We start from the raw sequence: 140,463 nt of genomic DNA on the forward strand, positions 1-140,463 counted from the left end.
GCTGCAAACACCATCCTTGAAATCACCGGATGTCTTCTTCCTGGTCATGGTATTCTGCACAACATTGTTTCTAGCTAGCAAAGAAGGCAACGGGCTTAATCATACAGAAATTGGTGGTCTTATCGTGTACTCATCACTCAGAAACATCTGAGCTTATAGAACAGTTAACTGACCAGTTAAGACTCAGTTATTGAACCAGCCGGGGAAAAGGGTGGGTGCCATACTTGCTCTGAACTAGTAATTAATACACAGTGCTTTCTCCTATGGACAGAATACATGAATCTGAGAGCCAAAGGCTTGAAAGTTGTAGAGTTACTTTTCAGTATCATATCTAAGTTTGCTTCCTGTTCCTTCCATTTTTGGCTCTATTGGTTTAGAGGTCTTAGTACCCAAAGAATGAGTGTTACCACCATAAAACAAAACAAGAGTTCCCCTGAACTGAAAGTCAAAACTCACCTGACAATTTTGTGCTCTTTATAAACCTGGATTAACAGGACAAAAAGGAGGTTACTGTTTGGCTTCAGATTACCAAAGAGAAATGCCATTATCAAGGAGGAATAGGAACACTGCCACAACACTGAGTGAGAGAAGAACGTGTCTGGAACACTTCCTAACAATGACATATGCTGTAATAAACTTCAGTGGAAGATTATAGCAAACTTATATGGGAAGGACTCCTCAGAAATGGTGATTTGGGTCACCCCAAGAGTAAAAAACCTAGCTGGCTGAGATGCCCACTGAAAGGGAACATGAACTAGACATTATCAAATCATCATAGTGCTGGGTAATTTGTGCCCAGCTACAGAAATGAGGACACTAAGAGTCATCTTATTTCCCTCACATTAGCATGCATGCATGCATGTGCAGTTACTTCATTCGTTTCTGACTCTTTCTGACCTCCTGGACTGTAGCCCGCCAGGCTCCTCTGTCCATGGGATTCTCCAGGCAAGAATCCTGGAGTGGGGTGCCATGCCCCTATCCAGCACATTATGTATATGCATATGTAATTATATATACGTGAATATCTATTTAGAGTTATACAGCTTAATTTTCCACGTATTTTTCTTCTACTATTTTTTATAAGGTGAATGCTTTGTTATCTGATGCTGGGTAACAAACCACCTCAAAATTTAATAGTTTAGGGACTTCCCTGGAGGTCCAGTGGTTAAGACTCCATGCTTCCAATGCAGCATGGCGCATGGTCCCCTGATTAGAAAAACTAAGATCCCACATGCCATGTGGCATGGCCAAAAGATAAAAAAATTTAAAAATTTAAAATGTCAATGGCTTAAAATAACAGTTTATTGCCTTTCACAGTTCTGTGAGTTGACTGGGTAGTTCTGGTTCATGTATTATGTGAGCTAAACTATACCTTTTCAATAAATTTCTCTTTTAATTAAGTTGACCAGTCATTTCATTGCTTATAATCAAAGAACACCAACTGGAACAGAAATTGTTATCTGACAGCATGTTCCAACCAAAAGGCCTTTGATGACATATGGGGTATTTGGAGTTGGTCATCAGACCAATATAAGGCAAAAGGCAGTGAGATTCCAATTAATATTTTGGGAGAGGAAAGTAGTAGCTCATGGAACTAGGGGAGAAGCAGAAAGTTTCTATGGTAGCAGGTGCCTAGAATGCAGTCCAGAGCATGGGTACCCGAACAAATTGGTCCTAGTGGTGGGGATGACTCAACAATGTGGACTTTCCTTCACTAAATTTGATCTGATTTGGAGTCAAATCATTATGTTGAAAAGCTATCTGCTCCTCCATGTTCATTGCAACGTTAATTACAATAACGGAGACATGGAAGCAACCTAAGTGTCCATCAGTGGATAAATGGATAAAGATATGCAAAATGGAAGATTATTCAGCCATAAAAAAGTAGAAATCCTGCCACATGCTACAACATGAATGGACCTTGAAGGCAAAATGAGTCAGAAAGTCAGACAGAGAGAAGAACAAATACTGTATGATCTCACATATGTGAAATCTTAAAAGACTGAATTATGAGTTCCCTGGTGGCATAGTGGTTAGGATTCCAGGCTTTCACTCCTGTGGCCCATGTTCAATCCCTGGCTGAAGAACTGAGATCCAAAAGCTGTGTGGTGCAGCCAAAAACATTAATTTAAAATATGAAGCAATTTTAAAAACTGAATTCACACTTACAGAGAACAGACTGATGGTTGCCAGAGGCGGGTGTAGCAGTGTGGGGTGAGCAAAATGGGTGAAGGCAGTTAAAAGGTATAAACTTCAGTTCTGAGTCATGCAGATGTGATGTACGGCATGGTGGCCACCGTTAGCAACACTGTACTGGATGTTTCAAAGCTGCTAAGAGAATAGGTCTTAAAAAGTTCTCATCACAGGAAAAAAGTTTTGTAACTACGTGGGGTGATGGATGTTAACTAAACGGATTTAGATAATCATTTTGCAATACGTACATATATCAAATCACTATGTGGTACAACTAAAACATTACATGTTAATTACATATCAATTTTTAAAAGATAGTTATTTAAAATTAAAGCTAAAAACTAGAATTAAAGTGTCTAATTTCCAAATTATTAGAAGGAACACACATTCAAACAACTGAGTAAAGCGGATTAAGGCTGATGGTTTTACTAGTGACAATGTCCTGGCTGTGAGATTTTACCAGAGCTTGAAAACATTACCACTGAGGCAGACGGGGTCAAGGGTACATGGGATTTCTCTGGATTATTTCAAGTGCATGTGAATCTACAGTTATCTCAATTGCAATGAAATTGGAATGAAAAAGTACATAGACCCCTCCCAGCATTTACATTCTATCCTCAAGACTGTACAAGTATATATATGTATCCTTGTTATACTAAGGATGATGTCATTAGGACTTAGCAGACAAAACACCCCATCATATTTAGCGGTAGTGGGAGATTTTAAAATAATAGGAAATTTTTGTTCTACCACATTTGAGAGTTCTACATAATAAGCCTTGAAATTTTGACTTTGGGGACCTTCCATTTACTAAAGAGTAAAAGGATAGGTTGAGGAGGTAGCTGTGTTGAGGAGGAGAGCAGTGTGTTCTCACATGGGTGGGACGGAAGTGCAGCCGAAGGGAGAATCTCACCAGAGCTTTAAAGTGCTCACGGCCCTGTGAGACACGCGCAAGAAGCACTGCTTTATCCGAAGTTAGAATTCCGAAGGAAAAATGCTGAAAAAAATCGTGTTTTAGGAGGTATCAGTTTTGGGATTCATACCCAAATTCTGGAGATTATATACTTCCCCAGTTGTGGTAGTGAAGAAAAGGGGAACAAATATGTGTAGATTACCATATTCTTAATTAACTGCATACTTCTATATTACTTCTTGAGTATTTGAAGATTGAATAATTACTTTCTCCTTTCCCCTTTCTTTAAAATACTAGTTATGGCAATTTCTTCCTCTTACTCATTTCTACCTCTCACTATTCTAAGTGGCTGTGTAGGCAGTAGTTAAATTTATCATTCATTTCCTAGGTCAGAGGATCCTGGAATTATGGTAGACTGGAGGAGAATCCCAGGGACGGGGAGCCTGGTGGGCTGCCGTCTATGGAGTCGCACAGAGTCGGATACGACTGAGGCGACTTAGCAGCAGGAGCAGAGGAAGAATGGGCATCACTTGGAAACTGCAGTGTCCAAGATTATCTAGCAGCTCTGAAAATGAAAACAGGCGAACATGGACTTAAACGTGGCTAAGAACAATGGACTTGGGAACCACACACTTGGGTCTAAATACTCTGCCATGCAACCCATGTGCCCTGTGAGGACTACATGAATAAAGTACTTAGGGAAAAAAAATACCTGGCTCACAGTATGGGCTCAAGAGAAGAATTTAATAGTCCCATGCTTTCATCTCAAGGTGCTGAACATGATTTTGTATTGGTTCCCAGGGAGTATTCTGTGTTATCCTATTAGCGGTATGGAATAGAGAGCTAAATATATTATCATGCTGCCCCCCAAATTCAAGTGTGTCTTTGAAACATTGGTCTTCTTCTTAGTGATGAAGCACAAGGTGGAGAAACTTGTCTTTCATTTTGGATGGAATATACCCAAATATCCCAGATTTCTGCATACTCCATCCAAGAATTTCTCTAAAGTAAAAGACTTCTGTATTTTCACAGGATTTATCTCTTTTCTTTGCTCTGTTCGCACAAATCTTACTGACATATCCAGTGTACTTGTGGCTTCTAGTTCTCCAGAGCCTTTAGTGTGACACCATTCTTGCAAAGCAGCATGCTGTTCTTTGGGCTGGAGATGGAGCCAGGAACTCTGCAGAGTTCCAGAGTCCCACTTGGTTGTGGGTTCTCCCAGACTCTGTTCCTGACTCATCAGCCACCTACCTTATCAGCCTCTGGTTTAATTGGTCTATTTGTAAGATGGAGCAAGATTGGCATGGAGAAGGGGTCCAAGAAAATGGATAGAGAAAGACCTGAAATGAGTGGAGACTCATGAACGTGGGACATCCAGTGGTGGCAAAGAATGACAAAAGTCTTGGCTGATGGCTGTAGCACAAATAGCGTCCGTCCTGTACTTAAATACCAGCGTTCCCAGCAGATTGAATCTGTTTTCATTCTGTTTTAAAAAGTGGCAGAGGGGGTGGGAGTGGTAAGGAGCAACCAGACAGACTAAAAAAGAAACCATCTTATTCCCTTTTTTATGCAGCTTCTGGAAGCCACTCAGATGGTAAGACATCCTATTCCAAGGAAGAGAAATGCTTTTCATTACTTGGCAATCAATAAGCTGGATTGGCATTTTATTAGCATCTATTTCAACATCCAAGGCATCTCATATAATGACAGAAGAGGCTGATCAACATTTATAGAGAAACATTTCAGAACTTAAATAAATTTGTGTTTCCTGTACAGAGCACTGACAATTCGGAGATGCGAGGAAGATTTTGAAATCGGGATTTAGGAATTCCTTTGAAATCGGTCCAGGCTTGTCAGTGCCTTTGAAAAGCATATGGCTAAAGGCAGCAATGATAATAAAAAAACCCAAGGAGGCACAGCTCAGTCACTCAGCTGCTTCTTTCTCTCTTGCTGCCTTTGCTATCCGTCCATTATGTGCTCTCCAGGCCACTGGCAGGAAATCTGTAAATGTCAATGTGAGGAGTTTTCGGTGCATTATTATAGCAGGCAACATTATTGTTTTTTTCTCCTTTAAAAAATATTTTGGCAAGATACCTGAGACTCTGGAGTGGGCCGCCAAATCTCAGTAGGATTCCAGATGGTTGAGATTCCGGCTCCTGATGCCCTGATGGCTCCCCCTCCCTCCTCTCTTAGATATTTTCATTTGTGTTCTCCTCAGGGATAAATATTTTTCTGTCAACCCGCCTCAATAGCGGTCATTACTGAACATTTCTGGATTAACCTTGAGGTGAATGAGCTTAATGATACATACTTGTGAGGTTCAGCCTTCATATCACCCCTCTCCACACTGCTCTTGCCCCTTTCAGCATCCTCCTCCCCTCCCTCTCCCACTGAGGTGTCCTGTGTAGACTTGACCTACTAATGCTCCCTCTTTCTGCCCTCATTTACCCGGCTCGTCCCTGATAGGTGCTCAAGCACTCACAGAATGATGTGTGAGCCTTCTGTGATCCTCTCCTGACCTCAGCAGTCAGGGTGACCGCCCTTCCCTGGGTTCCAGTAGCGCCCATGTTGTCCTCTCTTGTAAGAACATGATGAAGTGCTCGTATACAGAGATGTCAGCCAGAACTCAGCGCGACTCCAAGCTCTGCTTCTTGTTATCTGTGCGGCCTTGGGCAAGCTCTTAGCCTCTTTAAACCTCAGCTCCCTCATCTGAAATCTGGCACTACTAAAATTACCTTAGTTAAGATTGCCATGAAGACTAAACAAGATAAAACATGACTTATACAGAGTAATTATTGCATGGACATTTAGTATTCTCCTTGCTATTATTATACTTATTTCAAAAGTTGGGTGGGTGTCTGTTTCCCATTCTGGATTGTAAGCTCCTTGAGAGCAGGTGTCATCTCTGATTCCCAATCTCTAACACAGTAGGTATTAACATATTCTGTTCAAAGGGTATTTGTACACTTAAGTAGAGGCTATTGTGCCCTAACTTGTGCCTGAAATAAAAAGTGTCATTTTTTCCCAAAAAGGAGAAATTTCAGTTATATGTAAAACAAGGATATTTCTATTACTTTACTCATGTGTCCATTTTTGCCCATAAGGGAAGAAATAGCACATTATGAGTCCTTCCCGAGGGAGGAGGAGTTGTCCAAAGCCTAGGGCATTCTTGAGCCTTGTGTCCACTGGTGGGTAGACTGATTGTATTTTGTTACAGGTTGAATGTCTGGGCTCAACTCTTTCTTCTACTCCCTACCTCAGGCTTGACTGTCCTTCTGGTCAACCATCCTGTTTTGTCTGCCTGGACCTGTTGGAGGAAGGGAAATGTGTAGGCTCTGCATTCTCAATTATCTTCAGTTTAGAAAAGAGGGAAGAGGAAGCTGTTCCCCGATTTTCAGAACTAAGTCCTGTTTATTCCAGGTGACATCTACTTGTGCACTATCACACATGTGATGCTAAGTATATGTGGAAGTGTTTCCCACTTCCATTTACAGCTGAATGAAGCCCAGGATGGATAAGAGACACACGCTATGACCTAAAATCCCACCCCAAATTGAAGCATAGAATATGTGGGATGGACTGCAATATCTTCACAAACATTTCAAGAGCACGTGACCCATGCCAGGGGCCATGGAAAGGATGGCAACACTAAACCAGACACTCCTGAGACATTCTGGGAGGATTCTTGAGATGGGTTGGAGCAGAGGAGTTTGACATGTTCCTAGCTACCCTTCTTTTCTGATTGAATTACTTACCACGAGCCCATATGGCTTCTACAGTAATAAAGAGGTGATTGAAAGAAAACAGAGGCATTAGGCTGGCTTGGCAGCAGTGAAGAGGAGCCAGGCAGGGAACCTACCTCCTCTTTCCTCCTTTGAGCCACACCTCAGGTCTCCTTCCTTCTATGATTTGCTTCCCCTCATTGAGCCATTGTGTCTTCTCCCTAGAACCCTCTACATTTGTGAGTAAACATCCTTCGGTTGGAAGTCAGGTGACCTGCATCCTTGCCCAGCTCTACCCCTAACTCACAATCCTTGGGACTCTGAGTCTTTAACTCTTTCAAAAGTCAATTTCTTATCTGGAAAGTAGATATAAACACATAGTTCTTAGGAGACTGTCAGGTCTTAGCCAGATAATATATTTAAAAGCTCTTTCCAAAGTACACAGTGCTATAAACAATGCCCTCATATGTTTGGGAAGGTCTTGAAATACTTAGTCCAACCCCAAATCCCACATGGTCCAAAACCTATATAACCCAACCCCAAAGAGTCAAGAGGAAGGCAGAGCTAAATAGTCAAAGACAGTGAAATCTCAAGCAGCACGACTGGACGCTCAGACTAGGGGCTGGGAAAAACAGCTTCAGCCCCCAGTTTCTTCACGCTGTGACCCTAAGTACGTCTCAAATCTTTAATTACACGATTTAGAGTGAGAAGAAGTCTTGAAATGTATTTACCTGCCACCTCAGTTTCTGTTTTGTTATGTGTGGGTTAATATTTTATTTCTTCCTTGTTGCTGGTCACGTTGTTGTACCACCTCATTTTATAGAGGTAGAAATTAAGCCCCAGAAGGCCTGACAACCTCTCCTGGTTCTCAATCCAGTGTTCTTCACACTACATACACCTTTTGACAAAATGAGCCTTCAGTTCTCAGCATCTGTGATCTGATAAAATTGTGGCTCAAAGAAACTAAGTGAATTTCCCAGGATGACAGATGTTGGTATTAGTAGACTAGAGGGAGAAGCCTGATCTCATACTGCTTGGTCCAGAGGCAGTGCTCTTGGTTCCCATTGGGATACGAATGGGAAATTGAAATTCTAGTCCCCACATCCCAGTAGAGCCCCTGCCTACAGGGTGTTCAGACTTTACAAGGACTCTTTTGCTAAAAGCCATGACTTTTGAGTAAGTCATTTATGTTGGGAGAATCCACCTACATATAATCCCTTAATTTCCATTTCCCTTTCAGCCCTTTCTTAGCCCCACTGCCTAGCAAACAATGCAGAGGCAAAGCTTATGCGGTAGTGCTTTATTGAGAGGGACAAGCTCAGGGCATCAATTTAGGAGACGCAAGAGATGTGGGTTTGATCCCGGGGTTGGGAAGATCCCCTGGAGTAAAAAATGACAACCCACTCCAGTATTCTTATCTGGAAAATTCCATGGATAGAGGAACCTGGCAGGCTACAGGCCATGAGGTTGCAAAGCATAGGACACTTTGCAAGGGACTGAGCAAAAACACACACACAGATGTATATACCAATATATACACACAAATATGTACTTAGTTGTATAACAGATCACCCCAAAACTTAGCAGCTTGAAACAACAACAACAAAAATTTATTATCTCACACAGTTTCCATGGGTCAGGAATTCAGTGACATTTTATGTGGGTGGTTCTGGCTCAAGTGAAATTCTCAGGGGGTTAAAGTCAAGATGCTGGCCTGAAAGCCTGACTGAGGCTGGAGGATCCATTTCCCTCTAGATTATCACCACCGATGTGACTTGGCTTTAGGGACTCCCAGTCCATGTGCGTCTCTGTTTCATATTCCAAATTCTACCAGAAGGTGGAACACAACTGGCCCAACCTAGATCAGGTCTCCTCCTCTGGGCTAATCACCTACCTTGGGGAAGATTTAGAGAATGCAGATCTGGTTGCTGGGTCACAGGGCTACGATTAGTGGGTAGCTCTCAGGCAAGGAGCAGTTGTGGGCTGGGTACCGCCTACAGTGCTCTTTACCATAGCACCCATCGTAAGCCATATGCACTAGTACACCATCTCAGCAGAGCTCTGGCTTGCAGAAAGCCAACCCAAACCCTTGCTCATGCTTATGGTCTTCCTTATGTCACCCTGTTCTTATGTTCTGCAATGTCTTGACCGAAAAGAAAACAATCTTTTCTGTAGCCAGACATGATGATATCAAAAGCCCAGAGAAGGATGAGAAACAAGTCCTTACTTTTTACTTAATACAGCCCTTGGGAATTCCCTGGAGGTCCAGTGGCTAGGACTCTACACTCTCACTGACAAGGGCCCAGGTTTGATCCCTGGTTGGGGAACTAAGATCCCATAAGCCAAAAAGGAAAACAAAAAATACAGCCCTTCAGTGCAGGCTGAATAAGCCTTAGGTTGAAGTCCCAAGTGCCTCCTTTCCCCAGCTCCCTCCCTCTCCTTTTTCTACCTCTCTGCTCCCACCTACCCCACCCCGTCCCCATCCTCACTCACAGGCTTCAGGCTTAGATTCTACTCTGACAGAGTCCCTGGTGGTCAATGTCTTAGAAATTGTATTCTCTCGGTGGCAGATGGAACCTCCTTGTAACACTTCAAGCCTAGACAACTTTAGGTCTTGCAGACTCTCCAGAGTAAAATGTCTACAAGACAAATGGCTTTATCCTGCTAATTCAAATAAACTCCCAGAATGCATTTTTTATTGAGGTATAGTTGACTGACAATAATAGATTAGTTTTGGGTGATAGCACAGTGATTCACAATTTTTAGAGGTTATACTCCATTTACAACTACAAAATATTGGCTGTATTCCCTGTGTTATACAATATATCCTTGTAGCTTGTTTATTTTAAATATAGTAGTTTGTACCTCTGAATCCTCTGCACCCATCTTGCCCTTCTTCCCTTTCCTCTCCCCATTGCTAACCATTAGTTTGTATTCTGTATCTAAGAATTCACTTTTATTCTAAGAGACCCTCTCCCCAAGAAAGGATCTACAACATGTATCGTACTTTTTATCCCCTCTTCAAACCTGGCTGTGAAACATGATACAGATTCAGTGCTGGAAAGAGTGACTAATGGCCATATTTGTCACTCTATGCAGCAGCCTCTAAATTCTAAGTATGAGCCTAGATGGAGACTGTCACTCAGGAGCCATTATGCGCCCTGGTGGAGGCTGAGGGAAAAACACTAATCAGTACTGGAGAGGAGGTGGGCAGGGAGTGTGGGGTGGGGATCTCTTAGTCAGCGACCCTGGTCCTATCCTAGAAGGAAGAATTTCTAGAATATGACAAAAGAAGTTATATCCGAATTAGTGGGTGATAGCTTCAAGATGAATAATATCTCAGCTATATTTGCACTCCTGTTAAACATAGAAAATTATGCTACAAGAAGTAGCATTTATTCTGAGCTTTTTTCTCTGCCAAGTAAGGCCATTTAAGGATATTTTAAAATGTTAAGATTGCCAAAGTAGAATTGCCCTATTGGTGGCAATGAGAACAGATGAGAAAGTGATAAAACAAGGCAGGTCCCTGACTCCAGCCTGATTTGAGTGGAGCATGGAAAGTCACCTTGAGTGAGGGAAGGTGAAGCCATGGCTGGGGGACCGCACAGTCAGATGCGGGGTACTGTCATGGGCCAAGTTTTGAGTAGTGAATTTATGGTGCTTGTTACATTATTAAAATTAACTAAATAAAAAGAACTTTTAAAGGAGGATGAGGGGTGGGGTGGAAGAGTCGCTAAGCCTTTAGCAGCTCCATGTTCCTATCTTTTAAATGGTTTTTTTTTTAAGTTTAGAAAATATTAGATTGATAAAAGAGTAAACATCTCTATAATCCTATTGTGTGGTTGATGTAAGAATTATAAACATTTCTCCCACCACACCTCCAGATTCTGAAGGGGACCTCAGAGGGGTTGGGGCATACATTTTCTAACTCAGAAAATGGCAATATAATAGACAGATCTTCCACTTCATCACCTCCCTCAATCCACTTGGTAAAAATATCCCTTTAAATATCTTCAAAAGTGTTTCCTCACAAATAACTACCATGATGTGAGTCTCAGTGATGAGCAAAGGGAGGTGAATGGACCCAGATCCTGGAACTCTCACCACCTTGCTATTTAGGAATGATTAGGGAAGACCACGGAGAAGGCAATGGCACCCCACTCCAGCATTCTTGCCTGGAGAATCCCAGGGACGGGGGAGCCTGGTGGGCTGCTGTCTATGAGGTTGCACAGAGTTGGACATGACTGCAGCGACTTAGCAGCAGCAGCAGCAGCAGCAGCAGGGAAGACCAGGTATTAAATGAATACATGAATGTAAAGCAGGGTGCTTTCACTCCATTCAAGCAAAAAGTGAAGGGCATTTGATGGGTGATGAGGAAACTGTGGGGCCAAGCATCACCTGCAGCCCTCTGGCAAGTCACCTGGTCAAACAGTCCATTGCCAACTCCCGGAGTTTATGCAAACTCATGTCCATTGAGTCAGTGATGGCATCCAACCATCTCATCCTCTGTCATCCCCTTCTCCTCCTGCCTTCGATCTTTCCCAACATCAGGGTCTTTTCAAATGAGTCAGTTCTTCACTTCAGGTGGCCCAAGTATTGGAGTTTCAGCTTCAGCATCTGTCCTTCCAATGAATATTCAGGACTGATTTTCTTTAGGATTGATTGGTTTGATCTCCTTGCAGTCCAAGGGACTCTCAGGAGTCTTCTCCAACACCATAGTTCAAAAGCATCAATTCTTCAGCACTCAGCTTTCTTTATAGTCCAACTCTTACATCCATACATGACTACTGGAAAAACCATAGCTTTGACTAGATGGACCTTTGTTGGCAAAGTAATGTCTCTGCTTTTTAACATGCTGCCTAGGTTGGTCATAACTTTTCTTCCAAGGAACAAGTGTCTTTTAATTTCACAGCTGCAGGCACCATCTGCAGTGATTTTGGAGTTCAAGAAAATAAAGTCTCTCACTGTTTCCCCATCTATTTGCTATGAAGTGATAGGACCAGATGCCATGATCTCAGTTTTCTGAATGTTGAGTTTTAAGCCAACTTTTCACTCTCTTCTTTCACTTTCATCGAGAGGCTCTTTAGTTCTTCTTTGCTTTCTGGCATAAGGGTGGTGTCATCTGCATATCTAAGGTTATTGATATTTTTCCCAGCAATCTTGATTTCAGCTTGTGCTTCATCCAGCCCGGCATTTTGCACGATGTACTCTGCATATCAGTTAAATAAGCACAGTGACAATATACAACCTTGACCTATTCCTTTCCCTATTTGTAACCAGCCTGTTGTTCCATGTCCAGTTTTAACTGTTGCTTCCTGACCTGCCTACAGATTTCTCAAGAGGTAGGTCAGGTGCTCTGTATTCCCATTTCTTGAAGAATTTTCCAGAGTTTGTTGTGGTCCACACAATCAAAAGCTTTGGCATAGTCAATAAAGCAGAAGTAGATATTTTTCTGGACTAGAGTGAGACTAACAAAGCTAAACTGATAAATGGGCCGGGCATAGATACTGGGAAAGATGAGGGGCTGCACCTGCCCTGGGGCCCACCACCTGGGAGGGGGCAGCTGTGTCGACTCTGAGAGGTGAGTTGACAAGAACTAGCATATAGTTTGGAGAAGGCAATGGCACCCCACTCCAGTACTCTTGCCTGGAGAATCCCATGGATGGAGGAGCCTGGTGGGCTGCAGTCCATGGGGTCGAGAAGAGTTGGACACGACTGAGTGACTTCACTTTCACTTTTCACTTTCATGCGTTGGAGAAGGAAATGGCAACCCACTCCAGTGTTCTTGCCTGGAGAATCCCAGGGACGGGGAGCCTGGTGGGCTGCCGTCTATGGGGTTGCACAGAGTCGGACACGACTGAAGAGACTTAGCAGCAGCAGCATCAGCATATAGTTGGGCTTCCCAGGTGGTGCTAGTGGTAAAAAACCCGCCTGCCAATGCAGGGGACTTAAGAGATGAGGGTTCAATCCCTGGGTCGAGAAGATCCCCTGGAGGAGGGCATGGCAACCCACTGCAGTATTCTTGGAGAATAGCATAGACAGGGGAGGTCGCACAGGATTGGACATGACTGAAGCGACTTAGCACACACGCACGCAGAGCATATAGTTAGCCCTCACCAGTGTTTGCCAGGATTAGTCTCTAGGCATTCAGCCTCAGTGCCCCCTACCTGCCTGCCATCTTCCTATCTTCACTGATTTTTTAAAAAATCCATTCCATTTAATCCAGGGCCAATTCATTCAAGTGGTCAAAATCTGTACTGAGTCCCACAGGTTGGGGCTCTGTCTCTCTACCAGTCCACTACGGCTTCTTGGTTCTACGTCAGAGATGAAGCACGGAAGCACAGACTCCACCCTGGCGGGGGGCGGGGGGTGGGCAGGGGGCAGACAGCCATTGGGAAGCCGGTGCCCTCAGTCATGGGGGCCCCTGTAGGAAAGCAGATGCAGGCGGGGCCTCGTCTCCCCGTTTAACCCCACCACCACTCCCACCACTCTTCAATTTTCTCAAATAAGGAGACTAAGTGTTTTCAATCACATTGTCAATATTTCCTTCTTCTTCCCACCCACCTTCCTGCCTCCTCCAGCCCTTTCTACACAGCTATCACCCAAATGAAGAGAGATGATGCTCCTGCTGCTTGGGAGAAAGGTTAGCTTCTAATAACACAGGAGACATGAGGCTCTTGAAGGCAGCAGAACCACAGGCAGCTGGCGAGGTTGGAGGCAGAGGTGCTGGCAGCAGGCACCTGCAGCTCATACAGGGAGCTGCCAGGGAAGTGTTTCCAGGGTAGGCTGACACAGCCTTTCAGGAAAGGAGCAACTCAAAACTCAGCAACGTAACTGAAGCCTGCCGTGCCTCCTCTCACACCTCCACCCTCACCCAGCTCCTGCTCTGCTTGGGACTGTTTAGGAGGATTCGCTGCTGGCACCCAACAGCTGGGCGAATGCTGCTCACATGTGTTTCCCAAACAGCCCTGGAGGAAACATGGGTCTTACACAGGAATGGGGGCTTGGGGTTCGACAACAGGAATCCATTGTGGTGGAAATGATAGCAACCCAGTGGAGAGAAGGACGAAAGAGTCGAAGGAAATGGCACAGAAGCGCTGCCCAGGAATTGAATCAACTCAGACTCTCCCATTCGGAAATGATAGTGTGTGCTTCTGACGATGACTGAATCATCTTTTAATCACCACCATTAAAACCAAACAACCATAAGGGCAATAGCAGATTAAATACAAGAAAGTGAGGAATCCAAGTACTGGCAGCATGCTTCTGTGACGATACACTGGTCTCCTGGCTCCTGATGACAACTTGAGCCCAAGTCCAGGGTCTCTTTCTACCTTCACCTGCACAGGGGGAAATGGCCTCCACAAGAAGTGGCCCAGGGGGACCCTGTTGTCTCCTTACCAGGAGGATGGCCCAGTTGTGACGGCCACAAAGACAAGGAAAGACCTGGACAAGGCAGCAAAGTCCAAGGAAATTTGCTCTGGCGGAAGTCTGACATTAGCACGGAGAAGAAATGAGAGACACAGCGAGAGATTAGCCCAAATGATGAGACCTCCAAAGCCACGTGGCAGCGTTACCAGCGGCAGCCACGAAGGTCACAGGGCTTTTGAAGAGGGATTCCTTCCATCTAGGGCCAGAACCCACCTTAAACTGGCCTTTAGTTACTTTTTTTCTTATTTTAACAGAGATGTATTTGGTTTAATGCTTTCAGTCGAAGTGCTTTTGAACATGTTTTGTTGTCTGAATGTGGACCATTTTAATTGTTCTTTTTCTATCCTTGTTCTTATTTTATTGCTTCTTTTTTTCAGTCTTCTAGTTCTACCTTCTCTCTGTTATTTTCCTCTACCTTCACACCTTACCTATGAAACTTTATTCTGTAGAAAAATATTTGCTTCTATATTTAGCCTTTCTATTTAAAAACTAATCTTGTAAAAATCTCCCCTTTTCTTTTCTTGTATGTTTCTTTAAATGTTACTGTTTCGTTATTTACAGACAATACCTTCTATAGAATTTAATTTTAGCCCAACTTTCTATTCTTAAGGTTTAAATAGAAAAGCAACCTTGTTATTAACTGTATCAATTATGTTTCAGAACAGGAACGTGGCAGATTGTACTTCCTAAAAATGGCCACAATATTTCCATCCCCCAGGCTTTTCTAGAACTCTGCCACTCTTCCATCAAGAGGTGGTGTCTTAACTTCCCTCTCCTTGACCCTGAGTAGGTTGAACCTGAGTGGGTCTTTGTGACTGTCTCAACTACTAAAATTTGGCAGAAGTGATGCTCCAGGACTTGTGATAGAGTGTGGTATGTGATGAAGATGATCATGCACACATACACAAACACACACATTCAATCTTGAAGGCCAACCACTATGCTGTGAGGAGAGGGATCAGAAGAAGCAATTTAGCTGCCAGCCAGCACCAATTTGCTCTCTATATAAGTGAGCCCTCCCCTGGAGAAGGGCTTGGCAACCCAATCCAGTATTCTTGCCTGGAGAATCCCATCTAAGGACAGAGGAGCTTGGCAGGGTACAGTCCATAGGGTCCCACAGTCAGACACAACTGAAATGACTTAGCGCTTAAGAAAGATAGTCAGCCTTCTGTAGAGCCACTCTAATGAGCTTTCCCCACCAAATCCTGCCCAAATCACATTCTGAGCAAAATAAACAATTGTTGCTGTTTTAAAGCCCACTAAGTTTTGAGTGGTTTGTCAGGTAGCACCAAGATAACTGAAACAAGGAAATAGAAATTACTTCAGGTATTTTAAAGAGGTTTTTTTGGTTTATTACAGGATATTGGGGACTTAAAAATCTTTGAAAAGACTGAAATGACTCTCAGAATGTAACATTATTTAGCTCAAAAACACACTACAGTAGATGTAATCCAAAGAATAGAAGTCCCTACTGGCCAACACAGTCACCTTTCCACATGGAAGAAGCCAGGGAGTGGAGCACTCTGGTTTGGCAGCAGAAAAAAGAAATAGGAAGAGGCAAAATGATGACTTCTATCCCACACCTGTCTTCCAGATCTCACACAATGCAGCTACCTGGTATTACTTAATTTGCATTCAAAATTCTAGCTGAAAAGGAGTCAAGACTGTGATGTTCAACTTCCCTGCCTCCACAATACAAGGAGGTCCTTAGAAGCTAGGTGACATAGGGATGCAGCAAATCAACCAGAAACAGTCACATCTGCCTTCTGCCCAGTTGATAACATCAACTTTTATCTTTTCAAACTGTTTTCATTTCATTTTCTTTTCCTTCTCTTCTCCATCTATACTACCTTGTTTTTCATGATCTGTTTTTATACTGTCTATGGAATTAATGGATGTAATAATGATCGCACTGAGGAGATAGCACATTACAAGCAGGGGAGATCAAAACCTTCTGCACCCAGCTACACCCACAGGACCCATCTGGCCTCTCCTAATAGACGTCCAGCTGTGCCTGTCTTATGCCCTCCCTTCAGCTCCACTCTCCAAAGGTTAGTGCTGTTACCAGTCTGAAGTATATTCACCCATTTGTAAAACTCACAAAAATGTAATGAACTCAAAATATATACTGTTCTGCAGTTAGTTACAATGCACCAAATTGTTTAGTTCAGTTCAGTCGATCAGTCGTGTCCGACTCTTTGCGACCCCATGATTTGCAGCACGCCAGGCCTCCCTGTCCATCACCAACTCCCGGAGTTCACTCAAATTCATGTCCATCAAGTCGGTGACGCTATCCAGCCATCTGTCGTCCCCGTCTCCTCCTGCCCCCAATCCCTCACAACATCAGAGTCTTTTCCAATGAGTCAACTCTTCGCATGAGGTGGCCAAAGTACTGGAGTTTCAGCTTTAGCATCATTCCTTCCAAAGAACACCCAGGACTGATCTCCTTTGGAATGGACTGGTTGGATCTCCTTGCAGTCCAAGGGACTCTCAAGAGTCTTTTCCAACACCACAGTTCAAAAGCATCAATTCTTCGGCGCTCAGCTTTCTTCACAGTCCAACTCTCACATCCATACATGACATGACTACTGGAAAAGCCATAGCCTTGACTAGACAGACATTTGTTGGCAAAGTAATGCCTCTGCTTTTCAATATGCTATCTAGGTTGGTCATAACTTTCCTTCCAAGGAGCAAGTGTCTTTTAATTTCATGGCTGCAATCACCATCTGCAGTGATTTTGGAGCCCCCAAAAATAAAGTCTGACACTGTTTACACTGTTTCCCATGAAGTGATGGGACCGGATGCCATGATCTTCATTTTCTGAATGTTGAGCTTTAAGCCAACTTTTTCACTCTCCTCTTTCACTTTCATCAAGAGGCTCTTTAGTTCTTCACTTTATGCCATACGGTGGTGTCATCTGCATATCTGAGGTTATTGATATTTTTCCCAGCAATCTTGATTCCAGCTTGTGCTTCTTCCAGCCCAACATTTCTCATGATGTACTCTCCATATAAGGTAAATAAGCAGGGTGACAATATACAGCCTTGACGTACTCCTTTTCCTATTTGGAACCAGTCTGTTGTTCCATGTCCAGTTCTAACTGTTGCTTCCTGATCTGCATATAGGTTTCTCAAGAGGCAGGTCAGGTGGTCTGGTATTCCCATCTCTTTCAGAATTTTCCACAATTTATTGTGATCCACACAGTCAAAGGCTTTGGCATAGTCAATAAAGCAGAAATAGATGTTTTTCTGGAACTCTCTTGCTTTTTCGATGATCCAGCAGATGTTGGCAATTTGATCCTTGGTTCTTCTGTCTTTTGTAAAACCAGCTTGAACATCTGGAAGTTCATGGCTCACATATTGCTGAAGCCTGGCTTGGAGAATTTTGAGCATTACTTTACTAGCGTGTGAGATGAGTGCAATTATGTGGTAGTTTGAGCATTCCTTGGCATTGCCTTTCTTTGGCATTGGAATGAAACTGACCCTTTCCAGTCTTGTGGCCACTGCTGAGTTTTCCAAATTTGCTGGCACATTGAGTGCAGCACTTTCACAGCGTCATCTTTCAGGATTTGAAATAGCTCAACTGGAATTCCATCACATCCACTAGCTTTGTTTATAATGATGCTTCCTAAGGCCCACTTGACTTCACATTCCAGGATGTCTGGCTGTAGGTGAGTGATCACACCATCATGATTATCTGGGTAGTGAAGCTCTTTTTTGTACAGTTCTTCTGTGTATTCTTGCCACACCTTCTTAATATCTTCTGCTTCTGTTAGGTCCCTACCATTTCTGTCCTTTATTGAGCCCATGTTTGCATGAAATGTTCCCTTGGTATCTCTAATTTTCTTGAAAAGATCTCTAGTCTTTCCCATTCTGTTGTTTTCCTCTATTTCTTTGCATTGATCACTGAGGAAGGCTTTCTTATCTCTCCTTGCTATTCTTTGGAACTCTGCATTCAGATATTTATATCTTTCCTTTTCTCCTTTGCTTTTTGCTTCTCTTCTTTTCACAGCTATTTGTAAGGCCTCCTCAGACAGCCATTTTGCTTTTTTGCATTTCTTTTCCATGGGGATGGTCTTGATCCCTGTCTCCTGTACAATGTCACGAATCTCTGTCCATAGTTCATCAGGCACTCTGTCTATCAGATCGAGTCCCTTAAATCTATTTCTCAGTTCCACTGTATAATCATGAGGGATTTGGTTTAGGTCATACCTGAATGGTCTAGTGGTTTTCCCTACTTTCTTCAGTTTAAGTCTGAATTTGGCAATAAGGGGTTCATGATATGAGCCACAGTCAGCTCCCGGTCTTGTTTTTGCTGACTGTATAGAGCTTTTCCATCTTTGGCCGCAAAGAATATAATCAATCTGATTTTGGTGTTGACCATCTGGTGATGTCCATGTGTAGAGTCCATGGTACACATATACCATGGAATATTATTCAGCCATAAAAATGAATGAAATAATGCTATTTGTAGCAAAATGGATGAACCTACAGATTTTCATACTCTACTGAAGTAATTCAGACAGAAAGATACATATCATATGATATCACTTACATGTGGAATCTAAAAGAGATACAAATGAACTTATTTACACAACAGAAACAGACTCACATTCACATAAAAAACAAACTAATAGTAACCAAAGGGGATTGGAGGGGAGATAAATTAGGAGTTTGGGATTAACATATATACACTACAATATATAAAACAGATAAAAAACAAGGACCTACTTTCAGCAAAGAGAATTATATTCAATATCTTATAATAACCTCTAGTGTAAAGAATCTGAAAAAGAATATATGTGTGTGTATGTGAATCACTTTGCTGTACGCCTGAAACTATCAATAACACAATATTGTAAGTTAACTATATTTCAACTTCTTAAAATTTTTTTGAAAATAAAAAGCCATGTGAAGCAGAAAAATAGGTTAGCTATGCAAGCCTTATTCAAATTCTTTACCCACAAAAATAATGAGATATAATAAAATAGATGGTGTTTTATACTGAAAATAAAATTTAGGTCACAGTGACCAGTCTCACCCCCACATAAAGAGGTGCCCAGAAAACAGGGAGCACATCTGGGGGTGGCAGGGGTTATCCACTATTTCTTAAGTGGACATACTGCTTCTCACATCATCTCTCATTGCTACAGTAAGTACTTGTGCTTCAGCTGCTTAATTTGTTCCTTCTAGCTCTCAGTCATCAGATTGTAGGTAGAGCAAATAACATACTACCATTTCACAGGTGAGGAAATGCAAGCACAGAAAGATTGGGAATTTGTTCAGGGTCACAGAGCAAGCTAACAGCAGAGCTGGGTTGGAATCAGTCCCCTGATTCCAGGCTGGAGGTCACTCCTCTATTGTGGGATCCCCTATGATCCTGCAGGCTGTGTGTGCCTAGTCTGGCCTTTATGGGGCCTGGTATTTAGAAGTCCTGTTGACGTTCCTTCTGTTCCCTAACTCCCTGTTTCAGAAGCCCACGGTACACGATTGATAAAGCCGGTTCTGTTCTCGGCCCCTGCTTGCTGCTGCCTGGGCAAGGGGTCCCCCGGGCCTCCCCGTCATGCCCTGACTAAGGAAGGGTCCCTGCTGGAGTCTTCACATGGCACACTGCATGCATCTGTGGGGCCCACTGGTTGCCAAGCCAAGTATGGCTCCAGATTATTCTAGGAAACAAATACATTGGTTTTCTGGATTGCAGGAATTACTAATCACAGATTTTTATTTGGGGCAGTGCTCCTTGGAGCTGGCAGACAGATGGAATAGGTGACGCTCCAGGGGTGTTGGAGAACTTGCAGAGCCCAATGCTTCCCAGCTTGTGCCGTCAACGACTGAGGCGGAGGCCTCTTGGGAGGTTCCTGGCTCCCACTGGCTTCCCTTCTCCAGGAATGGCTCTTAAGACCCGAGTGCAAGCCTTGAGTGGTCTCATCAGCTGTACTACCCTGACCCTTAGCCAGATCATTATCTTAAGTAGGACAGCAGAGGTCTTTCCTAGGATTTCCTACCTGGAATTGAGAATGGGAACCCATTAATCACAGAAGGTAGGCATGGAGAATTCAGAATCTGCTAGTTGCCAAGTTTTCAGTCACAACTGAGAGAAAAGAGAAAGAGTTGAAACTATCTGAAAAACTCTTTGCCCCTGGTTCTACCAGCTCCTTACATCAGCTGTGTCTCTATTCCCTTATAGGGTCATTGTTTGACACTCCCTTGGATTGTATGAACTGATAAATTCCCTTTTGGGTCTAAACTAATTCAGGTTGCATTTCTATCACTTTCAAGTAGAAACCTAGCTTAGTGGAGGACAGGGTTCAGGGACACACAGAGGACTCAGTTGTAGATAAACTGCCTGAGTATTTTGGATCTCAGTGCATTGACCAATCTACTTCAAGCCAGTTTAAGGAATGCTATTACAGGATGGAGGAGGAGAGGTGATTCAAAAAAAAAGAAAAAAATGAGATAAGCACAGGTGCAAGGAAGCAGGAAGAGGCCAGGGAGAAGAGAGGTATGCTGGGGAGGTTGACCAGGTTTCTTTATGATTCCGTTTCTGTTTTGGAGCTCTAGGCCTCCCACTCTACTCTCAGCCTCTTTTTTCCCTTCTCAGTTCATGAATTGAAAGCCAGTGCTCTGAACACCATTACCTAACCAAATAAAAGCACATATCAGGATCCGAGTCCATTATTGCTCACGAATGCAGAAACAGGCTTAGAGACAAAAGAGGTTGATTCCAAACTGCAGGGTGGGTAGCAGCATTGAGATGTCATTCTGTCCATCCCCCTGCCTCTGACCCTCCTAGAACCCACCCTAGTCATACCTCCTCTGTGATCAGCTCTGTACAATGCTGATTTTGCCCAAGGAGGAGTGTAGAATGGAAGATAAGAGAAAGAATAACCTCCCTCTCTCCTGTGAGAGAAGTTTAGAAGCTGCTTTGGGAGAACCTAAGAAGCTTTTTCTGAATGGTTTCCAGCTGCCTTGTTCTCTTCTCTACCTCCACCATGACTCAAACTAGAAAAAAAAAATAATCATAAGGAGAGTGCAAAATCCCCTAGACCCCACGTCCCCACACAATTCATGCAACAACAGCCTCATCTCCAGTGCCCATTGCAGGAATGTAAGGAGCGGAGCACAAGAAAGGCTCCCACTCAGATGTCTTTGGATGAGGCAGTAGGCCCCTAGATCACAGAAGAGGGAATAATAAGGTCCTATGAAAAGTTTCTTGTCCTTACGTATAATTTTTACAATGTAAATTAAAATATCGCAGGAATACCTTTTCCAGAAATGCTTCCTGGTTGGCTCTCATATGCTGCTCTCTGGCCCCAAATTGGAACAATCTTTTTAGAGGAAGGTTTGACAACATACACTGTAATTTTAAATATTCTACCTTTGATCTAGGACTTCTACTTTTTGGAATCCATTCTATGACTACACTGTAGGTTAGTCTTAACCCTGTAAACTTGAGTACGTTTCTTAACCTCTTCATGCTGCGATTTCCCCATTTATGAAGCAGAGATAGTTAATAGTATTTAACAAGTCATCGTGAGGATTTACATATACTTGTGAGTACATGTAAAGCTCTCAATACCCAATTAATAGTGCCCATAGCAAGTGGTATACAAATGTTAACTAGCATATTGTAGTGTTATTACCCTTATCAGTACACCAAGTACACATAAAGGGCTGTGTGTAGCCAGATTCTTTATAATAGTGGGGAAAAAACTGTCAGTTTAAAAAATTAGATATATTGACATGATGGAATACTCTGGAGCAGTTATTAATTGCTATAGGTTATAAGGTGATATAAATATAAGGATATATATACATATACATATATATGGTTATAACTTATAAGACTTTAAATTACTCTGTACCACGATTAGGGAAAAAGAAAAACTGTTCAATGTACAATGTCATACAAGAGTATGTATAGTATGATACCATTGGTATAATGACAAGTATAACAATGCTACAACTGAATACATGGAAGATAAGTGAAATGCATGAAGAAAACCTAAAGGAATCAACCTGAAACTTTTTAATTTTATATATCTGGGTATAAATTGTATGTATCATTTTTCACTTTATAAATTTTAATGTTTGTCTTTTTTCAATGAGCCTGGGTTACTTTTGTGGTCATTAAAAAAAACCAAACACATATTGAGAATCCAAATCATAAACCAACAACTGAACATGGTCAGGGAAGAGGAGGGGTACAAAGAAGGACCCTGATGGTGGGTCACTTGCCTCGGGGACAGATACTGGACTCCTTCTGGCCTAGTGGTCAGTGAGGCATAGGGGCACTGCAGGGTCCCGGGGAGGGGCGCTACGTACTGCAGAAACTGCAGTTGGACACAAACTTCATCTCTCCTGCAGCCTCAGTGGCCTTGCTCTGTGTTAGTCGGGCGTCTGGATCTTGCCTCTGCCCCTGCTTTTAAATAAACCCTCTCGGGAGAATAATGAGAGGCAGCGGAAGGGGAGATGGGAGAGAAGAAAGGAAAGGGAGAGTGGGTAGAGAAGAGAGGAGAGAGAAACGCTGTGTGCCTGCATCTCCACGGCCCCAGGAAGTGGGACGTGGAGCTGCTCCTCGGCATTCTGTGCCAGGAGTCGCCATGGAGACTGAGCGCTGGCCTCTTCATGATTAATACTCTGAGGCAGCTGTCTTCTTGGAGTCTTTTAAAATATACACTATTATTTGAATACAATGATATTTAGAGCAGAAAAATCAAGGTGGGGAGTGGGGGAGGAGACAGTAGCATTACCAGAATGATGGCAGGGTCTGGGCCCTTCCCAGAAGAGAGAAAAGGGAGGCTTACTTCTCTGATCCCTCTCCCTCCACCCTCCCTGGATCCAGAGCTTCCAATCTCACTGCCTAAGACATCAGCATCCGCATCTGAAGGGCCTGTGCAGCGCCTGGCACAGGGCTGTATTCAATGAACATTTGATGAATGAATTTGTTCATTCATTAATTCATTCAGTAATTGTCTATTCAATGCTTGTCTAGAAAGCAAACTCTCCTTCCATCACCTTTTCCCACGGAAGCCAGAAATTTCCTCTCGCTTTCCCCACAATCACAGCTAGATCATCACCACCACCTTTCACACTGGCTCCCAAGAGCCTTGCACGCCGTCCTCCTCAGCATGTGTCTGAAATGACCCACCATGTTCCTAATGGCAGTCACTCCAGAGAATTCTTGCACGGATGGATCCCAGCCAGATGGAGTTTGTATGTTTAAAAAGCTAGAGGAAGGTTCTCCACATATAGCCATTTTAATCTTTTTGTAAAATGAATGATCTTTTCCTAAATTATCTGACAGAGTAGGCTAGCCTGGGCTTGACTGTCAGTCCCACCACGAAATAGAAGTGTGGCCTTGAGTGAGTTGTTGAACATTTTTCGGTGTGTTTCCTCATCTGAAGTGGGTCTTCAATTTATTATTCCATGGAGCTTTTGTTTAGTGCCAAACCCTAACCACTAGACCACCAGGGAATTCCCTATGATCTATTTTTAAGCTGTTAAAATTTGGGAGTAAGATGGGCTGAGCTGCGAAGGGCTACAAAATGCTCATTCCCCCTTTATCTTCCCTCCTCCTCCTCAAAGAGCCAAATGTAGGTGCAGCTGCCCTCCAGAGGTCCCATGTGTGAGAGTATGGGTGTGCGCACGCACTGAAGGTGAGGACGCGGGGGCGGGAATGTGGGCCAGCCCACACCCAGAACACAGGCTGTGTCCCCGTCTCCTCTCCTACTCTCTCCCCTTCCCAGCTCTGCCTCCAGGCCCAGCCTCAAACAAAAGGAAGTTGGACCTTTGTCTTAACACAGACTTAGCCCAACAGCCCTTGGCAAAGAGCAGCAATGGCCTGGGAACTTGCCAAAGGAGTAGGGGAATTATCCATGACTAAGAAGGAGAAGGAATGCTGTGGCAGAGGGAAGAACAGCAGAGGGATGGAGAACCTGGGGCTGGCCAATCTGGCCCGACGGGGCAACCTGGGGAGCCTTGGACACCAGCCTAGTCAAACTTCCCCCCTCCTCCTCCCTCCCAGGCAGCAAGATGCCAGCAAGGACTAGAGACATGTGTGCCCCGTGTGTCTGGTACGGGCTCACCTGGCTTTGGCAATGCATTTGGATTAGGATTCAAATCAGGGTCTGAAATAGAGTATAAAAGAAATGGTGGCCTGTGTGCCTAATCCTTACAGACAAGTGCTGAGCTTCTGCATTTCCTACATGGAAACACATGTGCTGCTAACATGGAACTATGTCTATGGCATTTGTTAGGTCATTCTGGACGCACGTGAGTTCCAGGCAAGAGAAAATGAATGCAAGTGTGTCGGCATGTGTTTTTTGGGTGATTATATGATGCCATATTCTGTGAACACACTTTAGCACTGTTGTGGAATGGGGATGAAGATATATCTCACAGTCTTTGTAGAACAAAAACCAAAATCTACCTTCTAATCCATACTAGGCACTTAAGGAATAAATACTGAATGAACAAACATTGAGAAGTTAAATGAATGAATATTTGCATAATGAACATAGGGTAAACACATGAGCATTTGGTGGGTATTGGGCATTCCTGGCACTCTCCCTTGAAAAAGGAGGCTGGGCAAGGGGGGCTTGGAGATATACTGCCAGTCATGCTAGAGCCCATCACCCCTAAATGACTTTGTTTCCATTCCTAAGGAAGAAGGGATCCCAACCTGCCCTCCATACCAGCTGGCACCCAGAGTCTCAAGAACTGATGCTCTTTGTAAAGAAAAACATACTTAATTTACTTAATTTCCTAATTTGGTCCAGAAAGGAGTTAACTGAACTATAATACAAAATAAAATGAAAAATTTTTTAAGATGAAAAAATAAAACAAAGTAAAAACTATAGAAGAAGAGAAAGGGGATCAGGAGGGCAGGTAGGCTTCTTTGCTAGAGTTGACTAGCCTTCTGTAGCCAAGAGCCACAGCCTCCTTAACACTAGGAAATATATTTGTTTAAGTTTTGCAGAAGAAGCCTAATTATTCCAGGAACTGATTCCAGGCATGTATAGCCTATAAATTCTCTGTGTGCTCCTGGGCGAAAAAAAAAAAAAAAGACTACTATAAAGGCATCTCAAACCTTGTGGGTGAGGGAACGGGGAGCAGGGATTGGCCCTACTTCTCTGGAGGACAACTGCCAGTTGTATCAAAATTTTACATACTCTTAGATCTAGAATTATACTCATTGCAATTTATCCCACAGATATATTCACATTTATGCACTCAAGGACTACAACAATGGCAAGCAAAGGACTGGAAACTTTCTATATGCTAATGGATGCAAGGAGATCCAACCAGTCCATTCTGAAGGAGATCAGCCCTGGGATTTCTCTGGAAGGAATGATGCTAAAGCTGAAACTCTAGTACTTTGGCCACCTGATGCGAAGAGTTGACTCATTGGAAAAGACTCTGATGCTGGGAGGGATTGGGGGCAGGAGGAGAAGGGGACGACAGAGGATGAGATGGCTGGATGGCATCACTGACTCGATGCACCTGAGTCTGCGTGAACTCCGGGAGTTGGTGATGGACAGGGAGGCCTGGCGTGCTGCGATTCATGGGGTCGCAAATAGTCGGACACCACTGAGCGACTGAACTGAACTGAAGGGACAAATTGTTGTCCCTTGCAGTGGAGTACTATACAGCCTTACAAAAGAAGGATCAAGCTCTTTATGTTTGGACATGAGTCAACCTCTCAGCTGTTACAAGTTGGGGAAAATTCTACTGCAAGACAGTGTGTATGCTTGCATATGCATATTTTTTCCTGAAAAAAAAATGGTGGGTAAAGAGAGACCTTTACTTTTCAATCTTGAATATACAATTTTATGCTAATTGACATTTTCTCTCAAGACATGACTCTTTTTAATTTAAATGTTATTTTTCCTAGCACAAACTAACCAAAACCAACAAAACTATTAAGAAAATGAAAAACACACAGACGTGAGCAAATACTGAATTACGGCAATAATCTCTACAGTTTATTGAGTGCCCCTGTGCCTAGAATTTCATATGGTCTAATCCATTGACTCTTGATAGCAAATTTATGAAGTAGATATGTGTATCTCCATTTCACAGGTGAGGAAACTGACGTTTGGGGAGATGAAACGACACAGCTAGCAGTTGACAGAGAGGATTCGAACCCAAATTACGGAATCCCTAAGGTCACGCGGTCTTTTTTAGCCGTCCTTCGGCGTCTGCCTACAGGGGAGAAGAGCACTTTCTAGACGTTCGGACCCACGCGGCGCAGCGCCCCAGCCAGATGCACCCGCGCTCCCGGCGCGCACGGGGCTCCACGCTTGGGGAGTGCGCGCGCACGCAGCGGCGCGGGCCCGGCGACGGCTGAGGCAACGACGTCACAGCCCGAGTTTTCCTTTTCGGGAGTCCCCGGCACACATCCTGTGTCCATGTTTGGGCATTTACGTCACGGCGGCAGAGCCGGGGCCTCCCGAAATGGCAGTGGCCCGGGGAGTCGGAAGCCCTGAGCCAGCGCCGCCGCTGCTATATAAGTGGGGGGGCCGCGGGTTGGGGGAGCCCGGTTGCGCTTTGGAGAGACGAGGAACTGCCACCTCCCAACGCTAGGGCGCTTCAGCTACCCCTTCCCAACCCTTTCCCAGAGGTGAGAGCCAGGAGTCCGAGCATCTAGGTCTGTGAGGTGCGGGCGCCCCGACTGTCGGCTCCCCGCCATTTGCGCGCCCCCAAGCCCAGCGGGCGAGGCCACGGGAGCCCCGCCGCCGCCGCCGAGCCATGCTCCACCTTAGCGAGTTTTCCGGCCCCGACGCGCTCCTAGTAAAGTCTACCGAGGGCTGTTGCTCTGAACCCAGTACCGACCTAACCCGGCTGCCCGCCAGGGACCCACCCGCAGCCACCGGCTATCCGGCAGGTAAGGAGCGAGGCCAGGGGTGCTCAGACGGCGGCGCACCGCGGGGACGCAAGGTGGCTGAGAACAGGGAGGGATGGGGACGCTCGAGCGGTAGGGATAGGGGCGGAAGGAGATTCGGGGTCTTGTGGTGCGCGCCCCCAGTCCCACCCACACCGGGCCTCCAGCGCCTCCGCAGGAACCTGTGCGTGTATCGAGGCGTCCTTTTGCTTTTGCACGTGTGTTTTGTGTGTGCATGTTTGTATGTATGTCTTGGGGCGTATGCCGGCTCCTGCTGGATCGGAATGTGCAAAAGGCACTTTGCGTGTGTCAGCGAGCACCGAGGGCTTCTTGGGTAGGGGCTTCGGGCTCCGAGGCTCCGGCTTTGATGTGCGCGGAGCTGATTCCTGCTCCCTCCTCAGCAGGTGATTTCTTGAGCTGGGCCTTGAGCAGCTGTGGCGCCGGGGAGTACTTAACCGACTCCTGCCTCCTGGAGGGGCCTGCGCCCACGCCTCCCCCTGGCCTCGGCTACAGTGGTAGCTTCTTCATCCAGGCAGTACCCGAACACCCGCACGATCCAGAAGCACTCTTCAACCTCATGTCGGGCATCCTAGGCCTGACACCTTTCCCCGGCGCTGAGGCGGCAGCATCCCGGTCTCCTCTGGACGCCTCTTTTCCCGCAGGCTCCGACGCCTTGCTGCCAGGTCCGCCAGACCTTTTCTCCCCGGATCCGGGCGCTGCTGCTTTCCCAGAGGCGTTCTGGGAGGCCTCGCCCTCGGCAGGCGCCCCCTCACAGTGCCTGTATGAGCCTCATCTCTCCCCACCCGACGTCAAGCCAGGCCTCCGGGCTCCTCCGGCTTCCCCTGCTCTGGACACTGCCTCCGCCTTCAAAGGTCCGTACTCTCCATGGGAGCTGCTCTCAGCCGGGGCTCCAGGGAGCTGTGGGTCACAAGGAGGCTACCAGGCCGCCCCGGAGGCCCGTTTCCCCACGATGGGGGCCAAGATTGAAGACCTGCTGTCCATCAGCTGCCCCGCGGAGCTGCCGGGTGGCCCTGCCAGCAGACTCTACACCATGGGGACCTACGATGCTTTCCCGCTGGCCCCGGGTGACTTAGGAGAAGGAGCCGAGAGCCTCCCGGGGCTCCTGACCCCTCCTAGTGGGGAGGGAGGGAGTACCGGCGAAGGCGGAGAGTTTCTAGATGGTACGCAGCCTGAGCTTTCCCCGCTGGGCCTTCGCAGCGCCACGGCGGACTTCCCGAAACCTCTGGTGGCGGACATCCCCGGGAGCAGCGCTGTGCCCGAATCTCCTGTCCCGCCGCCGGCCCCGTTCCCCCCAGCCAAGGCGCGACGCAAGGGGCGCCGGGGCGGCAAGTGCAGCGCACGCTGCTTCTGCCCTCGGCCGCATGCAAAGGCGTTTGCTTGCCCGGTGGAGAGCTGTGTGCGCAGTTTCGCGCGCTCCGACGAGCTCAACCGCCACCTGCGCATCCACACGGGCCACAAGCCCTTCCAGTGCCGCATCTGCCTCCGCAACTTCAGCCGCAGCGACCACCTTACCACACACGTGCGCACGCACACGGGCGAGAAGCCCTTTGCCTGCGACGTGTGCGGCCGCCGCTTCGCGCGCAGCGACGAGAAGAAACGGCACAGCAAGGTGCACCTCAAGCAGAAGGCGCGCGCCGAGGAGCGGCTCAAGGGCCTCGGCTTTTATTCGTTGGGCCTCTCCTTCGCAGCCCTGTGAGGGTGAAATGGGTTGTAGATTGGGGCGCCTCAATCTGGCGCGCAAGAGAAAACCTGCCCCCACTTTCCGCCCTCCTCCCCACTCCTCTGCCCACTTTTTTCCGGCACGCCCTAGGGCGAGCCTCTGGTCCAGCTTCTAGTTCCCTTGAAGCGCCCGCCGCACACACCCTGTTCAGCACCAGCTCCACGGACAGCTCCCATGGTCTAGGCGCTGTTTCTGAGTCAGCTGCGCTTTGGAGGGAAGTTCTCGGGGCCACCCCACTGAGCAGGCACTTACTTGGAACTTAAAACACTCTTTGTAACTGGCGCACGCCCCACGCCTCCTCGAAGACCCCCAGAGACAGGCTGGGGTAGCGCCGAGCTGGTCTCGCGCGGGATTTTGTACAGCAATGTCGTTTTCAGCGGCCATTGGTTGTAACGTTTTGCTTTGGGGTTATTTCCTTTTTGTTGTTAATTTTTGTAAAGCAGACGCTACTCTCAAGCAGTTGACAGAACTGTTTATTTTTGCAATTAAAATTATTGTGCTAAAAGCTTACTGAATCTGCCATCCAAGCTCCTGACCATCCCTCTCCCCTCCATGAAGATGTGTGCCAGAAAAGAAAGGAGATGTCATGCTCATGGAGTCATTACACACCTACTATCAGGCACAATGGCATGTGATAGGCATTCAATAAATATGTACTGCATTAACGAATGAATTTAATCACAGCTGACCTAAGGGTTCAAGGTGTTTCTGGAACTTGAGAGTCGTTGAGAGGCTTAGGCATTAAACATTGTGCGTATATTATCCTCCTTAGTCCTTGCAATCTTGAGTGTAGCATAAGGAAGCAAAGTATGTAACTTTCTGGGTAACCCAGACAGGGTCAAACTCAGATCTGTCTGGTTCCAAAGCCAATGCTTTTTTCCCAGCTCCAGTATGGCGGCACCTCAGCTTAAAATCACTGTTTGGAAAGGCATCTTAGCAAGAGGTGAAATAAATTTGGCAACTAGAGGGAGCTCCAGGCAGTAGCAACAGCAGCAAAAGACTGCAGTATTTCAGTGCTCCTTGTGAACGCCCAGAGTATTGGTTATAACAACCAGTGCGTTTGCATCTGTATAAGAATGACATGCTGTCAGGGCCAGAAGGGACTCAGCATTCAGCTAGACCACTGATGAGAATAGCCAAGCCCAGTAAGGACAGGATGTTTGTCAGAGGCTCACAGTCAACATTAATTGCTTTTCCCATAGCAGTCCATTTACCACCTAGTCATGCAATGACCACAGCCCCTTCTCCCTAACTCTCCTTCCAGGTGAACATCTGTGGCTTTGCTGGAGGAGAGGGGCGGGCAGAAGTGGGGAGTGGAGCTAGGAGGATGGTGAGGAAATATGATCCTCTGATGGGGAAGGTGGGTAATGGGTGAATCTTGGCCCTCCCTTTACTCCCTAAATTCCTAACCCAAAAGCTTTTACTTTTCCTGGCCATCTTGGGTAGGTGCTGGAGTATTAAAATTCTGCTGTGCACCCCATCTCTCCTCCCTGATAGCTCCTCTCTGCTATGGAAAGGATAGAGCCTGTCTGAGGACTTCTTTCTTTTCTGAACTGAGCTATTCCTGAATTAAGAGAGTCCTACAGCCCTAAGATGCCAGATCAACCCAGCTTTTGATCCTTTGGCCACTTCATTCCTTCACTAACTCAGATGTGCTCGCCCTCCATCCCCACACTCTGGTTCACAAGAGACAAAATTATCAAGTCAGTGAGTTCTACCCATTTTTCTCCCAAAGTGCTAAGTGCTTTCATGTAGTTGGGTACCTTGTATCTAATAAACCAGTCTGTGGTAAAGGATTCACTGCTCTCTCCTCTAGGAGGGGTTTCCCTAGCTTAGACAGTAAAGAATCTGCCTGCAATACAGGAGACCCAGGTTCAATCCCTGGGTCAGGAAGATCCCCCGGAGGAGGGAGTGGCTACCCACTCCAGTATTCTTGCCTGGAGAATCCCATGGACAGAGGAGCCTGGCGGGTTCGACAGAGTTGGACATGATTGAGTGACTAACAGTTCTAGGAGAGTCAGCACTTTAATAGAGTAGCCTATATAGAGCAATGTTTAGCCCTGTAGTGAGTCTCAAATGGTGGAGCATCAGGCACTGTAATAGGGAAGTGGTAGATCCATGGAGACATAAGATGATGATGACTCTCATTATCTTACTATTTAAGGGACCACACCTTTCACTTTATAGGCATAGACCACCTGACTATACTTCCCATGCAGAGTAGGGTAAGAAAGAGCATAAAGACCCCGATTTCAAGCAACTGGTTTCAAACTACACAACCTGAACAAGTAAGAAGGGCAGAAGGTGAGTGGTGTCTGACCACCCCTCCCCTGCCCCCTTCAGCAGCAGTCCATCAAGTACTGTCAGCTCCAGTGTGTCCACCTTGTCCTCACACCCACCTAGGCTCAAAGTCACTGATAAGAAAATTGCACCCCAAAGAAATGACTTAGTAGTGGTGCTTGTATCAGGGCCCAGCCTGGGTTCTAGAACTCCCAGCTAAGAAGGCCCTTCTATTTATTCCCAAGAGAAACTGCTCCATTTACTGGAACTTCCCCTAGAAATTTTGAGGGAAAAGAATGTTAGGCCAGAGATGGAAAGGATTAAGTGAAACACTCAGAAAATTGTCCCAAACCAGGACCCAAACATAATCGGGGACAAATAGCTCATTTTCCTTACTCCCTCCTATTTTTAATTTAGTCCTCAAAAATGTGGGTGTTTTCCCAGACTTAGTTATGAGACCCTCATTCCCCATTTCAACACTCTCCTTGGAGAGCACGTCAGTTCCTAGGCTTTCAGCTATCACTGCTACACAGATGACATCTAAGCCAGCCAGCCCTCATCTCTACTCCAGCTGAAGCCCATGACTCTGAATAATGAACATCTCCATATGGGGAAGTTATATGGGGATGCTCACCATCATTTCAAATACAATCTGTCTAAAACCAAATAATCCTTTTGCATACCCAGTTTATGCTAATGGAGACCACCATTTGTTTGGTTCTCAAAATCACCTAAATAACTACAATTCTGTGGGATTCATTTTTTACCTTTCTCTCCCCCACATCCAGGCTGTCAACTCAGACTTCCTGGCTCTTACTGAAGTTCAAAAGGGTCTTACACACTCTAATTCACGGTACATTGCTTCCTTTTATGTAGTGTCATTTTTAGCTTGTGAGATCATCTTAAGTGGGGATTTACCTGGTCAGTAATATTCTGTAGCCTGGGTTGAGGGCATGTTTCTTCTGAGCAGTTTTGTGCTTACTTCTGCCAGGCATTCCAGGAATATCAACTGATGAAGGGCAATCTTTATGTTAATTTCTTGGCTTGGGGTTCTTATATTATGCAGGTGTTGTGAGTTCAAACTCTAACTCAAATAGTTCCAGCTTCTCAGAGGCAACTCCCCTTTTCCACCTAGGGCCCAGGTCAGGACAGACAAGCAATACGGGAAGGTCTTCCTTCTCCATACCTCCACAGCACATCTTGTGCTCTCATCTATTGGTCTCAGCTCCCTTGTTCTGGTCCAAGTAGATTTTCTTCCCTTTCTTGCAAGGTCAGTTGGGCATTTCAGATGTCTGTTGTATCTTGTGACTCAGTCCATGCATTCTTTAGCAGGAGGGACTTGGGTTTATTCCACAATATTGCTGAAAACTGAAGCCAGAAGATACAGATTCCTCTATTAAAATATTTCCCCCATTTATTCTGTCTGTGCCTATTGCCAACACCTAAGTCCATGCCACCCGCTCCACATACACAAACACCTTGGCTATGACAATCACGTAATAATTAGAAGGATCTTACAAGAACATCCTGACTGACCCCTCATTGTACGGAGTAGGAAATTGAGGTCCCAGAAGTTGGGATTTTCTTAAGAGCACACAGATGATGAGAGACTGAAGTGGACCTTGAATCTGGGCTTTCCAGGTCCAAGACCAGTGCATTTCCATATATCCACTTGCTTCACAAGTATTACTGAGTGCCTACCATATGTTGGGCCTGTGGTTACCAATTTTTTTCCTTTCCAGTGCACCTGAAGGATTTGACACACATACACATCAATAACAAAGCCTCACTCAGATCCTGGCTCTCATCTTGGAAAGACAGGGAAGAGTAATAAGAATCTTGATGATGTGGGACATGGGGGAGAGTTTGACAAAGCAACTGAGAGTGCTGTTTCCTCCCTCTTCACCCCAACCTCTGGCCTTGTTTGAAACAAGCTTGTACTATACCAGACCACTTCCTGTGGTCCCTCTGCCTCCATTCTCTCTCCTTCCATTTCACATCGCACAGCACTACTGATGTAATAGTGTTTTATTCCAAACTGACCACAGCTTCCAGCTTCCTACAAAAAATACACTGCAGTTAAAGCCCTCCATATCTGATCCAAACTTATTGTCCATCCTCTTCCGTCTTCTCTCCCTTCGCTCTGTCCTCTCCCCTCCACCCACGTGAATCCTCCCACCAAACCCTGCAACTACTACGCTTCTTCAAGGGCAGAGACCTTGTCTGATCCACACATGCGGCCACCGTATCACTATGCCTTCTGCCCGGTACACCTTAAGTGCCTAATTATTGTGCTGATTGATTGGCCAAAAACAAAAAGGCCTGAGGCCTAAAAGGAGAAGAGGAAAAGAGAAGGGGCTGAGAAAGGAAGGAAGGTGGTTGGAGAGCATGAAACTGGGAAAGGGTCAGGAGGGAGATGGGAAGAAGCGAGACTGAGGCCCTGAGCCAAGCCCAGGGGCCCCATGAGTAGGGTATACTTCTGGCTGGTTTGTGCCTGTCCAGTTCTTCCCGAGCCCATGATTCTCTGCCTCAGCTTTGGGTCCCCAGATGTGTCTGTTATTCAGCTCTCTCTCTCCCTTTTAGTTTTTCTGGCCCACATGGAGTGGGATCCAGTTTAACATTTTTAGAACTGTGGTTCCCATAACAACCAAGCAGGAACTGTTGTCCATAAAATGTAGCCTGGGCACACATGCACATATACATACGCACGTGTGTGTACATGCACACCTGAATACACACTTATACAAGTACATGTATGCCTGCTTACATACACATGTGCATTTACTCATATACACATTCATATGTACAAACACCCCCCCGTACAATGTATACATTCACACATCCATGCACTCACTAACACACGTGCATATATGTGCATATGCACAGATATACACCTGAATGCATATGCATGTATATACACATTCACAAAAACACATGTACATACACATGCATGCCCTAAATTGCTTTTACAGATTCAGAGGAAGCACAGACTGAGAACAAACATCACTAGAACAAAAAATACATGAATATTTTTGGCAGTCTACAAAAGCAGGTGAATTTAGAGAATCTTCAATTTGGCAGCAGAAGGTTGGATGGGCTTAATACAGCCAAGGGGTGTCGGGGGGCACTATATTCAAGCACAGACCTTAGAATTTAGTGAGTTGAGTTCAGATCCTAACTGTTCCCTTTTTTGAGCTCTGAACTCCAGCTTCCCAATCTGTATGTGGGTATAATAATAATACCTACTCAGTAGGTCTGACATTTGAGTAATATATACAAAAATGATGTGTAATGCCCAGCATTTGGGTGGGCTTCCCTGGTAGCTCAGTGGTAAAGAACCCACCTGCAAAGCAGGAAACACAGGAGACTCACATTCAGTCCTTGGATTGGGAAGATCCCCTGGAGGAGGACAAGGCAACCCACTCCAGTATTCTTGCTTGGAGAATCCCATGGACATAGGTGCCTGGCAGGCCAGAGTCAGACACAACTGAAGCGACTGAGCATGCAGCATTTGGTTAATAGCTGTTATAACAAGTCGTAAGCAATTTCTTATTTGCTCAATCTAAGATTTCCTCAAGGAGGAAAGAAATTCAGGAGCTAAGGGAAGAAAAAGAAGATGTGGGGGAGGAGGGGAGTTTGAACTGACTGGCCTGGGTCCTTATTAAATTTCCCTTTCTTCAGAAACTACCTGACAGCTCTACAAATTATCCTGTTGCTGTTTAGTTGCTTCAGTGGTGTCCAACTGTTTGTGACCTCATGGACTATAGCCTGCCAGGCTCCTCTGTCCATAGGATTTCCCAGAATATTGGAAATTTGAATGGGTTTCCAGTATTCAGATTATATAAGAATGGGTTTCCCGTATTCCAGTATATAAGAATACTGGAATGGGTTGTCATTTCCTTTTCCAGGGGACCTTCCTCACCCAGGGATTGAACCTGCATCTATTGCATTGCCAACAGATTCTTTGCCACTGAGCCATCAGGGAAGCCCACAAACTATCCCTCCAGATACTAAATGCCCAATGACCCTGCCTTAGCAGAAATAGGATGGGGTCAAGGAGAGTCTCCATCAGCCTCATTTACTGGAGAATCCTGGGGCTATGCTGGATTTCTGTTCTGCTGCTGCCGGAAGACCCCTCATGGTCTTGGCCCTCAACTTTGCCCAAGACAGTTTCTTTGCCTTTGTGCAAGCACTACCCCTAGTCTGAAATGACTTATTTTTCTCATCCAAAGCTCAGTTCATCTCATCCCTGGGCTTAGTAGCCCAAACACCCTATCCGATTTTACCCACTGCAGTCCTATAAACTTCCTCCAAGCTTGGACCGTCAGATTGTTCCTGCTTCATCAGCTGGATGGGCCTCAAGTCAAGGATGGGCCCTCTAGGTGCTCAAGTTCCGTAGAGCCAGGCTTCTCCCCTAACCAAGTTTGAGATGGGAGTGGGTAGGAAGGAACCAGGGGTCTCCTGTCCCTTTCTTCCCCCTCCAGGTCCCGAATAGGATTTGTGACGGGGACATGTGCTCCTATACGGCACCCTCAGGGGCAAGATTGGGTCCCGGGACCTGGTGGAGTCTGGCCAAAGACACTCCTAGCTCCTCTGGGTCGCTGGGGATGCCCAGAGGGGATGGGCCCAGGCATCTCCTCGAAGGCTGTGACCCGACGTCGCTGAGTGCACACCCCAGGCGCGCATCCTAGGCGGCTGCGTAGGGCCGGTGGCGCAGATCTTAGTAGGGCAGCGCGCCGGCCCTCTTCCCGACCCACAGAATTCCGCACCCCAGGGTTTGCCCCGGGTGGGAGCAGGCCCAAACCGGACTGGTAGGGTTAGGGCGGAGAGGTTCGGATTAAAGGTGGGCAGCAGAAGTCACAACCGGAGGTGCCTGGGGCAGGGGGAGTGCACTGGGCGGTGCCGAGACCAAGGAAGACAGGGACCCAGGAGGAGCTCGGCCGGAGAGGCCCGGGAACCCCCAGGGCGGCGCCGCGGACCCCTCCCCCACCGAAGCCACCTTCAGCGGAAAACGTGGGGTCCCGGCGCAGCCGCTTCTGGCGGCATCTGCCGCTCCCCAGCTCGCTGGAGAGCCCGCCCCGGAGGAGGGGCCGGCTCTGCCCCACCTCCTCGCCGCCTCCCTACCCCTTCCTTTCCTTTCCTCCGGCCGCGCGCCCCCTCCTCCCTCCTCCATCCTTCCCCCACCCTGTTTGTGTGCCCCTCCCGCTGCGACTGAGTGGGAGGCTTGGCCGCCCCCGCCCCGATAGGGAGGCGGGGGCGCCAGGCGCGGCGGCCACCCGAGGCTGCGGAGGGGAGCGAGATCCGAGGCCCCGAGGCGGCCCTGCATCTGGTCCGGGCACGCGGGGGCTGCCTCTGCACCCCCAGCCGAGGGCCGCGGGGCCTGGCCTCGTCGCGGGGTGGAGGAGGTAAGGGCGAGTCGCGGGCGCGCTGCGGGACCGCTCCTGGAGAGAAGGCAGGGAGGACCCCAGCCGCTGCCTCCTCCCCTTGCTTCTCCCCTACAGCCCTCTGGAGGCCCGGGAGGCTCCCCGACCGCGGGGGATTGGAGCAGGCCAGAGGCAAAGAAGGGGTTAATGTAAGGACTTAAAATCAGAACGATTCAAGACCAGGCTTCCCATCCCCCCTTTCGCCATTCGTTCCTCAAGCCAGGTTGGGGGGCGGGGCGGGCTCCAAACCCCACTGGGACTCTGGACCTTGGAGAGCAGGGACCCGAGGGAGGGAGGAGAAAGAGCGCCCTAAAACCCCAGCCCTTTCCACCTGCTTCTGCACAGGGGTGGGGGAGGGGCTTGGTGTTGAGGCCTGGCCGGGCACCTGTGCGGGTGTCTGAGGGTGGGAGTGTTTGTGTGCACGTGTGATGGTCTAGAGGTGTGCATGCGTGTGCACGCATGTTTCCTCACATCCTAGTGCTTCTGCCTGTGACTGTGCCCACAGTGATCTGGATATGTGTGCCCCACTGCATTGCTTTGCATGTCGGTGTGTGCCACGGTGCCTGTAAGCGCTTGCCACCCTCTCCTGTGAATAGGAGAGGGGCCTGCTCTCTCCTTAGTTGAGTCTGCAATGAGGGGCCCAGGTGGTTTTCTGGGTTTGGGATCCCGGTGCTGGAGCCATGTGTGTGTGACCTTGGGAGGTGTGTGCATGCTTGCAGGAGCCTGAGAGTGAGGGGGAGCTTAGAACGGAAGAGGCAGTGTCAGAGCTACCAAGAAGCAGAGGACTGGATGCAGAGGACCCGTGGGTCTTTTCCAGGTGACAGGGACTACTCTGGGAGGGACAGATGTTGGGCCACAGCCCCAGGTGGAGACAGCCAGAGCCTCTGGCTTCTTGGGGGATTCAGGGGGCAGTCCTTTATTCTCCAGCCACAGGGACACCTCCAGTTGCCTCCCCATTCTCCCCCTCCTCCACCTGCTGGCAGATGGCTCCTGGAAGCACTGAGCTTGGAGTATCATGTCTTTGGCCTATAATGCCATCTACTAATATCCAGGTCCTCCTCATTTCTGTAATTTCCACTGCTCTGCTTTTCTGCATGTGGATTTTATAGGAAAGAGGGAGAAAGAGCTTTTGGGCCTAGAAGGCAACATAGGAGAGAGAAAAGATGCCAGGGGCTAGGTGGAGAGTTGGGGGCAAAGGGGAATGACCATCAGAACCAAACTCTTTGAAATTCCCAGTTTTACCTGATTTGAATTTAACAGAAAAAGATACAGATGGAATTTGGTGACATCCACATACTTATTTCTAGATTTAGGGGATATTTGTTCTTGGAATAATTGTAGTGGGAAAGGGGATCATGGCTGTGGAAAGGTTACTGCCATCTTTCCTTTGAAGTCTGTAGACTTTCCTATCTCTCTGGTAGCCCACCACACCCTTCATTCATTCATTAGACATAAACATATTGAGTGCTACTATGGGCCAATCTATAAATATTATAGTATTGGTATGACATGCCACTCCCAACCAGAAGGAACACAGTGTTGAAACTAAGAGTGTGGTTTTGAAGTCAGTCAGATATTGCAGGGTTCAAATCCTAGCTTGTCACTGTTTCAGTTATTCTCTGGTGTATAACAAACCTCCCCAGCATACAGCAGCTTAAAATAATACTGATTTATTATTCATGATGGTCTGCGGGCTGGCTGTGACTATGGGTTCACTTGGCTCTTCTCAGGTGCACACAGTTGAGAGACTGGCTGACAAGGTGGCTTTCCTCCTACAGTGCGTCTCTACACACGGCATCTAATCACCCAGGTCAAGCCCAAGTTTTCTACATGACAGCTGGGTCCCCAGGGGAAGTTATTCCAAGAGGATAAACTCTGAGCAACTGCTTATCAAACCTTGCTTGCATCAGGCTTGATTAATGTCCCACCAGCCAAAGTCACATAGCCAAGCTCTGAGTCAGTGTGGGAGAGGACCACGTAAGGGCAAGGATACTGGGAGGCATGGCTCATTGGGTGCCACCAAAGCAGCAGTTTGTAACAGTCACTTACTAGTCTTGGACACATGATCTGGATGCTCTGAGCCTCAATTTCCTCATCCTAAAATGATGATACTGTGTACTTGGCAGCACTGTCTTGAGCACTAAATGAAAACCATGTTATCTCAGCAGAATAATTGGTAGGTAAATGTTCACTGTTTTGATTGTTAGACTGCAAGCACTTTGACAGCATTGCTGTCTTAGTCATCTTTATATCCTCAGTGCCTGGCATGGGCCTTGTATTTGACATCTTTTTGTTGGGTGGATAAAGTAGAATGAAGCAGACAAGTCCTAAACCTTGGAGCTCTGCTAGAGCAATGGTGTCAAGAAGACACATCAAGGTCTGACCTCCCAGCGGTGACTTGCAGAGCCAGGGAAGAACATGTTACTCAAGGGGATTCTTGGGTTGATTTAAATTGTAACCAAATTCACCCATTCCATGATGATGAGTGGTGGAAATCACTTTGGTTATGTAAATCAATCTGTTCATCCTCCATTATTCATTGTGATTCCTCTAAGAATATACTAATGTCTGCTCTGTCTGTGGAAGGTGTGAGGATGAGTCAGTTGTATTGCCCCGCCCTCCAAATGTAAGTGAAGAATAGGATCAGCTGTGCGAACAAGTCCATGACCATCCAGTATTCGATGTTACCATGTGTTCACACCCGTTACCATGTGTGAAGAGCTATGGTGAGGAGTGATTCATGTTTTGATGTGACTTGAGCTGGAGGAGTGGGTAGAAGGCTTCATGGAAAGAGGAGCATCTGAGCTGGGCCTGCAGAATTCACCAGTTAGTGGAAGGAGTCCTGGAAAGAGGGACCAGCATGAGCCAAGACGCAAGCATATAACATCACATGGCACTTCTCAGTGAAGCTAAGCCCCATAGGGCTCACTAAGCATAAGCTGGGGCTGACAAGCCGAGTGGTGGTCAGATTCCAGCCAGCTTTGAGGGCAGGCAAGGCAGGGTAGACTTTACCTCTCAGAAGATGGCCTGCCTTCAGACATGTCTTTACTAGAAGAAGAATCACATGACTGCATCTCTTCTTGAGAAACCATGAAAATTCAAAGCTGGAGGGGTTAGAGACTCCAGTTAGAAGTGGTATCAGCATCCAGATGCGGGGGATAGGAGATCTGGGGCCTTGGCTAAAGGAAGAGCAACAAATAGAGGCAAATATTTAGAAGATAGTATTGACAAAAATCAGCAACTGATGAGATCTGAGGGGGACACTTAAGAATTCAGGGATGCATTGGGGTTGCACACAGGGTAGTGAGTAGACAGTGAGCATGTTGGCCAAGATGGGAAACAGGAGGAAGAAGCAGGTTTCAGGGTGAGTACTGTGCTATGAGTTCACTATTAGCCATATTAAGCACTCAGCTGCCTACACTAAAATATCATCCATTTCGTCCTCTCTGCTTTGCTGCTTCTTAGAAGCAGTTTAAAAAAAAAAGAATTGCTATAAATTACAGGTCTGAGGCATGTATAACTCCAGGCTAGCGGAAGTGATGGTATAGATTAAAATTAGGTTATCTCTAAGAAGCATTTAAGTATGTTCAGGTGTTTTTCGTCTTCAGTATAGTCTGTCATTCTCCCATGCAGCCTCCTCCCCTTCACAGCTGGGCTTTCTGCATCCACTCACTGTCTACCACATCCTCACCTCACCCCCTCCTTAACCCACAGCAGCCAGGCTCAGCAGAGTGGCCCTCTCTGAAGTCCTCAGGGGACCTTTCCCACCTCTGCTCTGACCTGAGTTGTCAACTCCTGTTGTTTACAGTCTTCTGGAAGGCAATGGCACCCCACTCCAGTGCTCTTGCCTGGAAAATCCCATGGACGGAGGGGCCTGGTGGGCTGCAGTCCATGGGGTCACTAGGAGTCGGACACGACTGAGCGACTTCACTTTCACTTTTCACTTTCCTGCATTGGAGATGGCAATGGCAACCCACTCCAGTGTTCTTGCCTGGAGAGTCCCAGGGACGGGGGAGCTGGTGGGCTGCCGTCTATGGGGTCGAACAGAGTCGGACTCGACTGAAGCGACTTAGCAGCAGCGGCAGCAGCAGCAGATGTTAGAAGGCAACGACACCCCACTCCAGCACTATTGCCTGGAAAATCCCATGGGCGGAGGAGCCTGGTGGGCTGCAGTCCATGGGGTCGCTGAGGGTCGGACATGACTGAGTGACTTCACTTTTGCTTTTCACTTTCATGCATTGGAGAAGGAAATGGCAACCCACTCCAGTGTTCTTGCCTGGAGAATCCCAGGGACGGGGAGAGCCTGGTGGGCTGCCATCTATGGGGTCCCACAGAGTCAGACACGACTGAAGTGACTTAGCAGCAGCAGTACTCCTTCCATCCATGACATCCTCTCCCTGCTAAGGTTTCCTGCCAGAATTCCCATTTCTGCTGTTGGTTCTTAGGAACTTCTCAGCTCTTCTGCCTCCTCTGCCTCTCTGAGGATCCACCTTTTCCTCTCTGCTGTCCTCTCTCTAACCCTCTCCCTGGTCCTGTTCATCCACTTTTGTTTTTAAGCTTAAATTGCCAAAACTATATTTTCAGCTCCATATTGAAAACTATGTATCAAATATTTCTAAGGTCCACTGGAACCTCAAACTCATGGAATCTATAACTGAACTCACTGTCTCCCCCATGAACCGGCCCGGACTCATTTTCCCTCTTTACTGAGCCTCATTCCCATCTACGTAGATCCTCAAACCCCAAACCTGAGCCTGACCCTTGACTCCCGCCTTTCATACCCACCACAGTCACTCTGTCACCAAGCCTTCTAAATTGCTCCCAGATCCAGCCTTCTCACAATCTACACTTCTCCTGCCTTGGCTAACAGTTTCTGTGTTGTGTTCCTAGAGCCTTCTTCTTCCTGACCCTGGCCCTCTGTAGGCCGTTCTCTCAACTACATCTAGTTAAGCCTTTGCCTTCCCTTTGGGCTTCCCAGCTGGCTCAGTGGTAAAGAATCTGCCTGCCAGTGGAGGAGATGCTGGAGACACAGTTTCAATCCCTGGGTCGGGAGGATCCCCTGGAGGAGGAAATGGCAACCCACTCCAGTATTCTTGCCTGGAAAATCCCACAGACAGAAGAGAGACTAGGAGGCTACAGTCCATGGGATCGCAGAGTTGGGCACAACTGAGCATGCTCACACGCCTTTCCTTTATTCCATTAACACTTCCTGAGCACTTAGTGGGCACTGTTGTTCAGTGCTGGGAAAATAGCAGGGATCGAGAAAGATAATGTCTCTACTCTCGTGGAGCTTACATTTTCCTCCCAGGGGTTCCCCAACCCCCAAACTCCTCAAGCTTAGTGTAGAGGAACTTCTACTTCTTCTGTGCCGGTCTCCTACATAGCCTTTATCTCATGACTGCACCGTCCAGTGCCTTAGTCTGTCCCAGATTACAGGCTACTTGAAGGCAAGGATTGGATCTTGTAGGTTTCTTTTTCTTTTTTTTTTTTGGATCTTGTAGGTTTGTGGGTCCTCAACATGCCCAGCATAGCACCTGGTGTGGTTCATGGTAGGTACTCAGTAAATGAATGTTGAATTAATTCATGTTGGAATGGTGTTTAGGAGAGAATTCTAGGTTAGAGATAAAGATTTATACGAGTATTAGTTAAGACTTTTGATTGCAAGTGACAGAAATCTAACCCAACCCAAATTATTTTAAGCAAAAAAGGATATGTACTAATGCATATAACTGGAAAAAAAGAGGGATGAGTGGGTCTTGGGCATAACTGTACACAGGTTCTCAAAAATGGGTGAGGACTCTAACTCTGGACTCGACTTCCCTCTGAGTGTTGCCACATTTTTTCCCCACCATACATGAGTTTTATTCTTGTTATAGGTGGAAGTTGCACAGGGCCATAGACAGCTTCATCATCCTTAGCATGTGATCCCAGAGAGAATTTAGTCTTTCATATAAGACTAAAGGAGATCTCTTTAGTCTTTCATATAAATTCCCAGAGAAGGGTTCAGGGGCTCAGCCTGAGGAATCATCATGACCAAGATCAGGTACTATGACTGGTCAGGTCTGGGACCACCCTACTAGGACTGGCAGCCCTGTCAGAACTGCAGCATGGGGTAGGAAGGGGAACCTCACCCAAAAGAAGATGAGATGTTGCTATTAACAGAAGATGAAGAAGACTTGCCAAGCAGATAAAAATAATAATGTTCACTGCAGGAACTGTCAGTGACCACGTGGTAGTGGAAGCCATGAAAATGCAAGATTATCAGTGTTTCTGGCAGAGTCGACGTGTGAAAATGTGACAGTGGGCAAGAGCCAAAGAAGACACATTTTGAGATGGTTGGTCTTCTTTGAGGAGATGAAACACACACTGGAAAGCCATTAAAAAAAAATGCTAATACCACTGATTGAGTCTTCTACTCAAAGAGAACCTTGCACTGGACTTAAAAGTAGACTTGAGATAGACATTTGAGATGGGGGAAGGAGATAACAGGTCCTGAGGATGGTGAAGAGACGGGACCAGGCTGAAAAAGGAGGCAGGTCTTAGGTCTGCAGAGGTTGCTGGTTTGGGGAGACTAGAACACAAAGGAATATGTCCAGGGGATCACAGTATAGGATTGTGGTAGAATTTGAATGGACCACATTTCTGTTTTGCTCTTCTCTCCCCTCCTCCCTCCATCATCTTGCTTGTGTTTAGGCAAAGCTTCATGTTTATGCTGAGGAGGTGGGTAAAATCTAGGCAGAAATATTTCTAAGAATGATTTTTAGTCATTTCTCAGCTCCAGGAGATGGAGGGAAACTGTGGGGTGGGCGGGCCTCAGGTGAGGACCATGGATTCCAGATTCCTGTTCTTCCTCTAGCTTGCACCTCCACACTCAGGCCTGTGCCCCGAGGATTACCCTGATCTTCAAGAAGCCTGGCTAGCAAGGTGCTGTGTAGGTCAGATTCCCCCACAGGAAGGGCCAGCACTTAGCTGGGACAGACAGGCAAACACAGGTGCTCAGACACTGGACTGAACGGGTGTGAAGAATAACCCTGTTCCTGAACAGTTATGTGTGTGTGTGAACCACATTCTCCTTATAATATATCCCTGATCACTTTGCCAACTTCTGCAGTTTTATCTATAACCATTAGTCTAGTCAGGTTTTTAAAATTTCTTCCTGAGTCAATTTTGATCATTTTTATTTTCCTAGAAAAGTATTCAGTTAATCCAGATTTTCATAAATTTGGGCCAGGAGTTGTACCTGGTAGCATTTCAGTAATTAAAAAAAATCTCCTCTGTGTCAGCGTTTATATCCTTTTTTTTGCTATAGCACTTGTTTCCCTTCCTTTTCTCTGGGAATAGATTTGCCAGAGGAATATTTACTTTGTTGGTTTTTTCAGAGAACCATCTTTTGGATTACCTCTCAAGGCTACTTTTTTGAGTTTTAATAGACCTAAAAAGACAATAATATTGTGATAATAAGTGACTAACATTTAGTTTTTAAAAGAAGTTTTAAGTTGTTTTATACATACTAAGGTACTTTTAGATGAACTAATACAATAACTTGTATTTGCTCAAAATTATCCAGTGGTGGAGATGGAGGAGGTGTGAAGTCAGAGAACAGTGTACAGATGAACAAAACTGGCCATGAGCTGATAATTTCTGAAGCTACATGATGAGTACATCAGAGTTATCATCATAGTCTCTTTATTTTGGGATACGTGTGAAAATGTCCATAACAAAAAGTTTTTTAATCCCTGTCTCACTATGCATATCAAGAATTTCTAGATGGATGAAAACTCCTTTGTATGAAAGGAAACCACAGATCCTGAAGTATTTGAATGCTACCAGTCATTGTGTTGATAGTATTATGGTTGTTTGTTTAAAGCCCTTAATTTTAAAAACGTTCTGGACTTAAAAAGACCAGGGGCTTCCCTGGTGCCTCAGATGGTAAAGAATCTGCCTGCAATGCAGGAGACCCAGCTTTGATTCCTGGGTCAGGAAGATCCCCTGGAGAAGGGAATGGCTATCCACAAAAGATTCTTGCCTGGAGAATTCCATGGACAGAGGAGCGTGGCAGGCTATAGTCCATGGGGTTGCAAAGAGTCGGACATGACTGAGCAACTGAAAAAAAAGGGAGACCACAAATTACCAAAAGAAAACATAATATAATCCTTGGGTAGGGATGGACTTCCTAAGAATGACAACAAAATGAGAAATCCTAAAGATTTTACTGATGCAACTTTAAAGCTTTAGCATGTCAATAAAGATTATAAACAAAAGTAAAAGCCAATCAACACATGAGAAAAATATTTGCAGTACATAAATGACAAAAGATCAATATTATAAAAAGCCTTTGCAAATCAATAAGCAAAGATGAAACTTCAGTACAAAAATGAGCAAACTAGTACATAGTCAAGTTACCAAAGAGATATAAATGACTGATAAATTGTGAAAAAAAAGTCCAGCCATTAGTAGTCCCCCAAAATGCAAGTGAAATAGCCAGGCCATTTTTCAAACTGGCAAGACTACATCGAAGCCAAAGCATGAAGCTGTGGAATTTGGCTGCAGTTGACAGATGATGGGCACCACTGAAGGATGGTGAACAGGAGTTATCTCATATCAGAGGCATTTGGTGGTACCTTACAGAGGATGCTAGAGAGCTGTGAGACCCAAGACTGGACCTCGGGGACTTCCAGGCGTGGGGGGAGCATGAAGCACAAGAGAACAGTTGTGTTGAGAGCATTCAAAGGAAAAGTCAGCCAGTCTTGATGGTTAGCAGGGAGCAGAATTGAGATGGCCAGGGCTGTGGCTGGCACTGTTGAGGGAAACAAGGATGCTGGGGAGTATGTCAGGGGAAGTCCAAGGTTAGTCTTTTGACACTGTGGGTCATTGTGTTATTCTAGAGCCTCATTCCTGGCAACCAATTCAAATTGTTTAATCCACAAAAAAATTTTTGCTGCCTCACGCAATTGACAAGTCCTGGGTTAAAGGTTTCGGCACATCTGGCTCAGTGGCTCAGGGGGGTCATAAGGAGTCTTTTTCTTCACCTTGCCCAAAGAGAGGGCAGAAAGGGCCACAGGCAGCTCCAGCCTCACATCCTGCCGGTTTTGCACAGATCCTGGAGGAGCTGTATTGGTCTGGCCTAGGAAACTTGCCCAAGACCAAGTGACAGCTGTGACTGATGAAAAGGCCAAGGTCATATGAGCTCCCCTGGAAAAGCTCATGGAGCCGGGGGGTGAGGTCAGCTGAACAACATTGACTGAGAGAGGAGGGAATGGTTCTCCAAGGGAAAACTGGGGTGTGCACCTATCAAGGGGGACTGGAGTTGAGCAGCAAAACCAACAAATCTCCATTCCCTTCCACCTCTGTCCAAGATCTAAACAGATCCCCCTTCTCATATAATTTAAAACTTTTCTGTTTTATCATCATGCAATTAGCCCTCACAAAACTTAAAACACACTTGTCCCATCTCCGGAAGGAGAGGCTCCAAGTTCTCTCCCACTTACTACGTCCAGCCCCAATGCAAGTCTTATCTCTTATGGTATTGGGCTAGCTGCTCCTGGTCTTTCAATTTATGGACAAACTACAACAATGGAGGAAAAGTCCGACAGCTGAAAGAGCAAAGCCTTTCCAGTTGAACAGTGGAGGGGAGGGAGAGCACTCCGGGATCACAGGTCCATAGCCTGGACCACAAGCTTGACCAGTCAGTGTGGACAAGGTGACTGGCCCACTAGCAGCTGCTCTGCTTCTGCTGTCTTGAGAGCCTCCGTTAACCTTCATGCTTTGTGGCCACGTGCACAAGGGGCTTTGAGGGGTCACCTCCCATTGGTACAAATTTGGGGGCAGGAACACTTCAGGGGTTGAGTAATCCCTGGCCTTTGTTTTCCAGGTTTGTGGGGGTTTCCTGGCAATACTATCCCTTTAATCATTAGAAAGCTCTCAGTCAGTCTGCATTCAGCCATCCCCAGAGCTATTAACCAAACCAGAGACCTCATTGAAAGTTATAATTCTTGAATCAAGTCCCTGGTGATGGTGTTGGGGGAAGAGGAGGAGTTGTCTCTTAGCAACAGATCTTGGTGCTCTGCTTGTCCCAGGAGCCCATGGTTCTGTGGCTCTAGTAGGGCTCTGCCGCAGGGCAGTGCAGACTCTCCTAGTCTGTGGTGAGAGGCAGAGCTCTCTGCCCCTTCTCCCTCAAGCTGCAACCCACTGGAAGCCTGCTTGTAATGGAAGCCACGGTGGCCTCTGTTGAGCTGGGAGGAGTTCAAGAGGGCCTGAGGAGTCAAGAGCCTGTCAGGCTCCAGGTTTGTCTCCCTCTGTGTTTCCAGCCTGTCTGTCTTTGCTTGAGGTGACTTTAGCTAGCAGCAGAGAACTGGCTCTTAATTATCTCTCAGCCCTATTGAATTACTGGCCTCAGGCAGAAAGGGCCTCTCTGGGCAAAGCAGCATTTTCTTCCTTTCCTGCTTTCAGATGAGCCCCTTTCGGCCAAAGTATCTCTTTCTTGTTGGACATTTTCCTCCAGGTCCCCTAAAGTTCTAGCTCACCTCTAGAGGCAGCGGGAGAGTTTAGCCACTGCTTTGCTGCTGTGTAGCAGACAGGGGACATGGTACCATCCTGTTTAGTTCAGCCAATTCCTTCTTTCAAAAAACTTTGACTTCTGAATCTAATTTCTGAGTTTGGACTTTTTCCTGGTACAGACTGGCTAAAGCAGAAAAGGGAATCGACTGGCTCACCTAACTGAACAGACCAGGACCTCAAACTGTGAGGAATCGCTCTCTCTCCGTCTCAGTTCTACCTCTGTGTTGGCTTCATTCCCAGGTGGTTCCTCCCAAAGGAGACAAAGATGGCCCTCACAGCTTGGCCCGCCCCTGCGCTTAGAAACCTGAGCCCAAAGAGGATGCTTTCCCCAGTAATGCCAGAGAAGTCCTCGAGAAATGACTCATTGACTCAAGTTAGGTGATCTGTGCCCATCTCAGGACTCTGATTGGCCAGGCCTCTATCACATTCTGACCCCTGGGGGAACCATTGGCTCCCACTCAGACCACATGGACTGAGAAAGTGGGGAAGAAAGGATGGTTACCCAATGTCAAGGCAGGGTGCTGTTGCCAGGATGAGGACTGGGTGCTGGGCTGGCATAGAGAACAGGCATCCATCCATACACCCAGGTGTAAAGCCAGAAGGCAAATGGAACTTAAGAGTAGGTCAGGATGGAGAGGTGGAGCTGAAAGTAAAGGCTTAAAGATATGAGTGAGCCAGACTGTGGGAGTGAACCAGATAGAGGCAAATGGGGCGTGAAGGCACACCTCCCATCAGAAGACAGGACGGTTAGGAAGACAGCTAGAAGAAGAGGTTGGAGAGCCCAAACAGGGCAGCTGCATGGCAGCTTGCCAACATGGAGCAGTCAGTGACATCATCCAAGGGACCAAGTAGGTGAAGACCCTTGATGACAACTACGTTGTCTGATTAGCAGATGGCCTGTGACTTGGAAGGGCACAGTGACAGCCGAGGTGATTGAAGGCCAGTTACAGGGTAGAGAGCCCACGAGGCAGGGGAAGGGCGAACAGAAGCGAGAGCCGAGGCAGGACAGACAGCAGGAGCTGAGGGTGGCCAGGAGTGGGGTGCCAGGAAGGGCGGTGACTTGTGCCAGAAGGAACCTGGAGAAGACAAATATCATGGCCCTTGGAGCAAAGGGCAGAGCAGGGATGAGAGACAGTGGGACAGAAGCAGGAACAGAAAGAGTGACATGCACACATCGGTATCATTAAGTGAGGTGACTTCTTGGTCACTGCAGCATGGTACCAGTAGTCCAGCTGGTTTGATGAGTGTGGTTGCAAGACATGGAAATAAGCATTTTTTTGAGATATAACATACAGCTGGTACATACAGTACACTAAACTTAAATGTACGTGTGCATACACTGTGTAACTTTATGTATATACCTGTATAGCCACCGCTCATATCAAGATAAAGAACATTTTCAGCATCACATAAAGTTGCCTCCTGCCCCTTTCTAGTCCACATGGGTCCCAGAGGTGACCTCTGTTCTGACTTCTGTCCTCATCAGTTTAGTCTGCTCTCCATGTGTATGGAACCAACAGTATGCACTCCAGTCTGGCTTCTGTCATGCAGCATGATATTAAATGGCTTCATCCATGTTCCATGTACCAACAGTTCCTTCTTATTGCTGGGTAACATCCCATTATGAATATAACACGATTTATCCATTCTACTAGTGATGGGCACTTCGGTTATGTCCAGGTTGTTACTATTATAAATAAAACTAATGCTGTCCCCCCTCCCTCCTTAGAGAATTCTCATTCTTTCTCACTCTCATACATGCACAGCCCTCACGCAGGTACTGGAGCAGGCCAGTCTCCTCTGGGAGGTCTGGCCATTGGTCTCCCCTTGCCCCTCTCTTGTGGGCACATGTTTTCTGGGGAAGTCAGTTTCGTCAAGGGTGGGGAATACGGGTTGGAGGTGGGGAGGGATACCACCCTCCTAAGGCTTGCTTCCCTCTCTTCTAGCCTCCTTGCCCCTGGCTGCCAGCGCCCTGAGCCTGCCCAACCCCTCAGGGGGGCTCGCCCGCGTCCCCCCATGAGCGCGCCCGGCTGACCTCCAGGGCGGCCGCGGTGGAGCCCGGGCGCCACGGGGGCAGCGGGGCCATGGCCTCGCTGGACCTGCCCTACCGCTGCCCGCGCTGCGGGGAGCACAAGCGCTTCCGGAGCCTGTCGTCGCTGCGCGCGCACCTGGAGTACAGCCACACGTACGAGACGCTCTACATTCTCTCCAAGACCAACAGCATCTGCGACGGCGCCGCGGCGGCCTTCCCGCTGGCGCCCGAGCCCGCCGCCCTGCTGGCCGTGCCGGGCGCCCGGCGCGAGGTCTTCGAGAGCACGTCCTTTCAGGGCAAGGAGCAGGCAGTCGGGCAGTCGTCCGCGGCGCCACACCTGCTGCACCACCATCACCACCACGCGCCCCTCGCCCACTTTCCTGGCGACCTGGTGCCGGCCGGCCTGCCTTGCGAGGAGCTGGCGGAGCCGGGCCTCGTGCCCGCCGCGCGCTACGCACTCCGCGAGATCGAGATCCCGCTGGGGGAGCTGTTCGCCCGCAAGTCCGTGGCCTCCTCGGCGTGCTCGACGCCGCCGCCCGGGCCTGGCCCTGGCCCCTGCCCCGGGCCCGCGTCCGCCTCGCCCGCGTCTCCCTCGCCCGCCGACGTGGCTTACGAAGAGGGCCTGGCCCGCCTCAAGATCCGGGCGCTGGAGAAGCTGGAGGTGGACCGACGGCTGGAGCGGCTGAGCGAGGAGGTGGAGCAGAAGATCGCGGGCCAGGTGGGCCGGCTGCAGGCCGAGCTGGAGCGAAAGGCGGCGGAGCTGGAGACTGCACGGCAGGAGAGCGCGCGGCTGGGGCGTGAGAAGGAGGAGCTGGAGGAGCGCGCCTCCGAGCTCTCGCGCCAGGTGGACGTGAGTGTGGAGCTGCTGGCCTCGCTCAAGCAGGACCTGGTGCACAAAGAACAGGAGCTGAGCCGCAAGCAGCAGTGAGTGGCCCACGGGGCCCCGTGGGTGGGTGTGTCCGCGAACGTACCAGAGTCGGTGATGGCATCACTGTGTTCCCGCCACCATCGTGAGTGTGGCTGTGGGTGCGGCCGAATTACGCGGCTCTGTGGCCACGGGCATGTATTGGTGGTGCGCGTGGGGCCAAGAGTGGCATGAAGGTGTGTGTTTAGGACCCTGAGACCATGACAGTGTGACCGCGTTCGTGTGTGTGAATCTCTTTCTCGTCCATCTCTTTGCTCCTTGACAAGGCTGTTTCCTGATTGTGACACCAGACTCTTCTCTTCTGCCGACCCAAAGACAAGGCTCAATTCTCTCCTTTCCCTTTCCCTCCTCAGGTTTTTTCCTATCTATTGTATCATTCTTTTCTCTCCTCCTCAGAGAAAAACTTGAAAATATTTTTTCTCCTTGTCTTCGATTTCTGTCCCCACTTTCTGTCTTGAACCCACTCTGATCAGGTGTCCACCTCCATCGTTATTCTCCGTGTCATCAATGACCTTCATGTTACAAAGGCCAAGTCATCTTATTTGGCCCCTTGGCAGCCATTTGATACAGCTGATCCTTGAAACATATCTTTTAACTTGGCTTCTAAGACACTCTCCTGGAATTTCCATCTCTTTCTATTGGCTTCCTCTCAGCCTTTGCTGGGTTTCTCCTCATTCCTCTGGTCTTCAAATGTAGACTCATGAAGTACATAGATGTTATTTGTCCCCATCGTGATAAGCCCCATGGGGGCAGAGATTTTTTTCCTGCTTTGTTCACTGCTGTAGCCCCAACACCTAGAAGGTGCCCATACATGTTGAATAGATGCATGAATGACTATGAATGCATGTGAGAGTAAATACTCAAATGACTCTTTTAAGTATGCTGTGTATCTGTGCAACTCCTGGAGGTTGGTGCAACTATAAGTGTGCTTTTCTGCATCTGAGAACATTTCTGAAAATGTGTGTGTGTGTTTGAATGCGTTGGTAGGACTGTGCCTCAGCCTGTGCATGCCTGTGGATGAACGTTACATGAATATGTGTACATGAGTGTGCGGGGCTGGCTTCTGGGCTGTGTGTGGGCTTCTGGAGGGAGGAGGTGGCTGTGTGTGACTGAACGTGCCTGTGAGTACTTCTGTGGGGAGCAGGAGTGTCTGCTTGTGTGCTTGGGTCTGGGCTGGTGGGGTGTGAACGTATGACTAGGGGTGTATGCTTGCATTTCTCTACGTGCTGTTGTGTGGGCAGTGTTCCTGGGTGTGCTCTGCGTGTACCCACATGACCACGAGCAGACACTGTGGCCAGCATGCCCTTGTCTTTCCCTACTGTTCTGGGTCTCCTCCAGCGGGTGGGTGGGCAGCCAGGCCAGGGCACTCGGGTAAGAGACTGCTCTGGGCCCAGGGAGGTGGTGCAGATCGACCAGTTCCTGAAGGAGACGGCGGCGCGGGAGGCCAGTGCCAAGCTGCGGCTGCAGCAGTTCATCGAGGAGCTCCTCGAGCGGGCTGACCGGGCTGAGCGGCAGCTGCAGGTCATCAGCAGCAGCTGTGGCAGCACGCCCAGTGCCAGCCTGGGCCGAGGAGGTGGGGGAGCTGGTGCTGGGCCCAGTACCCGGGCCCCAGGCAGGATGGTGAGTGCCCACCTGCCTTCCCTCCTTTGCCTGCCCAGCTGACCCCTACCACCTTGCCTCACACATGCCTGAATCTCCCTCTGATACTCCGTGCTCCCTTCTTTGGCTCTTCCCCATGAGCAGACTGCAGGCCTGAAGTAGGGGTCCAGGAATAGGGGAGCCCCTCCCTGAGGCTGTAGTGAGATACCATCCAGCAACCCCAGGCCTCAGGCAGGGGCTCACCTCTGCCCATCTCTGCAAATGAGACCCAGGAGCCACAAGCCGGGGTCTGGGGTGCGTGGTGGGCACAGGGAGGGGGCTGGTGAGCCTGCTTCTCCAGGCTGTCTGTCTGTCTACTTGTCCACCTCTCCCAACTGTTTTTCTTTTTCTCTCTCTTCTCCCCCATCTCTTATCTCCATCTTGTACCCTGTTTCTCCCGCTCCTTCTCATCCTCTGGCCTCCTCTGCCTCCTGCCTTTCCTTCCCTCTCTGGGGGCCCACAGCGAGAACACCACGCGGGCCCGGCCATGCCTAGCACGTATGCAGTGTCCCGGCATGGCTCCTCTCCCAGCACAGGGTAAGCCACGGGCCTGGCCCGTCCCGCACAGCCCACCCTCCCCTAGAAAGATCCACTGCTCTGCTGGCCCTTCTGGGGCTTGGCTTCTCCTCCTCCCTCATCGTCCTTGGGTCACCTCTGTCTGCCTTTCCACACTCAGAGGGGACTTTTGGACAGTAGGGTGGGTGGATTGCCCTTGGCCAGTGGTAGGTGGTATGGAGAGTCTGGGCAGGCCTAGGACCCTTTGCTCCTCACTGTCTGGTCCACCCCCCACCCCAGGGCCTCCAGTCGCATCCCAGCTGCATCTCAGAGCTCAGGTTGTTATGACAGTGACAGTCTGGAGTTGCCCCGGCCAGAAGAGGGGGCCCCCGAGGACAGCGGCCCCGGGGGCTTAGGCACGCGGGTCCAGGCTGCCAATGGTGGCTCGGAGCGGGCCCAGCCCCCTCGCAGCTCTGGACTGCGGCGCCAGGCCATCCAGAACTGGCAGCGCAGACCCCGTCGACACAGCACAGAAGGGGAGGAAGGTGACGTCTCCGACGTGGGCTCCCGAACCACCGAGTCAGAGGCTGAGGGCCCCTCAGAGGTCCCCCGCCCCGGGCCTGCTATGGCTGGGCCGGTGAGCAGCTGCCGGCTCTCTGGTGAGTCCTGAGGGGGTGGGTACTAAGAGACTGGGTTTTCCGTGGTGCTGACTGCTCTCAGGGCACGCAGGGCTGAGGCAGTAAATCTCCTGGGCTCCTGCACCGCCTCTCCCCTTGCCCCAGACTTCCCACATGTACAGGGCCCTGCAGGCTTAGGGCAGGAGCTGCTGGGACACAGGTATCCATTCATGTGACATTCATAGGAGAGGAGTTGGGAGTTCAAAGTGAAGCCAGGGGCCAGTGGGGCAAGTCCTCTCCCATATCCACACAGGGCCACATGTGTACGTGCGTGGGTCCGGGGGCAGAAAGCTCAGGTCAGGGTGCACGGCTGTGCCTGGTGACTGCTCTGGGCAACCTCACCTGCCTTCTGTTCACAGATGCACGGTTTCTATCCAAACCTTTTCCCTCCTCCAATCGCTCAGTTGCCTCCTCTAGGGGATGACTTTGCCCAGTGTCATGATATACGACCTTAAAAAGAAAGTTCACTTGAGGAAGGGCCACCTTTTTCTAATTTGCAAAATTAGGGAGGGGGCTAATGCAGTGGAGGGGGAAGCAGAGGCCCTTTGTCCCTCCTCCCCAGTTTCTGGTCCCCCAGCATGGTTCTGTCATGCCCATTCCTCCTGCAGTTCCGGCCCTACCCCAGCTCCCCATCTGTGTACCCCCCACACTGACCTCTGACCCTGTGGTATTGTGCAGCCCGCCCCGAGGGAGGCAGTGGGCGGGGTCGGCGAGCTGAGAGGGGCAGCCCCTCCCGCTCCAATGAGGTCATCAGCCCGGAGATCCTCAAGATGCGAGCTGCCCTGTTCTGCATCTTTACCTACCTGGACACGCGCACTCTGCTACACGCCGCCGAGGTCTGCCGGGACTGGCGCTTCGTGGCCCGCCACCCCGCCGTCTGGACCCGGGTGCTGCTCGAGAACGCCCGCGTCTGTTCCAAGGTGCCTGTACCTCTCTGCTGTCCTGCTCTCCCAGTCACCCTTGCTGTGACCCCATCTTTTCCCTGGCAGAGTCTAGCCCTGCAAGGTCTTGTCCTTGCAACGCTTACCACACCCCAGTTTCAACCTGGCTCCCTGAAATGTTCTCCTGAGGCCTCCTATCCTGGAGCTGGTTCATCTCCTGCCAACCAGACTCACATCCCATTATGCCCAGATAACTCCTCTCTCCCTGCAGTTTCTGGCAATGCTGGCTCAGTGGTGCACCCAGGCCCACTCGCTGACACTGCAGAACCTGAAGCCCCGGCAGCGAGGCAAGAAGGAGAGCAAAGAGGAGTATGCCCGGAGTACCCGGTGAGGCCATGGGGTGGGGGTGGGGGCACTGCTCCTGGGCTGCGGACCTAGAGTGAAGTCAGGGTGCTTCTGGAAGAGGATCTGGCTGCAGACAGTGCCCTGACTTCTTGGCCGTCCCCAGGGGCTGCTTGGAGGCAGGCCTGGAGTCTCTGCTGAAGGCAGCGGGAGGAAATCTGTTGATCCTGCGCATCTCCCACTGCCCCAACATCCTCACTGACCGTTCGCTGTGGCTGGCTAGCTGCTACTGCCGCGCCCTGCAGGCCGTCACCTACAGGTGGGTCCCCACTGCTGGAGGCGAGGCCTTGGCCAGAGGAATCCCCAGGCTCTGCATACACATACCTCCCCCCTCCCCGCAGGGCTCTGGGGCAGAAGGACCCAAGAGCTCTGAGGCCCAAAGGAAAGGAGCAGAGGCCTCCAGAATGGGTGGCCCCAGCTTTTGTCTTTTCAACAGAAGTGCCACAGACCCAGTGGGCCATGAGGTCATCTGGGCCCTGGGCGCAGGCTGCAGAGAGATCGTCTCCCTCCAGGTGGCACCACTTCACCCCTGGTGAGCCGAGGCCGCGGTGGGGATGGGCAGGGCTGGGCCCCGAGTGGGGCTGAGGACCCAGCAGATCTGGGCCCATTCCATGTGCTGTTTGGGGTGACAGATTCACATTCATCAGTCTATCTTTAGGCTTCAGAATCAGACGTGGGATCATGGCCTGGCTTGCGGGCAGTGTGACTTTGGGCTACCCGGTCGTGCCTGAGTTTCTCAACTGCAGAGTAAAAGTGGTATCAAGGATCTGTGGATCTTATTAAGCCTGCAGCTGGCTCAGACGAGATGTGTGCCTAAAGGCTGCAGAGCCCACAGAGTGTTCAGAAACGCTGGCCTGAGATGGCCAGCTTTGTTTGACACGTGAAAGGCAGTTAGGGAGGTCAGTGTATAATACACAAAAGAGCTGGTTTTCAGAGAATCCATGGTATGAGATCATTCATCGCTCTACTTGGAATTCTCAAACTACCAGGCTTTTTCATTCCCTGCTCGTGCCCTGCAAGACTCTTTCTTCATGACACCACCTCACGGGTCCCCAATATCCCATCACTAATACTCAGAGTTTGTTACTGCTCCCCTGTCTCCATTCCTCTTGCACCTTGTCCTAGCCCCTAACTAGTCAATTTTACAATAATTTCTCTATGTTTCAGTCTACACCAGACTCATGTTTCTTGGGGCAGAGGCTGTGAATGTCCATTTCTGTGTCCCTGGTACAGAGTGCGTGGCAGTTGCTGGGGATTTTTAGTGATGAAGTGTTCAGGGAAGTAGCAGGTTTGCTGTGAGTGGTGGGCAGGGCCCAACGAGCAGTGAGTGTGGAAAGGAAGGCTGGGCCAAGGTCAGGTCTTGCCTAAGAGATTTAGATTTTTGCATTTTATCTGGAAAGCACTGGGAAGCCATTGGGGGACCATCAGATCAGATCAGATCAGTCACTCAGTCGTGTCCAACTCTTTGCAACCCCATGAATTGCAGCACGCCAGGCCTCCCTGTCCATCACCAACTCCCGGAATTCACTCAGACTCATGTCCATCAAGTCAGTGATGCCATCCAGCCATCTCATCCTCTGTCGTCCCCTTCTCCTCCTGCCCCCAATCCCTCCCAGCATCAGAGTCTTTTCCAATGAGTCAGCTCTTTGCATGAGGTGCCCAAAGTACTGGAGTTTCAGCCTTAGCATCATTCCTTCCAAAGAAACCCCAGAGCTGATCTCCTTTAGAATGGACTGGTTGGATCTCCTTGCAGTCCAAGGGAGTCTTAAGAGTCTTCTCCAACACCACAGTTCAAAAGCATCAATTCTTTGGCGCTCAGCCTTCTTCACAGTCCAACTCTCACATCCATACATGACCACTGGAAAAACCATAGCCCTGACTAGACGAACCTTTTTGGCAAAGTAATGTCTCTGCTTTTGAATATGCTATCTAGGTTGGTCATAACTTTCCTTCCAAGGAGTAAGTGTCTTTTAATTTCATGGCTGCAGTCACCATCTGCAGTGATTTTGGAGCCCAGAAAAATAAAGTCTGCCACTGTTTCCACTGTTTCCCCATCTATTTCCCATGAAGTGATGGGACCAGATGCCATGATCTTCATTTTCTGAATGTTGAGCTTTAAGCCAACTTTTTCACTCTCCACTTGCACTTTCATCAAGAGGCTTTTGAGTTCCTCTTCACTTTCTGCCATAAGGGCAGTGTCATCTGCATATCTGAGGTTATTGATATTTCTCCCAGCAGTCTTGATTTCAGCTTGTGTTTCTTCCAGCCCAGCGTTTCTCATGATGTACTCTGCATATAAGTTAAATAAACAGGGTGACAATATACAGCCTTGACGTACTCCCTCTCCTATTTGGAACCAGTCTATTGTTCCATGTCCAGTTCTAACTGTTGCTTCCTGACCTGCATACAAATTTCTCAAGAGACAGATCAGGTGGTCTGGTATTCCCATCTCTTTCAGAATTTTCCACAGTTTACTGTGATCCACACAGTCAAAGGCTTTGGCATAGTCAATAAAGCAGAAGTAGATGTTTTTCTGGAACTCTCTTGCTTTTTCCATAATGCAGCAGATGTTGGCAATTTGATCTCTGGTTCCTCTGCCTTTTCTAAAACCAGCTTGAACATCAGGAAGTTTACAGTTCACATATTGCTGAAGCCTGGCTTGGAGAATTTTAAGCATTACCTTACTAGTGTGTGAGATGAGTGCAATTGTGCGGTAGTTTGAGCATTCTTTGGCATTGTCTTTCTTTGGGATTGGAATGAAAACTGACCTTTTCCAGTCCTGTGCCCACTGCTGAGTTTTCCACATTCGCTGGCATATTGAGTGCAGCACTTTCACAGCATCATCTTTCAGGACCTGGAACAGCTCAACTGGAATTCCACCACCTCCACTAGCTTTGTTCGTAGTGATGCTTTCTAAGGCCCACTTGACTTCACATTCCAGGATGTCTGGCTCTAGGTCAGTGATCACACCATCATGATTATCTGGGTCATGAAAATCTTTTTGTACAGTTCTTCTGTGTATTCTTGCCATCTCTTCTTAATATCTTCTGCTTCTGTTAGGTCCATACCATTTCTGTCCTTTATTGAGCCCATCTTTGCATGAAATGTTCCTTTGGTATCTCTGATTTTCTTGAAGAGATCTCTAGTCTTTCCCATTCTGTTGTTTTCCTCTATTTATTTGCATTGATTCTTAACAAATGGGATTACACCAGACTGGTGATGTTCTCTGTCTTCCCCTACACTGCGTACCTCTTGGAGGCAAGGTCCATGTGTATATGTCACCACTGTATCCCCAGTTAGTGAGTGAAAGTCGCTCAGTCATGTCCGACTCTTTGCGACCCCATGGACTGACTATACAGTCCATGGAATTCTCCAGGCCAGAATACTGGAGTGGGTAGCTGTTCCCTTCTCCAGGGGATCTTCCCAACCCACGGATCGAACCCAGGTCTCCCACATTGCAGGTGAATTCTGGCCCAGCTCTGTTGTTCTCAGTCATGGCAGGACTTGAGAAGCATTTTGTTGACTGACTGAGAGAATGTGGGAGTGAGTGGCTCTCGGCAGTCACTGGATGAACTGGCAGGGAGACTAGCTGCATAATCAGATGAATGTTGATTGTGGTCTGAGCTGTGGGTTCACGAGTTGTTGAGGAATCAGAATCTGCAGGTCTTGGCAGGAAGTGAAGGAGGAGGAGTCAGGGAAGATCCCAGGTTTCTGACTTGAACAGTTGGGTGGTTGGTGGGGCCCTCACCTTGTGGGGTGGGTCTTGACCGAGGAGCGGGCTTAGGATAGCATGCAGCCAGGGGCTCCCTGACGACCCTCCCTCCACCCCATTCTCCAGCCAGCAGCCCATGCGATTCAGTAACCGCTGCCTACAGATGATCGGTCGCTGTTGGCCCCACCTCCGGGCTCTGGGGGTCGGGGGTGCCGGCTGTGGGGTGCAGGGCCTGGCATCACTCGGTGAGTCTCTCCATGGGACTGGCATAGGGGGTGATGGGAAGCAGGCGTGGGTGCAGCACTGAAATCCTAGCGGGGTTCGGGCGATGGTGTGGGTGGCGGCAGCAAGTGACCTGGGTGTTTGTCAGCAGGCCCTCCCCTCTCCTTCCCTCTTCCTAGCAAGGAACTGCATGCGGCTGCAGGTGCTGGAGTTGGACCACGTGTCGGAGATCACCCAGGAGGTGGCGGCTGAGGTCTGCCGGGAAGGCCTGAAGGGCCTGGAGATGCTGGTGCTCACAGCCACCCCCGTAACCCCCAAGGCCCTGCTGCATTTCAACAGTGAGTGATGGGGAGCAGGGGTGGGGCACCACTGTCAACTCTTACCATGTCTTGTCAGCAGGTCGCACAGCCAACTCCCTCTTGATCCTGGTCAGCAAACACCAACACTGGGGTCAGGGTGAGCAGGGTTCTAGCCCTGGCTTTGCCACCGGTGCCTTCTGAGGCCAGGGTGGCATTGAAGGCCTGCCAGTGTCTGACCCGAATGGTTTAGTTCAGCCAAATGGACATGTGTTGCCCTGTGCTCTTTCCATGCTGGAAACATGGGCTCTTCAGTATCATCCACCATCTACCCCGACATGAGCCTCCAGCAAAGGGCAAGGGCTGAACAGACGGGTTCCGGAACTTACTGACCTACATGTCCATTCTGTCTTTACTGCTTATTGGCTGTGTGACTTTGGGCAAGTTACTGTACTTCTCTTGAGTCTGTATCCCCATCTTTTAAGTGGAATTCTAAGCTGAATGGGTGGGAAGATTAATGAGATAATGTGTGTTAGCCCCCCAGGACAATTCTCAGGGTGAAGCCTTTAGCATGCCTCTGCTGGCCCCTACCTCCCTCCAGCCCCCACTCCCTCCCTGTGATTCCTTCACCTTCATTAAGGATGCAGGTACCCAGCTTGAGCTGCACATACCCAAGTGAGTCCCTCATCGGGGACCAGTTGGCCCCTGGCAGGACCCCATATCCTGAGCACTGCAGGTTCCTCGACTTTCTTATCATCTCCAGGATCTTCTTCTTCCCTCCCCTTCAATCTCATGGCCCTGCCCTGGGCTGACCATCAGAACTAACTGCTTGGCCTCCAAAATCTTAACTTCTAGAATCCTCTCAGCCTCTTGACCTTCTTGCTCCTCCTCCCCTGACTTCATGGCAACATCCAGTCCCTTAAGCCCTCTGCTCCCAACTAATCTGCTCCCTGCCTCCACTCCTCCAGTGCTCTGGCTGGGCCGAGACCCAGCAGCTGCACCTCAGCTACTCTGTTCCTGTAATTCATCTCCACATGCCCAGACCATAGCACAACGGTCCCCTCTGCCAGCGAAGTTGCTGGAACCCCTGCACAACTGGCTGTCATCCACTCGTCCTCCCAGAGTCCACCACAACCTGTGCTCTGAAACCTCACGCTCTTTCTCTCCTTGTCCAGGGGTGCCCGGAGCAGCGTGGATCTGCTCCCAGTGCTTAGCACGCGGTTGTCCCTCAGTGTTCTGATTTCATTGATTGGTAAGAGGAGAGAAGACAGGCCTCTTGCCCAGGTCAGACATGGGCCCCACCTCACTTACCTTTTCCTAGGTATCTGCCGGAACCTCAAGTCCATTGTGGTTCAGATTGGGATTGCCGATTATTTCAAAGAGCCCAGCAGTCCTGAGGCCCAGAAGCTGTTTGAGGACATGGTAACAAAGCTCCAGGTGAGCAGCTGGCTCTGATGGAGACCCCCAGGGCACTCTGCGGCTGGGACTGTGACCTGGGTGTTTGAAGGGAGGGCTCTGCCTGTCTGCCCTGAGGGGAACTAACTCAGGTTTGGTCCGCAGGCCCTACGGCGGAGGCCCGGCTTCTCTAAGATCCTGCACATCAAGGTGGAAGGCTGCTAACCCGGGTTGGGGGCGGCAGGGCCCCTGCCAGCCCCACACCAGCCGCGCTCTTTGGACCTCCAGAGGGACCCTGATCTGGACTAGACTTTTGGAGGCTTGGTGTTATCCCTGGTGTCTGGGAGAGAGGTTGTCAGTCTCTTGTCCTCCTGCTGGGACAGCGGGACTCAGGCCCTCTCCAGGGCAGGGGCTTGGACAGCTGTCCCCCACCTCCACCCCACCCCCATCCGGAGCAGCCCTCTAGGCACAGCCAGCGAAGAGTTGAGTCTCCACCAGCACTCGGTGTCATCGCCCTGAGGATCTGCAGTAACCACCAGTGGCTCCTTGGCTGCTCAAGCTGTTGGGGCAGGCCTCCCCTTTGTGAGGCCCAGCCTCCTGGTCGGGAGCCTCTGTCAGGCCCCAGACCAGGGGGGTTGCTCCAACAGGCAGCTCAGACTTGGCCCAGAGGCTCTTCTCTTCCCCCTGCTCAGTCCCACCCCTCTGCGGGGCATCCCCTTCAGGCAGCCTGCCAGGGCTCTGGGTCCATAATCTCCAGGGATAACCCTAGGGGTCTTGGGGATGTGGTCAGCTGAAAGTGGGAAGTAGGGAGTTCAGTGAGGTAGTGGGGTCGGCTTGGAAGGGCAAGACATCTATTCAGAACTTCTCCCCGAGACATCCAGGCCACGCCTCCCAAGGGTGGATATTGCCAGGGTGAGAAAACTTTGAGTTTTTACTGCTGTAGAGAAGACAAGACTCCTCCCAGCCACCACATATCCCATGACACACCAGAACTAAATTCAGAGCTACAAGGCACATGTTTCTATACCTTCTACCAATCCCGAGCCTCTGGAGGGGCCAGGTCCCAGCTCTGGGAAATGCTGTCAGCAGTGAGAAGCGGTTCCTGTCCTCAAGGAGTATACTTCTAATCTGGGTGCGTGGACAGGAATCTGATGGCCTTTGGGTCCCCAAGGTCATGTGAGAGGGAATCATTTGGCTGCCCTCTGCTGGGGCCTGGAGGAGGCTGGAAGAGGGGTGGTTTAGTTTGCTTCCTTGTCCGGCTACCTTGCTGGAAGATGTGGCCTTGGTGGGGAGCCACACCTTTGGGGCCCAAAAAGGAGCCCCAACATCAGACTTGTCCCCCCTCTTCAGTCTCCAGTGGTCCATGGGCTGAGGGCTGTGTTGGGGGGTCTTCTGCCTGGGGCAGTGCTGGGGTCTGAACCAGGATCACTGGCTTAGAGTGCAAATGGAGGCTCTCACTGACCCTTGCATGGTTCCCAAAGGGTCAGGTCCTGGCACTATGGCTGTAAAGACTCAGGTCTTCTGAGTTCCTCCTCTTAGCCCTCCCACAGTGGCACAAAGGCCGTGGGTCCTGCCAACCTCCATTTGGAAAGTTCTTTCAAACGTTAATCTGGTTTCATCTTAGGGTTTCCTTCTGTCTTGCTATAAGATGGGCTCTCGACCCTAAACATTAGGTTTTGGCTGGGGCCGGGCTTCTCTAGTTTCCCAGTCCTTTCCAGGAATCCAACTTTTCTGCTGCAACCTGGCATCAGGACATCAAGACCCACCCTGGGTTTCCCTGCAACAAGGCCTCCAGAGCTGGGACCCTCACAGGCTCAGAAGTGTATCCAGCTCTCCTGGCTCCCCACACAGCCGTGTCTTGCTCTTTTTGTTGTTTTCTTCCTGTGACTTGTTCTGGCCCTATCCTTTGAAGACTCCAAATGCCAAGGGTAGCATGTCGGTATCTCCATCTAGTCCTGCACGAAGCCTTGGCTGTGTGGCATCCCCACCCCAGAGCACCTGGTTCTGTTGGCTCTAACCTCCCAGTTCTGTCCCCAGGAATCATGAAGGAGAAGCACAACTTTCCTCTGTTCTGGGACCGGAAGGGAGGTGGAGGTCCACTTGGCCTGGCTGCCCTGGGTGTGTGTTCTGCTTTACCAGCTGCACCCTCCACAGCCCCTGCTTCCTGTGACCCCAGGACTGGAGGTGCCCTCCATGTGTCTCCCGGACAAAGCACAAAGGGATGCCTTGCTTGGCCTGAGCCTGTCTACTGAGGGGCTTTTTCTGTCCAAGGAAGCCTCCATCCCTGAATACAAGGCTTTGGGCAATCTCCCTGGGAAGATGTCTGGTGGAATGCCTGCCATCAGTTCTGGGAAAGGTGAGGGCGCACGGGCAGCGAGCTCGAGTGAGAGGAAGGTGGTGCTGAAAGGCCTGATCGTTAAGTCCCTTCTGATCAGCAGCGCTGAGTATCACCAGCACGGGGGGCAGCCGGGTGAACAGGACGCCCCTCACCTGTTGGTGGGAAGTTTTCCTCTCCGTGAGTTGGGCTGTTTCCAGAAACCCACCAAGTCCCCCATCCTTTGTTTTCCAGCTGAGTGTGAGGGATGCATAGTGCGTAGGTCCAAGCCCCTGCCCAGATGGGTCGCAGTGTGTCCCACTGCACACCTGGGACTGATAGGCTTGTGTGCCCCAGCCTGGATGTCTGCCCTGAGGACCTGCTGGGTGTGCAGGCTTCCACAGGTCCTTACCAGCTTGATGGTAGTTTTGCCTCTCCTCAGGGGGATGAGCCCTGAGTTGGGGGGGACCTCATCTTTCACTCACCCAAAGGGGAGTCCTCTTCCATATATCACATCTGATGAGATGCAAAACAGAGGAATATCTGGGAGAGCAAACCAAGGCAGGCCCTGCTCCAGGGGACCCAGCCGGCGTAGAGGCCCCATGGGTGATGGCCACTCGGTGTCCTTACCACCTCCTGCCAGCCCAGCGCCTGGGAGACTTGGGGTGTTTGTCCTAAGGACATCATGCTTTATTCAGGCTGCCTGCCCACAGCACTGGCAGAGAACAAAGGAGATGATGTATCTGGGTCCCTGGGGGAGACAAAGTGGGCCGCCCAGAACCATGGCTTTTACTGGCCAGGAGACCACCTGGCTGCTTTTACAAGGCAGAGTGGAGTTTGAGCCAGTCCTTCAAGAATTGCTGGGGTGGGGCTTGGGGAGGGAAGGCGGCCTGCTTCCCAAGTCCTGCTGCTGCAAGGCATGACTCCATGCTTTGTCTCTGGGTTCTGCATGGCCCCTGGCCCTCCGGTCCTCTGGGCTGTGGGTGGGGAGCCGCCCATGCCTAGTCCCTCTCGGGTGCTAAGCCGAAGATCTTTCCAGAGTGACTACTGGTGCCAAAGACCCAATTCCTGGTGGGCTTGGGGTGAAAACAAGCTGGGGACTGGGTACAGGCCCAGCCCCTGGAGGAGTTAACTCATGCTTTAGGATCTGTCCCAACCCATCAGTCCCTGAGGAGTGGAGCTTCCCTTCCCCAGGGCACTTCTCCCTACTGGTGGCTGTGCTCTCTCACCCAGCCTTTTCCCAGGCCCCGTTTCTGTATATACTGCTGTGTAACGTGTGTGTGTGTGTATATATATTCCTGGACAAGTGTGTTCATCTGCAGCCTTGCCTGAGGATAAGGTTTAGTTAGGATTGGATAAAGATCAGAATACCAGGGCCAACTAAGGCAACCAGCTCCTAGTCTGACCCCAACCCCTTGGGACCCTGGCCAGTCCCAAGACTGCCCCGACAATCAGGCAGGCTTCCCCGCTGCAAGTCCAAGCCTCGCCTGCCACTGCTGGCAGGGGCCCCGGCCTCAGCTCTGCCCTGGCAAAGGCCTAGCGCTCAGGGTCAGGCTCGCCTTGTGGCTGGCCCCAGTAGGCCTGGCTCGAATAACCCTGCTGGCGGGGACCTCCACAGCTGGCCCCCATGCCATGCCTTCCCTAAACAGCCAGGTGCAGTGGGCCTGAGCTGAGAGGGGAGCTTTCCTCACCCCAAACACATCAGGCAGAGGGGTGGACAGCAACTTTTGGTTTTGTTTCTGAAGTGGTGCCTGTACCTCCAGCCCCCAGGGGGCCTCCCCTGGCCCCACTTTTCTGCCCCACCCAGGCACCACCATCCCAGCACTTTGCTCCACATCGCCCATAGATGCCCTTTGCTGAATGTACCCGAGCGTATGTATTTAAAAGGACTCCAATGGGCATCTGAATTTGTGGCTTTGTATCCAATAAAAGATGGTGAAACTGGAATAATATCTGCCTCAGGAAAGTAAATGGTAGGTGGCTACATTTGCCAGTCTGTCACCAAACCTTCCTGTAGCTGAAATGCACTGATTAGCAAGGAGGTGGATGATCTGAATGGCGTCAATGAGGCGAACTGAAGTATTACGAAGACCTGTCTCAGGAGGGTAGGCGTCGCTGGAGGAAGACCATGCGGGTTACTGCCCCCGCCAGAGCTTTCAGTGTCTGCAGGTAGAGCCTTGAGGGGTCATTTCTGACTCTCAGCTAGAAGCCATCTTTAAGGGCAAGCCCAGCAGGAACAGCACGCACCTGCCCATCCCCTCACTGGCTTGGGCACCAGAGAGGGCTCCGGCCAGCCAATCCGACTTTCACCTGACAGAGACCAAGTTTCCCATCATGGTCTGGCTCAACATTCCATTTGACAAAATGGGGTTGCCCCTACTGATATGATTCCTCAGGTCTTAAAATGAAAATCAGAAAATAGGTGTTTAGGCTTAAAACTGTGTGGCTCTAACATCAAACAAGTAGCTGAACACATCCCCACAACTCTGAGCCAGCTATTATCATCATACAGGTAGAACAACTGGAAAAAATTTACTTAAAGACCATCAAGTTAGGAGGGATGCCAGACTCCAATGTGTGGACCTACCACCACCTTAATCTACTTTTGAGTTCATCAAACTCGGAGTGGTTGAAATTCAGATCAAAAAAAAAAAAAACAAAAAAAACCACTTCCCAGATTCAGGGAGCAGAAGCTTTCTATTAATTAGTTAACTGCAGGCCAACTCTGAGGACTAGCATAGAGGAGGAGGCAGTTAGAATGCTTATTTTATCTGTGCCGGCCATTTTCAACTTTCACTGGTTAGAAGAAAGCAGAAGGGACCCCTCAGGACCATTAGTGGCTGAATTAAGACCAGGTGGCTCCTTCAGCCACCTCCTCAATGGACGCCCTTCTAAGAAGTCACAAGACTTTAGAAACATTGCTTCAAGACTCCTCAACCTCAAGATCTTAAATAAGAGAGATTAAGGGACCGAGTCAAAAGAATATGGAAGTAAAAGGGGTAAACAAGATATAATGTAATGCATTTAACAGAAACCCAGAGAAACCCTAGGAGCAGTGCTGGGCAAGGTCAGGGCCAAATAAGATGACATCAGAAAAAAAGGAAAAAAAAAAAAAGGAAGCAACTCCGTATCTTCCAGCTGCTTCTAAGACTGAGAAAGCAGCTAAAGCAAAACTTCCAGACAGGAGCCACTTAAGTGGAGCGCCTCCCCTGGCCGAGTTCTCTTTTCTACCTGCTGGGTGAGTACACATAAAGCTACAATTCTGAGCCACAGTCATTTATGAGTAAAATTCCTGCACCCAAATAATGTGCAAAATGGATTCTAGGTTTTTTAAGTTTTATTTAAATAACCTCCAGTGAGAACACAGTGGGCCAAATACTACCCCTTCCTTGTAATATCTGACCAAGACAGAGTAAGCACAGCCTGCCGGGCACTCGTGTGAGGGCTGGGAACCTCAGTGAAGGCGGCCGCGACCTCGGCCCCGGCCAGCGGCTGGGGAAGCATCCACTGTTGAGCGAGGGTTCTTGATGGTCTCATCGACAGACACGATGAGGCACGCGGCCTCGGAGGCGGCAGTCAGGGCGTTGATCCGCACCATCGCTGGCTCCCACACAAAGGCCTCAAAGTTGTCAGCAATGTCCTCAGTGTTGATGTCCACCCCGTACCACATGCCCCCCTGAAAAAGCAGAACAGAGGGAAAATGATACGGAACTGCTCTCAAATTTCTTCCTGCACATCCTCTGAATGACTGAGATTGAGGCATCCTCAGGCTCTCTGAACCCGCTGGCATCTCCCTAAGGAAGATGGCATTCCAATGGGAGCCTGGAAGCCTCTTCCCGTCCCTGCCCTCCACCACCCCTCCAAACCTGAGAAGTGCTACCCAGGGCCTCTCCCAGGCAAGCTGCTGGGTTTTAGGAAGGCCCCATTCTAACCCTCAGGTCATCTGAGGACTGTATGTCAAACCACGCTTCTCAAGAGGATGACTTTCCAACCCTTGATCTCATTTTATCATCACACCGCTTCCAGTAGCCCCCATTTTACAGATAAGGAAACGGACACACAAGAGAAAGTAGCTTGCTTCAAGTTCTGACACAAGTCGGAAGCAAGGCCACTCACTGAGTACTGTCGTCATCATATTGAGCATTTAACAAATGGCATTTAGCAAACATCTCTAAATGAGTATTGGCTCAACAGCAGATGAACAAATTAAATTCTCAAGAGATGCGTGCTCTACATGGAGGTAGTACAGCCATGGCTGGACTGCTGTCAGCAGGGCCCAGAAGTGCTGGAGGAACCCACGAGGAACCCCATACACACAGTGGTCGTACACGCTTCAGGGAGGAGGCTACCGTGCTTCTTCATTCCCTCAGTGCACCAAAAGGAGTGACCAGACTCTTGAAAGCAGCACTGAAGAAACCCTGGAACAACTAGTCCTGACACCATGGCTTTCCTTTTGACCTCAGAGGAGGCAGTCAGTTGGTACCGGGTTTGGGTCCAGCACCATCACCTGGGCTGAGCACACAGAGCCCGAGTAAGCACAGCACACTCAAAGAATCTAGCCCCATCCACCCAGTCCCTGGACTCAAAGGAAAGGAATAACCCACCTGGGCGTGCCGAGCCCGTAGCTTGTTGAGGATGTTTGTGGCATCAAAACCAGCATTGTCACAGAGCTGGCGTGGGATAATTTCCAAGGCCTTGGCATAGGCCCCAATCAGTAGCTGCTGTTTTCCTGGAATGGTTCTTGAGTAATCTCGAAGGTACTTAGAGAGCTCCATCTCGATGGCGCCACCACCAGCCACCACTGAATCATTCTGCAAAGACCAGACACACCTCTAAATTCAAGGAGCCCCCTGTCTAAACTCCAGCCATGGCCAAATTGGGCCACTCAGTCAACAGGCCCCCTAGACTAGAAGGAGGGCTGGCTCCTCACTCCCTCCCCCAGCCCAAGCCACAGGAAGCATGGACACGGACCACGCCTAGCACATCCCAACTGCAATCTGGTGAACCATATGGTTTCTGACCCTCTTCAAGGTCACCTACACCTTGAGGGCACTGGCACAATGCCTGGGATGACTGACTCCATCAGCTCCACAGGTGCTCACAAGAACAAGTCTTAGCTTTTAAGGCAGCATGACTTATTTTGAGAGACTGAGGATGTTTGATCTGAGACAATCAGGGCCCACATGCCCACTTGGAAGGACAGGTTATACAGGAAAGGGATCACCACACAAATCCAGGGTCGCATCAGCTCAAGAGGCAGAGTAGGCTGTGCAGGCTGGAAGCCCCCAGTCCAGTACCTTGATGGCCCTCCTGACAATCATGATGGCGTCGTGCAGGGACCGCTCTGTCTCCTCCATAAATTGCTCTGCACCACCACGGAGGATGATAGTGCATGTCTTGGCCTTAGGGCAGCCAGTGAAGAAATTGTACCTACACCCAGGATCAAATTGTATCTGTGAACTCATTTCTGCTGCCAACCCACAGTGTTCTGAAGTCACCAAGTCCTCCCAACACTCAACAGCTGCTCTTCTGTCCCTCACTAAAGTTCTCCAAGCCCACCCTTAAAAGCACGTTCTTGAGAAGGTCTAGGGCTGTACCACAGGGGTATAAAAGACAGTGGAGTCAGATTGTAGACCCGATTTGACCTTCTTTCTTCCTGAAACACTTTATATAACTTAACACTATTCACCCCAAGAGATTAAGACCTCAGAAGACAGTAGCACATGTTACTGTAGCCCGCCAGGCTCCTCTGTCCATGGGATTCTCCACGCAAGAATACTGGAGTGGGTTGCCATTTCTTCCTCCAGGGCATCCTCCCCACCCAAGGACCGAACTCACTTTTCTTCATTTCCTGCATTGGCAGGCAGGCTCTTTACCTCCAGCGCCACCTGGGAGGCCTGTTATATATACACCACGAACCAAAGATGGCAGAAGGCCACCAGGCAAGTCTCATGAGCTAAGCAAACAGAGCCCAGGCCTGCCACTCACCTCTCGCCTCCAATCTGAGTCTCTTCAAAGACCTGGCAGCGGCCCAGAACATCTGACGACAGCGCATTCACACTGGTCTGGATGGAGCCTCCACAAGCCTGAGGAACACAAGACAATCATCTAGCAGTGACAGATCACATGAGGTGGGAAGCAAGCATCCTGCCACCTCGTTTTATAGCCAATTCGCATGTTAGACTGCCATGGTGCCCCAGGTACACTAATGACCCACTCTCACCCTTGACCTCAAGGCCCCCTCTGGAAGAGGAGAAAACAAAACAGAATGAAGACACATGAAGGCAAACAAGCCCAGTTAAAAAGCTTTACCCAGTACCTTCTTCCCTAAACTAGGGTGCTCTGAACCCAGTGACTGAAGTCATGATCAGTGCTTTAAAACTTAAAGCACCTTGGCAAGATGCTTAAGGAGGGAGGAGGGACTTCCCTAGCAGTCCAGTGGTTAAGACGCCATGCTTCCAGTGCAAGGGTGCAGGTTCCATCCCTGGTCGGGGAACTAAGATTCCACAGGTGCAAGATGCGGCAAAAAAAAAAAGAGAGAGAGAGGAAACCTGGCCTGCAGCATCAAGACTGGAGCTTAGCCAGCTAATCATAGCACTACTGCTAGGCTCCCTCACAGATCAGCTTTCCTGACTTGTTTGGTTAGATTAACTCTTACATAGTAGTATGCACACTCTGGAACTGAAGTGTTTCATGGCAAAAAGAGTTGAGAAGACAAGCCCAGATTCACACACCACTCCAGTACACTAGGGTACGTGAAAACCCCTCTGGGGCCAGAAAGACCTAAAAGCAGCCCGTGAGAACCTGGTTACCATCATTGTCCTCTTCAGATCCTCCTCCGGCACTCGGCCAGCGCAGAACATGTCCCTGTCAGCAAAGTACTGGGTGGCCACATCCCCGATGGGGAGTTTAGATAAGACGACTTTGGCTCCAGAATGATGGATCTTCTCTAACTTGTCATAAAGAATGTTCCACTCAGCATCAACAATTGCCTGATAATCCTGAAGAGACCCAGAAAATATTAATTTATTAGGGAATTAACAGAGGGTAAACAGAAGAGACTCCCCTCAGTTCAAATAAACAAGGACCCTATAAGGTGACTTAGGAACCACCTAAAATTTTCAAACACAAAAGCAGAAAGTAATCTGAGCACTGGGAGCTACTCCAGAGCTGGTATTTGCTAAGGTGTGAGGCAGTTTGGCCAGCTAAGTTCTAGCTCCTCTGAGGCACTGCAGCCACGGAGTTCCCAATGACAAGCCCTTTCCTTCAAAGGCCATTCTGTGTTCGGGATGCATTTTCCAAGAACAGATGCTTACAGCTGGGTGACAGCCTTGCTGATACCAATGTTGGGAGCACACCGGTCCCAGCAGCATGGGACAGTCTAGAAGGGCAGAGCTCACGTCTGCCCAAATAAGAGGAATCAAAATACAGGGCTCATTTTATAGCTGAAAGGCTCCCGCAAGCCCCTTCTCCAGGGCCAAAGGATAATGTTTCAGCAGGTTTGCCCTATCCAAACCTCCTCAGGTCCAGGTCAGAGTAGAGTGAGAAGAGTGGGCCTAGCATTTAGACATCAATACTTAGGGGCATAGGAGGGGAAAGGAGCCCATAAGGTACCTGAGAAACAAAGCTAAGCCCAAGATGACCACGAAGGCCCAAGGCTTTGGCCCAGAATGCTGCCCAGTTTCATGCCGCTGCCAGCTGGGAGGTCCTACCTCAACTGTATGGACTCTGATTTCCGCATTATCTTTCTCAGCTTTCAGCTCGAGCTCAACATTTAAAAGGGCAATCATTGGATTATGGTACTTTTTGGGCTGCATTTCAAACCCAGCATAAGAGAAAGTCTTCTTGAATGCGACGCCAGCGACAAGCTGGGACTCCTGTTTAAAAAAATCAGACGGTTCAACAGTTCAGTACTGGCATGAAATAAAATCAAGTTAGTGGTGTGCTGGACTAATGCATGTCCATTTCTGTGAACCTGTAAGGGTTAATTATGTTTTTATTCCACTACTGTAACAAAGTTTTTCCATCATCCTAAATGCTAGGAAAAATATAAAAACATATTTTGTTTGTCCCTTCAGGATAAGGAAAACCACTTAGCTTGCAGAGACTAAGCATGGGAAAAGCCTGTCTGGGCTGTCCTTTAAGACTGACCCTCCAAAGCACACGTGCCAAGGGATGCACTGTCGTTCCAACTCGACACCTCCCAGTCTTCACTGCACATATGTATACACATCCCTCCCTACCCATACTGCACGTGAACGCACAAACACCTGTGTGCTGTAGCCTAGATGCTTCCTCTCTTCAGGAGATGACAACAAAAGGTCATAACAGTCAGAAATTTCCCGCAGTTCTCAAGTTATCATCGTGGCTTCTCTCATCTCAATCCCTCAAAATATGAACTACTACACCACTCATTCCAAAACAGAGCCTGCTGCATGGAAGATTTTACAGAAGGGCATGATAAAAGCACACGGCACTTGGGAGTGACTTTAACACTATGAGAAGGCAGGCTCAACCTGAGACCTCTTATTAAATGACCTGGTCATTTCCCACTCCATAAAGAAGGGTATATTCAGGAAGTGAAGTGAGACAAGAAAAAGACAAATAGCATATGATATAATTTACATGTAGAATCTAAAATACAACACAAATGAACCTATCTATGAAACAGAAACACTCACAAAGTGAACAGACTTGTGGTTGCCATGGGGGTTGGGGGTTGGAGGAGAAGTGGGTTAGGAGTTTGGGGTTGCCATGCAAACTATTACACAGAATGGGTAAACAAAGTCCTACTATTCAATATTCAGTGATAAATCATAATTGAAAGGAGTATGAAAAAGAAGCACAAGCTGGAATCAAGATTGCCGGGAGAAATATCAATAACCTCAGATATGCAGATGACACCACCCTTATGGCAGAAAGTGAAGAGGAACTCAAAAGCCTCTTGATGAAAGTGAAAGAGGAGAGGGAAAAAGTTGGCTTAAAGCTCAACATTCAGAAAACGAAGATCATGGCATCCGGTCCCATCACTTCATGGGAAATAGATGGGGAAACAGTGGAAACAGTGTCAGACTTTATTTTTTGGGCTCCAAAATCACTACAGATGGTGACTGCAGTCATGAAATTAAAAGACGCTTACTCCTTGGAAGGAAAATTATGACCAACCTAGATAGCATATTCAAAAGCAGAGACGTTATTTTGCCAAAAAGGTCCGTCTAGTCAAGGCTATGGTTTTTCCAGTGGTCATGTATGGATGTGAGAGTTGGACTGTGAGGAAGGCTGAGCGCCGAAGAATTGATGCTTTTGAACTGTGGTGTTGGAGAAGACTCTTGGGAGTCCCTTGGACTGCAAGGAGATCCAACCAGTCCATTCTGAAGGAGATCAGCCCTGGGATTTCTTTGGAAGGAATGATGCTAAAGCTGAAACTCCAGTACTTTGGCCACCTCGTGAGAAGAGTTGACTCATTGGAAAAGACTCTGATGCTGGGAGGGATTGGGGCAGGAGGAGAAGGGGACGACAGAGGATGAGATGGCTGGATGGCATCACTGACTTGATGGACGTGAGTCTGAGTGAACTCTGGGACTTGGTGATGGACAGGGAGGCCTGGTGTGCTGCGATTCACAGGGTCGCAACGAGTCGGACACGACTGAGCAACTGATCTGATCTGATCTAATGAAAAAGAATTAGGTATGTGTTAACAATCACTCTACTGAACAGGAGAAATTAACAGAACATTGTAAATCAACTATATGTCAACAAAATAACAATTTTAAAAACTGTATTCCGTTCAATGACCTATGTGTTTTCTCGTAGTACTAATCTACAGTTTTAGTCTACAATACATAATACCGTAGCCTATCAGGGAACAGATTCCTACATCATTCAAATCCATAGCCTCCTAAAGGGGGTGATGCCTGAGCTGAATCTAGATGGATGCACTGAAATTAGTCAAACAGAAAACGAAAGAGATGTCCCCAACAGGCAGAGGCAGTGTGGTGCAGTCAGGGGATGAAAAGCCATTAGCAGTTGCTGGAATACAAAATAAAGAGGGTAGGGGGGGAAAAAAGAGGGCAGGGACACGTTTAGGAGAATCTTAAAGGCTCTGCTAAGGCCTGACTCTTATCCTGTGGGCCTGCAGAACCCCAAGTGGCTTCACACACAGAGTGTAAATTGAGGAACCTCACCCTGCAGCAAAAAATAGAACAAACTTAGGGGATGCAAGATTGGAGGAAGGGTGAGTTACCAGGACAGAGGTCTGGTAAAAGAGACAGACTGAACGTACGTGTGGCTTGCAGCCCCTGGCTTTCTCACAGTTAAAGTTACAGTTCTGATCCCTAGTTTAGTGAATGCCAATTTAATCTCAAGGGTTTCTGAACAGAAGATGGAACACTGAGATCAAAGCAGCGTGTAAAGACAATGTCAGCAAGTCATGACGTAGAGAATGGGCTGAAACACAACCATCTGGGGGCCAAAGGCATGGGAATGGCTCAGATGACTTTCAGGTTCTTTACAGCTTTGTTATATACAGGGAATCTCATCCCCCTCTCATGTGCCACGACAGGAAGAGGAGGAGATGAACAGAATGAAAACGCAATTGTGTTGTGCAAATACAGTAGACACTAGTCACTATTTTAATTTAAATAAGTGAAAAAATATGTTGTTAAATAAACAAAAGTTGCAGGACACTATGTACTACAAGTGAGCATTCGTTTCAGAAAACAATATTTACATTTATACTTATCGACGCACAGTCTGGAAGAACACACACAGTTAATAGTGGTTTCTGGGGCAGGAGTGGTATAGGAGACATTTCTGTTTTCCTTTAGGACTTTCTATACAGTTTGACTTCCGTATTATCTGTTCAAGATAAATGAATAAAAGAAGGGACAGCCTGCCTGAACCGCTTGGAGAAGAATGGACTGCAAAGTACTTATATTTATTGAGAGGGTTTTAGATAATTTATCAGAGCTAGCCCTGTCCCCTCCGACATTAACACTGAGATTCTGAAAATCAGCCAGTTCATCCTTCGATTCTGCTGACAAGTAATACAAGTCTGTGGAGGTTATAAAATGCACCTACAGGAGACACTTATAGCCACAGTATGAGGAACACAGCTGGCTTCCCGCCCAAGTGCTCTCTCTCTCTATTCCTCTAATGTGTGCTGTCCGCCTACACCAAGCTGCCTACAGGGTCGATGTGAAAGCAAGAGCCTCCCAGGGAGGCCTCGGCAGGCTCACCTCTAGGGCTCCACCTTGCACCTTCTTGATTCCAATCATTTTAAGCTGCAGCAAATCATCAAGCATCATCACCGCGTCCACCACCATCTTAGCGAAGAAGGCTTTCTGCTGGGAGATCAGCTTGGAGCTCAGAGCAGTCATGGCACATTTCTCAAGCAGCTTCCTCTGCTCCCTGGGACACAAGGGTGGGACCTGCATCAGGCCTCGAAAGCCCCTCTTATGGTACTCTATTGCAACGTGGAGATGGTTTCTATCCTAGCCTTTAAATTCAGCCCTCAACACTTTGTCTTCTGAATCTTTAGGGAAGATTACCAGTGACAGATGGTGATTGCACTCAAAGACCTCATGACTGACAGCTCTTCAACTACAGTCTACAGCCTCTCTTGTACTACATGGACTGACTGGGGCACAGCAAGGGGTTTAGCAAGGGCCAAACAGCCCCAGTCCATGCAGGGTATTCCAGCACGCTTCTGCATCCAATCTGGCCATGGGAAGTCAAGGTTCTGACAAAGTTCACTGCAAACTTACACTTTATCTTCCTTCTTCACAGTCACTGCGATCTCCTTGATCTTGTTAACTGCCTGCCAAGAACAGAAACGGGGTGAGTCTCTCATGTTAAAAACAAACTGGAGAAGTGGGTCCCAATCTCTCCTGCTAGTTCCTAATGTGTTTACTCCCAAATCTTAAGTACTTCGACAGCTGAAATAACATTTCTAAGTCTTAAAGCTGCCCAGAAAAACATAAATCTCTAGTTTAGAAAAATGCCCTAAGTTAGAAACGTAGAGCAGGCACAGAACAGCACTGGTGACAACTTGTACTACTTTATATACTAACTATGTCATGTAATACATGATACACATATTTGTATGTTAAACATCGTATCTTTTCAAAGCCATCTTTTTCAAAAGATATCCTTTCATACATACTTCTCACATATGATTTCATTTTAATGTCACCACCCCAAAACAGAGACAGTAAAGAAAGTAAGGTGAGGAGGAACTGACTTACCCCAAGTTAAAGAATGAAAGTCAAAGGTCAATAAAAGCAAGGTCTCAAGATGTGCTATGAAGTACTTGATAAAAACAAAACAGCTCTCACTTACTGACAGCCTGTGGTATGTCTACATCATAGTCTGTGAGGAAACTGGAAGCTTAAACAGACTAAGTAATATACCTAGTCAATAGCTATTGAATGGTAGAACTGAGATTTCTATGGAGTAGAATTCAGAAAATATTCAAGGAATGTTGTCCCCAGACCCTCCACAACCCAATACAGACCATATCCCAAGAGAAACAAAAAGGTGCCCAAGCGGCCCAGCTTCACTAGCATTCCCATACCAACTGTGTGGCAGTGCGGAAGGCGCGGATGATGATCTGTGGGTGCAAACCTTCCTCCACGTAGGGTTTCACCTGTTTCAGAAATTCTGCAGCCAGCAGGGTCACTGAGGTGGTGCCGTCACCGACCTGGAACAGGATGACAGGAAACTCACATCCACTCACGTTCAGGAATAAAACTCCCAAACTCTGTTTTCTAGGCAATCTATCCATTTAAACTGGGGTGTTGCTGGGTAGATATTCATCCCATCAAATGCTCCTGGGCCACAAAATTAATTCCGCAGCCAGGCCCATTCTCCAAAGAGGGCTGATCTGGACAAATTTTCCCAGAATATGAAATCATAACCAAGAACTTATTTACTATGGACAAGGTACTATGATCAGTAACACAATATACATGCTTATAATATAATGCTAATATGTCTGATGCTGGGAGGGATTGGGGGCAGGAGAAGAAGGGGACGACAGAGGATGAGATGGCTGGATGGCGTCACCGACTCGATGGACATGAGTTTGGGTGAACTCCGGGAGTTGGTGATGGACAGGGAGGCCTGGCGTGCTGCGATTCATGGGGTCGCAAAGAGTCGGACACGACTGAGTGACTGAACTGAACTGAATATGTCACAAATAACAAATAATGGTAGCAAAAGGTATGAGATAAATGGGAACAAATTCTACAGGAGTTCACAAAACAAACCTCTAAGGATCAAAGTCGTCTGTATTTTAAACACTATTTGGAATAAGCAGATTATGAGCTTGTTTTTCTTAATGGCAATTTTCTACAATGGGATCTAAACTTTATTTTTAATAAAGGAGAAAAAGAATATGAGCTTTTTTCCCCTCTGCTTCCCCTTTTGAGAAAAAAAGAGTTTTTTAGAAAACTGGTTAACCTCTGATATAGAAGAAATTTACTTTTAACTCACTTATGTTTCTGCGGAATGTAAGAGATTTTAGGGAGAAAAAAAGTTACTGTGGCAAAGGGTTTAAGCTGCCAAATTCCTAGACAGAAAGGTATTCCTTTGTTGAAAATTGCCATACTGTTTTCCAGGCTACAGGGTCCTAATAGACCTTTTAATATAACTTTGGGAGGTTATCTGTAACACTCTGAAATGCAAACTTGTCTCTCTCAGTAAGACTCCAGTGTTAGAAATGATTTTTAAAAAGGCAAAGACAAGTAAATTATTTACTGAGCAACTCATATGAATGACAGCCCACAGGCCTGGTTCTGAGACCTGAGCCACAACACAGTGAAACAGAAGGAATTTTAAAGGGCTATTAATTCCATCTACATAGTTTTACAAACCTGTATTTGTGAAATTATGGTTTTAGATATAAAATCAAAATGCTTAAAGAAAGAAGAGCAAAGGAACAAACAGGTATGTGTTTCAATCTCCACTGAAACACACAGACTTGATATTCCTACCTCAGCATCTTGGGATTTTGCAATGTCCACTAAAGTCTTCGCTGCAGGATGGACAACATCAAGGAGTTTCAGAATTGTGGCCCCATCATTAGAAATTGTTGCTTTGCCTTTAAAGGGACAAACACAAAGTAAAAATGTAAAGATCTTTCCTTAAATTCTGACTTCTAGTGGACTTGGAGCCCATATACACTTTACTGGGACAGGACAGAGGGTCTTGTGGTGGAAATGAACTGATCTTTTTATGGATTTAGCTCTGGGCACAAAGGGCCACCTAAAACCACACATTTCCAAAAACCATGAGCTCTTCATTTTTCCTAATAGCAAACCTCTACTGGATGCAGAAAACATTTTAAAAAATAAGAATGGATAATCATTTAGATATTCTTAACAGTGGATGCCCTCGTATTTCACTTGTAAATTAATACATAAAGCATAATGTGGAATTTGTCTCAGCAACATGATACAACAGGAGTGACTACAGGCAACTTCAGAAGGTTCTATTTCATGTTTTTAGGCCAAATCTCTCTACAAGGCAAGATTCCTGAACCTGGCTTCTCCCATATATTCCCAAGAGGCTCAGCATTCACGACAGTGTATGAAAAGAAGTAGCTTCAGAGAGAGCAATCCTTCAGCGATCTTAAAAGCAGAGGGATTTCCGTTGCCAAGCTCTGCTGGCCCCAAACACTTTAGAGGAGCCTCCTCTTCTGCACATTGGTCTGAGAAACTCTGCACTTACCTCGGCCATCCACAATGAGCTTGTCCATACCACGGGGGCCCAGGGTAGTTCTGACAGCCTCAGCAATCACCTGGCAGGCACTGATGTTACTTACAAGCTGGGGGATGCCTTGGGAGCTATCAGTCCCCTCTTTCAACAGGATAACTGGTGTGGGCTAGAGAAGAAAGAGCAATTCACTTAAAAAAAAAAAAAAAATCTGGAGGCCCCTTTAAAGCACATTCCCCCAATGTCCATCCACTACATCTATTCCTTAAATAGCCTCTACCCCCAGAGACAGCATGCTCTGTAGGTATACCAGAAAATGGTTTGAGAAGCACTGATTTAGTCAAAAAGAACAAATCAAATAATGTATTCTTCAGTGCCCAGTTGAAAAAGCATACCCCTTTCAGCTTCTGACCCTGTTTCCCGGGTTGAGGAGTTAGGCCGCCACACAGGAGGAAGCGGGCCGTACTTAGTGCTCACTCCAGCAAACACCCGTTCAACCGCCTGAGAGCTTAACCGCAGAGAAGGAGATGGGCACTGATGCAGAATGAGATGCCAAGAGCTTCAGATGTTGTCCCAGAGATGCCCAGGCAGGTGGTTTTACCAATGATGGTAGCTGGAGTGTAGGGAAATGGCTAGGCAGACAAACAAATGGCACGTTTGTCCTGCCTCACAAAATGACAACTCTAATTTGTACAGCAGTGTTTCCATCTCTCATGCTGGTTCCATAAAGCTTTCTTGTGACTAATCTCCAATCAGATACCCTAAACAAGTTTTTCTCTATTTTGCATTGGTCTCAGAACAGTCACTATTCTCTTATGACTGATTTATGTATATTAAACAGATAAGTGTAAACACTGTTTCAAAACTTTTCTTATGTTAGTTATGTGTGTGCAATTAGGCTATGTTGTTATTTAGTCCCAAAGTTGTATCTGATCCTCTGCAACCCTATGCTTTGAAACTTATTTCTTACTGTGAATTGCAAACGTAAAGTTTGACAGTCACTGCCCATGTCCACCCCTGGGGATATTTCAAGTGTTTGAGTGGAGAAGACATAGAAAAGCATCAGGCTGTCTCAGTCCAACAAAAAGAGCCAAGAATTCACAAACTAGAAACTCAAACAACCCATGAGGCTGACTCCACATTAACTGAACAATTTCTTTAAAAATTTGACTTCTTTGGCCCGTGTAGCTGGAAGGTAGTGAGAAAGCAAAAGACTGGAATGAGGTTGAAGAAGCAGACAGGAATCGAATCACTACTCATTTGCAGACTACGGTAAGGAGTTTATAGATTTTATTCCTACAAAGAAGGGATGCCCTGGAAAAGCTTTTAGCAGAGTAATGGCATAGTCTAATTTACACTGGGGTAAAACAACAACAACAAAAAATAACTATAAGAGGCAAGATATAATGAGCAACTGCATAAAAACAGGCTAGAAAGATGCACAACAAACTCAAATAAGTAAGAGTGGTAAAGAAAAATTTGAAACTTGGGTATTTTATTTTGTTTCAACTTTTCCTAACAAACATATCATACATTATTTAATGGCTTCTCTGTACTCTCAGAATTCCTTCGGGTCCCTTGCAAGGAAAAATGGGTTCCCCAAAGGCCCTTTCTCCCAGTCCTGCTAAATCATTCCTCAGGGCAGCTTCAAGTCATCTCTGGTCCAACCCTGCCCCAACAGAGATTTACATTATCAATCAAAAACCAACTTGAGTCTTAATCCCTTGCTAGTCCCTTCAACAGAGTCATTCACCCCACCAAGTCTAACTTATCCAATGCTTTTATAAACTTTTTCTCATCTCTAACTCCAAATTATACACCACCTGCAAGAGCCACACTGCCATATTCTACCGAAACCGCTTTCTTCCCACTAGGCCAGCAATTCCTCAGAGCTGCCATTCCTCTCAACAGTAGTTAACACGGGCACTGGGAACAGGGGATCCCAGAACTCTGCTCCTTCTCAAGCATAATGTTTATATTGCCATCCATCTTAAAATACAAGCTTCATAAAGGTAAGGACTACACTAATTTCAATGTGTAGAGTGCCTAGATTTGGCCACATACAAAGCAATATACAGAAGCTTTTGGTGCTGAAAATTCCAATTACATTATCAGTTGAACCTTGAACAGCATGGTTTGAACTGTGTAGGTCCACTTATGCCTGAGTTTTTTTTCAGCAGTAAATACTACAGTACACCACCACATGAGGTTGGTTGAATCCTCAGATACAAAGAAATCAAGATATGGGGGCTGACTAAATCATATGCAAACTTTTGACTTAGCAGAATCTGGGCCCCTAACTTCGGGAGTTATTCAAGGGCCAAATACACTTGAAAGTGCTGTATACACATCATGAAGTACGGTGGCAACCAGTCCTTATTTTTGGAAAAGCATCAGCAGTACGGTGACACTAAATTCACTGAGACTTCCTAAGTACAAGCAGGAAGGGCTTGGAAGCCGCTGCCCACGTTGTCCCAAGTTCTATGCTGTATAGGCCCTACAGAAATGGCAGGCTGGGTACAGAGATCCTGTGGGGAGGAAAAGGCAGCAGGACTGGACTGAGCCAAGCTAGGTCTACCAGGACGGTGCCTCTCTGTCAGTCCTCCAAGGGCAAGCCCAGCTCGTGTCCTTGTTACTTTCCAACCTCGTTTTTACTCAAGTGAAGAAACAACAGCAGGATCCAATAATCTGCCAAGGGTATCTACCATGAAAGGCTTGCTAATTTCAGCTTAATGATCTTCCTTTTCCTTAATAACTTTTAATAAGCATTATTTAGCCTGATGCTCTATATAACCACAGGTGTTCATACGCTAAGGCATGCAGTGCTGAACACAAAGGCAAGGACATACCAATACCTTCTGTGTGGCTGTACCGAAGTCACAGGACTGAGCTTTTTGAGGAACCCTCCTACCTCTTTTTCAATCACAATTGGCTTCCAGAGTGTCAGGTACCAACTCAACACCAGGTACCAAACAATAACAGCAAGAGTTCTTGGTGACTTAAGTTTCATACTCAAAAAGGAGAGCTATAAAAAGTCAAAAATCAAGGAAACAGACCAGGGGTCAGTTCAGGAAAAAGCTGAGGTGGTGGGCTGGGGCCTCTTGGTGAAGGGTTTTATCGCAAGTCAGAAGAACTTTGGGGGCCGGAAATATAATACCACACTCGAAGTCATACGTCCATTAAGTGGCACAGTTAATTACAAACATAGGCATTCGGTGTGGCTCCAGAGCCCCTACTCTCAAGTGCTCTACTATGCTGCCACTGCATGAGATGAAGATGACTTCAGGGAATAGGTACCATTGAAGACCGACTGAAAAAGGCAGTACTGGGTGTATGAAAGGGAGAGGGTACACAGAGTAACGCCAGGTTCCTACTGTCTCGGGCACAAGCAGCATTCTCAGGGCATTTGGTAGACTGCACACCTGACAGCTGTCAGTCTGACATATGACTAGGTCAGGCAGAAGTTGAGGAAGCAGGAGAAGAACAGAGAACTGAGCTGGACTGATAAAAATGGACAAGCAACCTGCCAAGTGCACAGGAACCACAGGTCAGGGTTTTACCTCAAACACTTAAGAGCTGGCCCTGTTCAACAGCAACTCGGGGGACATCACCGAGGTTGTTTGGGACCCATGGAAGGTACCTGTAGAGTTGGAGAAAGGGATGCCACAGAAGGGGGTAGGGGAGGGCTACAGACAGCCTCCAGGATTCACCTGCTTCCCTAAAGAAATTGAGACCCAGAATTAGGTGGCCAACTAGAAAAGCCATCTAATGTCACATCTGGAAGGGCAGACAGGGTCAGAGGCTGGGTCTTCTCACCTCTAATGCATCATCCCCACTGCCCTGCCCATTCTCCTAGTTGAGAAGTTGCACCTCAGAAGCTGTACTAGGGGCCTAGTACATTCAGTAGGTACTAAAAGTTCAAACTACCACCCAGCAGTGCTTATTTCACATCCTAGCAAGGTAATAATGCTCAAAATCCTTCAAGCTAGGCTTCAACAGTATGTGAACCAAGAACTTCCAAATGTACAAGTTGGATTTTGAAAAGGCAGAGGAACTAGAGATCAAATTGCCAACATCTGCTCGATCACAGAACAAGCAAGGGAATTCCAGAAAAACATCTATTTCTGATTCATTGACTACGCTAAAGACTTTGACTGTGTGGATCACAACAAACTGTGGAAAAACGTTAAAGAGATAAGTACACTAGACCACCTTAACTGCCTCCTGAGAAACCTGTATGAGGTCAAGAAGCAACAGTTAGAATCAGACACGGAACAATGGACTAATTCAAACTGGGAAAGGAGTATGTCACGGCTGTATACTGTCACCGTGCTTATTTAACTTATACGCAGAGTACATCGTGCAAAATGCCTGGCTGAAGCTCAAGCTGGAATCAAGATTGCTGGGAGAAATAGCAATAACCTCAGCCATGCGATGACACCACCCTAATGGCAGAAAGCAACTAAAAAGCCTCTTGATGAAGGTGAAAAAGGAGAGTGAAAAAGCTGGCTTAAAACTTAACATTCAAAATACAAAGATCATGGCATCCAGTCCCATCACTTTATGGCAAACAGATGGGGAAAAAATGGAAACAGTGACAGATTTTATTCACTTGGGCTCCAAAATCACTGCGGATAGTAGCTGCAGCCATGAAATTAAAAGACCCTTGTTCCTTGGAAGAAAAGCTATGACAAACCTAGACAGCATATTAAAAAGCAGAGACATCACTTTGTCGACAATGGTCTGTATAGTCAAAGCTAAGGTTTTTCCAGTAATCATGTACAGATCTGAGAGCTGGACCACAAAGGCGGCTGAGTGCTGGAGAAGACTCTTGAGAGTCCCTTGGACTGCAAGATCAAACTAGTCAATCCTAAAGGAAATCAGTCCTAAATATTCACTGGAAGGACTGATGCTGGAGCTGAAGCTCCAATATTTTGGCCATCTGATACGATGAACTGACTCAGTGGATAAAACCGTGATGCTGGGAAAGATTGAGGGCAGGAGAAGGGGACGACAAAGGATGAGATGGTTGGATGGCATCACCGACTCGGTGGACATGAGTTTGAGCAAGTCCGGGAGTTGGTGATGGACAGGGAAGCCTGGCGTGCTGCAGTCCATGGGGTCGCAGAGAGTCAGACAGGACTGAGCGACTGAACAACAAAATGCGTTTACTTAATGAATGAAGGAATGATGAGCGGAGTAATCTGTTTTCAATTATGCAGCAGCAAGGTGGCAGGGAGCGGGGCAATGAGAGACCACAGCTCTCCTTGGGCTCCGTCCCCATGCTGCCTCTGCCGTTTATAGGAAGCACCCTCCTTCACATCCGCATTTTTCAAGACAGCCAGAGCTTCCAAGTCTGGCCCTGGACCGCGTATGCACGCTCAACCCGCAGTCATTTGACCCAGGTCAAGATTATGGGGGGCTCGGAAAACCGGGTGATCGACGCAGGTTCAAGGCCCCGAAGCACCCTGGGACTTGTAGTCCCCAGCCGGCCCGACCGGAGCCTCCTCTTGACCCCCACAAAACCCTTGCTGAGGGCAGCTGCTCCGGGCCCGGGCCCACCAGGCGGTAGCGGGCCGGGGTCCTTCACAGACAGAGGGTCGGAGCGAGAACCGAGTCAATAAGCAGGAGAAGGTTCTACGAGACTAGTCTAGGCCAGGCGGCGCCAGCTACCGACCAGATGGCAGCGGATGGAGCCGGATGACTGAGATGCGACTCACCATCATCTTGTAAGCTTATCCAGTGGCCGGCTACTCCTCTTCTCCGCGCCCGGGACGCCCAGCAACCCCACAATGCTCCGCGGCAGAGAAATCCCCAGAAGCTTCACAAAGCCGTTGGACCGGGAGAGGAAGGGGTGGGCCACTTCCGCCACTCTATGGTTCGCTACCATAGAGTCGGCGTGGCTAGAAGGGTCAGAGGCTGGGCCTCGGTGAGAGCTACGAGAATCGTTGGTAAGGGAAGGTTCGCCGGTTTTCCATGGTGCCATTATTTTTGAGCATGTAGAACCCTTGCTTGGCCGCGTTAGCCACTAACTCTAATTCCATTCCCCCTATCTCCCGAGACCAAGGGATGCAATAAACGCATATATTTATTGACTGGTGACTGAGAGACAGGCCTTTACTAAGTAAGCATTTGACGTGAGTGAGCTCGTTGTTACACACTATCGTTTTGGTAGTACCACGATCACGCCCACTTTACAGACGAGGGAACTGAGGCTGAGGGGTTAGGTGTCCAACATCACACGTGGGCACCTGGCCCGAATGCTCGTTTTCTGGTTTGGCATTGTCAGAGCTTCCTCGAGTGTCGGGTACATCAGGCCTACTGGTACATCCCCAGAGCCTACTGACTACGACCGCACAAACGCCAGTGGAACTAGGCAGAGGATGAGCAGAGCAGGGGTCGCCCGAGACCACCTGGGCGCTAGACGAATGCCTTCCCAAGAAGAGGATGGGAAAAAGGAAAGCACAGTTAGAAGATAAATCGTTGTCTTGCGAAGCTGCCGCGGTGAGGATTCGGCCGAGGACGCACGAGCCGACTAGCCAAGTCTTTCGGGGCTGAGGCGAGTCCTGCGGGTCTCCATTCTCCGTTCCCGCGGCCTCCCAGGCCCGCCCTCTGCCTGAGAGGTCCTGCAGAGTCTAACCCAGAAAGAGAAATGCTGGGGCGGGGGCCGGCAGTTGCAGTTAACAATTTAGACCAATCAGTCCTCGGCCTCACTTCTCTCGACCAATAGGAAGTGGGCTAGGGCGTAGGGGCGGAAAATGTGGCTACATAAGCAGGCCTCAGAGCCAATCAGTCCTAGGCCTCATTCCGGTCCGCCAACCGACGGCGTGAGCGGGTCCGGGGGCGGGAGGCCAGAGCAGCTGTCAGGCCGAAGTCCGGCTAGCTACGCGCGGCGGGGTGGCTGGAAGAAGCGCGGCGCCCGGCCGGGCCCTGGAGATGGTCCCCGGCGCCGCGGGCTGGTGTTGTCTCGTGCTCTGGCTCCCCGCGTGCGTCGCGGCCCACGGTGAGCAGCAACGGGCGGGGCTACGCTTCAGGGCGGGGCTGGCGGACCAGCTTGAGCGCGTCCTGGGCCGGGGGCCACGGGTCACCTTGGGGACCCCGCGAATTCGGAGCAAGGCAGGTCCAGACACCGGCACCTGGAGTGGGTGGGTAGTGGTCCCCAGGGACATTAACTGGGCGCGGCCTGAGACTGGGCTGTGAGTCCCCAGCTACCCACGTCGAAGGAAGGCTCCCCCTACCCCCACTAGCGCCGACTTAGGTGGCTGACGGGGGCGAAGAACAAGGAACACCTAGGGGTACTACAGGCTGGAAATATGTGAGCACTCACATACATAAATGGGACCCTGGAGAATGGAAAGGCTACCCACTCCAGTATTCTGGCCTGGAGAATTCCATGGACTGTATAATCCATGGAGTCGCAGAGTCGGACACGACTGAGCGACTTTCACACTCACAGGAATACTACAAGCTGGAAATATGTGAGCACTCACATACATAAATGGGACCACACGTTGCTGTACGTGGGCTTACACGCACTTAGCACATACGCACACACTAAACCTGTTTGCATCTACACGAGAACATAAACATACACCCATATACATACGTGAGCACATGTGTGTATCTATACTTAATTTACACGGATCAGCGGATACAAAGGCTAGGCAAAGATGTGTAGGGAGGAGGGGAATTTTAGTGCTAATCCAGGAAGGCCTCCTGGGAGTGTATCTCTATTTGACTGGAAGCCTTCACTCCCAGGACAAAAGGCTGTATGTGTAGCCCAGTACCAACCAGTGGACCTCTACCTGGTGGCTGATTAGGATGTAGAAAAGGACAGCTAAAGCCACAGTTGATCCCAGCCCTGACACAAGCCCTGACTTGTGGCAGAAGTTTCCACCCTTTCACGCTACTCAATCTCTCTGGGCTAAGGAATCCAGCCACTTAAGTTCAGGTAAAACATTACACTTAGGTACTAAAGAGATCCACATCCCAGAAAAATCTAGTTGTTCTGGCACTTCCCTGCTGGAAATAGTTGTTCATTCACTCAACAACCTTTTAGAGCACGAGTTATAGTCTAGCCACTATGTTGGTTAAGGTGGACACAGTATGGAATGAAATCACAAACTTAAGTCCTTGTTCTAGTGCAGGAGAGAGACAACAAACAAAAATAATTCCAAATTATGTTAAAAGTGTCATTGGAGACAAAGTACATTTTTGAATGGGCATAAAGGAGGGCAGTCACAGGGCAGGTTTCTCTGAGAAAGTGATCTGATGGATGAATAGGAGTGAGCCCTATAAAGAGGTAGAGGTGTGGTATGGTGAGGGAACTTACAAGAAGACTTGGAGATGTGAAGAAACTGGAGGCCAGTGTAGTTAGAACACAGGAAGGGAAGAGATGAGGTTGGGGTAGCTGCCAACGGCCAGATCAAGCAGGGCCTTGCAGACTAGAGTTTAGGCTTTAAGTGCAAAAGGCAGTCCTTGAAGAGTATTGACGCTCTGGCAGTGGTGATATGATCACATCTGCTTTAAGGTGTTTTAAGGAAATTCCTGGGAGTTGTTAGGGGAATGGACCTTAGGGAGCAAGAATACAGGCTAAGATAGACCAGTTAAAAAGCTGCATCAGCTAGGACAAGAAATGGTAGTGACTGGACGAGGGGGGAATGGCAGTGGAACCAGACTTTTTTTTTTTTTTTTTACAACAGCTACCACATCTACCACCTTGAAACTCTAAAGTCTGCTTCAGAGCAAAGATGAATTAACCCTCAGAGAGGTAACACTGGAACTCTCAGTCTCCCTGGCTCACCTGTGTAAGCAGCAGCAGCTGTAAACCTCTGGGGTCACTAACTGTCTGCATCAGCTCTATCCTCCCCAGGGCAGAGACCATCTATACTACCTACTGTGAGGACACAGTTGGCTGAAGCTGGGTCTCTGGGCCCAGACCATAGCCAGCCTGTTGAAGGCATGGGGTCCATGATCTGAACCTGAAACCAGCTTTTCCCCCGGAGGCTTCTCACCTGTACATTTTACCTTTCAGGCTTACGCATCCATGATTATTTGTACTTTCAAGTGCTGAGTCCTGGGGACATTCGCTACATCTTCACAGCCACGCCTGCCAAGGACTTTGGTGGTATCTTTGTAAGTTCAGGGAGGCCCCCTCACATCTGATGCTGTCTCCACATTTCCCCCTACTAAGTTGAGGTGACCTTCATCAATTCAATCAATACCTGAGTGCTGGGACAGAGAAGGGGGCAGAATTCTGCTCTGTCTTCCAGGGGCTATAGAGCCAGGAAGGCAGGGCTTCCGGCTGTTCCTCTGGGTATAATACAGACCTGGGCATCACAGAGGGAAACTCTTCTTCTTAGGGACATGAAGTAGTTAAAAAAAAAAAAAGCCAAAGGCTCTGCTAGCTCCACTGCTGAACTATTAATACATGACTCTGGGTCCACAGCAACTTCCCTGTGTCTGTGAAAGGGAGGGTGGAGAAAAAATAAATAAAGATTTGACCAAAAAAAAAAAGGGGAGGGTGGGATAGGACAACCAGACAATTTTGAGAATTGAGTAAAAGTGCTCAAGTGTCCAGCACACAGAAATCACGCATTTCCTTCTCATTTTGTGAGGAGCTGATATGATGGAATGATCAGCTCAGTCCTAACCCCTCCCCACACTTTCACCTGTTTAAATATCTTTCAGCACACAAGGTATGAGCAGATTCACCTTGTCCCTGCGGAACCTTCAGAGGCCTGCGGGGAACTCAGCAACGGTTTCTTCATCCAGGACCAGATCGCGCTGGTGGAGAGGGGGTAAGGCGCGGACAGGCAGAGGCACCAGGGGAGAGTCTGAGATCAGTGTTGGTGGTGATACTTTGAAATAACTGTTTTTAAATAATTCATCTTTTTAAGAATCTTTTAAGAAATGTCTTAAAATTATCCAGGCCTTTGGCCATTTACTTGTGAGCCTCTATAAAAAAATAATCCTCCATGATTGGTCCTTCTTGCACCCTCCCAGGGTGGTGGTCTGGGGAGGGGATAGCTCCCCTGCCTTTTCTTTGGTCTCATCATCACCTCTTCCAGGGGCTGCTCCTTCCTGTCCAAGACCCGGGTGGTGCAGGAGCACGGCGGGCGGGCAGTGATCATCTCTGACAACGCGGTTGACAATGACAGCTTCTACGTGGAGATGATCCAAGACAGTACCCAGCGCACAGCTGACATCCCCGCCCTCTTCCTGCTCGGCCGAGATGGGTGAGGGGTCCTTGTCTCTGGCTGTATTAGCACCAAACTAGGTGCCACAACTCGGGGAGGTCAAGGGCAATTACTAGTCCCTACCCACAAGCCTCACCTTGGGGTGCCCTGGTTGGAGGGCCAAAAAAGTCCTCAGGCTCTGGAACTCCCAAAGTAATGGGGACAGTGGGGCATGATGGGGTGCCGAGAAAGTGACCATCACCACCTCTCTCCATGCCCTCCCAGCTACATGATCCGCCGCTCCCTGGAACAGCATGGGCTGCCTTGGGCCATCATTTCCATCCCAGTCAATGTCACCAGCATCCCCACCTTTGAGCTGCTGCAACCGCCCTGGACCTTCTGGTAGAAGAGTTGGTCCCACATTCCAGCCATAAGCAACTCTAGGCTGAGAAGGGAAAATCCAGGAATTCTGCTGTTCAGGATTTGGGGATAGCATTTGGGAACTGGTGGAGCCAGGCAGAGGAAAAGGGCTTGGGCCTTGGCTCAGCTAAAGGAAGCCACACCACTGGCCTTTCCTCCCCTGGGCTCCTAAGGTGTCTCATGCTATGGGAAGAGGCAAGAGCCAGGCCCGGGGGCTGGTGGGCTCGGGTCTGAAACTAAAGGGGCCAACAGCAGGTGGTTTGAGAGCCATCTGAAAGCTGTCACATCCCACCTGGCTCCAGCCTCCCCACCCAGAGTCTTTCACAGCAATTGCTGGAATGGTGTAAGGAGCTGGTGTTTGAGGACTTAATAAACCCTCAGTGACTTTTTAGCAATAAAGCCTCTCATCAGGGTTGCAACTGTGTCCTAGAGTAAAGCACACAGGGGTGGGGTGGGGGGCTTCAAACACTCACTTGGTCCCACGCTCTTGTTTTGAAGGGAGGAAACTGAGGCCCAGAGAGGGTACAAGGCTTGCCCAGGGTCCTTCAGGACCAGTGCTCAGACTGCTAATCCTGGATCCCGACAGCCTCCTGCTCAAGAACTCAGGAAGCGGTGGTTCAGCCCCCGAGGAAAAGCCTCCTTGTTCTGTAGTCTGGTCCTGGGGATCCACACTGGACCTCAGAGGAGCCCTGCTCTTAGACCTGAGAAACGTTTGCACAGCAGATATAGACGAGACGAGGGATGAATCCAAACTGGGGAGCTGGAGCTCCCATCTCCTGCCGTCACCGCTCTGTCCTATGCATTCTGGGACCATCCACGTGACTGTTGCCTGCTTGTCAAGCCATCCTCCACAAAGCATTCCTGTAAAGGCCTGTCACCATTCATGTTTTATTGAGAACAGTGGGCAGGGGGGGAGGAGGGGGTGCTGGCTGCTCTGAAGAATTAAGAACCCAATAGGCTATTCAGGCAGATTCCACCTGCTCATGATCCAAGAAAGGGCCCATGCGGCGGCACCTGGCCTCCCTAGGATCCCTCAGCAGGGGCATGCGGCAGGCCCCTCAGGGAAGGGGGGCAGAAAAGAATTGCGGGTGACAGGTTACAATTTCCACAGCTTCCAACCCAAGAGCAAGGGGTGGTGCTAATCTGGGGAGGAGGAAGACAGTCAGGGCTAATCTTGAGTATCCAGCCCAGCTCTTCTAGGTTTCTGGAAGACTTGTGTTCCTCTGTGGAGATCCTAAAGATGGAGATTGAGACCAGGAGAGCCCCTCACTGATCAAAGTTCTAGAAGACTCTAGAACATCCTCAGTTAGGGAGCAGAGGCCTTTCACCCCCCAAGTCTCAGCTATGCTGCTAGAGTCCTAAATGGATGAGGGTAAGAGGAGGGGTGCTGATCCCCCCATACCCCTCCCAAGGGAGGCAGACACCTCTTCCAGACCCTGTGAGGCTAGCCACTGTACCAGGGCCTAGAGGAAAGGCACAAGTACAGAGATTCTGGGGGAGGGGCTAATCGCTACTCCCCGATGTCTAAACGATGGGTGAGGTGGGGAGAGGGGGGTAATCCCCGTGGTTCAGTGCTCCCCACAGAGCGCCTAAGAGAAGGTGCAGTGGGGCCCAGTTCCCCACTCCTGCCTCTCTAGGCTGTGCCAGTGGTCAGGCTACAACAGTGGGAGGTAGGGAAGTCGGTAAGGGCATCTTGGCCCCTCTCTTCTTCAGTGGAGTCAGGGTGTTCTCGGGTTGCCACTCTGTTACTGCCCCCCTCCCCCCATACTGAGTTGAGAGGGCTGAAGCCTCAAGCGGATGAGTAAGTGGGGCCATGGGGAAGAACACTGTTAGGCCCTGACCTTGGTTCCAGCCACTTACATCCGAACCTCAGGGGGAAGCCAGTTCTGAGCGGCTCAGTGACAGCGCAGAGCCTGAGCCACGCAGCAGCAGTGTCCGGGCGTGAGGTCCGGCGGGGGGAGAGGGCCTAGGGTCCAGCCTGTCTTACCCTCCGGCAGAAAGAGTGCTGAAATGGGGGGGAAGTGGGCGACAGGAGTGGGGTGTTCCTTCCAAGCCTCTGCTCTGGGGAAAGGCCCCCTCTTCTGCAGGGTTTGGGGTAGGAGTGCTTCTGAGCAGGGTGACATCACACATCAGTCATCTCATCCCCCAGCTCGGCATCTTCCGGCTCTCCCTCCTCCTCCTCCTCTTCCTCCTCCTCCTCCTCAGAGGTCATGTTGGGCTCATCGGCCTCTGCCAGACATTTAGGGCAGGAACAGACGAACAGATAGTTCTCCCTGCAGAGGGCGAGGGGGCACGATGGTGAGGGCAGTCAGGCAGCCACTGGAATGGAGGACCCCAGAGCCCCGCTGCCCACCGCAGCCCCCGCTGGCACCTGAGGATCTTGTGGCGGCTGTGGCGGCTTCGCTCCCGCTGACAGCAGTCTAAGTAGCTGATGCAGATTTCCTAAGGGGCACAAGAGAGGTTGGGCTGATGGTCTTTCTAACAGGTGGGATTAGGGCCTCCCCAACCTCTGCCCCGTGTCCAACCATTGCCTCGTCCCCAGGAGCCTGAGCTGCCCTTCAGCGAAAGGGCAGGCCACCCCAATCCATCCCCTTGTGCTCAGAGCAGGGATGGGACTGTGAGGCTTTGACAGTCTGAACTGGGGGCTATGGTTGGGCCTTAGGCCATGGCCGAGGTCTGTCTGTGGCTGGGGCAGAGGTTATCTTGCTGTGAAGCTACTTGCCCTGAAAGAAGTTTCAAGCAGGCTCTGTGTACTGCTCTAACAGCCAGGACCCCAAACCACATTAGCAACCCATAGTCCAAGCCACAAAGGGCCATTTCCTGTTTCCTTAGAAGCTGCAGATTCCTTGATCAAAAAGCAGCTGGACACAAGAACTCAGGCACACAGTGCTCTCTCAAACACTGCTGAGGCTTTCTGGAGTTATTTTTTGAAGTGAGGTGGGGTCAGAGCACACTCACAGGCAAGACTAAGGTCCTGCAGCATGAAGGGATTCAACCCAACAGCCTGAACCTGGGGCTGGAGCCACTGCTGCTCCTGATTCCTGGAGAGAACTTGCCAGGCCTCCTGCCCACCCACCCCCACAGCTACTTGCCCCCTCACCTCTCCTGGCTTAATATCCTCCAGGGCGGTGACATGCAAAAGGAAGTTGTTTTCTGGGAAGGAGGTCTCTGCATTGGGGACACAGCTGTGGTTGCCTGGGTCATGAGAGGCAGATAATGAGGATTGTTGACTAAGAAAACTAACAGCCTTAACTGTGCAGAGCCCTGGGCCCTGTCTTTTCTTGTTCTCTGATCCCTGTTGGGCTGATGCAGGTCCCCGGGCCCCGGTGTCCTGTCTCCCTGTTCAGCGCTCTTTCCTGAAGAGCACAGGCCCAGATGTGCTCCCACATCACTGCCCTGCCCCACCTGCCATGCCTGGCCCTGCTCTTCTCCTCACTGGTCCCCTTGATCCTCAGCTGTTCCCAGTGTCTCACAAAGGGAGGGACAGGGCTGTGAAAGGGATGCCCGTGCCGGAAACTTAACTCAGGCCTGTCTGTCACTGGTAACAGCTGGGAGCCTAGTTTAGGAAAAGTAGTGTCCCCAGAGCCTGGGAGGAAAGGTCTGCGGTGAGGAGAGCAGAGGGTGGGAGGCTGGGATCTGGAAAAACAGTCTGAACTGGCTCTGTCCCTCCATCAGGTGCTGATGAGACTGCCTTCCAGCCTGAGCTCCTCCTGGGTTCTTAGGACACTCAGGACTCACAGGGCAGTGGTGGGGCAAGACCCAGGGTTCCCTCTGCAAGAATCAGAGCTCTGTGCCCTGCCTTAGCACCGGGCCAGCCCACTGGAAAGCATGAGCAGTCCAATAAATGAATGAAAAGTGATATGGGAGACCAAGCGGAAATCCTCCAGCTCAGCCCTAATCCCACTCCCAGACTCAACTCGACCAGCCCAGAAGGGACCAACAGAGGAGGACTGCAGCGTGAGGCTGCGCCTTCTCAATGCCAGGACTCACAGCAGCTCTGCAGCACAAAGAGGCCAGATCCTTCACAGTTAAGAAACTCGCCGGTTGCTGTAAGACAGTCGTATGCAGGTGGTATTACATCCATGTCATAGGTAGGAAAAGCAAAGTGGGCTTATAAGGACAGGCATGGCTCCACTGTCTGCCACCCAGTCACTCCCATTTACCTGACAATGCTTCTCTGAGGCACAAGCTTGCTTTCCTCTTTATGATACCAACGCACGATCTGGCACTCCCCCACCCCCCGCATGAGGCCTCTGCATGGACTGCAGGGCCATTTCTCATGTATGCCCTGCAGACAGGCATGAAGCTTCACACAGGGATTACCTTCCCCAACCATGAACTCAGAGCTCCCTGGGGGAAGACTGTGTCCACCAACTGACTGATGGGGGCTTCCAAAGTCAGGTGAAGCCAAGGCTCCATCTCACCAACCTGCCTCGATGTCCTTGTACAGCTGGTCAATGAAGGCGTCCAGCTGCTCACGGTCCTGAGGCTTCAGCTCCAGAGCATCACAGGCATGGACCCACTGGCTCAGGGAGCTGGGGGTTCCAGGCAGCCATGGTTGGAGAGGAGAAAGACCCAGCTCACAGGGCTCTCCACCTCCAAGCAAGTTAAGTCCATTTCTTTCTCCCGAGAGGGGGTGGGGGTGGGTAGGTGTGTCCTTTCCCAACTAAGTGTTCCCAAGAAAGACTCGGTCTGTCTGACCCTCGCCCCTGAGTTTAGTCCAGCATTCTGGCCAGAGTTACACCCTGCCCCACCCTAGTCTTGAAAGGAGCTTGGCTACTTTTCTCAATCTTCCACCCCAGCCCTGAGGGACAAGTCCAAGAGCTCTGGAACATTCTCTCCTAACCTGGTCCCAATTCCTTGGCCATTGGTCCCAACAAGAGCAAAGAGAGACCGGAATCCATCCGGAGTGAACCACTGTGGGGAGAAAGGAGAAGGGCACTCAGTGGGCAGCCACTTGCTCTTCTTCCTGATACAACTCTGTTGAGGAAGCTTGTTGTGAGTCAGTCCCACCCCAACTCCGTAAGACCAGGTCTGCTCTTGCTTACCTGTCCCAGGCGGACACGCTGCCCTGGTTGCTCCCAGAGGGCTGGAGTGACTGGGAGGCCACTGGTCCCACCTTCCCACTCACCTGGCTGAGTGCTTCTTCATAAAGCGCCTCTGTGAAGAGTCTCCGCAGTAGCTCCAGCTGACCCTGGGTTAGGGAAAGCAGGGAGAGACCTGCAGCTCTGGGGTTTCCCCTTAGCACCCAGGCAGGGCCCAGAAAACCATGTAAGGGAAGGAAAAGGGTGAGCTCTAAAGACAGCTTTCCCAGGGGGCAAAAGAAAGCCATGGAGTCCTGATCTCCAAAGAGCCTTGGCAGTCTGCTGGTTTCTTCCAACCCAGGGTAGCAAACCCCAAATTCCTATTTTCTAGCACTTATACCAGCACCACCCTCCAGAGCAGCTTAACGCTCCCCTCCTTTCCCCAGATTCAGTGCAGGAAGGCCTGACCCAAAAGCCCTTTTACACCTGCCTCCCCCTTCAGGCAGCTCCTGCACAGAACTCTGCTCTCCTCGGGGAGAATGCATAACTCTTTGATCTGAAGCGAGTGCTCAGTACATGGGCAACTAGAAGTCTATTTCACCCCACTTCCTAACCTGAAGACCCCCTCAACCCTCCATTTTTCATTACACTTGATTTGCCCACTGCTATCCGATTATGGGGTCCTGCCTCCCATATCAGGGCACCCAGCCCCTCTATCCTTGGTCATCACCCCACTTTGCAATTTTAAGTCCACATTAGGTTATGAAGTTAAACAGCAACAGAAATACAAGTCTCTGAACAGATTTTTGGACCCAGGCGCGAACTTCTTCCTGTGACTGGGAAGGGAGCAAGTGTGAAGCTTCCTCCAGGTAGCCATAGACAGCCCAGGCTACTAGCAGGGGTGGGAGGATCATGGGGGGAGACCAACCTTGAATTTGTCCCCTAGGAGTTTATGGACAATTTCCTCCTCCTCATTAGCAGTTTTATTACAGAACTGGGAGAAGAGCCTGATCCAACGATCCTTATCCTTAGCCTGTAGTGAACAAATATACTTCAAGGTCAGGTTGATACATGCCCATGCATGCATGTGCACAGATGGACTCACAGACACCCTCTTCTTTACTGTCATTCCCGCCCTTGTGGGAAGAGTCGGCTGTCATTCCAAAGCCCCAGCCCTCAGAGAAACACCATCACACATTAGCTTCTAGGTAGACTCTTCCTCCCAGCCCTGCCCATACCCAACCATCTCCCCAGCTGCTGCCAAGCTAGCCAATTCACGACACTTGGGAAAATAGAATGAGGCTGAGGAGCAACAGTATTAAAGAAGGGGTCAGAGCAGCTTCTCTTGCTGTACCTAAAGAGATACAATCCTGAAAAGGTGATGCTTATAAATGGCACGCATGAACTGCTGCTGCACAGGCAGTCATCTCATAGATCAAAGATCACAGCCAAGATAAGCCCCCCTCCCCCTGCCAGATTTATGGATAGCTACTCCTAAGGTGTACATGCAAGCAGCTCTTCTTTGAGAGGCCCAGAAAGAACTCTGTATCCAAGCCAGAGTCTTAAAGTAAGAAGGAAACTGAGGTCAAGGGTTGAATGAGGCCAGAGTCAGCTTTCTCCGGAAGATCAGGTGGGCTCACCTGTTTCACTGTGGCCACCATCCGGGCCATCAACATTATGCTTGCAGTCTCAGGCGGGTAGTGAACACTCCTGGGGAGAAAGATAAAGGTTTGGCCTAGAAATTCCCTTCCCAGTAGCCGAATTCAGGAAAGCCTGGTCTGACTGCTATAGAGAATCCTTCCTACCAATCCCATTCATAACCAAAGAGGGAAAGCTACTGGCAAGGACATGGGCAGGATTTTATATCTCTATGGGCTTAATGAGGCTCTTCTGGGAGTGTGTAAAATGCTGAGGATGGTGGGGCTGGCAGCTCAGATTTAAGGCAGGGGAAATAGGTGAAATGACCTCTGTTTGGCCCTAAGAATGGAGGAAAAATCCAGGCAGTGGTAACTTAAGAAAGATGGCTGCATCTGCTGAGCACCGTGAAGACACGCAAGGAGGAAAGGATAAAGGAGAGAAGAGAGGAAATGCTACCTACCTCCAGGCCTCCTGCAGCTTATTGAGAGGATGCGCGGGGTCATCCTGGGAGGGGCCTGGACACAGGATCTGATGGTATTGCTCAGCTGCGGCCAGTCGACATTCTGCACTGCAGTACGTCACCTGTTGGGGGAGGTGGAGGTCAGCACCCAAGGATCTGGCCTGGGGTGAGGCACAGACACCTGTGTGGCCTCACCTCCTCTAACTTCACTCCTCCCACAAACAGCCCCTGAGCAGCAGTCAGTGGCATTATAGTATTATGAGACGAGGAAGCACTCAGTGCTCTGGGGGCATGTGAGAGGAGCACCTGCCCCAGGCTTTAAAACCGTGGGAAGGAGAGCTGCTTCTCGGGGACAGGGAAGGGCCCTGCCAGGCTCCGAGGCAGAGGGCAAGCTCCCAACAAGCCTATTTTCTGGGCAGTGGGACTGGAACCGCGTGGACGAAACTGGAGTAGTACTCAAGGCTTTTCAATGTCTTCCCTCCACTGGGGGCTCTGAGGGCCATGACCAGGTCCGCGCTCACTCCCGTCTCCCCAGCCAGGACTTCAGCTCGGCCCCAGGGCTGCTCACCCGGCAGTGGGGACAGCTCTGGTGCAGGTCTTGGCGCACAGTGCACAGCTCGGGGTGAGGCAGAACCTGGCCTGGTTTCCCAGTCAGTCTCTGGGCGTTTTCCTCTGCCTTCTCCAGTGCCCGAAGACAGTGGTCACAGGCTGGGGGAGAGAGCCAGACATGACAGTGTGTCTCAGAGCAGGGGCTGCATCTGTCCTTTCACAGCAATATCCGCGGGGCTACGACAGCACCTGGCTCACAGCAGATGTTTTAAGGGGTGAGTAAATGAATGACTATGTTAAAGAATGGAGCGAATGAATCAATTTCACATGCATTCAAAGATAGATGATACCTTCTTCCCTCTCTGCAGTCCCCACCCCACCTGGCAGACTCTCCCTGCTTCTCAATGGGACTTAGTCTATGGGGCTCTCCACCCCTCCCCAAAACTGGGCTTTCCCCACATTCTGGAGCTGACTGACCCTCCTTTCAGAGATTTTTCTCTAGCCCAAGGGAAGGGTGAAAAAAGCGAGTGGCTGGAAAGCTAAGAGCATGCTGTTTGTGATCCCTAATGCAGCCTTTTTTGAACAGGGGGCATGTGGTCTCTTCTTGGTAGTGGCTCCACTTTGGCACAGAGCCCTTCAGGATGGCGCTGCGTCCACCTGAGTGACAGGCCTCCTCCAGGGTACCGTTTGGAACAGCTTCTTTGCTACAGGCTCACAGCCCCAGACGGCCTGAGATTAGACAGGGGCATGGTTCTCAGGCACAGTTCTCCAAGAGAAGATGTGCTTTCCCTCCCGACACCGGGAGTCCCAGAGACTATCAGGGATATCTATGCTCTCCTCCAGGCGCCAAGGCTGCTGGGCACAGCGGCCCTCAGAGTGGGCGAGATGAGCTCACCTCGGTAGCGATAAAGTGCATTCCAGAGAAACTGCGCAGCCACCAGGGGCCGTTCTACGAATATGGTCTCCCCCTTCCGGATCAGCTGTGTGGCAAACAGCCCCTTTCCCTAAAAGGGCAGAGAAGGAATAGGATGGCCATAAGAAGAGGCAGAGGACAGAGCTTCAAGGGCTCCTCACCTCCACGTGCTTCCCTCTTGGCAGAGGCCTCTGTCTCAGGAGGGTCACTCCTGGAGCGTCGTCAGCCCCCTTCATAATCACCTCCTCCAGAAATGCAGTTCTACCCTACATTCAGTAGCACATCTTCCAGACTGTCCAGGGCAGAGGGCTGGGATGGGAAGACAGCCACCATGGCAACCATGTTGGACTACCCAGAGGAGCGTTTTTAGCATGGCCAGAGGTTCACAGCAGGCTGGAGCCTCCAGTACTAGCGAGTGGTACAGGGCCGCCTTCTGAGTCACCCACGTGCCCCTCCAGGATCCTGGTCATGATGCTGCTCCTCAGGGTTGCAGAGAATCCTACACTGCAGGACGGGGAGGCCTAGTTTTCGGGAGAATGTGTCCTACTTCCCTGGTCAGCTTGGAACTCACAGTACCTAGCACAGTACCTGGTGCCCAACAAGTTCTCAGGTGCTACACTGGAAGGAATGACTAACCCTAGCACCAGTCCTAAGCCTAGCTTGCTGTGAAGCGTTGAGCCGACTGCCTTTTTCCATCTGTCTACCATGTGAAAAGCGAGTACTATAATAATACCTACCAGGTAGTTTCCAGGATGTTATGGTACAGCACAGGTGAGGGAACCCCATGCGCCACACTACTCAAAATGAGGTGATGGACTGGCAGCATGGGGATCGCCTGGGAGATGTTAGAACGCACAACCTCAGGCCCCACGCCAGACCTGCCACATCAGAACCTGCATTTTAACAAGATGCCCAGGTGATTCACATGCATGTTAGTGAGAAGTCCTGGTCTAAAGCACTGCAGACACCGTGTATGGGATGAAAGATGAGAAAACAACTGTTGAATTGCCATCTCTCAACTGTGCTTCCCTGGTGGCTCAGATGGTAAAGTGTCTGTTTACAATGTGGGAGACCTGGGTTCGATCCCTGGGTCAGGAAGATCCTCTGGAGAAGGAAATGGTACCCCACTCCAGTACTCTTGCCTGGAAAATCCCATGGACAGAGAAGCCTGGTAGGCCACAGTCCTTGGGGTCACAAAGAGTTGGACACGACTGAGTGACTTCAATTCACTTCAAATGTACAAAGGGACTCAGGAGACAGTTTTAAAAGCCAGGCAGTGACTGGCCCCGCTGGGCACTTTTGTGCACTCTACACTTAGAGGACTGGTGCCCCTGCCAATTGCCCCAGTAGTGCCAGTGAACTGTCACAAAAAGGGAGAGAAAGAAAATAACTGAGCCACCAGTGAAATGTCCTGTCATGTGGCCTCCTGGGTAGCTCCCCGTTTCCTCTGAACTCTAGTGCTTTGGCTAGGCAAGGGCACCTCCCCAGATCAGAGCGGCAGGATGTGTAGATCTGACAGGCCCATGAGCCACAAATCTCAACCCTGTGAATAACTCTGGGAGCTCCAATAGCATGCTAGGGCAGCTGGAACAAAACCATTGACAAAGCCGTGGATGCAGCTTGGTTGTCCTTCTAGAAGCCCACCTCCACACTGAGTAACCTCTGGGATCCCAACCTAGCAAAATGAAAACCTGGCCTTCCTCCGTGGGACGCAAAGATATTATGAACAGGGACCCACGCTACTTCTGACAGTCATCAATTTTGATATTGGATAAGCACTAATCTCTTTCTCCCTCTTTCTGGAGGACCAAATGGAGGAAATATTTAGTAATCAATGCAAAGGGAAGAATCAGAGCTGTTCCTCTATGAAACTACACATCCCCAAAACATATGAAGTGTTTCAAGAAAAAAACAGCTCTAATTCATATTACCAAGAAGCCTGGAGAGAAATGAATCTGAACCTGAATGTAAAGGGTACAAACTATGCAAAGTTATCTGCAATTTGAAAAGTAAGCTTATGTTTTTTTTAAAAGACTGTACAATAAAAATTTAAGACTCCAGTAAATAAATTCTTTATTAAATTATTTTCTAGAAAAATATCAATTGCCAAAAGTGAATTGAACAGGAAGGAAGCCAAGATAGACTAACAAGCAACACCAGCACCTGCCTGATGTGTACTAGTACAGCATCTTGGTTGACATTTATCATATTTGATTAGGTTTCTGTTGTGACCAGTCATATCCCTGGCATAGCAACTGGCAAAATTTTGAAAATCATTCTTGCCAATATCCATAGAGGCAAAACAGAAAGTGGTCAAAAACCACCCCCACATGAGGCCCCCAGTCTATACGGTTTCATAAATCAGCTCTCTTGAACCAAAGAAGTAATTCTTATGCTATTTAAACTATTCAATAACAGAGAGAAAAAAATGGAAAGTTTCTCTATTTCACAAAACAAACAAAAAACCAAGTATAACTCTGATGTGGTAACCTGAGGAAGATACCATAAAGGAAAAAGAAAAATCACAAACCAATCCCACTTGATGAATACAGATGCAAAAAGGATAAGCCATCTTGTCACCAAGTCTGGGTACATGATTCTTCTGCAGCAGCACATAAGCTGCGGGCATAGAGAGGGAAGCCAGCCCCTTCTTCCAGACCTGGGGTTTTGATGGAAGGCTAGAACAGGACAACTGGGCAAGGAGAGTGGCTGAAGTGATGTAAGAGAGAAGAAGTTAAAAAAAAAAAGGAGGAGGTTCAGAGACATGAGCAAAGTGAAAGTAAAGGTGAATATCTCTGCTTGCCAGGAGTGATGGAACTGAAACACCATCAAACTGTGAGCCAATGAGAGCACTGCAGGCCTTGGGGTGGAGATGGAGTTGTGGGCAGTGAGGAGCCCAAGGACACAGGGAAGTTGATTTACCACATTAAGAGAGGGATGCTCCAGACGCCTCTGGAGTGGAAAGAGGACAATGGAAGGTTAGGTTGGGGATCTGTGTGAATACCATGATGCTGAGAGCAGGAGCCAGATGACTAGAAGGCTGACATCCAGGCCAGGAGCAAGGATACACACTGCCATTACAAATGATAAATTATTCAACCTCATTAGTAAAGAAATACAAATGAGAACAAAGCAGTATCATTTTGCACATATCAACTAATAAAGATAACCAAGAAAGAAAATACTTAGTGCTGGTGAGAAGAAAAGGATGCGTGCACAGACACTGAGCTTCACCATCTTTGACCTCAGGGATGGAAAACAAGACACAGTATAAAGATCCATAAATGAACAGTTGTTGAGTGAACAGCGGTCCTCCCATGAAAGACTATTACTCAACTCTTAAAAATTAATACCTAAAAGGATTATTGATATTGAAATACATACTGCTGCATCAGAAAGCAGCCTAAAAATATAACTTTAATATGCACATATTTGTACAAATACAAGATTATGAGTGTTTTACCTTTCCTTTTCTTACATGCACTTTCGAATTTTTTCTACACTGAACTTTAAAACACGATAGTAAAACAAAATGTCATCCTCTTGATTTAAACCTTTCAATGTTACCACGGGCTTCGGTCCAAACTCCTTGGCACTCCAAGACCCTTTGTGAAGTGTCCTGGCCTCTCTCCTCAATCCCCCCACCCAAATCTCACTCAGAAAATTCTTGATGGCCCACGCTTTTTAGTACCGCAGCTCCCTCTGCCCGGCACGTCCCGCCCAACAGCTCTCAGGATCCAGCAGCAATATCCCCCGGCCTGGCGCTCCCCAGCCCAGCTAGCAGAAAGGCCCGGTTCCAGGGGAAGAGGGGGAGCGCACGAAGACTCCGCGGGCCCCAGGCCACCGCGTGATCGCCCTGGAAGCCTGCACGCGGGTACCGACAAGGAGCCCCCGGGGCCGGATAGCAGAGTCCAAGCGGCAGAGGACCCTCTAAGCTGCAGGCATAGGGTCCCGCGGGGCTGTCTCCAAGGACGGGCTGGGTGGGGAACCCCGGCACGATTCGCCGCGGCCTCACCTTGGCGCTGCTCACAAAGCGGACTTCCACGGCGATCCGGGCCGGGCCCGCCACGCCCACGCAGAAGGAGAACACGTCGCACATGGAGGCCGCCATCTTGGGCGTACCTCCGCCTTCTGACCCTTGACCCAGCCTCGACCCGGGAGGCCCCGCCCCCGAAGGCCCCGCCCTCAGCGTGCGTGTCCGTGAGGCCGCGCGGGTTTTCGCACGAGTGTTTGAGCGATGTGCGTGTAGGTCGAGTGGTCTTTGTGCTTTTACATCTGTGCAGTTTTGCCTGTATTTTCGTGGCCATACCAGAGTTTGTGTGTGTCGTTTTGATGTGTGTATCTGTGTCTGAATTCCTGTTTGTGTCTGTTGTCTCTGCCTCTCAGTGGCCTGTCTTGTCAGTCGCTGTTTGGACTCAGCCTAAGGGGAAGAGCTAGCTTACCACTCTTAGCCAGCCTACAAAGTCCAGCGTAAGATTTCCTATTTCCACAGGCACTCTGGCAGGGGGCAGACAGTCCTGTGAAAGATCAAGCTGGAAGTGTGTCTTACTCAGACGCTGCAGGGGCATAGGGACCTTGTAGCCTGGGGGATGCTGGAGGGTCTAAGGACCATGAAGTTGTATGCGGAAGTGAGTCTGCATATGCATACTGTCCTGACTATGGGAGAGGGATCTGGTCTCTTGCTCAGGACTGACCTGTAGCATCTGTCCCCACAGCCAGGCCTGACCCCCGTCTCTCATTTTGTTCCCTCCTCCCATTGATCCTGTGCTACTTGACATAAGACCTGTGTCCACATCTGCTGTGGTCTCATGGTGACATTTAGGGATTGGATAGAGCCGGTTAACTGCTGAATAGGTAACTGACTGGTGATTTTTTTAAAAACGGGAGCCAACGATTCCAGGAAGAGGCACCTGCCGCTGTGTTCCTTTAATAGAGTTGACTGGATCCAGCTTTAGGAAGGATTTCCTGGAAGACGGGAACAGAAGGTTCTTGAAGCTGGACCGTGGCCTCCCCCCTCCCTCCAGCTGCAGCCTGGTATTCTCGAGACGGTGGTCCACTGCCTCAGGGACAGATGGTTTTCCAAGGACCGCTGCTCCCGCCTTTTCTCCCTCCCTCAAGAGCTCTGAAGAGCAGCGTGGACCGTGCCCTCTCTAGCCACCAGGTGGCAGGGCACACCTCCTTCCACCAGCTCATCTCAACACCCAGAAGTCATCCTGTATTCTAAGGGAGTACCCTCAACAGAGGCCCACCAGGAAATGTGAAGTGCTAGAGAAATTAGCTCTGGAAATGTTGGTGGCAGACTCCACAAGCGGAGGCTATAACATACACTTATTGGAGAGAAACGGAGTGGTTCCCGGGAAGGAATGGAAGCCATGAGAACTGGTTGTGAAGGGGTTGGGGTAATAATACAGCAGAGTTCAAGGCAAAATGCCAGTTTTGGCAAAGGCACAGTTAAATCTCTTTACTCGAAATAAAGATGGCTAGGGGGTCAAGTTGAGTAGCTAGAGGGAAAAAGATGGTGTTCAGGATAGCATGTCTGCTCCAAGGGGGCAGCTGGGCCTGAGTTCCTCCTATGACTGGTAACAGTTCAGACAAAACTAAAAAACTTCAGGAAATTCTGTGAGAGGCAGTGGGCTAAATGGTCTATCCGTCCTTCTTTGCTCTCAATTCCACCATTTCCAGTGGGGAAGAGTCTGCAATGCCCAGATGCTGATTCAAGGAGGCCGTATCTCCTCTACAGCCAGATCAGGCAAAGATTACTCTCTGGAGAGGCTGGGGCTGAGGTATTACTCCCACAGGTGAAGGAGACCTATAAGCCTTAGTAGTTACTGCACACTTAGTGTTGAGCCTGGCACACTCTTAAGTGTTTTACAGACATCATCTCAGCCCTGGGAGGTCAAAGTTATCAACATACCCATTCTACAGGTGGGGGGAAAAACCCTCAGAAATTCAGTAACTTGGCCAAGGACATAGCTGAAGGCCAAAGTCTGTACCTGTGACTATTTGCATTATTACAACTCCCAGGGGTCAATACAGAAAAAGAGGGCTCCTGCTTTACAGTTCAGATTCTCCTGATGCCCTTTGACCTGACAAGCTCTTCATTAAGAATTGGAACAAGGAGGTCTGATGGGTGCTTCCAGGAAGAACTAGCCCAGCCTGGACTGAGCCTTTGTTGCAGTCCTCAGCTGTCCATTCCTGACTCCGCATCTTCTCTCTGGATGCTGGTGTCAGAGCTGCTGGAGGGCTCGTCTGGAGAGGCAGCCATGGCAGATGCAGCTGGCAGTTTCAGCCTTTGCTGCTTTTGATATTTGACCCTTCGGTTTTGGAACCAGACCCTCACCTATAATTGAGGCAGTGAGAAGAGATAAGAATGTGACTAACAGTTCCCACTGCATCCCCCATTCCCACAGTGCCCACTCCTCTCTGAAAATTTACTCTTCATTCTAAGGGAAGCACACCCTTCCCTCTAATTCCAGTACCACTCATTCACCCAAGTATTTACTGAGCTCCTGATCTGAACTCTGGAGAAGGAAATGGCAACCCACTCCAGTATTCTTGCCTGGAAAAATCCCATGGACAGAGGAGCCTGGTGGGCTACAGTCCATGGGATTGCAAAGAGTCGGACACAACTGAGCACTTGTGTATTGGCTTCACTTTAGACATCCACATCTGAGGCAGTGCTGGCGCTTCCCAGGTGATGGTGATAATAGTGAAGTACGAGCTCCACCCTCACAGAGCTCACAGTCTAGTGGAGGGAGACCAAAAACAAACATGGAAACAAATATATAAATACAAATGAGGGTACCAATAGGAGTTTGAGCCTCCCTGAAGAACCAGCACTTAAGCTGAGGCTCAGAGGATGAGAGGCCTGCCTAATGGGGACAGAGAAAAGCAAGCCAGGGCAGGGGAGTCAAGCTTGGAATGTCTGAGGATCAGAAAGGAGGAAAGCATGGCAGACACATCTGAGAAAGGGGGAAGCAAAGGAAGAGAAAGTGGAAGAGGTCAGTGGAGACCAGATCACCCAAAACTGTGAAGGCCATGGATTAGAAGTGTCACTTTTGAGTTTTTTAGTGGGATGTGACATAGTCCTATTTATATCAAGTGAACTGCAATTCTGGCAGTGGGTGAAGAATGGATATAAGCAGATTTGAGGAGACAGCTGGGGAGACTGTTGCAGTGATCCAGCAATAGTTGGGGCTGCACACTCCCTTCCCTGTATCATGAGAAGAACGGTCCCATTTGAAACTAGTGGCAATGGAGAAAAATGAAGTGATTCCAGTTGTATTTCGGAGGTAGAGGTGAAAAGGCTGGCTGATGAATTGGAACTGGGAAAGAAAAAGGAATCTAAGATGACTGAGTATCTTAGATACTCAGATCTAAGTATCTGAACTAGATACTTGAGCAGCTGGGTGGACAATGATGCCATGTGTGGGGAAAGGGAGAGATTTGGGTGGGGGGGTGGGAATCAAGAATTGAGGTTTTGACTTGTTAAGTTTGAAATGGCTTCCCACAAGACACCCAACTGGAGGCCCCAGGAAGGTAGTTAGATGCACAAGTCAGAAAAGAGGAGTGGGTGGAAGATACAAAGTAGGGAGTCACTGGCTTACAAATGGTATTTAAAACCCATGCTGCTGCTGCTAAGTCACTTCAGTCGTGTCCGACTCTGTGCGACCCCATAGACGGCAGCCCACCAGGCTTCCCCATCCCTGGTATTCTCCAGGCAAGAACACTGGAGTGGGTTGCCATTTCCTTCTCCAATGCGTGAAAGTGGAAAGTGAAACTGAAGTCGCTCAGTCATGTCCGACTCTATCGACCCCATGGACTGCAGCCTACCAGGCTCCTCCATCCATGGGATTTTCTAGGAAAAAGTACTGGAGTGGGGTGCCATTGCCTTCTCCGTTAAAACCCATGGGGATAGATTAAATCATCTAGGGAGGAAAATTTGAGGCCCCAAAGAGAAGAGTTGCCTACAAAGGGAACCGAGAAGGGACTAGAGAGCTGGGAGAAAAACCGAGAGTGTGGTGTCTGGAAGCCAAGAAAACTGTGGGTTTCAAAACAGAAGGAGTGGTTGATTGTACTGAGTGGTGGGGTAAGATGAGGGAAGAAAGCATATGGTGGCTTTGCAACATGGAGGTCATTAGAGACCTTGATGAGAAGGTTCAGTGAAATGGCAGAATGAAAGAATTCACACTGCAGTGAATTAAGGAGTAGACGGGAGGTGAGGACATGGAGAGAACATAGCCAGTTCTTGAGAAATTTGCCTGTGAAAAGAGCAGCTATAATTCAGTCGCGAGGAGAATATAGGGTCAAGAGAATGTTTATTATTTTTAATATTTAGTCTCTTGAATACCAACTTAATTTCACTGTCAGCTCCTTATTTAGCATGGAAACATTATATTAGAAAGTTCTAGATTAACACATGTTGTTTCCATAATGTGATTTCAAATAGGACTATTTTTCTCATCATATAGAGAAGGGAGTGTGCCAGTGGTTAGGGCCCGTATCCCCTATCAGCCTGGCACAGAGAAAGAGGCCCATAAATTCCTCCCAGCCCCAACTCAGGGTTTTTTGAGAGAGTAGTAACTGTCCCTAGGTGCAGCCGAGCCCACAGGAGTCCCTGCTCTCACCTGGTTCTCTGTAAGGTTGAGCTGGGCTGCCAGCTGGGCTCTCTTCTTCCCCACTATATTGTGCTGTTTTGCAAACACTTTCTCCAATTCTTCCAGCTGCTCCAAATTAAACATGGTTCGAATCCTCTTTGGGGATCTCTCAGTGTCCTGAAGGTCCTGAGCTTGGGCCCAGTCTCGGGGATCCCAGAGGCCTAGGCAGTGAACCAGCTCCAAGCCTGAAGAGCAATTAGCAGGAGGAAAGGTTAGCTGTAACCCCCTACCCTGTCATCTTGGAGGAGAGAGAACAAACTCACAGCTCCACTGCCCTGTCTTACCCTTGGCCAGGTAACAACACAGCAGGCAAGGTGGGAAGAGACTGCGCAGAAATAAAACAAATGAAAAAGGACATGAACTCTACTGAATGTTATGGGGCAGGCTGGATGGGAGGGCAGTTTGGGGGAGAAGGGATATATATGTTTATGTGTGGCTGAATCCTTTTGCTGTTCACCTGAAACCATCACAACATTGTTAAATGGCTATACCCCAATACAAAATTAAAAAAAAATTTTTTTTAAAAAGAAGGGACAGTGTTGTGAGACCGCTTTGGCCTCCATTAGTCAGGTTAGTGGCATAATCTCTGGCCCTAAGAGGAGCTGCCAAACCTCCATCTCTCCTTTCCTTGGCTACTTCAGGAAAACCCTATGAGATGAGCAGAGAAGGGACCCCCTTTTGAACAAAGAGTGAAGGTTCATCTTTTTTGTTCTTTCAAAGTTTTGAATGGGTACTTTGATTCAGGCATGGTTCCAGGACAAAACAGAGAATCCCTAACAGCAAAAAACAACAGCAACAAAAAAGGCAAATAAGTAACATATTGAGTATGTCAGAAAGTGATTAGCACTAATAAGAATAAAGCAGGGAAGGACAGGGTAAGTGTGCCTGTGTGTGGGCAGGTGGAAGAGTTTGTATTAACATCTTTGGAAAGGGTAGCCACCTCACTCAGGTGACTCTTGAATAGGGCCACTGTGTACAGCCTGTATCCTGCACACAGGTACCCAGCTGAGACGGTAAGTGGAGTCTGAAATTCCGCCTGCTTTTTGCAAGCCTGTTCTTCCTCCCTGACAAGGTGTCGTGTTTGCATGGAGTTAGGAGGTGCCCTTTTCTAACGCACATAAGGGTGCTATTCAGCTCATAGAGCTGTGGGCCAGCGGAGATGCAGACTGGTCTACCAGGGTCAGTACCTGACTCATAACTCCAGAGGAGTGAGGAAGGAAGCCATTGGGCTAGCTTGGAAGGAAGTGTTCCAGACAGAGTTCTGGCAATGCAGGGCTAAGACTCCTCCGCTCCCACTAACCTTGGGGAGGGGCTCCAGGGCTAGCAGACAAAACTGCCCCACTGAAAGGAGTGAGGTCTGGCTGCCTAAGACCCCAGCCACTGGGCCCAGCTGGCTTACATAAGCATTAATAGCAAAATATAAGAAATCATCAATGGAGCTAGATTTAAAATATGGTATATTCTTGCAATGGACCATTCTGTGGCATACAGAAGCTCTGTGTGGACTTCTAAGGAAAAATCTCGATACATGGTCAAGTAAAAAGAGTAAGGTGCAGAGCAGTGTGTCTAGTGTCGGGGGAGGGTTAGAAGAATGCATGTGTGTGTATATATATATACATGTATTTTCACAAATACACATGTGTGTGAGCTCAGACGGTAAAGAATCTGCCTGCAATGCAGATACCCAGGTTCAATCCCTGGGTAGGGAAGATCCGTTGGAGAAGGGCATGGCAACCCACTCCAGTATTCTTGCCTGAAGAATTCCATGGACAGAGGAGCCTGGCAGGCTACAGTCCATGGGGTCACAAAGAGTCAGACACGACTAAGCATCACACACACACACACGTGTGTCCAAGTATTAAATAGTATAAAATATACTAGAAGAATAAAGAAACTGGTGTCTGGCTGCCTGTGGGGTGGAGAGAACCAGGTGGCTAGGGGAAAGGAACGGTAAACTCTTCTCCATACTGTAACTTCATAGTTAACATTTTGAAGTTTGATTTGTGTGGCTGTAATACCCATGCAAAAACCAGTGAGGTATTTCCCTGGTGGTGCAGTAGCTAAGACTTGGTGCTCCCCGTGCAGAGGGTCTGGGTTCAATCTCTGGTCAGGAAACTAGATTCCATGCTGAAACTAAAATATCCCACATGCCTCAACTAAGACCTAGCACAGCCAAATCAATCAATCAATCAATATATATATATTTAAAAAACTAACTTGAAAATGAGACAATAGTAATACGGAGTAGAAAGTTACAATTCAGACCTCAGGTGTGTGGGGACATTAGAAAAAGGTGGCTTGGAGTGAGGGCTGTGACTCTCATGAAAGTGAAAATGTTAGTCGCTCAGTCATGTCCAACTCTTTGCAACCCTATGGTCTGTAACCCACCAGGCTCCTCTGTCCATGGAATTCTCCAGGCATGAATACTGGAGTGTGTTGCCATGCTCTTCTCCAGGGGATTTTCCTGATTCAGGGATCGAACCGGCATCTCCCACATAGCAGGCAAATTCTTTGCCTTCTGAGCCACCAGAGGTGGCTCTCATTATGTAGCAAGAATTTGGATAGTGCTTGGGAGACCAGGGTTTCTCTCCCACGTGGGTGGGAGGAATGCCCAACTGAAGGGAGGTGAGGAGACACAGGGTGGGGGTAACCCAAGAAAGACTGTCTTACCAGGATCTTGGTTTGGGTTGATAAGGCTTGCACTAAATTTGCTCTTGTTTCCCCTCATGGGAGCCATGGGGATGCATGAACCAGATAGCCAAAAATGGTAAAAACTCATATAGGTGGATGTTAATACTAGAGGAGAAAATTACCCCAACGGTTAAAGTCTCATGGGGATTTAAGTGACTGTGCTCCAGGGCCCAGAGCCCCAGGGAACCATTCTAAGAGCTGAAGGAACCTGGCTCAGAGCAGTAAAGTGCAGAAGCTAAGCTCACACAGAGGTGAGCAGTGGAGGCTGTAACTCGGTCGGCTAATCCCCGACAGCTCCTCGCTCTGGCTGAAGGGTACCAGTAGCAGCTGCCTCTCCGGCCGAGTTGGCCGCGCTGGGGAAAAGCCTGCTCCACAAAGCATTGTGCAAAGCAGGTGTGGAAGGGAGCAAGGGCCTCTCCCACTCCCTAGACCAGGGAGAGGCCGGGCTGCCTGCAGCCCTGCGCTGATCATGGTTGTCCAAGTCGCTCTCGGGCCTGCCCTCACCTTCCTCTCTGCACACGTACTCACCCACCCCCCGACACACACCTTTTCCCACCTCAGCGGCGGGCCGGATAGTCTCCCACCTGGTCTGGGTCCCTCTCTCCGCCCGGTATCACCTGCAGGGTCAAGGGTCATAAACTTGACATCTACTCCAACCACGCGTGGCTCTCAAACTCGGGGACTTCTCTATCCTGTGCCCGCCGTGGCGGCCGTCCGCTCCCTCGTACCTGTGACGCTGAGACCCTGGAGGCCGCAGAAGTGGGAGGCGAGGGGCCGCAGCGCAGGGGGCTGGGGGCGCGGCTGGTGCAGCCCCGCGCTCAGGCAGGCGGGCAGCCACGTCGGCGGGCACGCCCCGGGCAGAGCCTGGGCGGGAGGCCTGGAGGGCACGTTCCAGAGGTCCCCGTGGGCGCCAGCGGAGACTGACAGCGGGGAGGTGGTAGGCGCGCGGGGGTCAGGTCTGGCTAGGATGGCCTCAACGGAAAAGGAGGACGCGAGGCGTCCGGGCGCGCGGGCTGGGCCTGGATTTGCAGAGCCGCGAGGCAGAGCGGGGGACGCGGGCCGGGGAGAGCGGCTGGAGCGCTGGGGCTGGACCCCGGCGCCCGAAAGAGGGAGCGGCCGGCAGCCCCGCGGCCCGGGGCTGGGCATAGCGCGGCCCTTGCTCGGAAGGGCCCAAGAAGGGGAGCTGGGACCTCTGGGCTGTGGGCAGCGCGGGAGGCGCGGGAGGACACCTGCTTTAAATAAGGGAGCGAGCCTTGTCGGCCAGGAACGGTCACAGCTGTCTCCCGCGGCTCTTAAATTGGACAGGGCGGGGCCGGGCTTTTCCTTCCCATCGCCCAGGTGGGCGCCACCTCCCGCGGGCAGGACCCCCCCCCGCACCGTTTCAAAGCCCAGGGCGCCTTAGCGCCCTTCCTCCTTCCTCGTAAAATATATCCCCATCCTGTGCAGTAGGGAAAAGAACCCTAAACTCACTGTAGCTTGCTGGTGACCCCAGGCGAGCCACCCTGTAGTGCTGCGACTTTAGGTTTTGGCTCATCGGCTCACTGTCTTTTAAAGCCCTGGCCACATTCACCTATGACTGTGCAAGCCCTTAAATAAAAATAAAAAAAAAAATTAAAAAAGAATAATTGAAATACCTTGTTTAAACACTGAAAAGTAAAATTCCCACCTTTTCTTGCTTGGAGACACCGCTGTAGTTATCAATTTCTGTTGTGTCTTTTCAGGGACTTTTCTGCACTCTCGCCTTACTGAAGCCCCAATGGAAAAATCTTTCCGGTATACAAAAAAAAAAAGGAAGGGTAAGAAATACGAATTTATTGCAAATGCATGGGAGTTAGTGTCCTACAAAACCTGCCTTATGTAAGGTGTAAGGCAAGCATATGCATCTCCCTTTTACAGTTGGATAATCGGTGTTTTTGGATGTCCTTGGGTAAACTGCAAGTTACTGTTTCAATGTCTTCGTCTGTAAAATGGATAGTAATAGTAGGTACCTCATGGAGTTGCTGTGTGGTCACACAAGAGTTAATGCACCTAAACCATGTAGCATTGGCCAGTGAGCACTATGCAGTGATTGCGGCACTGGGAGGAATTCCTGCCTTCCAGACTCCCATGGTATTCTGCCTCCTCAAATCAATGCCTAATGTTGAAGCCACTCTAGCAGGTCGAGGCGCAGTTCAGTGGCGTTGTCCATAGGTGTTAGCTTTTGGAACACCAGTATGCCCTGTCTGCTCTGCTAAGTGAGGGCTGGAGGAAATCTTGCTGGGTTCCTGTCCCTCCCCACTTCCCACTTGAGCAAATACTGGCCCTGCCTTCTGAACAACACCCCCAGCCCACCCCCACCCCAGGCAGTCTGCAACGTGAGATTGTGGGAAAAACAAAGAACAGGTGTCCCATCTGACCCCAGGTCTAGGTCTCCTGTGTTGTGGCCAGAGAATGCAGGGTCAGAAATGAGGGTACAGCAATGAGAGCTCCAGGGAAGGGGCCTGGGTGGGAAGGACTCTCTCTTCCGGTGAGGTCAGATCCACTGGGAGTTGGAAAGTTCTGGACCCCATAACTTTCAAATCTTACATATACTATTTCATTTCTCACCATGTTTCTTTCTTAAAAAAAAAAAAAAAAAAATATTGGCTGCACTGGGTCCAGTTCCCCGACAAGGGATGGAACTCCTGTTTCCAGCATTCGAGCTCCAGTCTTAGCCACTGGACCATCAGGGAAGTCCCCCTCAATGTGTTTCTTTTTGAGGAGCTTTTCCTCCAAGAGGTAGAGTCTGTGTTGACATCTGTTACCCCTAGGGCCACCCAGACTGCAGTGCTAAAGTACCAAAAGTGGGCCTTATGAGGAGGGATACAGACACTGCTTTTTTTGGGCCTACAATGATAGTGACTTAGGTGGTTGGGGAACCGTGGAGCAAGATGATGGAAAATGTGGGTTTTGGAGTTGGACAAACCTGGCCTCAAATCCCAACTTTGTCACTGAACTGTAACTTCAGATAAGTGGTATATTCACTCTAAGCCTCAATTTCTTATAAAATGGGAATGATCTCTTAAGTGAGAAAATAATACTTACCTAATGAGATTCTTACAAGAGTTGAATGAGATTGAGTTTTTAGCTGCTGCTGCTGCTAAGTCGCTTCAGTCATGTCCGACTCTGTGCAACCCCAGAGATGGCAGCCCACCAGGCTCCCCTGTCCCTGGGATTCTCCAGGCAAGAACACTGGAGTGGGTTGCCATTTCCTTCTCCAATGCATGAAAGTGAAAAGTGAAAGTGAAGCCGCTCAGTCGTGTCCAACTCTTAGTGACCCCATGGACTGCAGCCCACCAGGCTCCTCCGTCCATGGGATTTTCCAGGCAAGAGTACCGGAGTGGGGTGCCATTGCCTTCTCATGATAGCTATTGTGGCGAGGAGAGAAGCTATTTACAATAACAGCATGCACCCTGGAATCAGGGGGAGTTGACAAATAACAAGAAAAAACTTGTAAAATAGAAGATGTATGAAAACTTTGTTAAGTCTGTGCTGATTTTTAGGTAAAAAGTATGGTCACTGTGTCTCTAGGTCTGGGTTTTCCATACATACACTGAATTTCAGTACATTGTTATCTGTTTTCTATTATTTGAATTATTTCTCTTCAAACTGTAAGTTCATGAGTATATAGATATTAATATCCCTAGTTTACATACGAGTAAATAGAGCAAGAGAGGTTAACAGACTGCCTAGGTTCAAATCCCCCTAGCTATGTGACCTTTAGAAAAATGTATTTTAATTTACATTTATTTCCCTGAAAACTCTTTAGGTTGAGCTTTTGGATATCAGCCATTCGGATATCCCCTTTTGTGTGAAGCCCCTGTTCCAGCGGTTTCCATATTTTTCCATTGGGCTACTATCTTTTTCTTATTAATTTGTAAGAGTAGTTATGGATAGAGATAGATATTTTGGGATTAAGCTTTTTATTACAGTATATATAGATGCAAATATTAATATCTTCTTCCACTCTGTGGCCTGCCTTCTCGTTCTTTTAATATTTTCTTTTAATGAACAAGATAACTAATTGTAATAAAGCTTAACAATCTGCTTTTATGTCCTTCCAGAGAAACCTTTTTGCCTAGCTGAAGCCATGAAGGTATTCTTTTGTGATTACTGATAGATATGCCCTTATTGCTATTTTAATTGTTTCCTGGTTCTTTTTTGTTCCTTTTTCTTTTACTCTCATAACTTTTGATTTGATGACTATCTTTAGTGTTATATTTGGATTTCTTTCCTTTTGTGTGAGTTATAAGCGAGTTCCCTTGTATGTAACTAATGCTTTTCTCTTGCTGCTTTTAAATATCTTTATATTTATAGCTAATTATATTTATGTCTAAATATAACTAAATATCCTTCATTTTTGCCATTTTAATTGCAGCATGTCTTGGTGTGGACTTCTTTGGGTTCATCTTATTTGGGACTCTGTGATTTTTGAACCCGCATGTGCTTCTTTTCCCAGGTTAGGGAAGTTTTCACTTATTAATTCTTTGAGTAAGTTCTTTGCCCCTCCCTTTCTCTCTCTTTTCCTTCTGGGCCTCTGGAATGTAAATATTAGCATGTTTGATATTGTTCCAGAAATCTCTTAAACTGTCCTCATTAAAATTTTTTTTCTGTTCAACTTGGGTGATTTCCATTCCTCTGTCTTCTAATTCAGTGTTTCTCTGTATCATCTAATCTACTTTCAATTCCTTCTTCTTCTTTCTTTTTTTGGTATAAAGCAGCACAGGTTTATTATATTATAGTTCTAGTGGTCAGAAGTAAAAACTGGGTCTCTTAGGACTAATTCAAGATGTTGACAGGGTTGTCTCCCCTCTGGAATCTCCAAGGGAAGAATCTGTCTCCTTGCTGGTCATTTCTTATTTAATCTGTTCTCTTGCTTTTCTCGAGCTTCTAGAGGCTGCTAGTAGGTCTTTGTTCTTAGCTAGCCTCTTTGTCCTTCAAGTGCAGGAGCATAACATCTTTAAATCTTCCTCCCTTTTTCTCACATTCTTGCTTGCTTTTTTTTGTGGCTGTGCTGGATCTTCGTTGCTGTGCGGGCTTTTCTCTAGTTGTGGAGAGTGGGGGCTACCCTCTAGTTGCGGTGGCGTCTCTCACTGCAGATTATGGGCTCTAGGGCACGCGGCCATCAGGGGTTGTGGCCTGCGGGCTCTAGAGCACAGGCTCATTAGTTGTGGCATGTGGACTTCATTGCCCCGCAGCATGTAGGATCTTCCTGGACCAGGGATGGAACCTGTGGCTCCTGCATTGGCAAGTGGATTCTTTACTAGGGAAGCCCTTGCTTTCTTCTTATAAGGACCCCTGTGATTACACTGGGTCCATCCAGATAATCCAGAATTATTCCCCCCAACTCAAAATTCTTAGCTTGATGACCTATAACAATTTCACTTCAGTAATTATCTTCAAATCTCATTCATCCTTCTTTATAAATTTCTGATGCCTTATTAAACTTCCCATGGTTCATCTACTCTTTTCCTCAGTTTGTTGAGCATCTTTTATGATCAGTACCTTGAACTCTTTATTGGGTAGATTGCTTATCCGGAGATAAGTAGACGTCATTTAGTTCTCCTTTGGAGTTTTGTGTGGCTTCTTTGTTTGCAACATATTCTTCTAACTCCTCATTTTACTACTTCTCCATGTTTATTTCTATGTGTTAGGTAGGTTGGTTACATTTCCTGATCTTGGAGAAGTGATCTTATACAGGTGACATCCTGTGGGGCCCAGAAATACACTCCCCTCTGTCAGGGTGCCTCCTAAGCAGGCTTCATGGGCCTTTCTGGTGTGGTGAGGCTGACTACCATGGGCATGCTTGTAAGCGGGGTTGGCCCCCAGACCAGCTGGCTGCCAGGTCCTACCTTGGGCAGTGGTTGCTGGCCGCTTGTAGGTGGAACCAGGTCCTAGGGTGCCTGGCTATGGGGACTGGGAAGGCTGGTGCTGAGCCATTTTTCAGGCAGGGCTGGGTCCTTGCATGTCTGGCTGCTCAGCCCTGGGGGTCTTGGGACTGGTTCTGACCTGCTGGTGGATGAGTAAGCTCCTAGCATTATAAACTAGAGGGGGATTCCGAAATTGTGCTTTGCAGCACCAGTGTCCTGGTAGAATGAGCTCCCCCAAATGGCTGCCCCTAAGGGACTACCAGTCACTTCCTGCTTCTCTGGGAGGTTTTCCCAGGATCAGAAAGTAGGTCTGACCCAAGCTCATACAAATTATTGCCATTGTGTTGGATCTCAGACTATATAATATTTTGGTGTGCCCTCTAAGAACAGAGTCTCTGTTTTCTACTGTTGCTGGCTCTCCCATATGCAAGCCTTCAAAGCCAGATGTTCTGGGGCTCATCTTCTGATACAGAACCCACAGCTTGGGGGCCTCAATGTTGGGCTCAGACCCCTCACTTCTTGGGAAGAAGCTCTACAGTTGTGATTAGCCTCCTGTTTTGGCATTTCCTATCCAGGGATGGGGGTCTTGACCATACCAGGTCTCTGCCCCTCCTACCTGTCTTGTGGGTCCTTCTTTATATCTTTGGTAGTGGTGGTTTAGTTGCTAAGTTGTGTCCAACTCTTGTGACCCCATGGACTGTAGCCTGCCAGGCTCCTCTGTCCATGGGATTCTCCAGGCAAGAACACTGGAGTGGGCTGCCATTTCCTTCTCCAGGTTTCATATCTGTAGTTGTAGAAAAATCTTTTCTGCTGGTCTTCAGGTTGTCCTCATAGCTAGTTGCTCTGTAAGTAGTTGTAAATTTCGTGTGCTGGTGACAGGACGTGAGCTCAGGATCTTCCTATTCCACCATTTTGGCCATATCTCTTCAGTGAAAGGAAATTCAGCAATATGGATGAAACTTGAGGACATCGTGCTAAGTGAAGTAAGCCTTTCACAATAAAACAGATACTGTGTGATTCCACTTACATAAGGTAGAGTAGTCAAAATCATAAAGACAGAAAATATAATGGTGGTCGCTAGGGACTAGGTGGAGGGGACTACAGGAAATTTTTATTTAGGGGTATAGAGTTTCAGTATACAAGATGGAAAGAATTATGGGGATGGGTGGTTGTGATGGTTATAGAACAATGTAAATGTGCTTAATACTACAAATGCACACTTACAATTGGTTAAGATGGTAATTCTTTGCACATTTTACCACAGTTTTTTAAGATATGGGAAAAAAACCAATGAGGTAGTCTCTTTAAAGTACTGAGAGATGTTAATTGTCTACATAAAATGTATATCCATGGAAACTATCATTCAAGAGAGAGGTAAAAATGAAAACATTTTCAGACACACAGAGGCCAAGAAAGTTTGCAACCCAAAGGCCATTCCTTACAAAACCTATTTAAAGAGTAGTTTAGCAAGGGAAAAAACCCAAGAGGTACAGGTATAAGAAAAATATAGAAGTTGATTAATTATCAACTGTTTAGTGTTAAAAAGAATCTTTTTTAATTGAAAAAGCTAACGCTTCACACAGCAAAATAAGATTGAATGCATTATGCAATGGGCCTCTGAATGTCATTGTCATGTTCAGGAGAAAAATGTAAGATATTGGCTAATTTTACATATTAGTGGACAAAAATAATAGTTAAGAATGTATATTAACTACTTAAGGGCAAAGACTAAAAGAATAGAAATCCAATGCATATCTTCCAAACCAGTAAAGGCTTATTAAAAGGGGGCAGGATGTATATGGAAAATTTTATCAGTTCTCTAGAAGGTAGGAAAGGTGTCAAACAGAAATTAAAAGAAAAATGCTAAACAGAAAATACAAAAAAAGATAGCAGAAAAAAGTCCAAATAGAGAAGCAGTCACATTGCTACATAAAAGACAGAACTCTTAGCCTATGTTTAAGTGAGATGAGTGTTTATTCCAGATCAGGAGAAAAGGCCAGGATAGCTTTCCTAACTTCCTAAAATGTTTTTGTGAAGAGTTAAAAAGAGAAAGAGAGAATATTGTTCCCAGAATCTGTCTGAAGAATTTACTAGAAAAAAAAATTTTTTTAGACAACTAGAGTGGTGAGACAGAAATTAGCATTAATCATAATGGCAAGAATCATCAGTGGCCTCTAACATCACAATCAGAAAGACAACTAGAAATTATGTGCCTACTGGTGAAGGTATGCAACTTTATGTATGAAGTTTTCTTGTCAAAAAAAACATCAAACATGAATCTGATCAAGTTTTTAGATCTAAATCCCAATTCACAGAACATATAGTAGCCAGATAGAGAAGGCAATGGTACCCCACTCCCACTCCAGTACTCTTGCCTGGAAAATCCCATGGACAGAGGAGCCTGGTAGGCTGCAGTCCATGGGGTTTCTAAGAGTTGGACATGACTGAGTGACTTCACTTTCACTTTTCACTTTCATGCATTGGAGAAGGAAATGGCAACCCACTCCAGTGTGTTCTTGCCTGGAGAATTCTTGCCTGGAGAATTCCAGGGACGGAGGAGCCTGGTGGGCTGCCGTCTGTGGGGTCGCACAGAGTCGGACTTAGCAGCAGCAGCATATGCAACAATGATACAGTTGAAAAAACCAATAAAATCCAAAATGGTTCTTTGAAAAAGAGAATAGAATAAACAAAACACTATCAAAATTGATCAAGAGTAAAAGGAGAAAAGACAAAATAAGAATTAGTGGAAATGATGGCAGAACAAAGCTAGAAATAGAGATCATCTCATTGTTAGGGATTATCATGAATTGTCAATACATTTGAAACCTTATATAAAACAGACCATTTTCCAGAAATATATAAATTGTTAAAATTGACTTTAGAAAAAACAGAAAACAATATGCCACTAACTGTTCAATTGGTAATCAAAATTTTACAAATCATTTTTCCTTTCAACCTCCCAAATCCAGTCCCAACAGTTTAAGAAATCCTGGTTTTATACTGTTTCACAGTTGAAAAAAGGGCAAGCTACCCAAATCATTTTTGAGGCTAGCATAACCTTGATGTCCAAACCAGAAAATAATATACTGTGAGACAAAAAATTTTAAATCAATTATTCTTATGATCCTAAGGTGGTGAATTGTTAAATAAAATGTTAGCAAATCAAATTTGGCAGTTTATATAATAATAATCATGATCAAGTAGGGTTTGTCCTGGGAGTGTAAGAAAACATCATAAAATCTATTGAGCTGTACACCATATTTACAAAATAAAGAAAAAAAATGTGATACTTTAAATAGATGCAGAAGAATATTTAATAACATTCTATAATCATTTTAAAAATAACATTTTTAGTAAACTTCAGGGTGAAAAGGTAGATATCAAAGTAGTATTCTACAAAACTAGATTGAATAAAAATATAATGATCTTAATAGACACAGAAAAAATTTTTATAAAATTCAACACTCATTCATTTAAAAATTATACACTTTACTGAACTAAAGGTAAAGGATGGTCATTAAAAACCTACAGCAAGAATTATATTTAAAAATGAGACTTCAGAAGCAGTCCTAATTAAAGTCAAGAATAAGACATGCATATCCAATGTTGTAGTGTCTATTTATCATTTTTGTTGTTGTTCAGTTGCTCAGTCATGTCTTACTTCTTGCAACCCCATGGACTGCAGCATGCTAGGTTTCCCTGTCCTTCAGCATTTCCCAGAGCTTGCTCAAACTCATGTCTGTTGAGTCGGTGATGCCATCCAACCATCTCATCCTCTGTTGTTCCCTTCTCCTCATGCCTTCAATCTTTCCCAGCATCAAGGTCTTTTCTAATGAGTCAGTTTTTCGCATCAGGTGGCCAAAGTATTGGAGCTTCAGCTTCAACATCAGTCCTTCCAATGAATATTCAGGATTGATTTTTTAGGATTGACTGGTTTGATCTCCTTGCAGTCCAAGGGACTCTCAAGAATCTTCTCCAACACCACAGTTTAAAAGCATCTGTTCTTCGGCACTCAGCCTTCTTTATAGTCCAACTCTCGTATCCATACATGACTACTGGAAAAACTATAGCTTTGATGATATGGACCTTTGTAATAAATATGGAAAAAGATAAAAGGAGATTTCTTTTTTCAAAAAGGCATAGTTTTATGACCTCAGGATAAGAAGTAATTCCTTAAATACAAGAAACACAATAAATTTTTAAAACATTCAAATGTAGAACTCTATACAATAAAAGACACCATAAACAAAGATAAAAAGACAAATCACAAAATGAGAGAAGATATTTACAACCCACAGAGCTAACAGGATTTGATTAGAAAATCTAATCCACTAGGGGTGATGTGGAATAAAGCATTTATTATGAAAATCTGATCTTATATAACTATAGGAACTAGTTAAACAGTTTATGGATATTGCTTCTCCATCTAGTACTGAGACTTCAAGTAGGTAGGGTAGGCAGTGAGGAATGAAAGTGGACATGAAGTGGAGAGGAATGGAATCACTGGAACCTTCAAGGAAGAGCTGAAACTCATAAGAAGAAACTGAAACTCACTTTTTTCACTACCTCGAAGCCTCCAACTTCCGTGATGTAAGAGAGCAATAGCTGAATTCATCTCAGAGCTAAAATTGTACCTAGCCCAGGAGTTGAAGAAGCTGAAGAAGGAGATCCAGTGAGACCTAAAAGCTGCAGACTCAGCTCCTGCCTTACACCAGTAAAGTGAACCAACAGGCCCACAGCTCTGTGCTTGAGCTGCAATAACACCTGACCGAACAGCGACCTTCCAAGTATAAACTCAGATACTTCACTTCTACCTTTCATGGAAATTTCTCCTGTGGCCAATCCTACCTCAGAACCACAGAGGAAAGGAAATTCTAGGAAGTATGATTCAAGCTTAGCTAAGGTGACAAAGTACAAAGCCATCATTGTCCACCCTATGTCAACTTGGCATCCTTAAATACTTGTTTTCACCAGACTTAACTTTCAAATGGAGAAGGCAATGGCACCCCACTCCAGTACTTTTGCCTGGAAAATCCCATGGACGGAGGAGCCTGGTGGGCTGTAGTCCATGGGGACGCTAGGAGTCGGACACGACTGAGGGACTTCACTTTCACTTTTCACTTTCATGCATTGGAGAAGGAAATGGCAACCCACTCCAGTGTTCTTGCCCGGAGAATCCGGGGACGGGGGAGCCTGGCGGGCTGCCGTCTATGGGGTCGCACAGAGTCGGACACAACTGAAGCGACTTAGCAGCAGCAGCAACTTTCAAATAAAGATTGAAAGCAAATGACAGCAAAACTGTGTTTCTGCTTAACATGATATACCTATTTCTGTACAATGAAAATATGTCATATCAATTGGGTATCCATGTGGAAAAGGTTCATTTCTAACTCTGCCCTGCCAAAAGAGGATATAAAGTCTACAGGTTCATAGTTTTCATAGTTTAGTGATGTTCACCTCTCTTCTAGCTAAGTCACACTATCCATTACATCCTGTAACAATTAGTGTTAAAATTTTATTTATACAGTAGATGAATTGGAAGGGAAGGAAAATTTTGGTTAAAACATGAAAATATTTACGTTGAAATAAAAAGAAAAATTTTGTCCTTATTCCTGCAACAGTTTGTGTTGTTTTAGCTGGTATTTATAAACACTCCTCCACTCCCCATTTCATATTCCCTGCCTGATAGGGTGACCTTTGTTTCTGGTATGTGCCAATAGCACTCCTTCTTGTATTAGTCTGCAGTAGTTTTGCTATGGGTTTTAAGTTTTGCTATGGATTTTAAGATGCTCCCCATCCCCCACCCTTGATCAGGACCAACCACCCCAGGCAATACAGTAACCTTCTTTGCTTGCTGATTGACTGGCAAGAGAAGCCCGAAGTAGCCAGGGCCAGTCTCAATTTATAGTTCAACGGAACCACTTCTGTGTCTCCTGAGAAAATATTTCTCTTTGGGGAACTAATACTCTAAATAGCAGAGCCCAAAGTTTCAGAGGTCTTATATGATAAATCTACTGTAGCATTCCAATCTTTCTTAACCTTTGAATATTTTCTTCTACTGTATACCAAAGAAGTTTTGACCTTCTAACTTCCAGATTTCAATCAACCAACTGAGCAAATGGTTGGAAACACTCAAGCTCTCAGTTGAATCAGAAATCTCTACATTAGTAAATAAATATAGCCTAATCTGACTTTATAGTCCTTCTATCCTGATTCTGTACCTTAGGGATCCATATCTATACATTTCCCTAGGTTTCTGTTGATGTAAATTGGCAAAGTCATGCAATTATTTTGGTGTTTATCATATCTTCTCATGAATCATGCTTTGTATTTCACCCTTTAAAGTCTGTCTGGACTTAAGCCTATAAGCAGTGGAGGTAGATCCTGAGAAAAATCAAGACCACTACTTCAGGGAAGGCCATTACAGGCCCCACAAGCAAGGAAGATTCCTTACTGGGGTGGAAGGGTCATTGCCACTGAAAAAAGAGGTTCAACAGAACTTAGGCACTCAAGGTCCCCAGGTTCACTGGAATCTGTCCATACATGTCTCCATCCTAACTTTCATGGTCCTACTCCTTCACAATCAACTTCCTAAATTTAACAGAAGAGGCTTATGAGGCTTATACAAGCCTCTTAGCCTCCTCCATCAGAGGGTAGACAGAGAAGCAAAAAAAAAAAAAACAAAGTCCTGTAGTGACTAAAACAAAAACCACGTTACAGAAAGTTAATCAGCATGAAAAAGCACAAAGTTATGTCCCAGATGAAGCGACAAGATAAAACCCCAGAAAAACAGCTAAATAAGGTGGAGATAGGCAACCTTCCAGAAAAATGATTCAGAATAATGATAGTGAAGATAATTCAGGGTCTCAGAAAAAGAATGGAGGCAAAGATTGAGAAGATGAAAGAAATGTTTACCAAAGACCTACAAGAGCTAAAGAACAAACAAACGGAGATGAATAATACACTAGAAGGAATCAATAGCAGAATAACTAAGGCAGAAGAACAGATAAGTGACCTGGAGGACAGAATGGTGGAAATCACTGTGGCAGAGCAGAATAGAAAAAAAGAATGAAAAGAAAAGAAGACAGCCTAAGAAACCTCTAGGACAACATTAAATGCACCAACATTTACATTGTAGGGGGTCCCAGCAGGAGAAGAGAGAGAGAAAGGACCTGAGAAAATATTTGAAGAGGTAATAGCTGAAAACTTACCTAACATGGGAAAGATATGGTCAACCATGTCCAGGAAGTGCAGAGTCCCGGGCAGGATAAACCCAAGGAGGAACACACCAAGACACATAGTAATCAAATTGATGAAAATTAAAGACAAGGATAAAATATTAAAAACAACAAGGGAAAAATGACAGTATACAAGGGAACTCCTATAAGGTTATCTGTTTATTTCTCAACAGAAACTCTACAAGCCAGAAAGGAATGGCATGATATGTTTAAAGTGATGAAAGGGAAGAACTTAATTGAGAATACTCTACCCAGCAAGACTGTCATTCAGATTTGACAGAGAAATCAAAAGCTTTCCAGACAAGCAAAAGTTAAGAGAATTCACCACCACCAAACCAGCTTTACAACAAATGCTAAAGGAACTTCTCTAGGCAGGAAACACAAGAGAAGGAAAAGACCTACACAAAATAAACCCAAAAACAATTAAAATGATAATAGGATCATACATATTGATAATTACCTTAAATGTAAATGGATTAAATGCACCAACCAAAAGACATAAACTGGCTAGCTGGATGAAAACCTATACATGTACACACTTCCACTCACCGCATCACTCTACTTAACCCCCCAGATTGTATGTTATTATTTGATATTGTTAGGCTAATCATGTTTCCATTATAGCTTGCAATTGTAATTATCTTTTATCTTTTGTCTGGCTATTGACTGTGAAAACTGATAAATGTCTTCTACTATTGTGATTATGTAACTATTATTCACTTAATACCATTCTATCTTGATTGGTCAATAGAAAATAATAGAATTCTATATCACTAAAACTACCATTTAATAGAAGAACCAATAATCACTTCTTAAAATTCAGATACATATCAGAATTATCTCAGAATTTTTTGAAACATACAAATGTTCAGATATTGCTTTCTTTCTTCAAAGCTGCAGATGTGTTTTTAATGAGCAGCCATGTTTAAAAATAACTGGACTATAAGACGATCTTCTACTTTTATGTGGTTTGTTTCACTTTTCCTATTTCATATTCAATGCTCCTATTTCACTTAGTTTTTGTTTTCCAATTTCTCCATCTCCTTTTTGTTGTTGTTCTTTCTCAAGCCTTTATCAAGCATAGTAGAAAAACTTTTGTATACATATATATATATAAATAGTGTGTATAATATCAGTTCAGTTCAGTCACTCAGTCACGTCCAACTCTTTGCAACTCCATGGACTGCAGCATGCCAGGCTTCCCTGTCCATCACCAACTCCTGGAGCTTATTCAAACTCATGTCCATTGAGTCCATAATGCCATCCAACCATCTCGTCCTCTGTCATCCCCTTCTCCTCTTGCTTTCAATCTTTCCCAGCATCAAGGTCTTTACCAAGGAGTCAGTTTTTCACATCAGGTGGCCAAAGTATTGGAGTTTCAGCTTCAGCATCAGTCCTTCCAATGAATATTCAGGACTGATTTCCTTTAGGATTGACTGGTTGGATCTCCTTGCAGTCCAAGGGACTCTCAAGAGTCTTCTCCAACACCACAGTTCAAAGTATCAATTCTTTGGTGCTCAGCTTTCTTTAAGACCCAATTCTCGTATCCATACATGACTATTGGAAAAACCATGGTTTTGACTAGACAGACCTTTGTCGGCAAAGTAACGTCTCTGCTTTTTAATAAGCTGTCTAGGTTTGTCATAGCTTTTCTTCCAAGGAGCAAGCATCTTTTAATTTCACGGCTGCAGGCACCATCTGCAGTGATTTTGGAGCCCCCAAAATAAAGTGAGCCACTGTTTCCCCATCTATTTGCCATGAAGTGATGGGACCGGATGCCATGATCTTAGTTTTCTGAATGTTGAGCTTTAAGCCAATTTTTTCACTCTCCTCTTTCACTTTCATCAAGAGGTTCTTTAGTTCTTCTTTACTTTCTGCCATAAGGGTGGTGTCATCTGCATATCTGAGATTATTGATATTTCTCCTGGCAATCTTGATTCCAGCTTGTGCTTCATCCAGCCCAGCATTTTTCATGATGTACTCTGCATTTAAGTTAAATAAACAGGGTGACAATATACAACCTTGATGTACTCCTTTCCTAATTTGGAGCCAGTCTGTTGTTCCATGTCTGGTTCTAACTGTTGCTTCTTGGACTGCATACAGATTTCTCAGGAGGCAGGTAAGGTGGTCTGGTATTCCCATCTTTTGAAGAATTTTCCACAATTTGTTATGATCCACACAGTCAAAGGCTTTGGCGTAGTCAATAAAGAAGAAGTAGATGTTTTTCTGGAACTGTCTTGCTTTTTTGATGATCTGACAGATGTTGGCAATTTGATCTCTGGTTCCTCTGCCTTTTCTAAATCCAGCTTGAACATCTGGAAGTCCTTGGTTCATGTATTGTTGAAAACTCGCCTGGAGAATTTGGGGCATTACTTTGCTAGCGTGTGAGATGAGTGCAATTGTGCGGTAGTGTGTGCATTCTTTGGCATTGCCTTTCTTTGGGATTGGAATGAAAACTGACTGTTTCCGGTCCTGTGGCCATTGCTGAGTTTTCCAAATTTGCTGGCATACTGAGTGCAGCACTTTAGCAACATCATCTTTTAGGACTTGAAATAGATCAGCTGGAATTCTATCACCTCCACTAACTTTGTTCATAGTGATGCTGTTCTAAGGCCCACTTGACTTTGCACTCCAGGATGTCTGGCTCTAGGTGAGCGATCACACCATTGTGGTTATCTGGGTCATGAAGATCTTTTTTTGTACAGTTCTGTGTATTCTTGCCACCTTTTCTTAATATCTTCTGCTTCTGTTAGGTCCATACCATTTCTGTCTTTTATTGTGTCCATCTTTGCATGAAATGTTCCCTTGGTATCTCTAATTTTCTTGAAGAGATCTCTAGTCTTTCCCATTCTATTGTTTTCCTCTATTTTTTTTGCACTGATCACTGAGGAAGGCTTTCTTATGTCTCCTTGCTATTTTTTGGAACTCTGCATTCAAATGAGTATATCTTTCCTTTTCTCCTATGCCTTTAGCTTCTCTTATGTTCTCAGCTATTTATAAATCCTCCTTAGATAACCATTTTGCCTTTTTACATTTCTTTTTCTTGGGGATGGTCTTGATCACTGCCTCCTGTATAATATAATATATATATTTTAGAAAACATGTATAATATATAATTTTATATTATAACATAATATATATTTTAGAAAACATTAATTTTTTCCCAGCTAAAAAATGTATAACATTTTGATTCCAGTTGTTTGATTAGTATGAATAAAATGCTAGATTTCTAATTTATATTCACTCAAAACTTTAATATAATTGCATGCATTTTGGCATCTACTATTATTGCTAAAATCTAGAAATTTTATCTTAATGATTTAAAAATTGTTTTGGAATGAAGCTTGAAACTTCTAATCCAATTCTGAGAATATAAAGAAACACTGTGCTGTAAAAGAAACAGCAAATGAACATGTGATACAATATTATTAACTAAAGTACAGAGTTTGTTCAAATTTAACAAAATGTTATTCTAGTATCCATTATTTGGCAAAGAACCTGTCTGCTGATGTAGGAGATGTAAGAGATGCAGGTTCAATACCTGGATTGGGAAGATCTCCCTGGAGGAGGGCATGGTAACCCAGTCCAGTATTCTTGCCTGGAGAATCCAATGGACAGAGGAGCCTGGCAGGCTACAGCCCACAGAGTTGAACACGACTGAAGTGACTAATAGCAACAGCAGCAGAACACACCACCGCAGTAGAGAACTAGTTTCTTTCTCAGGATTGAGGGAAGAAACCTCGCAGTACACACCAACATTCTGAGCCTTAGTCAGGACAGGGCCACTGGGGACTGAGGAAGTTGGAACAGGTATGTTGGGAGGCCCCTTAGCTGCCCTTTTCTCCAGCACCCTTGAAAATCTTTGCCCCTTTTCTCTTTTTCCACCTTCTCTCTTGTAGATTCTTTCTCCATCTCTTTTTCTCTTTCATCTTTTCAAAGGGAGACTTTTTCACTCAGAAGAAAGGAGCTAACTGGGGAATATGAAGGTCATTGCAGCTGAGATGCAGGGCCTTCACATATCAGGGCTCAAGTCCAGCCCAGCCTACAGGAAGAGAGACCCTGAGGGCTACCTCAAGGGAAGCCCCACGCCTCCTGTCCAGCTGCCTCAGCTCCCTCCCACACCTGCTTCCCCGCCCCTCTGCCCCTCCCGAACCCCCTTGCCCCTGACAGGCCAAGAGCAAACAAGTTGTTTGTTCCTCTCCCAGGAACGCGCAGCGACACAGAGGGGCACACATTGCTAACACGCGTTGCACTTTGCACTTACCTACTGTTTCCCAGCTTTTTCTTATGCATGCTGCTTTTAAGACTTTCTCTGAAATTCTATGCTCTTTAATTAGACTGGAGTCAACAAACATCTATTTGCTTGAGACCTATTTTATGTGCTGGGTTTACGAGGGCTACAAAGAAATGAGGACTACCATTTGTTCCCACTGGGAACTCCCAGTCTCACGGTAGGGGAGAGTCACAGCTAAGTGATGCAGCCGTCAAACTACAAGAGCAGATTCCATGTGAGTATGAAGGACAGAGATTAGTTATAGCTTCAAAGAACTGGGACGTCTCCTCGAAGGAGGCTTTCTTCTGCGGATACTTCCAAAGAGAGGAAAGCCAGCCAAGGCAAGAAGAGGGGGAGATTATGCAGAAAGAAAGTGCTTTGAGAGAAGAGAGAAGGGCTAGCTAGTATGGACCCATGGGGGCTCCCCAGGTTTAGGAATGGGCAAAGGCAGAGGAAGAAGCAGTGAGCAGAGAGGAAGTGCAAGTACCAGGGCAAACAGCCCTAATTCAGGGAACTGGTATATTTTCTACCCACTGAGAGTACTCTAGAACTGAGGTCTAAAGTACCTCAACTGAGCTGTTGAGATCTTCACAACCAGCTAGTCAAAGCCCTCTGTTGTACTGAAAAGAAGGACATTGAGTCCAGCCCACTAACTGGAGAGAGATTTGCGCAAAAGGCAAAACTCTGTCCAGGATTGTTTCCAGCTCACTGTACACCATGCCCTCATGACAACCCCAGACCCAGTCAGCAGCTTCTTTGTCATTTTACCCGCCAGCCACGCCTACCACAGTGGTTACACACATATTTGCTGAATTGAATTCTGTTTGTCCTTTATCCCTCCAGCTTCTAAAGAAAGGAATAAACAAGAGGCATGGTCTCTACCCAACCCCTAGGTATACCACAGGCCCTGTGTAAGGTGTGTATCTTATTCATCTCCATGGTTTCTGTCATTTCCATTTTACTGATGGGGAAACTGGATCTTGAAGAGCTAAGATTTGTTTCAGTTAGTGAACTATAAGAACTCAAACCCAGGTCCATCTGACTCTAAATTCCACAATGAAGTGTCAACTTAAATGGCTGAAATTAATTTTGTTAAACTTTATTTATGGCTGTGCTAGATCTCTGTTGCTGTGTGCCGACTTTCTCTAGTTGCGATGAGCAGGGGCTAGTCTTCATTGCGGTGGTTTCTCCTGTCGCGGAGCGCAGGCTCTAGGCTTGTGAGCTTCAGTAGCTGCAGAGCGCGGGCTCAGTCATTGTGGCGCATGGGCTTAGATGCTCCACAGTACGTGGAATCTTCCCAGACCAGGGGTCTAACCTGTGTCCCCTGCACTGGCAGGCAGATTCTTAACATCTGGACCACCAGGGAAGTCCTGAAATTGAACTTAATTGAATTAATTTCTCCTCTCTGCTTCACAGTCCTTCAAAGGGGAAGGATTATTTTTTTTTCCCTTTGGGGGTGAATGGGGGATAAAGTTATAGTAGAAGAGTGTGTGTGTAAGACAGAGTAATGCCTCTAAAAGACCAGCTTGTTTCAACTGCTCATAAGTGACTGAACTTCCAACACCACTAGAAAAGTCGAACAAGGGGATTGGTTCTTTTAAGAAAGTCACCGCCAGTCAGGCTGAGCCCGTCTCTGCATCATCATATTCAAACCTGGTCTGAGGATCCAGAAACTCAGGGGTGTTGTTGAAATGGAAAAACCCAGGAAGAGTTGGGTTATCATGTGTGTGACCTCTCCAAGTGTCTTGTAAGCAGATGGAGTTGGAGGGGGAGAAGATGAAAGACCGACCTAGAAAGCAGTTTCTGTGTTCAGAAGGAAGGGAAATAGAGGTCATCATTTTGGTGGTGGTGGTGTGTGTGTGAGTCACAGGCAGACGTGAAGGTGTGTTGGGCAGTGAAAAGAGGGCAGACCTGTCTCAGGCCCTCATACCCGCCCAGACCTTCCCTTGTGCCCTTGTAACCGTTTTAAGGCTCTTCCACAAGTGGGCTTCAGGGGTTGTCACCAAGCCTTTGCCATCACCTACTAAGGCCAGGGAGGCCGAGTCCAGGACTGGGGAGAGAACTGGGTGGAAAGGAGCACTGGAGTCCTGGGAAACCTCACGTCCAGGCCAGGAGCAGAGGCTGGGTCTTGCCACCAGCTGGTGGTCTAGGGGTCGGGGTGGGGGGGGCTCTGGCTGCCTGTTTGTTCAGCACTGAATTGAGGTTCCTGTTAGGAAGTAACCTTATTTGTGTTCAGACTGACTTGTTTGCTGTTCACACTTGCATGGAGAGCTGCCCCTTGGGGTCCTGACTTCAAACATAGGGGTAGGCGTGGGATGTGGGAGTACTTCCCCCAGGGTCCAGCGAGTGCTCTGGGAAAACCAGTGTCTACAAGCTCCCGATGAGGAGAGGGAGGGTTGGACCCCTCCTGGAAACTATGCTCTGGCTCCCGGCTTTCCCGAGGGGAGCCATGCGGGGCTTGCCTAGTGAGGAGTCCTAAGCCAGGAAGGGTGTGGAGCCTGGCTTCCTCACTCAGCAGGGGAAGGCGTAGTGAGGAACGAAGTATTCTAAGGCCAGGCTCCCACCCTGACATGCTGATCTGGTTGGCCTGGGGTGTGCCCAGGGCACTTCTGGAGTGATTCCACTGTGGGGCCAAGGTGAGAAACTCTGTTCTAGAGTCTACCAGCTTCTCGAACTTTAGTGTGCATACACATCACCCAGGAATCTAGTTAAACTGCAGATCCAACTCAAAGTGGGTCTGGGCTGGGTTCTTAGATTCTGCATTTCTAATGCACTCCTACATGGTGGGGCTAGTCTGGGGACCATTCCTTGAATGGCAAGGCTCTATACATGCTTTGAACTCCTCATTCCAGTTGTCAGGGGAAGGGGGTAGAGCCATGTCCCCAGCTTACTGCACCTGTTTGCTCGGCCTGCCCTTTCCTCACCACCTTACTTGGTTAAGCAATCAATTTCACAGCCTCTCTGGTCAAGGCCAGTCCTCTATTCATTCTCAAAGTTTAAGGGGACAAAATAGACCCCCTACCCTACTTGAGACAAACCAATTCAGCTGGCTTCAGCTGGGGGGTTTGGCAGAGGTAGGGAGGGCAGCAGCAAAAGCAGCAGGCAGATCCTGCGGGCCCAGAGGCCACACACATGGAATGAATGGTAGGGTATGTGTTCAAAGACGGCTTCTTCCTCACATGCTCTGTTGCAAAGAGGCCTTGCCGTTTCTTCATCCCCTCTTCCTGGATCTGGGTTAGCCCTACAACTTGCTTTCGTCAGTAGAATATGAAGAAAGTGACACTGTGTAACTTCTGAGGCAGGACTCTGAAGTTTTCCCTTTGCCATTTGGGTGCCCGCTCTTGGGATCCAGCTGCTATGTGAGGAAGCCCAAGCTAATCATGCAGAGAGAATGCGAGAGTCCCAGCCTCCCGGTCAAGATGCTAGATGTGTGAATAAAGCTAATCTGAATGGTCCAGTCCCAGCCACTATCTGATCGCAAGCCAGACAAGCTACATAATTTGCAGAGCCCAGGTAGCTTAGCGGTAGAGAATCTATCGACTCCATGGACTCCCCGAGTCACCCCAGGTGGGGGCTGACAAGGTCCTCCACTCCTGTTATTTCTCTAGCCTCATGCGCTACTGTCCCCATCTCACTCTGCTCCAGACGCACTGGCCTTCTGGCCTTCCCTTGACCAAATACACCCCTATCTCAGGGCCTTTGCCCTCGCTATTCCCTCCTCCTGTTTGCCCTGCAGCTGTGTGCATGGCTCAATCCCTCACCTTCTTTTGGTCCTTGCTGCAGTGTTACCTTCCTAGCGAGGCCTCCCCTGACCTGACTTTCTTGGCCTTGTCCTGGGGTCCTTATTTCCCTGTACTGCTTACTTTTTCTCCATAGTGCTTATGTGTGTGTGTGTGCTCAGTCATTCAATTGTGTCTGACTCTTTACAACCCCATGGACTGTAGCCCACCAGACTCCTCTGTTTATGGAATTTTCCAGGCAAGAATAGTGGAGTGGGTTGCCATTTCCTACTCCAGGGGATCTTCCCGATCCAGAGATCAAACCTTCTCTTGCATCTCCTGCACTGCCACTGTACCACTGCCCCACCTGGGAAACCATTAGTGCTTATTACTCTCCAATAAATACATACCTCCAATAAATATATATTTATTTATTTTTGTTATGTCTCTCAACAATAATGTAAGCTCCCTAAAGAGCAGAGATTTTTCAAATTTGCTTTGCTTACTGATTTTTCCCTTGGTGCCTAGAACTGAGCCTGGTACAGAATGGTCAGCCCACAAATATTTGCTACATGAATAAATCCATGAATGAATGAGTGTAACTGATGGTTTAGCTTCACCAAATACAGTCCATCCAGTTTGTTTGGATTTAGTAAAATCTAAAACAAGTAATACAGATACAGTTCCTGGGGTGGAGCAGAGGCTCGCGCACACACATTGTGAATGTAGGGGAGTTGGAGGAAGGCATGGCACCCCACTCCAGTACTCTTGCCTGGAAAATCTCATGGACAGAGGAGCCTGGCGGGGTACAGTCCAGGAGGTCACAAAGAGCCAGATACAACTGAGCGTGTGCGCGCGAACACACACACACACACACACACACACACCCCTCGTTTAATCCATTGCCTGAATTTGGGAACACTTTTCTTTTTTAATGATTTTTTTTTGCATTTTGGACCTCAGGAGCAGAGGATTGAGTACCGTTTCCTGCCTCTTCAGGGCCATCGCCGTGAGAGGTCCACACCAGACTACTCTTCTTTTTCGCCTGTCTTTTGCTCTTTGTCCTCGTCCTCGTGCCAGTTCTCCTGCTCCCCTAATAAACTTTTCTCTCATATATTTGTTATCTGTTATCGACTGTTTATGGATCCATGTAAAATACGCAGGGCTGTTTTGTATATGTGTTCTTAATTTACATAAATGGTAATTTTTTTCCCCTTGTTCCTTTTTACTCAAAACTATTTTAAAGTTCTCTCTTTAGTGCCCTGTGGACAGCAGTTTCCTTGCTCTGACAGCTGTTTTCTAGCATCTCACGTTGCAGATGAAAAGTCTGCTGTCAGGCTGACTTTCATTTGTAGAAAACCCTTCTGCTGTTAAAAAGCTTGGAAGATCTTTTTATTTATCATCAGCATTCAAAAGTTTCCACAAGATATCTGAGTATTTATCTTCTTTCAGCATGTCCTTTTGGGGGTACTTCTGGCCATATTGAGGGTTAGGGTCTGAGAAACATCGCTGTGGAGACATCTGACAAGAAGTTGGGTAAGAGAAGGTGTCTGGGCTAGATTTGGGAGTCATCTGCATTTAGGTTCTAGTTTGACAAGAAAAACATGGCTGGATAAGATTAAAGATGGAGGAGAAGTGGTCAAGTGGGGGTGCAGGGCTGCTGAACGCAGGGGGTTATCAAAGGGTGTATTATTAGGTGAGCAACTGTTATCTTCTGCTTTTTTATTATAATAAGGTATTTCAAACACTAAGAAAGTTATAGATAAAAACATGATAAATACCCAAGAAGTCACCATCCAAAAGTTGTCAACTTTGGCTATGTTTACTTCAGTTTTTGTTTGTTTGTTTTCTTTTTTAAAGTAAAAGTCATTGTGGGACTTCCTGGTGGTCCACTGGCGAAGAATCCGCCTTGTAATGCAAGGGACACCAGTTTGACTCCTGGTTTGGGAAGATCCCACATGCCGTGGAGCAACCAACTACTGAGTCCCCAGCCTAGAGCCTGCAGGCCAGAGGCAGCAGCTTCTGAAGCCCACAAGCCTACAGCCTGTGTTCCGACAAGAGCAGCCACTGCCGTGAGAAGCCCGAGCACCAGCTTGGAGAGCAGCCCCTGCTGGCTGCAACCAGAGCAAGCCCGCATGCAGCAACAGAGACCCACCATGGTCAAAAATAAAATAAATAAACAAATAAATCTTTTTTTAAAAAGTGTACCATGGACACATATATAGCCCCTTATACTTCTCACCAGTTCCATTCACTGGAGTGAATTACTATTCTAGCCTGGTGCTATCATTTCCATTCATGTTCTTACAATTCTGCCGCAGTTACTTATCCATAAGCAGCATACAGCGTGAAATGTTTTGCATGCTTCTAAACCTTATATAGGTGGTATCACATTGTACTTGCCATTTTTCAGCTTGCCGCTTTCACTCAGCACTATGTGAGTTTCATATATGTAGCTATAGTTTATTAATTTTCACGGGTTTAGAGTATTCGGACTTCCCTGGTGGCTCAGACAGTAAAGAATCCGCCTGCAATGCAGGAGGCCTGGGCTCGATCCCTGGGTTGGGAAGATCCCTTGGAGAAGGAAACAGCTACCCACTCCAGTATTCTGGCCTGGAGAATTCCAAGGAGCCTGGCAGGCTATAGTCTATGGGGTTGCAAAGACCTGGACAAGACTGAGCAACTTTCACTTTCTTCAGAGTATTCAAAAAATGAATAGACTACAATTTATTTTTCCATTACGCTGTTAATGAACATTTACAGGTCATGTGCTGTGTGCTAGATATGGCAAAGTTGTAGCAGTGAATCCACTTCTCAACCTATGATAAATTATGAATGCTATTTTACAGATAAGGAACATAAGGCTCAGACAGGGCAAGCCACTTATCCAGGTGGTGCAGCTGGTACATAGCAGAAGGGCACCGTCTCTTCCCTTCGGGATCCTCTGGCCCTGACCTTGCACTGTCTCTTCTTCCCCAGGGAACTCACAGCTTCAGCCCCTGGGGGAGGGGTGCTTCTGGAGCTTTCCTCAGCGGGAGCTTTTCTGTTTGCTGGGAGCGCACCTGGAGTTGGTTGGGGAGGCCCCTGTCAATGCTCACCGCCTGGGCAGGTCCAGCCCAGGACAGAACAGCCACACTTACAGGGCTGGCCCCTGGCCCGCGAGGGCAGCTGACAGGACACAGAATCAGGCCTGCTCCTGCTCTGGGGCTCTAGGCTTTCGGGAGGCAGGACCCTATCTTCTCAGTCTCCGCAGAGCTCCTCGTACAGTGCTTGGAGAATTTACGCCCTCTGTTCCCTCAGTGCTTCGTAGAGGTCTGGACTCGCTGTCAGGGAACAGGCTGTGGTTTGCTCCTACATCTTACCTGCGAAACGTGATGCAGAAAAGTCACTTAGGCCTCTTCCGAGGTGGGATTATAGCCTCGGGGGTGCTGTGCCCATTCACGGAGGCACCATTTTGCTTTTTAAATGCCTGGGCGCTGTAGAAGGGGTCCTGGTGCTTAGCTCTCCTCCGACTGAAGGGCCAAAGGGCCCGGCCGATGGAGAGTGTCATTTCTCACAGAGGGCAGCAGGGGGCGCGCGCAGACCGTGTGATGTGGGCACCGCCTCCTCGGGCTGCAGGCTGCAATCGCATCCGCCGAGTCTCGGCAGCTCTGGCGAGAGAGCGCCAGCAGACTGAGCAAGGTAGAAAAGGCCTTTTACCCGGGAGCTTAGTTAGGGGTTAGGATCAACTTGGTCTACAGACCCCTCAGAAACTCCGGGAAATGAAGCCCGAGTCGGGAGGTGGTACGCAGCGCTGTGCCCGAGGGCACTAGAGGGGCAAGGACGGACGTTGTGTCCTGCGTCTAAGATCACTGCTTTCCGGCTGGCGAAGTCAACGCTTCCTAACTGCGGGGTAGAGACAAGCATGACCCGCTGGTACAATTGGCTGGAAGAAAACAGCCAATTGCAGCATATTCCCAAATGTCAAAACGAAAACTACAATTTTCGTCTGGCTACCTTCCCAACCTGGGGGCGGAAGGGAGGGAAGGGGAGGAGCCGGAGCAGGCGGGGAGGTTTCGAGGAAAGCCCCCCTCCTCCTACGCAGTCACACCTAGGATATGTCAGTGTGTTGGTGGGACTCGTCTTCCTGCTAGAGCATAACCCTTGCCAGCCTCAAATGTGCTTCAAGACCCTCTGTCCTGACAAGATGATCCATAGACGTATTTTTCTTTTTGAATTCCGAAGCTAATATATACATTTTGCATAAAAATTAAACAATACCAAATCATTAAGAAAATGAAAGCTTCTCTATAATCTCCTAACAAAATAACCACCATTTTTTCAGGTTTACTTCTGTCCCATAAGTATACTAACATTTATTATAACAATTTTTACAAAAAAATCATTGAATCAAAGTATTTTTAACTATTTTAAACTTGCTTTGTTCTTCCTTCAATATATATTGGACACGTCGCTGTGTCGGTATATATGCCTCCATCAAATTTTTCACAAACGGTTGCACAGCATGCAAACGGTTGAGGCAGCCCACCACTGATGGGCTTTAAGATGTTTTTCTCTTTCCCCTCATGACAAGCATCCTCCTAGGTGCTGTGCTCCTTGCAAGCACTTTTCAGGAGAGATTCTTGTGTAACTCCTGGGATGAGAGAGAGGCTCATTTGAAATGGCTGAAGTGGCTGCATTGCCCTCCACAGGCTGCACAGTCGGTCGGGTCAGTATGTCCACCCATGGTGAGGGCAGCTTCCTGGTGGTTTTAGCCACAACCTCTCTTGAGGTGAGGGCTTAACCTCCTAAATCTTGGAACTGGTGGTTGCCTGAACTGATCATTTCTAGAGGTTCCAGCAGCTCACTAAGGACCTCAGGAGAGGGTGAAAACGAAGCTTGTTTAGTTCAGAGGTGTCAACAGCCAGAGAAGGGACTTCATAAGCATTCCAAGAACAGGGGAGATTACAAAGTGGCCTTACCTCCCAAGGGATATCAGTGGGGTGGAGGAAGGAGCAGAGGAGCCAGTTAGAGGAGTGAGGAACTGGGTGGGGTTCCCTGGGAGACAACCTGTGTCACTCCTAAGGGAGGAAGACCCTCATGGGCACAAGTACCTCCCGGGCCAGCCCACTAACTTTTTAAGCTCCAGCTGTCTGGAGGTGGGGGTGGGTGTGGGCAGATCCTGTTCACGGCCAAACTGCTCAGTTCTAAGAGAACATACAGCCCGACTTTGAAAGAGAAAAGAGAAGGCCAGGGCCCACCACAGAGGAGTCTTGAGATGGAATCAGATGCTAAATTGGAAGAGGCTCTGAGTTGGAGAAGTCCTAGAAGGCTTCCAGGAGGAAGACACTGGATGCTTGCTGTGCCTTGGTGGGTGGTCAGGATTTGGACCCTCCCAGAAACCTGAGCAAAGGCATGTTTGTAGGAATGGCCAGTCTGCTCCGCCAACAGGAAGAAGCAGGGACTGAGGGCTGTGGAAGGGCAGGAGGAACTGTAGCTGGGGCTGTGGCAGAAGCCAGGGGGTGAATCCTACAGCTCCCAGAATTTGTTCTGGGGTCCCAGACTGTCCTTCTGGCCTTTGGGTCCCGGAAGCTCTGGATTAAGAGTCTGGACATGTCTTCCTGCGCTCCTGGAGGCTTATCAAAGGCTCGCTCCCCAGAGCAGCGAACTCAGACCTAGGGCAGCGGTCGGCGCGGGGCAGCGCGGGCCCCTGGACACAGGAGGCGCCGTCCTCCGCCGCACGGCCCGGGGCTGCGGGCGTCTGCGCAGGGCTGCTCGCTCCCTGCGCTCGCACGGCCAGGGCCCCACCGCTCCCAGGTCTTCACACCTCCACCCTTGCCTCTTTTTCCTTTCCCATCCCCAGCCGGAGCTCTTTGCCCTCACCCCACCAGGCAGATGGGGAGGCAGGGCTGCGGGGAGAGAGGAGGGTCGGAGGGACCGGCGCCTGGCTTTCCTCCATTCGCCCTCCGTCTTCCCCTTCCTTGTCCTCCCGATTCCACCCAGGTCCTGCCCTGTTATCCATGCCCTCCTTCTTTTTCTTATTCTCCCACCACGAGCCATGGTACCGACCCAATTTTTAAGGGAGTTGGTCTTCCACGTGTAAGCTTATTAAGGAGCAAAACTGATAAATATTTGAAGGAAGAAAAAAAAAATCCATCGCTTCCCCGCCAGGCGCAGCTCGGCTCTGCGCCCCGCCCCCGCAGCTAGCGCCTGCAGGCGGAGCGTCCCCGGGGGAGCGCGGAGGCCCGGGCAGGGTAGGGGCCGCGGCCTCCCCTGCCCGCGTGGGCGCCTCCCCGCGTCCCGGCCCTGCGTTGCCGCGGGCGGAATAGAGGACGGCGGATTGAGGCGGCCGCCGCGTGTTTGTCCAGCGCCCGCCCCCGCCGCCGCGGGCCCTAATCTCCGATACTCTTGCGAGTTGGCTTCCTGCCCCGGAGCCCCCACTCCCCGAGCAAACAGGGCGGCGCGGCGCTGCATCCGAAATGCGGCATTTGAGCCCCGCAGTGGAGGAAAGCCGGTGCAGGCCGCTCGGCTGTAATTGCCCTTCTCCGCCCTAATCCTTCGGTCCGGCCCAGTCCGCCGGCTGCGGCCCATTGATCAGCGCTGCAGTGGAGGGCTCCGGGAGGGGCGCCCCACCTTCTCCCCGGGGCCTAGGAGGCAGTCGGGACCCACCTACCCGTCCTCCACCCCTTGTTCTTAGAGCCCCTCTTGCTGAGGTCAATCCGGCCTTGAAGGCGGAGAACGTCCTTGGAAAGGGCATCGAGGTTGCCGGGGGAAATGAGCGTGGGGGGAGGAAGAGAACACCTACACCCTTGGCAGGGCCCGCCAGGCTGAGACCCCAGATCGCGCTGGCCTTCGTTAGGTGAGGGATGGGGTCTGGCTGAGCTTGACACTGTGAGAGTCAGCTATGGAGCTGGGGGGCGTTGAGAGGTCCCTGTGTGCCCCAAACCACCCCCCAGGCCCCAGAGCTTCTGCAGTTTTTTGAGGGTCCCACTTCCTGAAGTCTGCCAGAGAGGCCTGGGCGTCACTGTATCCGCGTTCAGTCTTTCTCCACTGAATATGCAGTGCAGAGTGCCAAGTGCTCCAAGCTGGGAAACAGACATGGTCTTTTGTATTATACGGGATTCCCTGGTAACTCAGATGGTAAAGTGTCCGCCTGCAACGCGGAAGACCCAGGTTCCATCCCTAGGTCGGGAAGATGCCCCGGAGAAGGAAATGGCAACCCACTCCAGTACTCTTGCCTGGAAAATCCTATGGACCGAGGAGCCTGGTAGGCTACCGACCATGGGGTCACAAAGAGTCGGACACGACTGAGCGACTTCACTTTACTTGTATTATACAGGTCCTTAATGAGAGAGATCAGAGCAGGAAAAGAGAGAAAGAGGGTGACACAGGAGCCTTTGGGGACAAACCCACTGTGGCCCGAATGATGGCTTCACCGGGACCAGACTCTGTTCCTAGCTAGGGTGAGCTTTCTTTCTTCCCAGTCTCCCATTCAGGTCCCCACAGTGCACCCCTCCCCCTCCCAGAACAGCCATTGCAGGCGGGGGGTGGGGGGGGGTAGCGGGGGAATTGAACCTTGACCTTCTAAGACCTCTCTGGGCCTAGGTCCACAGTTCAAAGCTTGGCTTCTCTGTGCAGGAGCAGGGCTTGATGGTGTGGTGCGGGGGGGGGGGGTGTTGGTGGGGGGGGGCGGTGGTAGGGAGCGGGGTACCTCCTCTGACATCCTGAGGCCTAGGGAAGGAAAGCTAAGGCTGGGGCCAGAGTAACTGGGGGTCTACGGAAATGGAGGATAAAAACGGAGACAGACATAGAGGAGAAATCAGACTAGGAGGACTTGATAGCACACTGGAGCCTCCTGCCTAGGCTCCTCCCCTTAGTGTTCTTGAACACAACTGGGATGAGTGTGAGGCAAGGGAGGTGCCACTGAGGGCACAGATTTAAGGGCACTCCCCCGGAGGTTGCACTGCGCAGGGGCGGCTCCTGGGAGGGAGGGTCTCCTTGCTTTGCCCTAGTCCCAGGCCTGCCCTCTCGCCCTAGGAGCCCTCCCCTGTCCTAGGGTAGCCCCAGGCACTGCCCATTACCTCATAGCCTGACACCCCCTTGACATCACCCTCCCTATGGACTAGGTTGGTGCTGACTTTCTCCCAGCTGGGATAGAAGTGGCAGAAGACAGGGGTCTTCTTCCTCAGAGCACTAGGTAGGCTGTAGATGCTGAGTAAATAAATAGCTGATGAATGAATAAATGACTGTTTCTCCCTCCTTCCTCACTCCCAAGAATGAATTCTTCGCTGTAGACATGGCCAGTTGCTGTGGCCACCCCGGGGTTGCTTGATTTACCTCGAACCCCATTTGATCCTCAGGGTTTCCACCTGAGAGTGAATTTGCACAATTGGTGTGTGTTTGTTCTCACATCCTCTGATACGAAGCCCTGCTTCTCTCTCCAGCTTGATGCTGACTCCTTGAGAGCAGGGACCAAGCCTGGCCTGGAATTCCTTATCTGCCCTGCAGCACCCAGGCCGGGGTGGCCCTCAGTATATACCCAGGGACCTAATGCCTGTCTGAAGACTTTGGGCAGTTCCTCCTATTGCTTTATTTCTGGTTGTGGACAGGGTGACCCAGGTCACATGTCTGCAGGGACAGGACTGAGCTAAAGCCTGAGCCCTGCACCCCGGAAGCGGTGGGATCTCCTCCTCCTGCATCTCATCAGGCAGATTACGAAGGCGCAGCTGTCTCCACCTCATGCTTTTCGGTGCGGCCTGGTGGGGGCTCCTCAGCTTTCTCATGTACCAGGTGTATGGCCACCAACTCCACTGAATGTGAGGGCACGTGTGAGCAGGTGGGTGTGCATGTAGTGTGTGTTGGGGGTGTGTGGGTGTGGTGTCTGCTGTGTATGAATGTGTGGGTGCCTGGGAAAGTGTGAGGGTGTATGTGTATTCTGTCAGCAGAGGGTATACATGGCTTTTGTCGGTTATGAGCATAGGTTGGTGGGGGGCAGTGTTAGCTGGGTGTGTGTGTCTGCTGAGTGTGGGTGTGTTTTTGGTACCTCTTGGCTTGTGTCTGTATGTGTGTAGTGTTTGCCGAGGGTGAGGGTAAGTGGTGTCTGTGGGGAGGGATGTGTCGGTGGAGTGTCTGCAGAGTTGACTGGGAAGTGTGTGTGTGATCTCTGCTCTGTGTGCATCATGGCTGGAGTGTCTATAGGTTGTTGGGTGATATTGCCTTCCGATGTCCCCAATCAGTGACCCTGTGCGTAGCCAGAGAATGCTGTCCCTAGGCCTAGGCTGGCTAGGGAGCCATGCAAGGAGGGTCTGGGAAGTTCAGTGTCTCAGGAGGTCAGGAAGCTGAGGGACAGGAAGCTGGTCTACTGTGACCAGAGGCATGGAGACCCAGGCAGGGACAGCAGCTGGCTGCAGTAAGTGGACAGAGGCCAGTGCCTGAGGGCCTTGGCTCCTGATGAGTACAGATGGCAAGGCCCCGAGCTCCACACAGACCCAGGATGGGGGAGAGGTGTGGACACGTCAAGTCTGGGTCTCGATTCAGACAACACATTCATGCTTAGGACAATTCAGAAGGAGAGGAGCCCTGGGGGAAGGCTGAGCTCAGAGGGTTAGGGCAGGTGGGGCAGAGAAGTGAGTCAGCTCTGAGCTCTCATCCACTTGGGATCCTTCTGGGCAGAGACAGCTCCATGCCAGGGCAGCACAGGACTCAATGAAGGCAGCAGGGGGCTGTATTTCAGCCCTTGCCCACCTGGCCAGTGCCTCTGTGCAGTGTGCAACCTGCCCAAGGGCCGCCATGACTCTGGACATTGGGAACCTGTGGCTTCTGCTTGCTCTGGGGTAGAGAAGAAGACAGCTTCCATAGGCTCTGGAGGAGTGGGAAGGCCTGGCTGGCCGGTGGAGGATGGCTTTGCGGCAGGATAGCTGGAGGCCTGTTGCCTGGGTGTACGGTCTCCTAGGTCCTGGGCTGACCTTCACAGGAAGGCAAGGCAGAAGGCACCAGCAATCCAGAGGGCCAGAATGGCCACTCATTTCCTAGGGAAGAGCTATGACAGGAAAGAGATGACAAAAAGGTCAGAGGGCTGACCAAAAAGGGCATTCAGAAAGGAGCTTGCTGGAGGAGAGGAGAGAAGCCTCCCAAACAATAATAGCACCAAGATGACCCACTGACTGGATTCACCACCTCCATCTACCGATTTCTGTCCTCAGTTCTGTCATCTGATTCTGGGAACTGAACTAAGACAACTTTAAGGTTCATTTCCCTGTAACTTTGACCACAGACAGAACTGGCCTGGCCATAGCCTGACCCAGGGACAGTTCACGCTAGCTCCTGCCCTCGGTCGCAGGGAGGCTGGGAGAGTGTGTGTGCGGCTCGGTGGAGTGGAAACCCAGCCCAGGGCCCACGGCCCGCTGTCTGGAACACTGTCCTCACAAGTGAACCAAGGCTTGAAAGGATGGGTACAAACTTTAGCTCCAGGGAGAGCTTTGTTTTTCTAATTCTAATCATAGAGTCAAATTTGGAGCTCAGGTCTTCAAGAAAGACTTCCAAGGCTGAGATTCTGGGGAAGCCCAGCCAAACTCCAGAGCTTTTGTGAGTAACCTGCGACCGTTGCTTTGGTCACTGGGGCCTTTAGGACAGAGAAGGGCAAGAGGCAGAGAATTCCAGACCTTTGGATGTCAGGAGAATACGGAGGAGGCAGGAGCCGGCTGCCTCAGCACTGAGGAGGGAGGGGGGCAGTGCTGAGCAAGACTTTTCACCCCTTCAATAAAACAACAAAAAATTATTTCTCCTATTTCCTTCGCTGAGATTAATGATAAACTGTCTATCCCCTAAAAGAAAATGATAAAGACTCTAATTTTACTTGAAGGCTTAGAAATGCCATTTCTACGCAAAACAGGGAACCCATAATCAGACTTGAGCAGGGCAGAGCTTTGATAGAAAATGTTTTCCTCTCTCCTATTTCTTCCCCTCCTTTCCCTGCAAACCAAGATGCCCGACAGCTAAGAACAATGCTCAATAAAGTGAAATAATATTTTAGTCAAAATAGGTCGAGACTGCTCCCAGCCAACTGTAAATTAGCATTTTGAGGGCAAATATGCAGACAATTTGAGATAATGAAGCCTGATTATTCAATCCAATGAATGTTAACTAGGGAGCAGAGGCTCCACTGCCTTATCTCACTCTCTTCGATTTATTTTTTTAATCGTTTCACATTTGAACTCTTTATTTGTTTCTGCTTTATGTGCCCGCTCCCTCCCTCTGTCTCTGTCTCTCTCACACACACACACACACACACACACACACACACACACACACCCTTGGTCTCCCTCCCTTCTCTCCCGCCTCCACTGCTGCCCAGGCGGCAGAAGAGGCCCCTTGGAGATGGTCAGTCTGTCCACCCAGTCTCCTGGCCTGCCTTCACGCTGGCTCAGCAAGCCCCATGGAGCACCCACTGTGTGCATGGCTCTTTGTGGAGCTGTGGTGTTGGAGAAGACTCCTGAGAGGGAGGGCCCAGGTGCACTGAGCAGTTGATACAGGCCCTGCTTCTCAGAGCCTGGAGCTGGGCTGGATACAGGATATGGGAAAGTCATGCACATTTACAAGGAATATACTGGGTGCATGTGAGGGGGAGGAATCCAAAACAACAGGAGGAATGTCTTCCCAGGCCTTCAGCCACCCTCCCTGAAAGATCCATGGGGAGCCCCCACCCCAATGCCCAGGAATCACTGAAAAACTTTCTTCGATTATTCATCATTCCAGGCAGCACTAGCTTCATGATTTGTGGGCCCAGTGCAAACTGAAAGATGCAGTTCAGTTCAGTTGCTCAGTCATGTCCAACTCTTTGCAACCCCATGGACTGTAGCATGCCATGCTTCCCTGTTCATCACCAACTCCTGGAGCTTACTCAAACTCATGTGCATTGAGTCAGTGATGCCATCCAGCCATCTCATCCTCTGTAGTCCCCTTCTTCCCTTGCCTTCAATTTTTCCCAG

General features: G+C 48.3%; 6 protein-coding genes across 10 annotated transcripts; 3 read left to right on the top strand and 3 right to left on the bottom strand.

Moving 5' to 3' along the window:
- The first annotated feature begins 26,384 nt into the window (after window positions 1-26,384).
- Window positions 26,385-29,647, top strand: EGR4 (early growth response 4). 2 transcript variants are annotated; one of them, XM_061431912.1, is made up of 2 exons: window positions 26,385-27,147; window positions 27,546-29,647. In XM_061431912.1, the coding sequence occupies exons 1-2, from the start codon at window positions 27,012-27,014 to the stop codon at window positions 28,859-28,861; spliced, it is 1,452 nt and encodes a 483-aa protein (XP_061287896.1). In that variant the 5' UTR covers window positions 26,385-27,011; the 3' UTR covers window positions 28,862-29,647. The 2 variants fall into 2 exon arrangements, with proteins under 2 accessions (XP_061287896.1, XP_061287898.1); XM_061431914.1 differs by having other exon boundaries at window positions 27,549-29,647.
- A 6,350-nt stretch (window positions 29,648-35,997) lies between these two features.
- On the top strand, window positions 35,998-64,084 carry FBXO41 (F-box protein 41). The gene is made up of 13 exons (XM_061431915.1): window positions 35,998-36,570; window positions 49,092-50,101; window positions 51,497-51,722; window positions 52,204-52,277; window positions 52,536-52,894; window positions 53,591-53,832; window positions 54,065-54,180; window positions 54,302-54,454; window positions 54,632-54,727; window positions 58,034-58,152; window positions 58,309-58,467; window positions 59,747-59,862; window positions 59,986-64,084. The coding sequence occupies exons 2-13, from the start codon at window positions 49,230-49,232 to the stop codon at window positions 60,043-60,045; spliced, it is 2,592 nt and encodes an 863-aa protein (XP_061287899.1). The 5' UTR covers window positions 35,998-36,570; window positions 49,092-49,229; the 3' UTR covers window positions 60,046-64,084.
- Window positions 64,085-65,453: 1,369 nt separating this feature from the next.
- Window positions 65,454-82,658, bottom strand: CCT7 (chaperonin containing TCP1 subunit 7). Its single transcript, XM_061431916.1, has 12 exons — window positions 82,570-82,658; window positions 76,865-77,018; window positions 76,129-76,235; window positions 74,709-74,834; window positions 73,900-73,952; window positions 73,372-73,543; window positions 69,847-70,011; window positions 68,947-69,135; window positions 68,123-68,220; window positions 67,432-67,564; window positions 66,739-66,945; window positions 65,454-65,810 (listed from the first exon to the last, which is right to left on the bottom strand). Exons 1-12 carry the CDS (start codon window positions 82,573-82,575, stop codon window positions 65,589-65,591), a joined length of 1,632 nt encoding a protein of 543 aa, XP_061287900.1. The 5' UTR covers window positions 82,576-82,658; the 3' UTR covers window positions 65,454-65,588.
- A 66-nt stretch (window positions 82,659-82,724) lies between these two features.
- PRADC1 (protease associated domain containing 1) lies at window positions 82,725-88,328 on the top strand. 4 transcript variants are annotated; one of them, XM_061431918.1, is made up of 5 exons: window positions 82,725-82,800; window positions 85,884-85,984; window positions 86,540-86,649; window positions 86,920-87,087; window positions 87,946-88,328. In XM_061431918.1, exons 1-5 carry the CDS (start codon window positions 82,725-82,727, stop codon window positions 88,190-88,192), a joined length of 702 nt encoding a protein of 233 aa, XP_061287902.1. In that variant the 3' UTR covers window positions 88,193-88,328. The 4 variants fall into 4 exon arrangements, with proteins under 4 accessions (XP_061287902.1, XP_061287904.1, XP_061287903.1 ...); XM_061431920.1 differs by lacking the exon at window positions 87,946-88,328 and adding an exon at window positions 87,313-87,862; XM_061431919.1 differs by lacking the exon at window positions 82,725-82,800 and adding an exon at window positions 83,646-83,852.
- On the bottom strand, window positions 88,317-100,184 carry SMYD5 (SMYD family member 5). Its single transcript, XM_061431917.1, has 13 exons — window positions 100,047-100,184; window positions 96,014-96,122; window positions 95,138-95,277; window positions 94,570-94,691; window positions 94,112-94,181; window positions 93,400-93,504; window positions 92,579-92,641; window positions 92,294-92,364; window positions 91,876-91,982; window positions 91,438-91,494; window positions 90,548-90,642; window positions 89,819-89,889; window positions 88,317-89,720 (listed from the first exon to the last, which is right to left on the bottom strand). Exons 1-13 carry the CDS (start codon window positions 100,140-100,142, stop codon window positions 89,570-89,572), a joined length of 1,257 nt encoding a protein of 418 aa, XP_061287901.1. The 5' UTR covers window positions 100,143-100,184; the 3' UTR covers window positions 88,317-89,569.
- Window positions 100,185-100,437: 253 nt separating this feature from the next.
- Window positions 100,438-108,788, bottom strand: NOTO (notochord homeobox). The gene is made up of 4 exons (XM_061431325.1): window positions 108,069-108,788; window positions 107,625-107,744; window positions 104,659-104,873; window positions 100,438-102,371 (listed from the first exon to the last, which is right to left on the bottom strand). Exons 1-4 carry the CDS (start codon window positions 108,523-108,525, stop codon window positions 102,213-102,215), a joined length of 951 nt encoding a protein of 316 aa, XP_061287309.1. The 5' UTR covers window positions 108,526-108,788; the 3' UTR covers window positions 100,438-102,212.
- Between the last annotated feature and the right edge of the window lie 31,675 nt (window positions 108,789-140,463).

This window comes from Bos javanicus, chromosome 11 (genome assembly GCF_032452875.1).
Source record: "Bos javanicus breed banteng chromosome 11, ARS-OSU_banteng_1.0, whole genome shotgun sequence".
Classification (NCBI taxonomy): Eukaryota; Metazoa; Chordata; class Mammalia; order Artiodactyla; family Bovidae; genus Bos; species Bos javanicus.

What these genes read in the sequence shown, in the direction of transcription:
- EGR4 (XM_061431912.1), top strand. Translation starts at nt 27,012, where the DNA reads ATGCTCCACCTTAGCGAGTTTTCCGGCCCCGACGCGCTCCTAGTAAAG. An exon ending in AGCCACCGGCTATCCGGCAG is followed by an intron (nt 27,148 to 27,545) that starts GTAAGGAGCGAG and finishes CTCCCTCCTCAG; the next exon opens with CAGGTGATTTCTTGAGCTGG.
- FBXO41 (XM_061431915.1), top strand. Translation starts at nt 49,230, where the DNA reads ATGGCCTCGCTGGACCTGCCCTACCGCTGCCCGCGCTGCGGGGAGCAC. An exon ending in GAGCAGCTGCCGGCTCTCTG is followed by an intron (nt 52,895 to 53,590) that starts GTGAGTCCTGAG and finishes GGTATTGTGCAG; the next exon opens with CCCGCCCCGAGGGAGGCAGT. An exon ending in ACATGGTAACAAAGCTCCAG is followed by an intron (nt 59,863 to 59,985) that starts GTGAGCAGCTGG and finishes TTTGGTCCGCAG; the next exon opens with GCCCTACGGCGGAGGCCCGG.
- CCT7 (XM_061431916.1), bottom strand. An exon ending in GCTCATTGTGGATGGCCGAG is followed by an intron (nt 76,236 to 76,864) that starts GTAAGTGCAGAG and finishes GTCCCTTTAAAG; the next exon opens with GCAAAGCAACAATTTCTAAT. An exon ending in GTGAAGAAGGAAGATAAAGT is followed by an intron (nt 73,544 to 73,899) that starts GTAAGTTTGCAG and finishes CTTGTGTCCCAG; the next exon opens with GGAGCAGAGGAAGCTGCTTG.
- PRADC1 (XM_061431918.1), top strand. Translation starts at nt 82,725, where the DNA reads ATGGTTCGCTACCATAGAGTCGGCGTGGCTAGAAGGGTCAGAGGCTGG. An exon ending in GAGAGCTACGAGAATCGTTG is followed by an intron (nt 82,801 to 85,883) that starts GTAAGGGAAGGT and finishes TTTACCTTTCAG; the next exon opens with GCTTACGCATCCATGATTAT. An exon ending in ATCGCGCTGGTGGAGAGGGG is followed by an intron (nt 86,650 to 86,919) that starts GTAAGGCGCGGA and finishes CACCTCTTCCAG; the next exon opens with GGGCTGCTCCTTCCTGTCCA.
- SMYD5 (XM_061431917.1), bottom strand. Translation starts at nt 100,142, where the DNA reads ATGGCGGCCTCCATGTGCGACGTGTTCTCCTTCTGCGTGGGCGTGGCG. An exon ending in GCTTTGTGAGCAGCGCCAAG is followed by an intron (nt 96,123 to 100,046) that starts GTGAGGCCGCGG and finishes CTGCCCTTTTAG; the next exon opens with GGAAAGGGGCTGTTTGCCAC. An exon ending in AGCCGCCACAAGATCCTCAG is followed by an intron (nt 89,721 to 89,818) that starts GTGCCAGCGGGG and finishes CGCCCTCTGCAG; the next exon opens with GGAGAACTATCTGTTCGTCT.
- NOTO (XM_061431325.1), bottom strand. Translation starts at nt 108,525, where the DNA reads ATGCCCAGCCCCGGGCCGCGGGGCTGCCGGCCGCTCCCTCTTTCGGGC. An exon ending in CGCCACGGCGGGCACAGGAT is followed by an intron (nt 107,745 to 108,068) that starts AGAGAAGTCCCC and finishes TTTGTGGAGCAG; the next exon opens with GCTTTTCCCCAGCGCGGCCA. An exon ending in CCTCCACTGCTCACCTCTGT is followed by an intron (nt 104,874 to 107,624) that starts GTGAGCTTAGCT and finishes ATTGCTCTTCAG; the next exon opens with GCTTGGAGCTGGTTCACTGC.